This window comes from Thunnus thynnus, chromosome 11 (assembly GCF_963924715.1).
Source record: "Thunnus thynnus chromosome 11, fThuThy2.1, whole genome shotgun sequence".
Taxonomy (NCBI): domain Eukaryota; kingdom Metazoa; phylum Chordata; class Actinopteri; order Scombriformes; family Scombridae; genus Thunnus; species Thunnus thynnus.
In genome coordinates, this window is record NC_089527.1 from 12,650,584 (window position 1) to 12,794,762 (window position 144,179).

At 38.9% G+C, this 144,179-nt stretch overlaps 5 protein-coding genes and 1 long non-coding RNA gene across 13 annotated transcripts; 5 read left to right on the forward strand and 1 right to left on the reverse strand.

Moving 5' to 3' along the window:
* The first annotated feature begins 38,393 nt into the window (after positions 1-38,393).
* Positions 38,394-40,518, forward strand: LOC137192474 (C-X-C chemokine receptor type 4-like). Its single transcript, XM_067603206.1, has 2 exons — positions 38,394-38,505; positions 38,857-40,518. The coding sequence occupies exons 1-2, from the start codon at positions 38,485-38,487 to the stop codon at positions 39,982-39,984; spliced, it is 1,149 nt and encodes a 382-aa protein (XP_067459307.1). The 5' UTR covers positions 38,394-38,484; the 3' UTR covers positions 39,985-40,518.
* Positions 40,519-46,028: 5,510 nt separating this feature from the next.
* On the forward strand, positions 46,029-77,895 carry dars1 (aspartyl-tRNA synthetase 1). The gene is made up of 18 exons (XM_067603208.1): positions 46,029-46,187; positions 49,798-49,900; positions 51,889-51,918; positions 52,275-52,332; positions 54,089-54,181; positions 55,394-55,496; positions 60,783-60,885; positions 61,549-61,629; positions 64,208-64,267; positions 67,272-67,383; positions 69,201-69,335; positions 72,781-72,928; positions 74,642-74,788; positions 75,251-75,293; positions 75,947-76,027; positions 76,694-76,805; positions 76,949-77,020; positions 77,281-77,895. Exons 1-18 carry the CDS (start codon positions 46,165-46,167, stop codon positions 77,370-77,372), a joined length of 1,596 nt encoding a protein of 531 aa, XP_067459309.1. The 5' UTR covers positions 46,029-46,164; the 3' UTR covers positions 77,373-77,895.
* Positions 77,536-82,250, reverse strand: LOC137192476 (protein lifeguard 3-like). The gene is made up of 11 exons (XM_067603209.1): positions 81,980-82,250; positions 81,801-81,868; positions 81,633-81,697; positions 81,474-81,527; positions 81,270-81,320; positions 81,093-81,132; positions 80,870-80,907; positions 80,641-80,728; positions 80,189-80,284; positions 80,007-80,060; positions 77,536-78,405 (listed from the first exon to the last, which is right to left on the reverse strand). The coding sequence occupies exons 1-11, from the start codon at positions 82,236-82,238 to the stop codon at positions 78,256-78,258; spliced, it is 963 nt and encodes a 320-aa protein (XP_067459310.1). The 5' UTR covers positions 82,239-82,250; the 3' UTR covers positions 77,536-78,255.
* A 2,751-nt stretch (positions 82,251-85,001) lies between these two features.
* pnkd (PNKD metallo-beta-lactamase domain containing) lies at positions 85,002-94,143 on the forward strand. 2 transcript variants are annotated; one of them, XM_067603210.1, is made up of 9 exons: positions 85,002-85,185; positions 85,628-85,743; positions 86,357-86,469; positions 87,374-87,432; positions 87,684-87,776; positions 88,918-89,081; positions 90,328-90,414; positions 90,656-90,771; positions 91,790-94,143. In XM_067603210.1, the coding sequence occupies exons 1-9, from the start codon at positions 85,028-85,030 to the stop codon at positions 91,961-91,963; spliced, it is 1,080 nt and encodes a 359-aa protein (XP_067459311.1). In that variant the 5' UTR covers positions 85,002-85,027; the 3' UTR covers positions 91,964-94,143. The 2 variants fall into 2 exon arrangements, with proteins under 2 accessions (XP_067459311.1, XP_067459312.1); XM_067603211.1 differs by lacking the exon at positions 85,002-85,185 and adding an exon at positions 85,256-85,367.
* Positions 94,144-95,732: 1,589 nt separating this feature from the next.
* Positions 95,733-103,307, forward strand: gmppaa (GDP-mannose pyrophosphorylase Aa). Of its 2 annotated transcripts, XM_067603212.1 has the most exons (13): positions 95,733-95,892; positions 96,660-96,757; positions 97,150-97,253; positions 97,459-97,651; positions 97,852-97,911; positions 98,011-98,141; positions 98,281-98,295; positions 100,237-100,371; positions 100,557-100,654; positions 100,737-100,783; positions 101,029-101,121; positions 102,123-102,291; positions 102,761-103,307. In XM_067603212.1, exons 1-13 carry the CDS (start codon positions 95,853-95,855, stop codon positions 102,859-102,861), a joined length of 1,284 nt encoding a protein of 427 aa, XP_067459313.1. In that variant the 5' UTR covers positions 95,733-95,852; the 3' UTR covers positions 102,862-103,307. The 2 variants fall into 2 exon arrangements, with proteins under 2 accessions (XP_067459313.1, XP_067459314.1); XM_067603213.1 differs by lacking the exon at positions 98,281-98,295.
* Positions 103,308-127,239: 23,932 nt separating this feature from the next.
* On the forward strand, positions 127,240-133,289 carry LOC137192479 (uncharacterized). Of its 6 annotated transcripts, XR_010930573.1 has the most exons (7): positions 127,240-129,705; positions 130,386-130,537; positions 130,658-130,779; positions 131,465-131,627; positions 131,737-131,955; positions 132,056-132,197; positions 132,286-133,286. It is a non-coding gene; the product is annotated as an uncharacterized lncRNA (long non-coding RNA). The 6 variants fall into 6 exon arrangements; XR_010930574.1 differs by having other exon boundaries at positions 127,240-130,537; positions 130,860-131,627; positions 132,286-133,289; XR_010930577.1 differs by having other exon boundaries at positions 127,240-130,537; positions 131,817-131,955; positions 132,286-133,287.
* The last annotated feature ends 10,890 nt before the right edge of the window (positions 133,290-144,179 follow it).

The window sequence follows — 144,179 nt, forward strand, 5'->3', positions numbered from 1 at the left end:
AATGAAATCAATGTGCAGCTTTACCCGGTGGCTACAGAGACCACCCTATGGTAGGAAGGTCACAGGAAGGTCCCCCTTATAAGTCAATGTGTCTGTCTCTGTGTGAGTGCTTGATGAAAACTCTAACCTGCTCCACACACTCTAATCTCTGTAATAAAGTGTAGCTATACTGCATTTTCAGGGAGGCCTGCAAAAGCCAATAGCTTATTATACTGTATACTGTATTTGTAACATCGCAGCTGAATGCTAAAATATTCCTAATGAATTTATACAAACACTCAGATCCAGTCTGCCCTATTTAGCAGTTTTTCTGTCAGTCATTGATCTGAGTTTTATACACCAGCAAATGCAGTCTGCGAGATTTAATAGCTTGTAAATAGTTATGATTCTGAATCAAAGCTATATTATTTCTAGGAGAAAAATCATTCTTAAATCCACTGACACATATGAATTGCTAATGTCTACTCAGACTCATTAGCGTTACATAAAAAACTGTTGGATGAGTGCATTTACGTGTTTGTGCTAAAGAGTGTTCAAATCTGTCTTTTGGTACATCTCAACCAGCATTTTTCCCAACTGTCTCTGCCACCATGTAGAGAAAAGTCTTTAAAAGCACAGCTAAATCATCTATATTCACATTTGCAACCCGATGGAAACTTTCCCCACTTATCTCTCTCGGAGGAGTCTGCTAGAGAGACAAACAGGGAAAGTTCAAGGTATTCTCATGTTAAAAAAACAAATCTTCACAGTGTGTTTAAGTCATCCCCAGGCTGAACAAAGTAACAGGGGAGTTTCGTGCGGAGTCAGAAAAAAGAATAGAATGCCTTTAAGCACAGTCCCTTACTTTCCTTGACAGGTGCATGTTTGTTTTCTTTTATAAGGCTGAGGCTGTTTATGGAGCTCTTTTAAAAAGAAATGAGTCCCTTACTCCCATTCTTACCACATTACCCAATCAGATTTTCTCATTGCTGCTGCACTCAAATAGTTGATTTGCTTGTCATCATCTCAGTGGACAATTTACTGATGTTTATTTGGGTTTTTTGGAAGCTCAGTGGTGGTTAAGTGTGTCCAAATTGGTCCAGTTCTGTCTTTACCAGGCAGAGAGCTTCTATGACAGTTGTTGTACTTGTTGCAGGTTTCAGTAATTTCTTCAGGTTTCAGTAATGTAGCTTTTTCCTAAATCATCGACTTCAACCCACAGCCTCCACTTTACTGCTCCAAAGGCCTGGAACCAAACAGCAGAGAGCAACATGGCAACACTGATAAGAAACCCTATTTGAGTATGGCTAGTTTTTTAAAAAAAGATGCAATTTAAACCGAGCAATATCATAATTAAGAACTGAAGTGAAAGCATAATATTTCCATCTCTTCATTTTGGTTGTTTGCCTGAATTTTTCTGTAAGGTTTAATTTTGCATGGTGAGAGCAAATAAATATGGCATTTGCCTTTTTTTTAAGCAAATGAAGTCATTTTGACAAGTTTGATGTCAGAGCTGAGCGAAGCAGCATGGAAGATCTAACAGACTGGCGCATGCAGGTTTGACAGTTCAGCAGTGGCAGATGATTCGGCAGAGTTGAGAGGGGCGGGGGTTCATTATCTCCTAATTACACGAGATAGAGCAGAGGCTTACTGAGCTGGAGCAGGAAAACACCTGCAGTGTGTCTCCTCAGATTCCATTGCCAAGCCTGTAAAAATGGTACTAACCAAAGGATTACAGCGCATGATATTGCCAGGCACCTTTGCAGACAAGCAAACGAGAGGCTAAAACCAGAAGTGAATTGTATGGCGGTGATGGATGTCATCAGTTGTAAGTGGGAAAGTACATTCAGCTGGTTCAGTCAGTATATTGAAAAAAAACAGTCTGCTTTTTTTTTTTTTTTTTTTTTTGATTTTGTTTTGCCCCCTTTGGCCAAAACACAGTTGCTCACCAAGACCCCAAACAGCCACAATCACGGGCATGAAGTATCTGCTTTATGGTCATGATCTTTGAGGAAATGTTCATCACATCTGGTACAGAAATAGCCACAGGACACAATGAACCCTTAAAGCTTGACTAGATTGCATGCTGCATTGTTAACAAGAAAAGGTTGTTTGTTTCCAGACTATCTGTGTTAAAGTAAATAGGAAACTTTCTTTATTTATTTTCTTTTATTCTGGCAAATTTATACACCAGAGCCAGCTCCAGGCATTTGAGAGTGGCTGACACTATGACAAGGATAATATCATTTACTGGAGCTGAAAGTCTAACTCCAATGCCTGACTTTACCTGAATTATTCCTGCAGCATGCTCTCTGGTCTTAGTAAGCAACAACTGTGGCAAGCTCTTCTCCTTTCTGTTACACACACTAAATCTTTGACAAAAGGAACACAAAAGCAATCTGTGGCTGATCTGAAAAAAAAAAACAGACTCATCAGTTGTCAGTTGTAATAACAGTCACAGAAATATCTTTTTTTAAAGTCAGATCCGGTTACAATAGAGACTGTATGGTGACAGAATGATTCTTCATCCACGAGAAAGATTGGAGGAACTAAGTTAGCTGTACACAAAAGGTTTAAAATTCAATTGCAGTGTCTCCTGTGGCTCCTGTCACTGAATTGAGAGCAGCCCCTCCTCTACTTTTGCTGCATAATGAGAAGAAACTGTGCCATCTAGTGGGGGGCTGGAGAACAACACAAATTACACCGCTTTCCAATAAAAAGTGAATAAGTAGCACAAGCTGTGTGCATCCAAGCTTTGCATTTATTTACCAGCCACTTTGTGTAATGCAAATCTGTCTCTCCAAACAAATGATACAGATGACTGGTGTAATGAGGCAGGAAAACAGAACTTGATCTGAGCGTGTTATTGACCCGGACACAGATTTTGAAAATTGGAAATGGTGTGTATTCAGTTTAGTATTTAGGTGAACCTCCCTGGCTGTGCTAAGTTTACAGAGAAGCAGATGAATAAGCTTCCGGAGGGCATCTACATTCATCACAGAGAAATACTTATCGGCCACCAGTAATGCATTACCTTAATCAAACACTGATGAGTGACCTCCAGTTTTGCTGCTTTCCTCACAATGCCGCAGAGCCCAAACAGGTTTGATTGTGTTTTTTTTTTGTTTGTTTGTTTTTTTCTTGTAATTGGAACAAAAACACATGAGATTTTATACAGAGGTATACTGCAGGGTATTGGCATCAAAACTCCTGCACTCAATAGAGGTAGAAACAATTCATTTGGTTCAATACCAGGCTAGTTCAGGGAGTGAAATTACATATCATGCCAGCGCTGTAGTGGGACATATTCTCTATTACTTAATGGAATACTGCTTTCAGGAGTAGCAGGAGTACAGAAATAGGAGAGCCACAAGTAAAGCACCAGCAGATATAGAGAAGCAAGAGAAATATAATAACGCACACTTTCTTTCTGACCTTTCCTCTCTATACATATCCACAGTGGATTTCATCCCATGAGACACTAATGGGAGACAGCAGACAGTCTTGGGCCACAAAAATAGACAGCGGACCCGGCCTGGTCGGTGCATCCAATTAGCAATCATGGCAAAGCCTCAGCCCGAGGCTAATGGAAATGTAGATAAGATCCTATGGACAAATTGAAGGTACGATATAATAAGCGACTGGCAGATGGAGACCAGGAGCCCTAAGATGCTATCTGACACGCATGCTGGCCGGCCCTTCTTCTGCTGACCAAGCATTAACAGCAGCCCTCACCCACAGAGCAAAAGGAAAGAGAGATAATTATGTCATATAATAATGAATTACACTGGCACCAGTTCAGAGAATTACAGATAGCGTTCATCAGCACACCACTTGCTTTGTATGGTTTATAATTTGGTTCAGTCAAATAAAACCCTGGCAGTGGGGAATCTATTCATATATGCTCTCCTTTTTTCCTTCACAGAAGAATGAAGAATAATCGGAGAAGGGGCAGTCTCTGGGTGCCAGCTCTTTTCCATTACAATGTCTGATTTACGCCGCTTCGGCACTCAAGTGGAGACCAAACTTTCTGCCTTGTGTGTTGTGTCTCAGTACGGCATGCATATTTCATGTTAATGCCTTTCTAATTGCATCAATGAGCAGTGAATGGAGAATTGCATGTGGCTTGTAGTGGCTGATGTGACTACATGGCAGGAGTTAAAACATGCAGTGTCCTGCTCAGCAGAGTAGATCGCTGAGACTGGCTCCCCTTGTGTAATAAAGCTCTGGGCGGTGGAGGGGGGTTCACTCTGCATGCAACCATAGGTGATTTGTCAGTAAGGTTATGAATGTGGGAATATAAGTATGGGGGTGGATCCGTCTGTGTATGTGTGTCTGTGCATGAAGATGTTTTTCTCTGTGTTTCATCACCTAAAATTATCCTTGTGTCTTTTTTTTCTCTTTTTTTTGGTTGCTTGTAAGCAAAGAATTGATTTTCTTTTTTTTATTGTAGTCTGATGAAGGTTTAAGCTGTGTAAAAATGACTTAGTTGCCAGAAGAGTAAGGTGTCCTTAGATTGTGGATTTAGTCACCAAAAAAAAAACACCCTTAGGAGCCAATTTGTCTAACTCTGAATGACTGTCAGGATATTAATACAGTGTTTGTTCTGTAATGATCAGCACTGCAATCTAAAACAAGCTAATGAGTCCCTAATGGTTGAATTTCACAATACAAATAGAAACTTTTCTCTTTCTTCTGTTGAGATAAACTGCAAAGTAAGTATGCCAAATCTGTTAGTGTAAATTGAGGGTTACACCTAATAGGGGTAATTAAATAATACTAATTAAGCTTCCTAAACAAACAGCTAATTACCTAAAACTCTAGCTTCTGTGAGATAAAGCAAAGTTGCTTCATCATGAACTGCTGAGGAGAGGTGGAGAGATAACCACTTTTTCTGGTTTGATGCCGCCTGCATATTCCATACTCAGCCTTATAATTAGAGAACATCACAGAGAAGACGCAGCTAAGGCAGATATTTACCTCAAGCAGATTTTCATTTAGCCATGTCTGAGCTGCATTCAAATCTTCTCAGAGCCTCTTTGTTGCCAAGCAACATGAACCTGAGGTACTTTATGGCATTCTAGTTATGGAGTTTTCCCTTCAGGCATTGACAATTCATATCTGAGATATACCCTGACATCCCTGTCTTTTGACCTCAACAAAGTCAATCTTCAAAATTAGAATCTCAGTGTGAGATGTGCTGCTGATAACAGGGGTGCATAAACTGAGGAGGATTTCCTTTGATTCTTATACGAAAGGTATATTTTTCCTTTCTCTCCCTTTAATTGGACATGTGTAGGACAAAGGAAAGAGGTTATGAAATCAAGACAAGTACAAGACTATAAAATCAGGTTGAAATATCCCAAGTGAAAAGTTAGATTCAAGATGTCTAAAGTAAGACTCATGAACAGGTTCCATAAAAGAAAATAGAAGTGTTTTGTTTTTTTTCCCTCCCTCGTCTCTGAAGATCCTGTTGCTCTCCATTGGCATGAGGATTGCCACTAAATGTACCCTCAAGGAATTTGGAAGAAAGCCAGGCTGACACAGGTGAGGTTAGTGACTGTGACTGTCTGCACGCAGAACTGTGTTGAAAAGTGACAGTTTGGCCATGACCCACTCTCACTCTCATGGGTAGAGAGATGAACCAGCGTGGGCCTCTCACATAGTTGGAAGCTGTCCAGATTAATTAGAAGACATCTGAGAATACAGAGAGCTGACTCTGGCAGCCAGCCCCCCCCTCCGCCCCACCTCCCCTCCCACAGTCTGACAGCGATGTCATTGCGAGTGGATATCTATCTGGGGATCTTGAGGAGCACGGAGGCTGCATGATTTATCAGGGATAATTTTGCTGCCTACCTGCTGAATTTGTAAACAACATTGATCAATCTGGCATAGCTTTTACAAATGGCTGCAGTTTCTAAAAATGACAGATCATTACAATAAAGGTGGAGGGGCAGGGGGGCTACTAATATGGATCATGGCCTGGAGATAAACTCGGACAGATTCTGAACAGCGTCATTGATTTCCCATGCATCACGAGGATCAACAGCACTTAGATGAACAACATAGAACCTTAAATTGGGGAGAGACTGAAAAAAAAAAGTGTTGAGAAAGACATACTGGAACAAACCACAACCACTGGGACAAAGACGGCGCATAAACCTTTTGTGATTAAACACTGCTTCACTCCACGTGTTTTACGGCACCAGCCCCGTGACAAGCGCCGAGCCCACTGTGCTTCTGCTGAATTCTCTTCTCTGCATATCAACTCCTTAATCTTTGAACGTGGCATTTTAATACTGTGTGGTGTTGAGGCGCAAACTCATAACACCGTCTGCAAAGATACAAAGGCTGATATTTTGGGTGTCTCTTATCTGCTTGAGAGAGATCATTTGCTGAAGAAATACATTTTTTCAGGCTTTGATTCAGCATAGAGAATATGATCAGACTAGGCCACATACATATGGAATAGAATAGAATAAAATAGAATTGAATAGACACTTATAAGCATGGTTTGTCTTCAACCTTCAACACAGCTGAAGAGCCTGAGAAGTAGGGCAGTGCAGTTTCTCTTGCATGCTGCCAAATGAAGTGTAATTGCCTGGGGAGCTGAAAATCAGACTCGAGGGTACAGACAGGAAGGCAAAGCTCATTCAGTACTCTGATCAGCAGGGATGACTGGCAGGTCATTGTTAGCATTCAGAAAACAAACAACTCCTGCATAAAGAGCCTCACTGCTCAACAGTGCCAACAAACAATGAGCTGGGAGTCACTGGGGACCAATGATATAAGCGTGTAGGAGTAACTAAGCGATGGGCAAGAGATTTAAGAATATTTTGATAATGGAAATGTTTGAGCTTGTAATTAGAAATTGAAAGTTATGATATTAAAATTCAGTTAATGTGGATGATCACAGAAGAATAATGGCTCTGTGTTCGTAGAGTTTAAGACAGTGTATTTAAGATTTAGCTTGTGATCTTATAAGTAGGTCAACGATGTAGAAGCATAATGAATTTATGATTCATCATTTCCATATTTGCATTGTTGTTTCCTGCATTCAGGTCAATGATTTTTATGTGGGTTGTAAAACAAAAGCTCCTTTCCTATACCTTGAGCCCCTCCCACATCATATACACCCAGCCCTATTGACTTTAAACCTGCATTAATTGATTCTTTGGCCACTTCGGAGCAGTTTACAAGCTGTCAACTGACATTACCACCTCGTAAAGTTGATTTTGCACAAATGTTTTAATATTGGAATTGCATTCTCCAGGTTGCCATAAAAATGATGAAATCAGCAATATTGTGCACTCTCGGTTTGGCTCTGTTCTGGTCTCCACCAACTCCTGAGAAAAATATCTTGCTATTAGGCGATATGTTCACCAGCTACTCTCTAATGTTGCCTGTCATTTGGTGCTGGGCAGGTACAGTCGATTTATCTGAGCTTCTTGCAAAAAAACATCTGCCTGCTGCATGTGGAAATGAGGCTAATGAGAGCTGTGAGACTGAACCAAAACAGTAAAGCTGCAGGCCGTAAAAAGCAAAACGATGAACTGAAAGACACTGAAACGCTTCATAGAATGAAGGGAATTGCAGAGTTTCGTGATAAATCTCAGTGGGTTTGTCAATACCAACACTGCTCATATTACACAGTCATTTTTTTACATTGTAGATAAAATATATTGATTAGTGCAGCTCTAAAAATGAGAATATCAAAAAAATGTTGGAGGGTGAAAAAGTAAAAATGTCAGAAATGCTGCAAATCAACATTTTGTTTTATAGGAATATGCACAAAAAACATTTGGAAGAAACATTGTAAAATGAAACAAGTTTTCCTTCAGTTACTACTATATCTTGTTATGATGAGATAAGAAAACAATTTATATTAAACTTAGAAAAATGATTCTCACAGTTAATGCCATTTATTTTTTTCCCTCACAAGCAGTGGGGTCCAAGGATTGTGATATTGTTCAGTCAGCTGGTCCATTGGTCAAATTGTCCATCCATCCGTCACCCAGCAATTTAGTTTAGAGTAAGATATATTAGCAATCTCCAGCTGGAGTGCTATTTAATTTGGTATGGGTATGCACGGTCCACACAGGACAATTTCTAATGATTATAGCGACCCGCTGACTTTTGGTCTTCAGGCCAAACTTTCCACTTGTACACTTCTCAAAATCTAATTAAATTGAAATTTAAATTTACTGAACTTTTTCAGCCAGCAAGTGTCATAAGGTGCCCCAGTTGAGTGGATGTTGTTATGGTGTGCACGGACCACTCCAGAATATTATGTGTCTATAATACTGTATCCATTTCGTATGCAAATAGACAGAAAGCTATGTTGATGCAACTGTCTCTCCTGAGCACTGCAATTCTTGACCTGCAAAAGGAAGTGCTGCATTTGTTTTACTTAGTGAGGAGGTGTGTATGCGGTGCAGCTTGGGAAGGGTGTTGAGGCAGGCTGTGTTTGAGTTCATTTAGCTTCATTAATGAGCTGAACACTGGAGAGGGGCACCATTCTACATAAATCTTAGACGTAGCTGAAAAGCTACATGGACTATAAGGAGTCCTCAGTTGCAAATATAACCAAAAGAATCATTTTAAAAATCATTCACCAGCAGGTCTGCAGTGCTACATTCTTCCCCCAGTAAGCTGAACCTCCCTCTCTGAGTCTAGCAGCAGCTTTTTCCAACTAGTTGCCTTCCTCCTACTCAGGCAGGCTTAGCTCTCTCTGTGTGTCTGTAGCATTTGTGCAGAGACAAATAGCTTCTGTAAATTACCTAAACACACACTGCCAATAATGGCAGTGTAAGCATTGTGAGAATGATTCACTGTAGGCTAAATCAATCTGAACAATACTGTTAGTGTGGCAAACTTTTGAACAGTAAGCAGTCTACTTTTGAGCAGTGCCATTTCCCTCTCAGCACTTGTCATTCATTTCTTGACTCAACATACAGTAGCAGTGGTCCTGAGATTCTGTTTAATCACATTTGGATTTTTTGGTTTACATAAACCTGTATACTGATTTCTGGCAGTTAATTGCCTCATGTTCCTTAAACCCCAAGTTACATCAAAGAAAGAAATTTCCATGAATACAAAAAGTAAGTAAAAAATTATAAATTATTATATATAGCTATATTATATATTATATATATATATATATATATGTGTGTGTGTGTGCAATATATGTGGTGGTGACAGGTTAACTGAGTGGTGTATGGTTATGAGTCTCAATCAGTGGAGGTAGGAGGTACTGGGTGCTGTGGCGTTGTAGAGTCTGATGGCTGATGGCAAAAAAGAGCCCCCTAAGTGCTTTGAGGCACACGGCTGCATGAGTCTGTGGCTGAACGTGCTCCTGAACCGCCTCAGCTCAGCATAGAGAGGATGAGAGGGGTTGCCTGATAGCTTTCAGTTTCTCTCTCATCCTCTTCTCTGTCACTGTCTCTACACTGTCCAGTTCCATCCCCACCACAGAGCTGGCCTTCCTCACAAGCTTGCCCAGTTTGTTGGCACCCACAAGTCCTGATGACACTGATGAAGATAACACTGGCCACTACAGACTTCCATAGCAGCCGAGTGCACACATTGAAGGACTTGAGCCTCCTCAAAAAGAGCAATCTGCTCTGTTCTTTTCCTGTGGGCCTCAGTGTTGTCTGACAAGTCCATTTTGTTGCCCCCCCCCCCCCCCCCCCCCCCTTCCCCAGATATTCTAATTAACAGAAATGAAAGATTTAACACTTTTTGCAGATATGTTCAATATATACTTTACAACATTGCATTATTATGTTTATGTGACATAATTCAGTATTAATCAGTCCACACTAATTAGTTGCATGAATCTGTAATCTTTAGGAGACTGTGTTGTCACTGACAGATAAACAGGCCGACCTCAGCAAAGATATCAAGCTTTGAAAAAGAAAAAAAGGTATAATTTCCCCCCAGTGGGCCTCATCACATTGCAGGATGTCCTCTGGAATCGTTTCAACAGGAACCTCCCTCACATTCTCATCTTCTCCAGGATAAATTGGCTGCCAGACAGCTGGTCTGGATCATTCTGGTCTAAATGAAGAGTGAGACAGAATAGACGGCCTTGTCAATTTGTTCCCAATATCCTGGCTCACAGCGCTCCCCAACCTGCCCACTTCAATCCTCTACACTATTAGGAGCATCTCAATTCATGCAGAAAGGAGTGGAGCTATTAAAGCAAAGTCATGTCAAGACGTTCGGCTTTAATTATTAGCATATAAAAATTAAAACCCTGATATCCTGTACCAATGATGTCAAGAGAGAGTCATTTATTGGATGCGAGAGGGTGACTTTAATATGCAGCAAACTCTGATCCATGGTTTACTACACAACAGTGGCTTTTTTATTATACCTGTCAGGAGACTTTCCATTTCATTCAGATAAATGCTCCTGCAGCTCCTCCAAGACCCTGTCTTCATCACTTTACTCTCCTTTTGGACACTTTATAGCAGTTTAGCAAATGGAGGCAGCAGAGACAAGGTTTAGAGGAGGAGAAATGAATGCCATTTCACCAACAACAACAGGTAGAAATGCTGACAATGTAATTTAAAAGCTTGTGTAACCTTTGACAAAACTGTTTGGTAAGACATCTGGTCCCCAAATTGCTTTGCTGACATTAGAAAGAACAATCTGCATTTACCTTGATTTGTGTAAACTCATTTTCATGGACAAACCGCCTATACAGAGATTAATGAGTTAATTCAAGCCATTCTCTTGTCCCCTCTGTGAATAAAGGAGGTAAATAATCAAGGATGTGAGTGTCATTATGTACTTAGGGTCTTTAGTTGTCTTGGATACTGAATAAAATGAGAGAACTTTATCTCAATTGTGGCTGATAAACACAAAACTGTTTGTGGAAACAAGGAAAAATGCCTCAATGAATCAGGCCCAAGAATACGTTTGTTTTACAGAGTGTATCAGTGGCCCACTTACAGTAGCCACTTAGGGTTTGTTGATGTTTCAGATGAAGCCGGGTAATACTTCATCATAATGTGCGGTAAACTTTTCTACACAACCGTTTTGTCTTAAGATGGAATTCCTCCCACAGCACAACATTGCTCAGGCAACTTTTGCATGTGTCTGCAGAGCTCAGTTTGAAGCAGAAAGTTCAGGAATTAAATGGGTAAGTAACAGATAACGCTGTTTCCTATTATGTTTCCTTTTTCTGTCCACTGTGTAAACATAATTATGTAACTAAACTGAAAATGCAAATGAGCATTTACATTTTGTTTTCATGTGTTACAAATAAAAATATAGATACAATTCAAAATGAATAGATTACTGTGTCGGACAATGCTATGCCAATTTTCCTGCCCTCTATATAAAACCCTGTCATAATTGAAATGAAAATAAAAAACGCACTTTAGGATTGTAGTTTATTATCATAATTGCATGATCCCATGATGACAAGGGAATAAGAATTGAAATAGCCAACTGACATCTCATTATCATGTTTTTGTTTCACAAGAGTGTTGCTAATCTTATTCAGCGCCATTTACATGATTACTTTTGCATGGCTGTTTGTCTACCTGCCAAAATACAATGCAAAATGAAATTCTTTGCATTTTCATTTTTCAAACAGACATGCCAATCAAACTATGTAGGCGGGGGCAAAAAGACAAGCTGCTGTTCAGTTCTTGTTCGTCCCACACAAATAAGCCTGGGAAAGCTTCATGTTCATGAACTGATGCGAAAACCCAAACAAGCAGTAGGATCAGAGAAAGCAGAGAATACAAGGAAGACAATGACAGAGAGCAGTGAACAATGTCCATTATGACACTTTCATTTAGTCTGTGTTTAGGCTTAGGCTAAATCTCACGGTCAACCTACTCACTGTCATTTTAATTTACTCCTATGCTAGTTATATGCTTTCTCATAACTACACATGTATATCCTCCCAAATCTACTTAGCCTACTGATATTCAGAATAATGTTAATCTGGGCAAAATAAATGTGTCTCTTATTGGGAACATTCAGTGTCAATGCAGAACATAGTGTTATGTTATATAGTGCAGTACAGTGTGGAGATTAAGGCAGTGTATGGGCATATAAATCCTTCACTCTTTCGATGGTACAGCACCTAACTCACCATGAGGAATTTGAAACTGACTGTTCATAAACGTTGCCAGTGAGTACTTTGGCAAACCTGTCCAAAATCGATGTTGTTTGTGATATGCTCAAAGAAAATGTTATCCGCACGTTTCACTCCGAAAATGAATTTGTTAATGTGACAATTTAGAGCCAGGGTTGCTAGGAGACATGCTGTCAACTTCTGTGGTACTTAACTGGAAATCAAGCATTTACTGTTTGCTTTTTTTGTTTTTCCAGCAACATGTTTTCAGTCTTGCAATAGATGATTCAAAGAAACAGCCACTTCCTCAATAACTGTCACAACTGGAGAGAGCTACAGTGTGCAGGACGTGGCAGATTTCAGCTTTACACTGAGAGGGGAAAAAAAATACTATTTCAGTGCATCCATCCAGGGATCATTACTCATTAAAACCTGCTTGTACTCTGATGACCTTTTATTTTAAAATGTTATATCAACTAAATTTAATTTTTTTAATTCTCTCCCACTGTTATCAAGCCATGCCAGATTTTAAGACACTTTTCTACAAAATCTGCCTCCACCTCAAAGCAATGGAGGTTAAAAAATAATTTGTGGTGCACTGAAAACACACATGTCGAAAGTAGGTTAATGATAATTCACAGAGCACACAGTCAGAAATTTGAATAGGGACTATTTCTTCTGGAGAAACTGACATGTGCCTTCACATGCTGTGCCTCAGCTAAGCAGCTAGTTAGCATGCAAAGTGACATTAGCAGTGTACTTTTCCCCGGTGATTGTTTGTTTGGTGGCTCGTTCAACAGGTGCAGGACAAGATGTGTGTTAGTGGGAAAGCTAATGTGTTGTTCAGAGTCTGTGGCTCTTGTGTTGAGTAGCAGGCTGCTGTCTGGCTCAGTGTGATCATCTACTCTGCCTTTGATAGAATGCCATGTTATTTCTTTATGCAAGATTTAATTAGCTGTATGAAAACAAGGTCTCCATCTACATAGATGGAGACCTGGGGGAGCCATCATGAAGCCAAAAAATATAGAAAATTAATTTCTCCATTTTGGTTTCTTTTTTGTCCTAAACACAGGAAATGTGATTTACTGAGCAAATACTATGTACACTATAGAAGCCAAAAAATGCAATGTAATTTCAGTTGGACTTTAAATTGTCACCCTGCTGCTCACTCTAACCCCTTCCCAAATTTGTATGACATGTACTGTAATCAAATTGATCCAAGAACACAACCTCCTCTCCCTCACTCACTCACTCACTCACTCACTCACTCACTCACTCATACCAACAGTTTTCAAATATGGTAGTATGGCTGACACTCTTTATCAGATAGGTTACCCAGCAGGCCAATATCCTGAAAATATGACCCACACATGTGTTTTTTCCTGTTATCTCTGCCCAGGAGAATAGCAATCAATGGCAGCCTTCCAAACCAATCACTTCACATAACTCTTAAACCCTCATTTATTTCCAACAAATACTTGAAAACCATTATCCCCTTTAAATATTAATGGAAATTATTAGACTCAATGGACAACAATGGAATAACTAACAACCAATCTGAGTGTGGAATATTTAATCTGTTGATTTTTAGTAAACAATCACTGATCCACAAAGGGGGTAATTTGATATAATGAATGACAGCCAGCCACTTGTAACTGTGTTTATAAGGTGAAATAAGTGGCTGTGAATCTGTAATCTATGTGAGAATCCATCTGTGTAATGACACACATTTTTCCACTAGATGGCCCTTGCACCCAACTGTGCTGCGTCTTCAGGAGTCATGTTTCATTAATACTTGATCTGATTGCTATTTAATTCTTGCTCCAGAAAAGGCAAACAAACAACTGACAATAACAAGTATTGAACATATCCCAGAGTCCATTTTAAAAGCAGATGGTGGTCTAATGCAAAAGTCAGTCATTACAGGCTTAATCTTTACTGATGTACACAAAAACAACTTATATTTATTTATTCTGTTCTTGTTCTTGTATTAAAATGCCTGTAAATTATTTTAGAGATTCAACAGCTTGCAATGTGCTTTGAATTTTTGACTGTACCTTTAAAGTTTCTTAGGTATTATTCATATTAGGCATAAAGGTACAGCAGTTAACTATTTTATATAGCATCATATTAAGTATAAGTATTGTGCATAAGCTTAGCGTGCCACTCTCTCATATATGAAAACATCCCAAACCCAGAAATAACTTTCCTCACTGAAAACAACAACAGTGTTACACAGGGTACACTATGTTCTAACCATTTGAGGAAGTGGTTTGTTCACCAGACTGTGTCACACGCAATCCCCATTTAACGCCTGACACTGAAATCATTTCACTAAGCAACCTGCAATCAGCTGCTTGTGAGCAAAATAGCAAACTGAAATTGTGTGCTGCCCAAATGAACAATGGAGTGTGCAGTGGCTGACAAATTCAGTGCATGAGACCGAAGAAAGTCTCTTTGTAGGATGGGAGATGTCAGTCACTATCTCGTGTTGGACATAAATTGCTCTCTACGCAATGATGGATTTCCCTCCCAAGGCCTCTCATAAACATCTCAGAGCTGAACGGCCTTTTTTTTCTCTACTCACAAGTCAGCCTGTGGGCTCTAACTCACAATATTACAAGGTTTCTTTTGTTTCTTCTGGCAGCATGGTACCCTGGGATCCATCCACACCGGCCCAAATGGGGATACTGGGTGTCAGAGGACTGCTCAGCCTTGACGTGGCTTCAAGGCACAAGCTGAGCTGTACTGGTAGAGCTGGTAGCAACCATTCCTCTTGGTGATTTATGGGCTGAAGACGATGATAAAATAACATGGAGGCCCGGATATTCTTCCAAAGGAAACAGTAGAAAGCTCAGTGAGTTGGGAGGGGAGGATGGTTAGGTCGTGGTGTTTTGTCCAAAGCCAAAAAGTCATTGACCGGAGGGCAGGGCGTGAATGGGAGTGTGTGCAGGTGGTGCTTGTGGGCTGTCCCGCCTTCATCCAGATTGGGTCAGTTTACCTCTCTGTCCCCACACACTGACCTTTTAATATGGGCTATACCTCCTCTCCTTTCACCCTGGCTTTTATGGCCCCATGTAAATCTCTCTCTGGTAACACAAGCTTGTCATCCCTCCTCTAACTCCTTTCTTTTCAACACATTTATCCTCATGGAGAATTCAAAGAGGGGACTGTGGCAGGGGAGGTGGTATGTTGGTCTACTTGACTTGAAATAGATTGAAAAAGGCAGAGGGATGATCAAAAAGGAGAAAGTCCTGAGCGAAACCTTAGACATGGGAACGGCTGGACACTCGAGTGGGCAAGAAAGCCCCTCTGAGATGAAAGGCAGTCTTCCATCAATAAGTCATTAAAGCAGACATGTAGACCCAGAAACAAGAACACTGACAATCACGGTCATCTCCGCTCCAAGTGTAAGCTTGCATGAAGGCATGGAGGGGGAGTTTAAGAGGGATTGCAAGGTGAGACGGATGCTTGCCCTGAAATTAATGAAAGATTATATGAAAACTGAGAATGAGTCAAATGAGGAAGTGATGAGCACCATCTGGTGGATTTTGATTTCATGGCCTTAACTGCCCATTTATTCATTCTGCGTGTTATGAGAGAAAACCTACAAGCTCCAAGGGCTTTCTATTTGTAATCAGGCTCTATTGCAACAGACACAGTGGAAAGTCAGTGCAAGGAGGTCACTAACGGCTCAGACGGGATTCCCTTTTACAACATGATGTTCAGCAATAAAATACCACCCAGAGCAGTCTGTCAGCTTTACGTCTTCAGGGCTGTTGGTGCTCTATTTATAGAAAGAGAGAAATACATGGATGAATAATGGTAAACAAAAACACTCCACTTATGACAGATAGTTTCCCCAGCTGGTGAAGGCATATGTTGTTTGTTGATGTGTGTGCATTTGTGTGTGACCCTGTGAAGGAAAAGTGAGGCAGCAACCTTTAAGGACTATAATTTTATCACTGGTGGTCCGAACAAGCATCTCTGACCCTGATCTGTCTTAGTTAACCAATAAGAGATATAATAGTCTGACAGGGGTCACACCAGCACTTATTCATGCTGCTAATGTCAAATTTTGAAAACAGGAAGCTTCTGGAGAGAAGCATATAACAAAATTTACTAGGCAGTAAATTCAACTGCTTTAGTGGGTATAGTGACAGCGCAATGTTGGGTTTTATGCCATAAAATCTGTGTGCAAGGAGAGTAAAATCGTAGCAAAGGCACAGCCGTTGATACCATACAAACATATTTCATGATGTTTCACACCCGATATGATTGCATTTTCCCAGCTATTTCAGTAATAATGTGTGATATCAAACTCAGGATGCCTTAATAATTTAAATAGTGTTGTAGCTGCTGAGTGTTGTTCATTTCACCTTTCCAAATTGCTTTGTATTTTCTCAGTGTGACTGCTATGAGATGTTGGTGCATCACTTTGAAATTACAAATAACTGCACTCAATAGGCCTGTGCACCGAATCCTAATCATCTGATAGACTTCAGCTCTAAGCCAAGTAACGATTTGGAATAGCTTTGTTGTACTGATTTTGTAGAAGACTCAGGACCAAACAAAGTCATTGTACAAATGTCACTCCATTTCAGCCATTAGTTGTGGGTCATTTTAACTACTTACTATCAGGCCTTTCATGGCTCTGTGCTTGTTAGGGCTTTAATGACTTGAAATTCCCTGAACAAACACAGAGTCAGGGAAGAGGTCACACAGCTCTCCTTTCACTCTTTCATTGTGAGGTCAGCTTTGTTTGTTTGTTTGAAGGGTTCTTACCAATTTGACACAGAAACACATCGTCCTAATTCTGGATTAGGGACTTCAATTAACCCAAAGGTTCCAAAATGTAATCCTATTTGCCTCAAAATCTTTGGAAGAAAGTCATATTAATTACATTGTTAAGGAAAAGTGGAACAATGAGCGATGAGCAGCACAATACAATTTGGTCAGTTGTAATGTATTTGGGCATCATGATGAAATGTTACCTGTGGATCACCAGATGAATCTTAGAATTAACTAAACCTTCAGTCACTGACCTTTCACCTGTGCTTTAAAGGATGGGTTCACAATTTTTTAAGGCTGTCTTAAATATTGAAAGTGGTTTTGTTTGCTGTAATCATCCTACCTGCTAATACCGGCCATTAAAAGATCCTTTGTCTTGTTAATGGTGAAATGATCAGTCTGTCATCAAAAACAGCAGTTATCATTAGTATACTGTGTACTTTGTCATGTCAACCAAGTGTTCGTGTTTATAAAAACCATTTGGTTTTTGTTATCTACTGTTAATCCTCCAAAATGACAGAGGATCCAAAAGATCTCAACCCCCAAAAGCAACTCTTCATAAATGCTCTTGTGAAAACAAAAGGTAAAAGAAGTTAGAAAGTTAAACAAAAAAAAAAGCAGTCTGTGTTGTGGTATGGGTGTGATCTCATCAGACAGTCGTGTGATCTGTTTTTGAAGATGTCTGACTAGCACATCTGGCACATTCTGTTCTTCGTACTGTTTGTGGTCATGACTATTGTAATTACTGTGTGTGTGTGTGTGTGTGTGTGTGTGTGTGTGTGTGTGTGTTGATTGTTTTATGTGACTAAACTATATGTCATCCGTGTCAGGTCTCTTTTGCAAAAGAGATCTTGATCTCAGTGAGATTTTACTGGAAATGTAAAGCTGAACTAAACAAGAACTACACTTGGAGAACAGCATGGTGGAAATGAGGTAAACCTGCTGCCTCAGGTGGCCAGTCGAGGAGCCTGCTGTCTTGTTATTTTAATGATGATGGCAAACTCTAAGAAAACTGAAAATGCTATTTGTGGACAGCAAAACAGTCATTATGGATACATACAACACTTTCATCTGTATTGGCGTGGACGCAGGCTGAGTGTGTTAAGTGATGCATCGTGAATGACTGGCAGTAGGACAGCACTGTAGCTGGTCTTTTCCTGCCTGGTGAGCAGCTAATGGTGCAGAGAGTGGGGGAGACAAACACTGTGGCCCTGCTATGATGCCAGATGTGCTGTCAACTCTGTATTGTCAGCAACAACAAAGCCTACTCACCAGGCTCGGCACTTGTAGGGTATTCACATTCAGAATGAGATACGCTGCCATGAACGTTTTTGCGGCTTGTGTCTGCCCGCCTTCTCTGAGCACTACAAACAATCATTTATTCTTATATTCAACATTTAAGGGTTATTTTTCTCAAAACAAGAAGAAAAATCTGTCAGAGGAGTGACATAATTCCAAATCTTCCTGGTGCAATTTCCCTCGTTTCAGAAATTTATCAGAAATCTCAGGTTTATCAGAAGTACATGGATCTGTCAGTTCATATATCATCTCCATAGTTAACATGTCACTATTGACTGGTTATGTCCCTGCTTATTTTACAAATGCAATTGTTCAACAGTTGATTGCTTTTTTAAACAGAGACGGACTCTTTGAAACATTTCAGTCAGGATTTAGGGCAAACCACAGTGCAGAGACTGCACTCCTTAAAGTGATGAATGATCTGCTGGTTCCTACCGATGCTGGAAAATCTTCAGTTTTAGTTCTGTTAGATCTAAGTGTTGCATTCAACACTGTTGATCATTTTATAGTGGAACGTCTCAAACGTTCGTCAACACTGGATTGGCATCTCTTGTTCAGTTTTAAAGTAGTTTTATTCTTACTTACACAATAGATCTTTTAGTGTCACCATTGGCAAGTCATGGTCATCCTCTGTGAAGATGAACTGCGGGGTCCTTGGACCACTCTTGTTCTCTCTCTAAAACTTACCCCTGGGGAATGTCATCTGCAGTCATAATGTGGGCTTCCGTTCCTATGCAGATGACATTAAATTGTCCCTTTTTTTTACTCCCAACAATTTTTATCAAATTAATACACTCAACAACTGCACCCTTAACCTCAAATGCTGGATGGCCTAGCAGCTAAATATTGCTAAGACTGAGGTAATTATTATTGGCCCTGGCACAGTTACTGCTTATACTTCAAAACATCAGGGCTCTCTTTCCCAAAATATAGCCCAAAACTGAAAAAATCTTGATGTCATCTTTGATAACCACCTCAGCTTGAACAAGCAGGCTAACACAGTTGTGCAGTCTTGTTTGTTGCAGCTCAGAAGACTCTCCGAGATCAGTCCAATTTCATCCAATAGAAATCTAGAGACTGTCATACGTGCTTTTATTTACTCTTGTTGTAATTCTCTCTACACATCTCTGAACCAATAGAGTCTACATAAATTACAGCTTGTCCAAATCAAGCAGGCAGACTCCTCATCAAAACCAACCAGAACACATTACTCATATTTTACCCTCTACTCATTGGCTTCCAGTAAATTTTAGAATTTATTTTGAGAAATTATTGATAACTTTTAAGGCCAAATTGTTTTTATTATTGTTTGTCTACCATTTTATTTTGTCTTGTAAAGCACTTTGATGAATTTGTTTTTTAAAGTGCTGAATAAATAAAGTTTGTTATTATTATTATCATAACAGAATATGGCAGATCAGTGCATCAGTATCATGAAAATGAAACTTTATTCAAGAAATGTCTCAAAGAAGTTGATTTTGTTTTTCACTTTTTTAATAAGAAAGTAAGATCTTAGGTCTCAATAATTGACCAAATTTCTTGTTATGGATGGAGATAACCACACATGCACAATGTAAATAAACTGAGACAGACACATAAACATACACACATTCAAACATGAAGAAACCCTATACACTCAGACAAGACCCACTGAAGGACACACACACACAGATACAGACACACAAAGAAACATAAATACTGACACACACACACACCTCCCCCATCACTGAGGGAGGGGCGGCCATCTGCCTTCAGGAGCAGCAACACAATGACCAGATCAGAGGAATCCACAAATGAGCAAGACTTTTCTGCTGTTAAAAATTCACTCCTTGACTCTTGTTGTCAAACAACCCACAGCCTCTGCAGTCACATTACAGCTGTTGCAGCAAACCAGGGTTCACCTGAGGAGGCTGCTCTGTTTGTTTCCGAAGCACTGGTTCAACCACTGTAGTGCTGATGACTTAATCACCTGTGTTTTTTTAGGCAACACATCAGAAAGGTCAACTTTACCCTTGCTAAAACTTGCAACTCTTCATTGCGTAAGAACTTTGTAATCGTGCCGACAAGAAAGAGCTGTTTTGTCACAGTCTGACGCCACCACAGCAACAAAAACAAGCCTCTCTGTAACAGTCAATAGTTCATCTTTTCAGACCTCTCACGCTATCTTATATGAAGGAAGTGCGACTCAGGCAGACGACGGCTGCTACAGTGTCTCATGATCTGTGTCAGAGTGGGGGTGGAGTTGAGGGAGGTTATTGATCTCACTGTGTGCATCTGTTGCATCTATCAGAAAGGTTGTCAGTCATCAGCGAGGGGAAGTGAGGGCACAGTGGAGTGGTTTTATGTGAGTACGTGTGATCATGCAGGCAGACAACAACAGCAAGACAAACAGGTTCACAAAAAGTTCACCCTGTTTCTCCAGCAGTTCAACATAACCAACTTGTTTTTGTTACTCTCTGTCCTTCTTCTCTTCATGTCTCTTTCCCTCTCCCTGCAGCCCTCCCTCCCTGCCCTCCAGTCTATATGCTCAACACTGTATGTGTGTGAGTTTTATATTAAAAAAAAGGAATCAGTAAGAGATAAGCGGTGTATCTGCAGCTATCATTTAATTATCAAGGCAGAGGAAAATGGGCTTGTTTGGGCCAAATATCATAGATGGTGCCAACAAAATGTAGTAGTGGGCTGATGCTTCACATTCTTTGGAGATGCAGCCAAACCTCTGGCTACACATGCATATATTTGTAAGACTTTGTCCAGACATTTGCCTAAGATTATTTGGTTGTATGAAAAGGAAAACACCAGTGAAAAGCAATACAGACACTATGGCAAAGACTCACAAACATAGATCAAACGATTCTCATCTTTGCTGTGTGCAAGTTTGGGTTAGGGATGTTTTGAGAGCTTAGAATAAAGCCAGATCCCATTATTAAAGGACAGAATAGAGACAGCTTGGAGATGGATCGGAGCACTTGTTGGAGATATGCATTATATAACAAATTGTAAAATGGATTCTTTTAAAAACTTGATTTATGACATCTTGCTGCCTCTGTGTTACAAAGCCAGTGCGCTATCATTATCTATGTAGGAGAAATAGAAAAGCCCTGCAGATGATTTAGAAACTTGATGATGGAAAAAAACGATCTTTCTCAACCTATTATGATGGCAGCCAGCCGCTGGGCATTCAAAAAACGGTAAATCTAATGAATCATGGGGGATGAGAAAAGGAGAATCTAAGAAAAAGTAGCTGTGCCTGATGTCGGGAAGGGAAAAAGGGAAAATACAGTGGGCGTTCCATGAGTCACCATTACCGGAGCCCTGTCAGAGACTACAGACAAAGTTAAGTGAGTAAGACTAATAAAAGTCTGAACAACAGAAAGGTGAGTGAGATCAGGTTACAGGTGCAGGAGAATGTCTTGTGCTATATGTTTACCTTGACAGTTCATGCCAGCACTGCCTGTGGTTACATGCATGGAATAAGATTTTGTTCAAGCTGAACTGCTTACATGATTAGGTGAGATTAGGTTTCCATGTTAACATGAATAAAACCAGTTAATATCCCTTTCAGACACCTCAGACATAACAAAGAAACCCACACCATATCTCTGTTAATAATAATTAATCACCAAATCAACCAGGACTGTATTCTCAAAGGAATAGTTCAACATTTTGGGAAATACGCTCATTTGCTCTCTGCTGGGAGTAAAATGAAAAGATTAATACCACTCTCATGTCAGTGCATTAACTATGGAGCTGGAAACATGAGGCCATTAGCCTAGTTTAACATAAAGACAGCTACAAGGGTAAAAAAATCTGTCTATCAACACCTCTAAAGTTCACTTATTAACACATTACGTCATGTTTGTTTGATCCATACAAAAACCAAAGAGTAATGTATGTGTTGTAACTATTGGCCTGGCAAGCTAGCTGTCTCCCACTGTTTCAAGTCTTTATGCTAAGCTAAGTTAAGTTTACTGTCTCCCAGCTGTAGCTTCATATCGTGCGCACAGATATGAGAGTGGTATCACTCTATTTTGATCCATGTATTCCTATAGCTCTCAGTAGTAATGACTTTATGAGCTTCTTTAATGATAAAATTCTAACTATTAGAGACAAAATTAACCACCTCCTGCCCTCAACAGGCACCGTTCTCTCCCCAAACACAGGCACCTTAGAAACAGCTGTAAATCCTGACATATATTTGGACTGTTTTTCTCCAGTAGACTTTCCTGAACTAACTTCAATGATTTGTTCAGCTAAACCATCAACCTGTCTCTTAGATCCCATCCCAACTAGGTTGCTTAAGGAAGCCTTACCCTTAGTGAGCACTTCTTTACTAGATATGATCAATCTGTCTTTAGTAACAGGCTATGTACCACAGTCCTTTAAAGAAGCTGTAATTAAACCTCTTCTTAAGAAGCCTACTCTTGATTCAGGTGTTTTAGCCAATTATAGACCTATATCTAACCTTCCATTTCTATCTAAGATCCTTGAGAAAGCAGTCTGTAATCAGTTATGTGACTTTCTACATAACAATAGTTTATTTGAGGATTTTCAGTCAGGATTTAGAGCGCATCATAGCACAGAGACAGCACTGGTGAAAGTCACAAATGACCTCCTAACTGCATCGGACAAAGGATTTGTCTCTATACTTGTCCTGTTAGATCTTAGTGCCGCATTCGACACAATTGACCATCAAATCCTTTTGCAGAGACTGGAACATTTAATTGGCATTAAAGGAACTGCATTAAGCTGGTTTAAGTCCTATTTATCAGACCGATTTCAGTTTGTACATGTTAATGATGAATCCTCCGTGAAGGCAAGGGTTAGACACGGAGTTCCACAAGGTTCTGTACTTGGACCAATTCTATTCACCTTGTATATGCTTCCTTTAGGTAATATTATTAGGAAACACTCCATAAATTTTCATTGTTATGCAGATGACACCCAATTATATTTATCAATGAAGCCAGATGAACCCAATCAGTTAAACAAACTCCAAGCATGCCTTAAGGACATAAAGACCTGGATGACCTGCAATTTTCTACTACTAAATTCAGATAAAACTGAAGTTATTGTGCTTGGCCCTAAACACCTTAGAAACACATTATCTAATGATATAGCTACTCTGAATGGCATTACCCTGGCCTCCAGCACCACCGTAAGGAATCTGGGAGTTATCTTTGATCAGGATATGTCCTTTAACTCCCACATAAATCAAATCTCAAGGACTGCCTTTTTCACTTACGTAATATCGCAAAAATCAGGCACATCCTGTCCCTAAAAGATGCAGAAAAACTAGTTCACGCATTTGTTACTTCTAGGCTAGATTATTGCAATTCCTTATTATCAGGCTGCCCTAACAAGTCTCTAAAGACTCTCCAGCTGGTCCAAAATGCAGCTGCACGTGTACTGACCAAAACTAGAAAAAGAGATCACATTTCTCCCATTTTAGCTTCACTGCATTGGCTTCCTGTAAAATCTAGAATAGAATTTAAAATCCTTCTCCTAACTTACAAAGCCCTTAATGGTCAGGCACCATCATATCTTGAAGAGCTCATAATACCGTATTATCCCACTAGAACACTGCGCTCCCAGAATGCAGGCTTACTGGTGGTCCCTACAGTCTTTAAAAGTAGAATGGGAGGCAGAGCCTTCAGCTATCAGGCTGCTCTTCTATGGAACCATCTACCAGATTCAGTCCGGGGTGCAGACACCTTCTCTATGTTTAAGAGTAGGCTTAAAACTTCCTTTTTGATAAAGCTTATAGTTAGGGCCGACCAGGCTCGCCTTGGATCAGCCCTTAGTTATGCTGCTATAGGCCTAGACTGCTGGGGGACTTCCCATGATGCACTGAGCTCCTCTCTCCTCCTCCTCCTCTCCATCTGTATGCATTCATGTAACATCAATGCATGTCAATAACTTTGCTTCTTCCCCGGAGTTTTTTGTGCTTTCTCATCTCACAGGAAACCCTGGGTTCTGGGCCGAGCCTTTGCGGTCCTTCACAGTCCTGATGGCATCCTTCCCTGGCTATTGATACTTATACTTATTGTTGTTGTTATGACTGTTGTTCTTCTGTCCCCCCTCCCCCTTTCCCTCTCTCTTTCTCTCTCTCAACCCAACCGGTCAAAGCAGATGGCCGCCCACCAAGAGCTGGGTTCTGCTTGAAGTTTCTACCCGTTAAAGGGAAGTTTTTCCTTACCGCTGTCGCCAAGTGCTTGCTCATGGGGGAATTGTTGGGTCTCTGTAAATTAAAGAGTACGGTCTTGACCTGCTCTATGTGAAAATTGCCTTGAGATGACTTTTGTTGTGATATGGCGCTATATAAATAAAAATTGATTGATTGATTGATTGATTGATTGATTGATATATCACTCTCATGCCTCATCTAACTCTCAGCAAGAAAGCTACTAAGTGTATTTCCCAAAATGTCTAACTATTCCTTTAGAACTAAGTATCTAAATAGGGGGAGACCAGGAATGGTTGTAACAAAGGAATGGTTATAACAGCATCACTTTCACCAAGAAGGGATGACCTAAGAATCATGTGATCAATTTCATGTATGATGACTGCCTTCCTGACTTTGCATGTGAAATTGCATAGCTGTGTGAAGAAGTATGCAGATTTTACAGCCAAAACGCTGATTTTCAGGTAAGAAAGTAATTTTTTGGACCAAGTCTATATTTTGATTAGCAATGATATTGTTGGAAGTTGGAAGTTGGAATTATGTAAATTAATTAGATTAAAGAGTAGTCTCTCAGGTAAAATGTGAGGAATTTCATCTATGCTAATTTCAAACCACCATGCTGTTACAGGTAGTTAAACAATGGCTGACAGGGGTGGGGATGGTTGTGACACCTTTTTAAAATAGTGTTATAACTAACCCCATAGTGAAAATTAAACATATTTTCTCTATTTTCAGTATGCCAGACAGTGGGTGAGAAAAACTGATACGGGTGTGCCTGAACACGTACTTAAATTTACGTCAGATGAGGTGAGACAGGGAAAAACAGTAAGGTCTGTCACCAAAGGATACTCTATCAACCATGTGACATTGAGCAAATAGCCTACTGATTGAAATGTGTGCAAGTCATTTTGTGATTAATGTTTCCCGAGTGAGTTGTCATGATAAAAGCTGGCCCAGAAATGCTAAGATGATTCAGGGCTTCCTTTAGCCAAGGAAATGTAAACACCCTTCTTTTATGATAGGGAAAGGAAATATTGCCTCCTCCAAATACCTTGCTCCAGCTATAGACAACCCCATGAAGCAGGTGTTTCTGACCAACTGACTTGCATTTAGCCTGTAAATCTTTGAACATGGATTTTTGATTTTTGACAATAACACATGTTGTTTGTGGTACTTGTGTGTAAAACTTTGAAAGAGATCCTTAAAATTGATAAAAGATTAAACAGAAAACATAACTCTGTTGTGTTTATATGAATATATTATAGCAGAGTGATTTTACTTTTTTCTGTTTCACTAGAGAAAAATTCATTTGTTTTGTTTCTTCTGCTATATTAATTTTAATATATGCATGGAAGATATAGCTCCTGAGATATCATCTTTATATAACAGATATATGATTATATGCTTTGATATTTTGTTGGAAAAAGATTAATATTTTAAAAAAAAAGTTTCCTCAGTGTCATCTGATCTAGTATCTCACAATATCCTCCATTGCGGGCATGGAAATGTGGTTAAGAGAGGAAACAGGAACTATTTTTTTGTTGACACAGACCAAATATTTCAGAGTTGGGTGTAACTTAAATTCCATAAATAGTTTTTCCAACAAGAGAAGCTACAAACAACAAAATTAGACTCAAAGTCACATGAGGGGCATATTTAACTATATGGTACATCATTATCACTAATGTTCAACTAAGAAGTTACTTCTTCTGACAACACACTCTGGACATTTATTTCACAGTTCGCTTAAGATGCTCAGGATATTCAAAACAGCATCCTGTCTCAACATCTGCTTTTATATATATATATCAAAGTCTTCTAATTTTGTCACTTAACATATAAAACCAGATGGAAAGCTCCTGAGGGGGACAGGGACCCTCTTTAATTCTATTACTCTGTGCACACAAGCACACATACACACACACACACACATATCAGTCCAAGACCTTAGTAGCTACTGGATACCACAGAGAGTAGTTCTTACAGATCCAAAGCTGCCCCGAAGGCAAGAGGCCCATGATGGATCAGACATTGATTTGATTTGAAGTGAGTGTGAAAGCTGCTGTCCGTGCCCTCTGCCAGAGAGGTGAACCATGATTGAGCAATGGCTGTCTGGAGGGTTCACTCAGAGAACTGTAAGTGGACGGGCTGGACCTGCCGCTAACAATCACCTTTTGTACAAATGGGCTGGAAATGAATTGTCGATTCACAGAGTGTGGGGGGGGGGGGGGGGGAGTAAAGCAAGTACCAGCTGCCAGCTTTTCCACCAGACCATCTTTGAGTTGTTGCTTCTCGGACACCCACATACAAAAATATACGTATACTGAAAACTGCATCACTATTTTTGCATGGCAGTGATTAAATATACCATATTTTTAGAATTGGTTCACGTTAGGGAACAGTGCCCCAGTTGTATACCTGAGATTCTCTTGTTTATCCATAATAAAACTGGTGTTGTCTGGGTTACTTGTCTGAACTTTTCACTATCTACACAATGTGATGATCCTAAACACCAGCAAGCTGTTAAAAAAAAAATGTATTCACCACAGTTAGAGCCGTTGCCTCTCTTGACCTTTATGCGATGAAGCACCACAGACAGATTGGTTTGATAACATGTGGTATGCGGCGGTGGAAGAAGTATAAGTGACAATACCACACTGTGGAAATACTCCAAAACAAGTAAAAGTTCTGTTACCTAAGTCAAAACACAGAAGTATTATCAGCAAAAGTATCAAAAGTAAATCTACACATTTTACAGAGTAGCCCCAGTTTGTGTGACATTACTGGATCATTATTATTGACATATTACTTCATAAGCATCACTTTAATTCATCCTATTTTATGAGACGATCAAATGTTTCGTATGTAAAATCTTAATTGTGAAACATAACTGGTTACTAAAGCTGTCAAGTAAACGTAGAAGTGTAAAAAATAGACCATAATTTCCTCTGACATGTAGTAAAGTAGAAGTAGCATAAAATGTAAATACTCAGGTACCTCAAAATCGTACTTAAGTTCAGTAGTTGAGTAAATGTGCTTAGTTCAATGCATTCCACTATAGATTACTAATATCATGTAAGTATATCAGATTGTATCTACATTTATTGACTGTTTTGAAACTGTGTTATGTCTTCTGTTGTTAAGTTAAGTACTGTGCTTCTTTTTTATAAATGAATAAGTTTATTATCTTAGTTTCTATACCAAGGCATTTATGTTAATTGTTTGAAATACTTCAGGAAAACCCCAATGATTCACAGGAAGTGATCTGCTTTGCACCTGTAATTTGTTTGAAATAAACAGTAAAGAAAGTTTGATTGCAACCAAGACTGAACAAACAAAGAACAGGAACTAAAATTGCATCAAAAGAAAATCCAACACAAGCCACATCCCGGTACTGCCCACAAAATTTGATTGACAGGGGATCTAGGGGACAGTGCAGAAACACTACAGCAAAGAGCACTTAGCAACAAAGATGGTGACAAATTGCAACAAGTAAAGATTTCAAGGAGGGCAATAAACACTCCAAAATACACAATGTTATCTAGATACAAGACAAAAGCAAACAGTGAATGACAGCAGGGCATGGAGCTAACTGAAACACACACTGCCCATGCTGTCATACAGATGTTATTGATGATAACCCAGAAGATTTGTTGACACTTCTGATACTGACACCTTCTGCCAGTTGCCTTGGGGCTTTCCTCTGTGGCCAACGCAGCTCAAAGCAAATATCTGAGTTTCTTGCTGCTTGACATATAATAATCAGTCTGAACAAATAGAGTTCATACTGGCTTGCTCCCACCTGAGGCCTGAAAAACCTCTATCTGCCTCCAGAAAGGCAACATTTTATCACATCGTGCTCTTCAAACTCATGGTGTTGATAAGTCATGTACACTTGCTGCAAATAACTCATTAATGGATGTTTTTCACTGCCTCACTGTTTGTCAGAGGAGAGTGTGTTTTGTCCAAATCGTCTTGCTGAGGCCCAGTGGGGACTGCATTATAATTTCTAAAAGAGTTTTCCAGCAGAAATCACACTCAAAACAAGCACAGCAACAAAAAGCACCTGTCATATCCTGATCGATCATGTGAGAACAGTGCTATTGGTATGCTGACAGGGTGACCAGCGCCTGCTCTATTTCCTGTCATAAACAACTCTAAAGCATGGGCCTCCTAAATAATCAAAAAGCTAGAAGACCAAATGCTGGTCTAGGCACAGCAAATCCAGATGTATCATTTACTCCACATCTTTGTTTACACAAAAACACAATAATCCTCACAGATTTGGGGCAGCGGGGGGTAGGAAAAGCAACACTCTGTATCAGTGGAGGGATCTACAGCCTCTGCAATCTTTAGAAAAGAAAAGAATTCAATTGTGCTGAGAAAATAAACCCAAAGGGAGCCGAGTACAAAGGGCCACAGGTCCCGAGTGAGCGCCTTTAGGATTCAACTGAAGAGTTGGCTGGAAGGAGGAAACTCTGTCATAGGGTTGAGGGAGCACAGAGGGTTAGTTTGTTTAGCTATAAATCCTGGTATTTTAAATACACAAGGGGAACTCCCTGTCTGCCTTGATGCAAACATGAGTCGAAACAATCCAACACTTCTTTCAATGGCATTATGGTGTTCTCTCTGAAATAATACCAACAAGTCCTCCAAATAGGACCATATAGGTTGTTTGACCATGCACTCCAGACCAACACATAGTAAACGGCAGGAAAACATCATTTATCAAATCACTGTTAAAAATAACGGTGTTTTATGGTGTGACGACACTGTGGTTAAGGTCTAGTTAGGTTTAGGCACAAAAAAAACACTCGGTTAGGGTCAGGGAAATATCATGGTTTGGGTTAATAACCACTTGAAATGCGGTATGGGTTAAAGTTACTACTTCCTTAAAGTTAGGCAACCTTTATCGTCATGGCTACACTGCAATAAATTGCTGTAAAAATACAGTCAAATTCTAACAGTAAGGTACCATTCTTTCTAAATACAGTGAAATACTGTAAACAGACATTAACTGTAGGCTACTGTAAGATTTGACAGTAAAATACAGTATTTTACGGAAGCGTAATGCATTCACTTGAGAAAAAAAATGTCCTGTTTTTCTGAATTAACGAGATACCTCAGAATCCTGACTGGGTAACACCGCTGTCTAAATTTCATGGTGCCTAAAGTAGTGTTATTATGGTAAAGACAACCTCTGAGGTCCTGAAAGATAATTACACATGTTTTCTTTCATGTTCTTTCTGTGTTCTTTTATGAACATAATGCCTTGTACTCTTTTCTCATATTTGACCTGTTGTAAGTTTTATTTTTCCAATGGGTCATCAGATAAATCCTAAAGATTGCTGGTTCAGATGTCTTATCTGATAGTATTAAAGTCAATTGAAAACTAAAATAACCTCTTAGCTCTGTAGGAAGTCCGGTGTGTTTGTTTCATCTATTTTTGGGCTTTGATGAAACATTTTTGCCTGTCCTAAGGTGCCTGTGCAAAGTCAACAAACTAATAACAATACCATCTATATAAAAATACACAAATATCTCCCAAAGTTACACACCAAAACCAAAATAAAACTGGATTGTCTTGGGATTTTGAGGTATCTCAATAATTCAGAAAAACAGAGCAGAATCAATGAAAACTTTTCTCAAAATTTCCGAGATAATTATCTCGTTATTTCAGAAAAACAGGGCAAATTTTTTTTTCTCAAGTGAATGCATTACATCTTCATAGTATTTTCATTTTCACCGCCGCAGTAATGGAGGGACAGAAGCCACATGCAATAGCATCACATTTGTATATCTGGTTACCCAATTAGTGACTACATTTCATTTTTGCTAACATTAAACTGGTATATTCAAGCACCCAGCAGGCACAAGAGAGCATTTTCATGGGGTGTTCTTCAGTTGGAAGTTTGAATTACTGGTTTTTAAAAAAAAATTTCACTACTGCTTGTAAATCTAGTTTTTAGACCAGTTTTTAGTCATCTAGTTTTTAGATGACTGTTTTCTACACGTCATAATAATAATAGCCTACTATCTAAAGCACATAACAATTGAAGTTTAATGTTGCCAAGTTGATTAAGATATGTTTGCTGCTGAGCCCCAAAAGACAGAATGGTTATATTGGTTATCTTAGCTCAACACAAGTGTGTTTCTAAGCTGTAAATTGCTGCTAAGATACTGTAGTTTGTTGCCAAGCTGTATTAAAATCTGGGACATAATAGGTGATTTGTTACATGTTGTTTTCAGGTACTTGTGATTAACCTTGAGAGGTGAACAGAGGACAGCTGGGGACAGAAATGCCAAGAAGACTAACAAGCTTACTGTGAATTATTGTCACCACCCTTCCAAAGAACTTGACGTCACTTCATAAAGGGAAGTCAGGGTCTTTCTTGTTTGAAATGTTTCGCTCTGTCATACGTTTGTTTCATCTCTTTTTCTCTCAGTCTGTGCTCGATTTTCACTTTTGTTTCTCTCTCACTCAGTGAGCTGTGAGCCTGATCTCATTACTGGACCATTAAGATTAAAGACACATTGTAATTTATAGTATATGTCTGCAATTCATAGTTGTTTTTATTAATATGAATGAGAAGAAAACTTTTCAGTTGTTTACTGTAACATTTACCATAAGAAAATGTTCATGTAGATTACAATAGGAACACTGTAAAAGCACAGTATATTACTGCAAGACTGGCAACAGTATCAAACTGTAAACTCACATTCTGCAGCAGAATACTGTCATCATTTTTACAGCAATTAACTTTTAAAGTAAATTACAGTTGTAACACTGTAAAAAAAAATTTGTCACCTGATATAAACGTCATCTGAACTGCAGCTACTAAATGGCGTCTGTCACTCAAAGGTGACTATAGGTCATTTTTGACTGAAACTGAAATTATGAACTATAGGTTTGTTTTTCTTGGGAGGACAGGCTCAATAATACACCTTTCAGACAAATTGTTTCCTTTGTTTCCACATTCTTAGTATTAGCTGAAAAGCTAATATCATCAACACTGGAGAAAACACTCAGCAAAACAACACACATACCTGAGATAAAGTTGGCGTATGATTTGATTGCTTCATATTAGGCTCCATTTTGATGAGTAAACTATGATTAAGAGGCTTTCATGCAATGAGCTTGTGACTCACCAACTGAAAGAGACACAAACAACACAAGACTTTTGTACTACTGGATGGTGACAGCTTTTACTACCCACTGCCCTTTTCTGGAGACTGTAGGAAGAAGAAAATAAAACTATTTATTTTCTGTTAGCTTCAGGCAGTCAATGTAGACGGTGTCATCTTTCAGACATGGGGGCACCGCAGGGGCAGTAAAACGTGTCTTTGGCCTGGACTGATAGATACTCCTCCACCAGTGCTTTGTTCAGGTCTGGTGCTGGACACATGTCCCCTCGCTCCAGACCGGAGCCTTATATCAGTCGTCACAGGAAGCTCTGTCCATCGACAAGGATGCTCATATACACAAATCCGGCTCGTCGGTGTTCCATCACAGTGTTTAAATAATAAATGAAGCCTGTCCTCTTCTGCTGAGTGGTGCTATAAATCAGCACTAAAAGGAAAGTGCCGAAGGTGGTAGGTTTTATACACAGAGGGTCTCTGGAAAGCAGAGGTTAAAATGTTAGGTTTACTTAAATAATCTGACACTAAGAGGTAATGCTTAAACGTTCCCATGTTTACTCTGGTGCTGCTCAGCAGAAGATGCTGACTAACAGAATGATATGAGCTGCTTACGCTGCCAAAGTACCCTATAAACACTCTATATAACATTATTTCACAAAATAAATACATTTTTGGAAATTAAACACATATCACAACTAAATATATCCTTTGTAGTTTGAAATGAAACCAATCATACATGTGGCTTGTTTCAAATAATATTTATGATGATTACTTGTATAAGAGGCTAAAGAAAGTTCTGTGCTGGTCAGTGTTTTTGAAATAAACTGCTGCTGACATGTTCATTTAAAAGATTTTCTTCTTTAAGACTCTTGCTGTTAAAAGTTATAAGGCAGCCAGGTTTGGCAGCTGGTTTATTCCCTCTTTCCCTCCTCTGGTCACTCGACTCTGGAAAGCTTATCTGCTGTCATCTGGCCTATTGTCCCTGTTATCTGAGGTGATCAGGCCTGAGCTGAGCCACTGTTCGTGTCTCCACCACTCTCCTCACAGGCCAGATGGAGAACCTCCACCTGCAGAGAGCCTGAAAGAACACTCGCTGTGATCTTGTGTCGTATACAAATGCAGCAGAGGGATCTCCCAGTGTCTGGAGAAAAAAGCAACATAAGGAACTCAATCGCATACAGAATGCGATTGAAATTCCTACTTCATGTCTCTGATCTGCTGAGGCGGTGACAGTTATATAACCTTGTTCCTTTGTGAAACCTTGAAAAGAACAGAGCTTTAATTGAACATCTAAACTGTTATGCAAATGAATACATTCAAATCATCTAAGTAGGCGAGTTTGCATTGTGGTTGTATAAAGCATAAACATGACAGATAAAAACTAGCATGCACTTCAGGCCATTTTGCTGGTGTTTTAATGCTGTTGAACAGCAAAACCACAATAGAGACGTTGGTGAAAAAGGAAAGGGAACCCCGGTTGCATTTATCGTGGACTCATAGAAAACACCCTTCCTATGCACCAACAAGCTGCATTTCTCAACCAGCCTTGTGGCTTGCTTTGGATCTGTGCCACAAGTGGAAATATATTCCTTTCTAAACTGCTTGAGGGCAGTGCCATCCATTTCAGTTTTTATTGGTTCATGCCCCGTTTTCTAATTCCACAGGGACTCCATGTCAGGACAGGCAGCAGCAGGATTCAGGGTAATCAGCGTGAAAATGTTCTAGAGTAAAAAAATCGCCTGCTTCCAATTCTTGCCCACCAACATTGTCAGACTGGTAGCTAAGAAATTAGCTTGTTAGCATTCCAGTAAGAAAAAAATGAAAATAAGTTGAGAGCAAGACATTTGTGTTTGAGTTGCTATTGCTATCCTGCTGTGACCCTAAAATAACTTTACCACATTCAGTAAGACAGAATTATGAATATATTTCAAACGGACAAATTGATCCTCATAAACATATAGGCTCCGCTAAAGTAGATACCATAAACTCTATTATGTTGTTCGATTGAGTCTGGGAGTCATTCTGTAGCGCACAAAAAGATTGAAAAGACTTTGTTCGGAAAACAAAGGCAGGTTATGACTCTTTTCAGACAAGTTAAAACTGAAATTCCCTCCAGGGAAGTAAACCAGTGCATCCTTCCAAATTGTTAACACTATGGAGACACAAATTTGTCATGCAAAGAAACAGGATACTGAAAGTACTAATTAATGTAATTTAAGTTGAGCATACTGGCTGAGTTTCTGCACCGCCTTTCCATTTCATGCTGAATTCACTGGGGCATTGTGACCTTGACTGAGGTCAAGGAAAGAGTTTTAAAAGGGCCAACAACACATGCAGCCTCACAGCAAAGTAGGAAGTTTAAGTGGGTGCCGTCCAAAGATAAGGAGCAAAGCTTTGTCTTTAAAGTGGCTCTATTGTTCAAAATTCAAGCTCTTTCTTCAAGCACAAATATTTAAGCAAGCAAGCAAACCGGATGCTTTTACAAATATTTTTTCTATGTGGAAATATAATCACTGATATTCATCAGTGCCAACTTTATGAAAAAAAAAAAAAAAAGATTTCCACATGGCACTGACAGCTTACACATGCCACTCCAGTCAAGCAAAGACTGTTTGTGAGATTATGGTCACTTCTCCACAATATCTGCATTCATGTGATAAGTCGTGGGTCTGAGTATCATTTTTTCTGGTGTCATGTTTTACTCACTGAGGCTTGATGCATCTGGTCTTGACAGAAAACCAAACCCAAACAAGGGCTCAGAGAGCATGAAGGATGAAGTCTGTTCTTCCCTGAGCAGACTTCACACATCGACCACAGAGAGATGGAAAAACAAAGGCACCCTGATAGAGCCTCGACTGATAGATAGATAGAGAAGTTATGCATTCCAGGGTGAATAATGAACATAACTCTACGCACAAACATGCAGGAACATTCAGATCATCTTAAGTAATTTAAAAACAACAAAATACACACTCCAGACCCCCGACTAACATCACAGACGCCACACTGATTGAGAGAACAGAAATACACAATATGCCACAAAACTGACTTAATACTTAATACAGATTTGCTATGTGATTCTGACAATGTGGATAATAGTGTGACAGTAACAACATGAAATGGAACAAATAAGTATATGAAGTTTTTGCTACACTAAATAAAACTGGAGTCTAATATTACAACACAAAAAACAACCATCTTTTCTCTCTGTTCCCATCTCACGAATATGTGAGTCTGGCAAGCATGTATTGAGTTGAAATACACATAAACCACTTTTCAGTGCCCAGACAAGAGATTAAAGCTATTTGAGTTACCTAAAACCTTGTGTGCATTTATGGGGTGACACCCAAAGTCAGCTTCGACAACAAAGACTGGATGTTATTTTCTATGTGCTGCTTTAAAGAAAAAAAAAAAAGAAAAAAAAAAGTGAAGGTGATACTTGAGCAGCAGAGGTATCATTATGAGAAATTATCCCGTGCTGACTTGCTGAGGGGCTGGGATGAGTTGGAACTGGAGGGCTGGTGTTGACTGAACGGCGCTGCTCATTCTTCTCTTTATCTCACTGGCATTCTTCTGCCTCATTTCAATAGCCATTCTTCACTGAAGAGCCCCCTTCGCTGCCGTTCACACTTCTTGGGATTTGTATTCTAAGTAGCTCACAGATCTTTTGTATTCTGGGTCGATCGCAATCTGAATCCTCACACTGACAGTGGAGGCTGCAGATATACTGCTGGAGCTGCCAAAAAAAAGTCTTATGTATTATGAGGAGTGAAATCTCTTTCTGTTGAAATCCTGCAAAACAATAAGCTCCATGTACACACAAACTCCAGAAAGGATTATTGATTGCAGTGCACTGATTATACCTAATTTTATTGCTCAAAGCTGCGAGACAGAGCGCAAATGTTGCACTTCGCTTTTTTTTTTTTTTTGGAAATAGTCTTCTATTTCACCATTTTCTGAAAGGTGTGATTATGAAAGACTGAAAACACCACGTTTAAGCCTGTATAATATTTGTGTTAATTATCAATACGTCTCGTTTCAACATTTTCCTAAACTTCAAACATTCAGTGAGTTTTGAGTGATGCACCCACAGGATCTTCCATTAATGAATAATAAATTATAACATTGAATATATATTATTATATAATCTTTTTTTAAATACAAATAAATTCCTATGTTGAATTGAACTGAGTTGTGAATATGTCAAATATTTTGCTCTACTCATAAATGTAGCTGTTTCATGTGAGGACAGTAAAATGATCTAATGCAATTGGGCCTCACAATTCAAAACACATACAACTGATTTTAAAAACAGCCTTGGGAAATTTGAACTTAATTTCAAAATAACAACATATGAAGGCTTCAGAAGAAATACTTCTGAAAGCATCAACAAAAAAAAAAAACTTCAGAAAGTGAGTCAGTGGAATTTCTGTCTGTACTGGAAGTGATTCAGGGAATGTAAAAAAATGAAATAGTGTACGTTATTCAGGACACAGATGAAATCCAGGAGTTCTGCCTCCAGACTGATAACAGAGAAAATGTCTGCGTCTGAATGGTGTTGATAAGAGCAACATACCAATACAGTGGCCTTTCTCTGAGCTGCAGATTCCCTCTGTTCTTCTCCTCAGGAGTCCAGCTGCAGGCGGATCTGAGGACACCAAACACACCAGGATTAGACTACAACCACTTTGATAAGCCCCAACAAATGCGTATTACTTTTGTTTAAATCGTGTGCATGTCTGTGAGTCATTGTTAATTATCAGATGATTGTTATGTTATTTTGTTATTATATTAAAGTGATAATCACTGAGCTCCTGATTTATTTTTCATCTGCATTATTGCTAATCAGCACTCGTTACCATGGTGCTGTATCGCTGTGTTTTCAGCCTGTTGCTTCTCACGCTAACTGTCCTCATTCTGGGGAAACTGAAAATGATATGTACAGGGTTTCCCACACACCAGGGGAATTTAGCCTTACTAGACACCAGGTGTTTACAGCAGAAAATATAAAATCTTTCATGAAGTGGCAACAGATTGTATCACTTTTGTCAATACGGGGAGAAGAGCAAAACAGCTTTTTTCAGGTTTTTAAACTGACAAAAATATCATATCCATTTGAGCTATTCTGCAATGGAGATTGTACTTTGAGCAAACACAATTACAGTCAGTAATATTCAGGGCTGCACTGGTTTCCATCCCATCTTTTAATAATAGTTGGAGTTTTTATTATTCAGCCATGACTGCAATCTATTCCTGAGCTTCATCATTTTGATATAGCACCCTAGTCCCAAAGTTTCATTACAGCTTGCTGCTGATGTGTTGAAACTCAGCTGAACTGTTGTGAGTTTTGGGGGATTTTAGAGCACTAGAAGGTCATAAAGTGTATTGTGCCTTTAACAGAGTTGCTGAACCTTAACTAACCTCTGATATTGTAGGAATAGTCAATTGAGTGCTGATATGTGGAATATGAATGTAAGTTATCTCGCAGCATCATCTTCCTCTAAAATCATAATTGCGTAGTAATTTATTTTGTAGGAGTTACAGGTTTTTTTCTTTTTCCAGCAAAGCATCTCGCTCCTCAACACAAGGATTGGACATCAGTGGAATCAATGATGCTGTTCGACTCATTGAATCTATCACTGCTCTCATATATCAAAGACATCAAATAGTGCTTGCGTGCCTCATGGTGGATATTTAGTTTCAGAAAACCGTCAGATTGATCTGTGAAGAGGGCGGGGAGTTTCATGTGGCCCGGCCCTGTCATCACTAAGTCAACTGAAATCAGAGAGGGTTGGCCAAGCTGTGAGAGAATGAATGTTGAACACTTTGAGGCTCGAAGTTGTTTGATAGAAATCCCACATTATAGGGCGTGTGGTTCTTTTCAAATCCACTGGGGGTCATTTAGTACTTGGGAGTGCAGACATAACAGTACTTGAGAAGTGACAGGATGTGTATAAAGGTGAGGACAGATTCAGACCTCCACTGATGAAAACTGTCATCAGACGCTGTTATAAAGTGATTTGTAGAGAGAAATATGAGGCTGAGAGAAGACCCTCAACAGCCCATCTAAATGTCAAGCCTCTCTCTGTGCAGAATGAGGAGGGCAGAGCGAAATGTGAAGATGTTGAGCTGATGATATGTTACCAGACAAGCCTGTGTAATCCTAAAATTGCTCTAATTTTCCAATAACTTCCCTGCAGGGACTTTTGTGGAGACTTGATATAGTATCTATTACATTTTAGTGGCCTTACTGAACTTAATAGCATGCTTGCCTGCTGTGGTATCACCTATATTCCTGTCAGATCATTAACAATGACATTACCACACCAGTACCACACAACTTCTATCTCCAAATTAAATTCCTATATGTACTTTCTTGGTTGAATTTTTCTATTTTAAAATTTTATCTCTATTGATAAATCTGTAATAACAGTTCATGTAGCCTACCTGTCCTCTTCCCACAATGCAAAGTATTAGTATAGCTCGTATTTGTGAAGCTCTTTATTTATTTTCTATTGTATGAAGGAAAATACTTTGCATAAAGGAAGTCAGATTTGATACAAAGGAAGCTTTAAGAAATATTCCATTTAAACCTTTTGCCGTGAAATAATTTCTCACAGTAGCCAAATAATGATGACATACTCTTTCACACCAGACCCTCCTCTGCCATGTCCCCAGAGGCTTGTTTTAGCTTCGCAATGTTTTTTTTTTCCGTTTTGAAAGACAACATGATAACAGTAGTTTTTTTTTTTGTTGTTTTTTTTTTTTGGACATGTTTCACAAACTGATGTCCTCACCACAAGCTGAGCCGTTGGTTTTATAGTCAGCCGTTTTGGGACCGTACTCTCTGACAGTGCTCCTCCCTCAGGGGCGGGCGCAGGAAAGCGGCGCTAGGATATGTATGTCTGACTTCACTCACAACGGATCACCTTGCTTCAGATGCGAACACACGCGCACACAAGTGCCGAAGTTACATTATCAACGAGTGGCTAACATGGAGCCTGATATGGAAGGGGTAAGTTTCTTTTTTGTTATTTTTCTAACCTGATATGTGCTGGAGGTTGTTTTTATAAATGGCAATTAATATAGATAAATTGTATTTAATAATAACTTAGTCCCGAGTGTACATGTGTAAAGTGGCTATAAGTCAGGTTATAAATCACTTTTTTCTAATAAATATACACCCGTTATTAAAATCAGCAACTGTAAGTTAAGAATTCGAGGTCCATTTTTTAGGTCAAAGTTTAAGACACCTCTAACGTAAGAAACAGGTTATCAGACATTTTTACTTTGAGCTGTTTATGTGATGTAAACATCTACCCAGATCTAAATGTTTCTAACTTTTCAACAACTTTTTTTCTTACAGTTCGACTTTTCATATTACTTCTATGACAACAGTTCTGACAACTTGTCAGAGGGTTCTGGAGGCTTTAGCATGGACCTCCAGGAGCCATGTGGTAGCGCTTTCAGCAGCAGCTTCAACAAGATTTTCCTACCCACAGTTTTCGGAATAATATTCATTCTCGGGATCATTGGCAATGGATTAGTCGTTGTTGTCATGGGCTACCAGAAAAAGGTCAAAACGATGACGGACAAGTACCGGCTCCATCTCTCTGTGGCTGACCTCCTGTTTGTCCTCACGCTGCCCTTCTGGGCTGTGGATGCAGCCAGCAGCTGGTACTTTGGAAGTTTCCTCTGTGTGTCTGTGCACGTGATCTACACAGTCAACCTGTACAGCAGCGTGTTCATTCTGGCTTTCATCAGTCTAGACAGATACTTGGCCGTTGTGCGGGCCACCAACAGCCAAGCCACAAGAAAGCTGCTTGCGAGCAGAGTGATCTATGTGGCTGTGTGGCTCCCTGCAGTTGTGCTGACTGTACCTGACCTGGTGTTTGCCAGGACACAAAACATGGGGTCTTCAAACATCCCCTGGAACTTCAATGAAAGCATGAGCACCGGTGACTCCAGGATCATCTGCCAGCGCATCTATCCACAGAACGGCACTCTCATATGGACAGTTGTTTTCCGCTTCCAGCAAATCCTGGTGGGTTTCATACTGCCTGGTCTGGTCATCCTCATCTGCTACTGCATCATCATCGCCAAGCTGTCGCAAGGCGTCAAGGGCCAGACACTGAAGAGGAAAGCGCTGAAGACCACAGTTATCCTCATTGTGTGTTTTTTCTCTTGCTGGCTGCCCTACTGTGTGGGCATCTTTTTGGACACCCTCATGAGGCTGAACGTGGTCCCCCGCTCCTGTGAACTGGAACAAGCAGTGGATAAGTGGATTTCTGTCACTGAAGCCCTGGCCTTTTTTCACTGCTGCCTGAACCCCATTCTCTATGCTTTCCTGGGAGTTAAGTTCAAGAAGTCGGCCAAGAGCGCCCTGACTATGAGCAGCAGATCAAGTCAGAAGGTGAATCTCATGGCAAGAAAGCGAGGGCAAATTTCATCTGTGTCAACCGAGTCCGAGTCCTCAAGTGTTTTGACAAGTTAACATCAGTCAACGTCAGAGTCTGTGACTTTAAACTCTCAGGAGAGAAAAAAAAAACTAAGCTTTAATTCAAAGAACTTACTACATTTTGTACAGATGTAAAAAAGAAAAAAAAGTTTTTTATACATTTTGATTTGTTTGCATTGTTGCAATTGTGTGTCTTGTGATGGTTTTCACTGAAAGTTTTGTAATTTTTATGTTCCTCAAAGCAGATTGTAACCGTAGGCAGTGCCTCATTTCCATTCAGCTTTACAATCAAGAGTCATTTCATCTTTGCAAACTGTGATGCTGTAGTAAAGTTTAGGCATTGAATGCCTTGTCTGTTTTCAGGGATGCTAGCTGCTTTTGGAAACTGTACATAGTTTGTAGCATTTGTATGTTCGCACTTAAGTTGTGTGATTATCTGAAAGCTATTATTTATTGCTGTCATTCACACTGGAAGTTTTGTAAAAGAAAGAAACTGCATGCTGCTTTTTTTACCCTTTTAAATGTTTTTTTTATGTAAAAAAATAAAAAAAAATTGAATGCTTCTCATAATGATTGTGTGGTGTGCATTTTCACCCAAACCAGCTCTTCTTCCCCTCAGGGGTTGGGGGTTGGGGGATGAGGTGTGTGTGTGTGTGTGTGTGTGTGTGGGTTGAAGGGAGGGGTGTGGGGGTCCTAACCCTAACACAAATGTCTCCACCTGATCTGGCTGGAAAGCAGAAGGAGGACTTAGCGGGCCCTGTAATTGCAGGAACATCTGTGCACTTTTACATCTTAAGCAGCCACAACACAAAAGCTAAAATCTTCAGTTATAATTTGCACCCATATGGCTCCTTAACAAAGAAAATAGCATGTTAAGTTCTCCTTTGAAATTTTTTTTCTTTTTTCAGTTAACAAGATATACTGCCTTCATTATGTGTAGCCTGTAAACAAGTGTTATCCTCATTTGCTTCACAGAATGGGTCAATGGGTCATTTTAGCCATTCCCTGACTCACAAAACAATAAAAAATAGTAGTCAAAACACAGACTATATATTCTGAAGATGCAAATAGGCATCAACGCAATATATCATTAAATCAGCTGGAATTATATAGTGACAAGATAAAAATTACAAGTTTTGATCGTATACTTGTATCAGTCTTTCTGTGGGCTCTTTTATTGGCACATACTACAGATTTAATCTGGGTAGACTGGTGACAGAATAATATTCAAGTTGCAGACCAAAGGAAGTAAGCAACAATAGATGTCAAGGAGAATAGAGTCATCAAGTGGCCGCTGTGCAAAGCAGCATTCAGTCAAGACTCCAATGGAGATACATTTCCATTTCTTTACATGTAAAAAAGGTGTGAAGTACCTCCATCAAGGCACAGGGTCAATGGATATTTTGGAGCTCTAGTTTCTCACATTAAAACAAGATAAAACAAGGGGGGCTTTTCAGTTGGAAATGTTCCCAAATGATTCAGAATTTGCATGAGAGCCCAGCTGCCTCAACCCGTGCAAGAAGAGATCTGTGATTAACACTTCACTGTGTTCAGCTAAATCCTCCTCATCTGCTTCATTCACTGTCAGGACACCTTGATGTTCAATTGAGGGCATCAGGATCATATTAACCAACATACACAGAATTGTAATGGCGTGCTCATAGTAGGGTTACACAATAAACTGATGGTTCACAAGTATACAAAGAGACAAATGTGCTTTACAGTACAACAGTTGTCAAAGGTGGACAGATTGACAGGAGGACAAATGTCATTTCCATTGTCATTGTTGATTTGACCGATTATCGATATGTATTTCAGATCATTTAAACAAATACTTAACCATCATTGTCATAGAAAAAAACAGATATGGACAATGCTTTTATCCAAATTGCCCAAAGTGCTTACTTGAGTGCACACATCTTAAGTAGCGATGGCCCCCTTGGGAATTAACCTTTGGGTCCACAAAGGCACGCTTTCATTCATAATTAAAGCTTTTGTTCTGTCTGTGTGATGACAAAATATTCACTGCTCAATGACATGCATCTACAAATACACACATTGCATGCATCATCTGATATCTTGCAAAACATCAGTGTTACCTTCCTGCGCAATGTGGGAAAAATGCAACCTTTTCAACATTAGTAAAAACAAACTCGCGTGCATATGTTGCAGTATGTGTTTCATGTTTGCTTTACTGCTTTAAAGGCCAAAGCTTAAAGGACAGGAAATTGTTTCTACTGGTGATTCATTACCAGTGTGCATCCAAGAGCTGATTTTCAAACTGGAACTTGACACCATTGTCCAGTCTGTTTGGAGCCTCCTTTAAATTATGTGGTTGAGATACACTGATGAATTCTGAGTAGTGCCAGATGCATACCACATAACCGCAACGTACATGGTCACGGACCGTTGCATTGCCGCTGCATTTTTAGTCTCTCTCCATGTTTCCTGTCTCCCTGCACTTTCAACTGTCAAACAAAGACAAAAATGCCCCCCCCAAAATACTCTTTTTTTATAAGTGCAGAAATCATTGTAAAAGGCTATTGCAAACTCAGGATGGAAGGAACATACTGTAAATACCAAAGGTTCCTTTTGGGCAGCAGTGACCTGCTTTTCTAATGGGTGCATTGTTTTGGTTGGAAAGTGGCAGCAGGAAGACTGTTTCCTGCATCAGGAGCTCCTGTGGCCAACAGCCTGAGAAAAGCTTTGATGACCCCCCACTGTATTCAAACTACCATCACTCGCCATGCATGGTCATTCCTGCAAAGGTCACTTCATACCTGACTGCACTTAGTGCACTGGACTAAAGGTGTGAAAGTAATTTCCTGGATTATGTCACTTACATGTTCACCTGGATGCATAAGAAGACCACACATGGTGGTCACTTGTTAATAGTAGTGTTAATACCATGTGTTTGTGTGCATTTTTTGTTGGTGTTGCTACCATGTTGATTTAGTTACTTCAGTTTTTTAAAATGTAATTTTTCTTTATCTTGTACTATTCATGGTTTTTCAGTATTAAGGGACCATCAAATAAACACATTCTTGACCACAGAGTAACATATGTCCAAGCTGGTCTACAAAGTGGTATTAACAACACATACTTGGTATATTTATTTGTCTGAGTGGATAATTTGTGAAACTGACAATAGAGAGACTCACCACATGCAATGTCAACAAAATATATCCCTCTACACCACTATATGTTAGTCAGACAAATTTATCAACACCTATATATATATATATATATATATATATATATATATATATAATGTAAATGTTAATTTCATCCATCAATTTTGACATTTTTTATACCAATTCATTCAGACTCAGGTTGTCTGAGGGTCAGGGGTGAAAAAATATAAAGGGCACCTGATGCATTGAATGGGCCCCCATCAGAAGAGAACAACGATGAAGGGTTGGTAAAAAGGCTACATCCCCAGTTAAGATTGACATTTTACAGCGTGAGTCAGAATATAAGGACAACAACACTTCAGTATTAAAAAGGATCTACTTTTTAAACATTTATTTTGCAAACATCTCCGTAATAAAATACAGGGAATGGGTAACGTTTTAAATGTTTATTTCTCAAACACATCGGTAGTAGAACCATAGAACTATTAACATTTTGAGAATTAGCTGTTTTTTTCTTGTCATGGAAGCGAGAAGCAAGGTTTGTGGAATAAAAGGAGAATTCTTTATGCCATAAGTTTGAAAATGTTAATGACCTCATTATGGTCACTTGGGACGTCCCTCTCAATGGACAACAGCAGAAGATCTGACAGCCAGATTCTTCAAAGGCTGGAGAATCTGGAGAATGATTGGTCGACTGATGCAGTTGTCTCTGGCTATGTAGCATATATTTATAGGAGTTTTGTCAGCTTGTAAGCATAGCTTGTACATGGCTGGTAGGGAAAGCATAGAAAAAGTGGGACTCCTTAGGTTCAGTGACAATACTGTCATCTTCCATGTCATAAAAATTGGCAAACATCCTTGAAAGATTGAGCAGCTCTGACATTTATCATGCCTTTCCACTTCCTTGGCGTGGTAAGGCACTGACATACAGCACTAGAATTGCACTAGCCCTCTTGCCTTTGTCTATATGTTTTTACCCCTATCAAGGAAGTTGCTTGCATGCCTCTCCTTTTGTTTGTCTGTTAGCAGGGTTACGTAAAAGATTCCAGATTTCATAACAGTTTCATGACAGGATACATTTATTTTTAACTTTTTACCATGCCTAGGCAGAGGTTTAAGTCCTACTGTGCATCCCTCTAATCGTTAATGGCTAATGCAAACATACTTCATCTCTCTCATCTCCTCCCTTGCTGCCTCTAGCTGCATTTTGTAAATCCCTTTGTATTGTCTTCAATTTTCTGTCTCTTCTTGGCATTCTGTAATTGTAGGGTAACCCAATGCTAATCCTCCTCTCTACAAGTGCAAGTTAATCTAAGCTATAGGGTTGTAAACACATTTTGAATAAAGAATACTCTAATCATTTCCTTAAAGAAGACTACACCATAAGGGTGATTTCCAGTTTGTACCAAATATTTAGTATAGAGATGGCTAAGTATGTATCTAACTAAAACAATCTAAAAGGGTTGTGACTGAGCAAACTGTAGTAGTACTGTACCAAATCAACTAAATGGAATAACGTCAGCCACAACATCTACAACATGTTTTTAAGGGTACTTTATTTTCCACATGGTCAGCCTAAATTAAGGATTTGTTAATTCATATGATAACTGTCAGTTTACTCCATTGTATAGGGCACAGTATCTCATGTTCTTCGCTGGAAGGGCACTTTAACATGTTTTTTTCACATACAGTGAGATACATGTTTTTTCAATGAAAAAGGCACCCAATTTTCACTTTAGTATGTTAGACTTAGGGGAACCCTAAATTCCAACTTCCCCTTTCTTTGTTCACTAGAAGGGCACACATAGAGAACTTGTCGTGGGAAATCTTCAGATGGGTCAATAAATCTTCAGGTCACCCACAACTTAGCATTAAACTCAAGAGAAAGACTCAAAAAATACACTTGAAGCTGGTAGAGTTCAATGTGAATAGGTTTACTGAGCATTACAAAGCAAACTGAGGCCTTTATCCCAGGATAAAGAAAATCTAATGTAAAATCATATTATACACCTCTCATAACCTCCTCCTAATGTGGAGCTTATTTTCTAGACTCCGTCTCACCTATAACCATATTCAAAACTATTCTGCCATTATTGCAAAGTTCATTAGTAACCTTGATCCAAGTATGATTCATCTTAGGAACAATGGTGTTTCAGACTTCTCTTAAATTTATCAGTTACACCTGGCTTAGCCTTCAATCACCTCACACAGACAACCAAAATATTATATTACTTATATTATTAACTTCCCTGGGTACTGCCTCTCACTGACATAAATGTTGTCAGTGAGAGGCAGTGCACATTCACTGCCATATCCGTTTGCTCAAGGGAAAGCAGCCTCTACCACAAACCTCCAGCTCACCCCATTACAATGGCAACTCATATAGCACTGACTGCATTACATCCTCTTCATTTAAAGGGCACATCTTGTTTTCTCGTTTTTGGGGGAACCTTACAGGGCACTATCACATTTTCTTCCACTAAAAGGGAACCCATGAGGGTTTTTCTTCCAGATTCTCACAAAATAAAGGCAACCTATAGGGCATTTAATCCTGATTTAACCATAACTAGACAGTCATTACAGAACTCTGTAGGTTTTCTCCTTTGTGCAGGCATTAGAGGGCATTTTACCATACTTTGGGGGCACCTTAGAGGGTACTTTATCAAATGGATAGATAGATAGATAGATAGATAGATAGATAGATAGATAGATAGATAGATAGATAGACAGATAGATAGATATGACTTGGCCTCTTTGGAGCACTGAGCCTTGCTTCATGTTGTTGAGAAAATCAAAATCTTCCCAGATTCTTTAAAGTTGCCTGACAATGTCTGTCATTTTCCATTAGGTGTTCACATTATTTTGTCTAGACCACGTAGAAGCCGGACGAATAAGTCAGTGGGAACAACCTCCACTCACTCGTTTCCAGTCGGATCCCAAAACATCCGCGTATTTGGTGCCCCGTCCAAACAGGTCCTTCCTTCCTGTAGCCGTCCATGCTGTGAACAGCTGATGAGGTGCTACTCTCTGTCAAACAGCCGTGAAACATTTTCTCCTCATTCTCCAAGAAAAATAACTCGAAATGACTAAAGAGGAAGTCCAGGGGTAAGAAGGGCGTCAAAGTTATTAATGTCATATCTCAACAGCACTCACACACTGCCGTATGACAGCGCTAACAGTGCGGCTAGCAACCAGCTAACGTTAGCATTGCCTTAACATGCAGCAGATTGCGTCATCTGATGAGTTTAAGTAGAAGCATGTTAAAGTTTGCCAATGACAGGAAAATGCTTTAAAATACCAGAAATATGAAAACCAAACACAGGACGAGCCGTGGCGATGTTGGTTAATACCTATTTTGCTGTCTGGACATCACATTACATTGAAAATCTCTCATTTTATGATGGCTGTGTTTGATATATGAGTGTAATTACTGAAAAAAGGTGACAAGATCCTGTTTTAAGTCTTTTAGGTTTTCTGGTGAATTCGGCTTATTAAAGCTTGATTAATATGAAGGAAATGTCCACCTTTATACTTGCTTCACTTCACTCTTAGTGGCAGACTCAGAGGTGGAATATGAATTAAATGTTTCCAAATGTATTTTCAGTGATGCTGAATTGACTGAATCACTTTCTGATTCATATATATTCACATATATAACCTTTATTTAAACAGGTGGGGGGGGGGGGGGGGGGGCATTGAGAGCAAGCTGTCTTATACAAGGACACCCTGATTACAGTACATAACAAAAAGATATCTTGATAATATCTTCAGCCATGTCAATCTGCGCTTTAACTGTTTCATTACATACAACACATCATAAAAAGTTCAGATTTATCTACTAAGTTGGCAAACCTCAACCTGTCACGTCGTGTTTATGCACATCTCTCTTCTGTGCTCCTGCCAGTTTACCCTCTGGTCACGTACCGTGTCGTTTTCAGACAGGAAGGGTGTCAAGTCTGTCTGGTTAATTAGCTATCTAGTTACTTTTTAACTTAATGTAGAAAATACAATGAGTGACCAGAAAAACAGAAATCCTCTATGGTGTAATGCGATGTAATACACCAACCCTGCACTGAATACTACCTGATTCAAAACTTTCATGTTCGGTTGAGATTTTTGCATTACTATTTACATTTTACATCACTGTTATGACCTGGACTGCAGTTTATTTAAATGTTTCTGATATTTTGCCTATCACAAGCATTTTGTCTTAACTGTTCCTGTCCATTTTGTTGTCCTTTTATGGTATCATAATTTTTGTGACTTGGGGGTGTAATGAACTCATTGGCCCATGCCATCATGTGTTCATGTGTTAACCGAATGTTGGCAGTCACCAAATATAATAAGCTTAACTTAGCTGTTTAAAGAATCCGCTGCTGCAAAGTTTGTTTGTTTGTACTGTTTCGTAAGCAGAGTGTAGGTGTTTTGTGGCTAGCTGTTCCAGACAGTCAGACTGATCTAACATGCCTGGGGGATAAAAAAGGGGTTGTTGATTCGGTTTAACAGATTCAACTGATACATACAAATAAACCGACCTGAGTGTATTTTGTTTGGTCTAGTTTGTTCTCTGAGTGCAGTCCAGGTGACTAACACAGCTGAATCAGATTGTACCAGTAAGCTACTCATGCTGTGTGTGTGTTTGGGTTGTTTGTTAGTTCCTTTGATGCAGCAGCTATGCTCTGGAGCAGATTACCAAAAAGTAGATGCTCAAGTTTAGGTGTTATAAAGAAATATGTTACCCTAATGCATTTTTTTTCTTCCAAAAGTTAAAATATATCATTTTGATTTTAAATTCAAGGACTTTGGCTGCAAGTTGCTGTAAATAGTGGTGTCAGTTTGGCAGTACTTAAAGTGCTAAACCTTGTCTGAAGTCTTACCTCGGAAGTCAAGGGCATTATCTGTTGTGAATTTAGTTCCTTGTTTAGACTTTATAGCTATTTATAGTGGGCCTTTGGTCCTTGTTGTTTCCTATGAGTAACCCATGTTGCTTATGGGCGTCTTTGAGGTCTGGACACCTGGACTGAGAAAAACCAAACAGCACTTATTCATTGACCTGCAGTCTTAGCCCACGTCTACAACAGTTCATGCGAGGCTCGTTTGGAGTGCAAAGTTCAGTCTGTTTGATTATTAAGTCTGCGATCACATATCTTACTCCACCATTATCTTTCACAACCTTCAAGGCTTTGACCTAAAATAGACGTGTCACTTTCTCGGTAACTAGCTGATACTGCCTTAATGTTGCACTGATGTGGGCCACCATAAATAACTTGTATTGCAGTATTTTTAATGTACTAAATAATAAGGCACATTTGTTGAGCATTGTTCTAACATCAAAGTTAAAATATTAAATTGTTGAACATACAAATGATTTTGACAGCTTACCCAGTTTTATAGTAGTTTTCGGTGCAAAAGTTTTAGGCACTAAAGTAGTGAGTAAAGTAAAGTGGAGATGCTCTCAAAAATAATGCCATGAATAGTTTTTATTTATCAATTAACTTCAAACAATGTTCAGTTAGTAGAAGAAACCTAAAAGGAATCAGTACTGTATTTGGTGTGAGCACATACTTTGCCTGTAGCGCCAGTTCTCCTCGGTACACTTAAACATACTTTTTCAAGGTACTTGACATGTGGGTTGTTCCTGCATCTTGGAGAACTCGTGCCACTTCTTCTGTGGATTCTGGCATCTCAGTTGCTTCTGTCTCTTCACGTAATCCCAGACTGACTCCATGATGTTGAGATCAGGGCTCTGTGGGGGCCATACCATCTGTTGTAGGACTCCTCGTTCTTCTTGTCGCTGAAAATAGTTCTTCATCTCTCTGGCTGTATGTCTGGCGTCACTGTCAAGCTGCAGAATAAAGTCGGGACCGATCAGATGCCTTACTTGATGGTATTGCAGAATGGATAAGAATCTAAATATCTAAAGTGCGATTTTGAAAAAACACCTAATGGTGATTATTGACTGATATGCAATTGTGATATGATTTGCGTTATTAGAGGTAATGATACTTTTTAACATCATTATTCTCATTTTCATTGAAAAACATAAAATGATTATGGTGTGATTTTTGCAGGGATCTGTGCAAAACAAAAATGTTTTCTTAAGTCTAGAATATGATGTGTAGGCCAGGACATCTCTGCAGCACAAGAATATTTACTTTAAAATGGTGTTTTAACACACATTTCACATTTAACAAATATTGCGCCTCCTGTGAGATATATATGTGTGTTTATATCGATGTTTGTTTGTTTCTATCATCTACTGAAGAGCGTTTGTTACTACTAAACCACACTTTTCTTTATAGGAAGGTGTCCCCCGCTTATCAGCTCTGACACTGCGTCGTGCTATCTAGGCTAGTGACTAGTGTTGCATTTAGCAAAACACCTTTAAAGGTAAAAACACCTTTACTTTCAGATATGACAAAAAGTTATCAAAATGTGATCGTCTGTGTTCTTCACAAATGAGTAAACAAATCTTCTCTCTGGAATCTCTGCTTTCAGCCGCTCTCCAACCCACGTCCCTCCATTTGCACAGGCTACACCTGTTATAATTTTAAAAGACAATGGGATTAAAGGCAGTTCAGACTTAAAAGCTAGACATGACGATGGTTCAAAATTGGTTTTCCCAGGCGGTCAACTACTTCCTTATGGGATGCAAGAGAAATAGAAGGTGGAAGTTGACTTAAATGTTTATGTTGTGTGTTTCTTCCTGTTCCAGGGCAACAGAGGAGGATCAGCAGGGCCCGTCAAAGAAAGCCCTGAAGAAACAGCAGAAGGAAGCGGAGAAAGCTGCAAAAAAGGCTGAGAAACAGGCCAAGCTGGTCAGTGGTGCCTTCTTTTTTTTTTTTTTTTTTGGGTTTGTTGTTTCACATCCGTTGCCCCCTCTTACAGCTGGTAGGGCTGTGACGTGCAGCTCTGTGGGCATTGTGGGTCCAGGAGGGTTGGTTGGCTAGCAGGGGGGGGGGGCAAGAGTATCCATTGTCTAAGTATTCCTGTCATTTTGGCTTTGTTTATGTCCACCCAAACAAAGTGCTATTTTCCTCTACACTGAGTGCACAACATATTAGCAGCTCCTTCTTAACATGCAATCACTCTACCCAGATAACGTCTCAGGCTTTCATTGCCACTGAGTGGAGAAAAAAAGTGGCTCCATCATTCACAGACTCAACAGCATGACCACTGACAAGTTGACATATTTGCAAACTGAGTACTGAGTACTCTTTATGTCCAATGAACCATGCAGATAAGTTGTCAGCGTCAGAGTACACGTGTTCTTCCACAGTTCAAACGCAGTGCAAAATTTCTATAGCAGCGCAGGCATCTGCATTTCACTGCCACAGATGCCGCTGTAACAAGTTAAGGCTTGCACTGATTCAACTTTTTCTCTTCATATACCAATACCTATAGCCTACTTGCTGATATAGAGTGCTGATCCAATACCTATAAACTCTTTTTCACAAATTTAAAATATGTACTCCCTTGCTCCATTGAACTGGGATCATTCTTATATGTTAATTGTTATTGTAAAACATAACACCTTAACTGTAAATGGAGACAATCACACACCATCATTCTTTTTTTTAAGAATGTGCCGCTGGCAACTGCCACATCCAGAAAGAACCACATCCTGTTTTACCGTAAAGGCATATCACTGCCTTCACATTTCAATGCGTTTATTGTAAAACCCTCGCAGGCAGTGATGAGTAGCTCATTGCAGAAAATATATGAAGTAGAACAGAAAATATTGAAGTATATAATGAGGATCAGTGATGTTTGGCTGATAACTGATCCGTTTTAAAGGGTCGCTATCGGGGCCAGTATAGGTTCATCCCTAGATTTTTCCATTAGACAATCCCTCAAAGCAAAATTGGCAAGATATGAATAAGGAAAACTGTATCCGTTGTTCGGAAAACGTGTCATCTAGCTCGGCACTGGCTCGTCCAAGACGTAATCATCAGTCTGCCATGATTCAAGTGGCTTTTATTGGCGAAAGCTGCAAGGTATTGTGCTTTTCCACCTGGATTCACACAGTCAGCATGTTTCATGGAAGAAGGCAGGAACCTCTGAACCTCTGCTGCACGGCCTCGGGGAAGATTTGAAAGCTGAGCTGAATGTTTATTGAGTGTTAGCAGTGTTATTTTCTGCCGTTCACTTTTTACGCCGACACTTGTCACTTTAGTTGCTCCGGCGTTGGTCTGTCGCTTCATGGCTATTGCAGGTCTATATTAATAGATCTATCAATATATACATACAGTGGATCATAAGCTGCAATGTCATCCATCTTGCGACTGGATTATCATATCCATATCAAGGATGGGCGATTCCAATTCACTCCACCACCACCAGCCGTTTCCATACACCAATATCAATTTGCATAGAAAATGGAGGTGTAACTTCGCCAGGACTCATCCTCATCTCACACAGGGAGCCATTTGCCTGGAAATCAGTGCAGAGATAAAGAATGTCTGTCCACTTATGCTGTTTCTATTACAAAGTAATATCTCCCACTGCCATTACTCATTGTCTATGATGTGTTAGAGCAATGTGTAGAAGAGCCGTGCGTCCCAGAGATCTGAGGCTTAGCTCTAGGACGGAGTCAGGATTTATTAATTCTATTCAAATCCCTGATAGCACGAGATGAAAACACAATTTGCATAACTGTTGTAGCAAAATGTTACTCCATTTGAAGCTGAATGTTTTTTTGAACATTTTTTTTTTATGTTTGAATTCAGTAGATCGTGCTCTTGGTGTTATTTCCTGGCTATTTGCGATGCCCTTTAAAAACCCACATCACCTCTTTGTTTTTCAGGCTGCTGAACAACAAAGCACAGAGGAAGATGTAAGTATCACAGCACTCATCCTCTAAGACCAGTTCCCCGACTTGACTCTACCTCTGCTTTCACACCTTTTGCAACATTTTGTATGCAAATGCCTGCACGCTGAACTTTGTGTGTTTTATATTCTCTCGATCATTTTCTCCTCTCCTCGTGATAAGCATCATTATCTGTGCTGCCTGTCTGTTATCTCAGCTGTAGCAGACAGACTGACGCTTATGAAACGAAAGTGGTGAAGTTGCTTTTGAAAACAGTGGAGAGTTTATGTGAATACACTAAAAGCAGTGTGATGTTTTGTTAACAGTTTAAGCAAATGATTGATCTTCTCTGCTGTAAGATGATGTGCTTTTTATTCTTTCAGGACTTTGCCAAGGACCGATATGGTGTGTCAGCAATGGTCCAGTCCCAACAAAAACTGGGTTAGTATAGCAGCTGCTTCCTCCACTCATCAGCCCTCATAACAGCCAACCCAAACATCCAGTCACGACTACAAAACAGATCAATTCGATATTTTTTCTGCAAATGGGGACACATTCATCTTGATGTGCATCTGTTTATTGACCATATAGACCATCTTCTCTGTCATATTAATAGATATTGGAATTTTTAGGAGTTGTTCAATGGGTAAAATCAACATTTAGCTCTTTCCCTATGTCTCCATGCATGACTTTTTTATGTGTTATGTTATTGTGTGTCTGCTGTCCATGTTGCAGTTCTTTCCCATACTTGTTCACAATGTCAGTGTTGTGAAAGAAAGACTCGGGTACGTTTCAGAAGCATTTGTTCATTCATTGTCATGCAGTATGAAGATGAATTCTCACACGCACATGAGACAGGAAACACAAAGCCTTCCTTTTTTGTTCAGAGAAACATCTCGTTTTAATATTTTTTTTCAAGGTGCCAGTTTAGGTGGGGTGTTCTTTATCAGTGAGTTGCATTGCACTCAGCTTCCTGTAAATCATCTGACAGTTGGCAGAAGTGGAAGTCTTTCCTTGAAAATAACCTCTTCAAAACTCACTGCTTCACAAACTATTGTGTCTTTTTATTTTATTTATTTATTTTATTTATTTTATTGTATCTCTGTTTGGTAGGATTGTAGATTCAGAGGAGGGTTCGACAAATAATTTTATTTGAAACTGGGTGATGAAATATGATGCAGATATAAACAAGGTACCTTTAATCTTGTGTCACACACAAGGACATTGCAAAGTCATTATTGCACATTATTGATATAAAAGTCACATATGAGTCAGCTCGATGTTATGAAACGCAGGCTGAACACAAAGCATCGGGATACGAGAGGTATAAATGGCATATTGCACTTGAACATCCACTCTAAAGTCGAGGAAATTAACATGATGAAAAAACAAGGCATCCAGAAATTGAAAACACGCAGCAACCCTCAAATTATGTTTTGATACAAGATGACATCCTCATACACAACTTCTCAGATTACCATAGTCTGGCTGTCAAAAGTCACAGATAACACAGATACAACCGATTAACATCGTAAAAAAATTCTTTCTCTCCTTGCGTCACGAACGCAACGGTGTCAGTGATAATTGTAGTGACTAATAGTGTGTGATAAATCTCGGGTGAACGCGACAGAGGCAGCAGGAAGACCTGCCGAGGTCGTCCATCTGTCTGGATGCTCTTTCAGCTCGAGTGGCAGCAAACAAAGTGGGGCCTCGCTCACCTGCATGCCAAGCCCAGCCGTGGGGACGGGGTGTGGGGGTGGAGGGTGGAGGGTGAGGGCTTTTATGTGGGTTTGACGCAGAGTTCTCAGCCAAAAGGGCGGCTCTGTTTTCTCCGGTGTAGCCGCGGTGTCTGCCTCGTCTGCGTGCTGATAATAAGGTAAAAGCATGCCTCTGAGTGACACAGGTGAAACTGGAGTCAATTTGTCATGAAACCCACAGAGAATAGGAGCGTTAGACAGGTTTTCAGCGGGCCTCCTAGTGTGTCTTATTTATTAGGTACATCTGTAATTTGAGCCTTGTATTTTGTGTACGTCTACACACGCACATGCATGCTTATTCACATTTCTTTCTGCCTTTAGGAGGGTACGAGGTGGGGTGGGAGTGATGTGAGGTGGGGAAATAGACCCTGATTTTTCTTTTGAAGTATTCACGTGTGTGTGTTTGTGTGTGTGTGTGTGTCTCTGTGTGTGTGAGCCAGACAGGGTGTTGGTGCTGGTCCAAGACCTCACTCCGGAGAAAGCTGACCAGCGTATCTGGCTGCGTGCCCGGGTTCACACCAGCAGAGCCAAAGGTGAGATCACCCCTTCGTCTTTGTTCACCTTTTTTTTTCGGCTTAGAGCGTTTTTCTTTTGTGCGAAAGACACAAACAGTCCAGATTAGATGACCTCTGGTCTAATCCTTGGTGTACTATAGGGATATACATCTAAAACTTCTGCCCTTGGGCCAGTTCTTCACGTCACTTTGTTCTCTTAAAGACCAAACAACAATTCCAGTTGCCTTTGACTAGGTGCTTTTAGATTTCCCATGACCTAGATGACCGGCATCACCTTCTTCAGTTTAAGCAACACTGAAGGTCAGAAACTAAAAACAAAACACTTAGCATTTACTGAGAAAATACATACCAAATAGTACCCCAGTGTGAAGTATTGAGAATTTGACATTTCCCCCTATTGTCTGCGATATATTACTCTGTGAAGAATTGTGCAGACACTTAGAGAGCAGTTTTTTTTTCTCCCTCCCTTCTCATGTTTAGCAAAGTCTGACGACTTCAGGGTGTTTTTAATATCAGAATAGTATTTCACTGCCAACACTGAGATCAGATAACCTCTATTTGCTGGGTTCTAACTACTGGCAGCTATGCAGTTGCTCTATTTGAATACAATGAACCCTCTCAGGTTTGACAAGTTATTACAACCCTGCATGGAACACTTTTCTTGCTTGATTACAAATAAACTGAGGTCTGAATGATGACCCGTTTAGCCATTTCCTTTCAGGATAACTTCCGGTGTCAAGAGTCACTTCCTCCCCCACTCATGTCTTTCATTCTTTCTGCTCGCTGTAAGGATGTCCGTGCGGGCAGAATAACATCCTGATTTGGTCTGGGATGAGGTGCATCTGTTGGTGGGATTGTGACGTTGCTATTATCCCCACCACCCTCCTCCTTCTCACAGGCTACAAACATCAAAGTACCTGGGTGGTCCGACTGTCTGCTGCCCCAGGATTGTGTTGGCTAACTTGTTTACTCTGTTCCTAGGTGTGTGGTGTTTGTTAGGAAGGTAGCAATCACCCTTTCTCCACACACAGGGCTCTTCAAAGAGAAGGATCCATTCACAAATGTTTAACACTTAAGATGTCCTGTTCTGTAGATGACAAGGAAGATCAGAACCTGTAGACTGAACAAACTTGCATTACTTCAGACAGACCGTCTCAACTTTTAATAAGATATGCCCAGAAACGGGTTTTAACAGCCCGACACTATCAACTGTTGTTGTTTTCTTTTCAGGGAAGCAGTGCTTCTTAGTCCTGCGTCAACAGCAGTTCAACGTGCAGGCACTAGTCGCAGTGGGAGATCGTGCCAGCAAGCAGATGGTCAAGTTTGCCGCAAAGTGAGTACAGAGACTGTGCTTCCTGTCAGAGAGGGGCAAAACAATGGTGGGAAAATCCTGGGCCCTAATCGTCCACCGATCCATTTTCACACATACTGAGAGAAGTGGAGGCTTGGGGAATCAATCATTTTGTTACTTGACAACAAAAGCTGGCTGTTAACACGGTGGGATACAGCCGTGTTTTAATGGAGCGGTTCCTGTCGAGATGGTAGATACAGCAACTTGGATCAGAAGAAATACTTAAGAGCCAAGCATCATTAGTCATGTTAGCAGTATAATTGTAGCCCATTACTGGTAGTCTATGAATGAACACGAATATCGGCGGATATGCACTTTATTAAAAGGGCTAAAGTGGGAAGACTGATAATCTCAGGAGGAATGAAAATGATTGTGCATTTTTAAGCATAAATCCACATAAAAAAAGTAGCCTTGTCGTAATTTACTGAAAAACATACAGTACATTCATCAAACAATGATGTTTTCATTGTTTGACAAATTCCATGCGTTTGCAAATGGAGAAGCATGTTTTTACGCCCTTAATTACCTTGAATTAGATAAATTGCACAGCCTCAGACGTTGCTAAATAAGGAAAAGGACAACACCTACAACCGCCAGACCAAAATGACAGTTAGACATTGGATAATAAAGAACTTGGGCAATTCAGAGATTGCAGCAGTACTGTTTTAAAACAAGCCTACTACCATGTGGACCGAGAATACAGAACAACTGTATACTGTTTCAGCCTTCCAGAGAATCATACAGAAAGTTTGAAGAAACTGTGGTTGAAAACTGTTAACTGAACAACAAGTCACAGACAATTAAAAAAGTCTCAAACAGAAATGGGGAAATTTGTTGATCTAGACAGTGACCTCATAAACCAGACCATAATGCCAGTTATGACTGAGCATTGACAACAGCACTAGTTTCTCTCTCCAGGTTCCTCTCTCCAGACCATGTGGGACTCAGCAGCATTTTGGCGGCAAAATAGTCTGTTATAGTCTTATGAACATTGAACAGTTATTATTCTCTACAACAAACCCATTATTTCTTTATTTTATGAAATACTTAAAGAAAGCAAGACCATACTGTGTATTCAGTATAACCAGATTAACTATAAAACATAAAAGAAGTAAATAATGAACGATGGAGTTTATGTACACACCTGCCTGAGTCAGATGTAAACAAGTTGGAGCTACTAGATATTTAATGAATACCCCAATGCATAAATTACTATGTTACACTCATTCATGTTTCATAAATGAGATCCAAGGAGACTCTTGGCAGGTAGTTGCAGTACGTTGAGATTTACAGGAAGCTAAACTCAAACAATAGTGCCATTTTTCTAATGAGAGGAAGGTCAACGCTGCTCAGACCTTAGTCGACCTCTGTCGCTTGAACAGACTGACCTCAGTCTGTTAGAGCGTGTCAAAATCCCCTGATCGCACCATAGTTCCTCTCAGTCACTCAGCTGACCTGGTCCCAGCTGTCATTGAGATTCAGTTTCAGTTTATGTCATCTTGTAACGCAGCGTTTTTCAATCCCGGTCATGGGGCACCCCTGTTTTAGATGTTTTAGATGTTTTCACTGCTCCAATACACCTGGTTGAAATGAATGGGTCGTTATCAGGCTTCCGCAGAGCTCGATGACGAGCCGATCGTTTGAATCAGGCGTGTTGGAAGAAGGAAACATCTAAAACGTGCAGGGCAGGGGTGCCAGGATTTGAAAAACACTTCTTGTTGTGCTTTGTAGCTTCACAAAAATCATAAAGACCAATGATTTCAAATTGTCTTTTGTTTAATATTGTAGAAAGTTGAATGCATGTCACACAGGAAGTTGTTCTTTCATGTGTTTAGGACATCACTTACATTTCAATATATTTTTGTAACGGTCAGATGATTTCATTTATGTGCAGTGCTTCCTCAATCTGGTTCTGCATTGTTGTGGTTGGCAGTTAGGCTATTGTGTGACACTTTGCTACTTAACAACAGAGCCAGTGAAAGGGATGATGCGGTTACCAAGACGACACGGTAGTACTTCAAACACTCAAAAATCGCAAAGTCACGCTGCAATTTAAAAAGTTTCCAAGGGAATGCTGTTAGGATCCAAATATTACTTGTTTTTTTTTATATTAAAATCTTTAAAAACAAGTGGCACTCTCACTTCCTTTGGCTTTTCTGGCTCATGTCTTATTTCAGACACTTTGGCGTGATGATTGACAAGCAAAGTAAGACCCTGGATTACAAGTAAATCCTCTCATAATCACACTGAGGGCAGTGATGACATTGCTGGGGAAATCTCCTTTCACATATTGTATGTCCAAGTCATCCTCCTCTCACTCGCACAGTTTAATTAAGTGATCTTCAGGCTCTGCAACCTTTTACTCCGTTCAAGTACCTCAGAAGCGCTGAATGTAAAATAGAAGAGAACTGTGGCCGATTCGGTCTCTGAAACTGGGAGCGTTATCTCTGCATGTCTTGAAAAAGCATAAAAACCCTTTAATTTCATTTCCTCAAAAAAAAGCCTTAGTTAATAAGTCTAAAAGTTTTAATTATATTCTGCTGTAGTCAGTAATATTAGTTTTGAAATGCATCTGATCGTGGGCTGTTGGGAGACGTTATCTAGAAACTAAAAGTGGGATTGCTGATGAAAGTAGATCATGGTCTCGTTTTCCATCATACTTTGACCTGTATGATTGTGAAACGATTATTAAATTGCATTCTATGTTTGTCTAAAACAGTCTTTTAAAAAAGTCAATTTTAATCCTTGTGAAACCTGCAGAAATCCTGTGAGAGGTGTGTTAAAGGATAACAATAATCCTGTCTGAGTGTTGTGTAGTGTGAATTTTGCAAGTTTAATTTTATGTTGAGTCCTCTGATCCAGTCAGGGTGTCTTGAAGACTTGCTGATTTGGATCACACTTGTTTAAAATAATCCTATTGTGGTGCGGTATGTTAGACCTTTGATTGCCAAAGAGAGCTGAGCTGTAGTATGGCGTACTAGACCTACTGAAAGTACTCTAAAGGGTCAGTTCACCATATTAAAAAAAAAAAAACATACTTCCCCACTTATCACTTGTTGTATGTAGCCATGCAGCTACTTTGGGTTTTATTTTCTGTGATTTTTGAGATATTAGTCACTGAGATTTCTGCTCACTTCATTTCTAAAATAACATTTCAAAAATTCATCAGCAACATCTCTTTGCAGGAAGGGCTGTCTTTAAACTGGATGTAATTTGGGTAAACTAACTTTCACTGATTTCATTAGTAATTGCCCTACTACATGTAATACTTCACTCATCAAGTCTTCAAGAACAATGCCCGCTGAAAGCACAGCCTGTTGTTTTGCAGCCATGGCGTCATCCGGATCTTTTATTTTTTGCAGTCAGAACTGGTCAGAAGTGTTGAAAGTTTAAGAGAGATCTCAGCTTCCGAGGGTGGTTTTGTTTAATCTTACCGCTGGTACTTGTTCTTTGTGGGCTTCGAGGACTGAAAACATCCATACATGTGAAAATCTTGTGTAGTTTGTCCCTGGCTCTACTTGCCTCTGACATGAAATTGTGAAGCATTATTAGTGGCCACTTGTGTATTTGATGGCTAAAGTACCAATATGTTGAGATTGTTACAATTTTGGCACTTTGTAACAGTTTTGTCAGCTCATGTCTGATAAATTCAAAGAAACAAGTTTAGTATAGTATTCCTAGAGTAATTCTATGGTATTTAGAGTATGGTAACAGTTATCAGAGTATCTCTAGTAATCCTAAAGTTGCTTTAGTTGCCTATTTTCACCCTTTTATATCAAATCTAACCAGCATTGGACCCAATTTAAACCCATTTTGTGAGCAAAGCTGCACAAACCAGTCAGCGTTTTTGTACCTGGGGCACAGATTTAGTATTAAATTGGTCCTTCTCCTCTTTTCTCCCCGAGTAGCATTTCTCATCTCCATGTGATAGTGTCAACTCTCAGTCTCGAGTTAATCAGTCTGCTCTCCTCAGTGTGTCCTGAATGTGCTGTCGCCAGCCTCTGGGCCCCGCAGAGGAAGTTATTAATGCGGGGATTTATTTATCTAACTGATCTCCTACTAGAGGGGAAGGACTATGGCAGCAGCTGTCATGGGGCCGAAGGGACAGCGGTACCCCAGTGTTCTGTCCCTCATTAATGCTTTTTAATGAGGAGGAGTGAAGGATTACAGCAGGTTTCCCATCTGGCCTCGCACCACATGACAGTGTGTGTTGTTCTTCATATCTCTGATGATGCTCTTTTTTTTTTCCAGTGAAGAACCTGTGTAAAAAGACTGTGCCTTGTTTTTAAAATCCCGAGAAACAAAACTGAAAATGGATTCTTCTCACAGGCTGTGGTCAACTTTGATTTGTTTGTTGGGGAAATTCTTACACTTTCTCCCCCTACTGTATCAAGCTGTTTTTGTAGTAGTCTTGGGTACTTCCCAGGAGCTCTCAATATGATGTAACACTTTTGCAACAACATGCTAATCAACAGTCTCGAAGCTAAACAATCCCCTTTCAGCTTCTGTTTACTGTTTACCTTTGTGACTAATAAAAAAATGACTAATGGACTCATTGAAAGTTATTCAAATGAACTATGATGATGCACATTACTATGATATACAGTATATTGTCATCTGCATTGAAATTAGCTGGTGCTGGTTTTAATAGTACAGCTAACATTTAATTAACCGTTTGGGCCTTTATACTAAATCACAGTGTGATGCCACTAGACACTTTTTTTGAAAAGCAAAAAGTGAAATCAGCTTCTTTTGAAAAATAATGTGATAGAAATCATTTAGGATTCTCCAATTAATTTTGAAGTGAGTACAATTTGGATGTGATTTTTTTATTTTTATCCCTTTCCCCCCAGCAAGGTGAACAGATTTGTCTAACTTCAGATTTATGAATCTCTTCTCACACCTCTGCAGCCTGTTGATTTGAGCATAACAAAAGTGAAATACATCCGTGTTGAACAGTAAAAGGTGACTATGGTTCCGATAGCTCTTGCGGCTTCTCAACTAGCCCTTTCTCACCCAGTTAGCAAATGTCATTGCAGCAGTCGAAGTTTGAAGGTGTTAGGAGATTTAAAAAAAAAAAAAAGCCTTGCAACCCACCACCCAACCAAAATCACTACCCCTGCACATCACACGTCGAATATGAAAACACACGTCTGCAAGTATCACTTACACTTTATTGGAAATATTGTTCTCACGCTCCCTACACAGATGTGTTTTGTTTTATAAGTGTTACATAGATTGTTAACCCCCTCCAACTGTCTCCACCAGTATCACCAAGGAAAGCATCGTTGATGTGGAGGCGGTGGTGAGGAAAGTAGAGCAGAAGATCGAGAGCTGCTCCCAGCAGGACGTCGAGCTTCACATCGAGAGGGTGGGCACACTTTTTCAAACCAGCCATCAAACAAACACACACACACAGTCTCCTCTACACACCTAAATAATTATTCACACAGAAACCACCACAGTGTCTTAGCATGCAAGTATTTAAACTTCCACACACAGTAATGCACTAAGCACTGACATGCATAAAACACACAGATGTGCTTGATTGTGTGAGTCAGACAGGTAGTATACTCTCATTTTAAACTATTCACACAGTGCCGCATGTCACATAGCCGTCAGTTGTTTATGTTGTAATTGATGCATGATATTGGTTGCTTTTATTTTAGAGCATACATACAATTTGACAGGTGGGTGAGAAAACATCAGGAAGAATATAATGCAAAGAATATAATGCGTCTCAAAAAAAACCAAAACAACAGGTATGGCAGGGCTGAGTGGATTACATTAGATTATAGAGGTGTTATGATTTAGCATCCGCCACCTGTACGCATAAAACCCAATAGCACGTTGTCAATAATTCACACACAGAGGAGGTGTTAACAGAAAATGCTGTCGGTGTCATTTCACTTTAACTTTTTGGCCTGTATGTGGAGTGTGGGTACTTTCCATTTTCTCTACATTAAATGGAAACGTTTGTGGCTTGTCACACCTTGAACTTCAATGCTCCTTTTTTTTTTTCTCCTTTTAACAGATTTTCGTCATCAGCCAGGCAGAGCCTCGTCTCCCCCTGCAGTTGGATGACGCTGTCAGGCCCGATGCAGATGGGGAAGAGGTGAGGACAAATGTAGGGATAGATGAGAGGGGCATGAAAGGCATACTTCACCCGACACCTCAGTGCCATTCTCTCCACTGTGAAAATGTGAAATATTGGCTGACACCCAAGGCTGATCTTATGTGTTGTTTTTCAATGAAGCAATGCACTGCAATTTCACTCTGATGATTGTAGAACAGCTTAGCTGCATTAGGTAGGTGATTAAGGCACTCTTAAGAATCCATAATGCAGTATTTTCATAACAAAATATTGCCTCATGTCATCCCAAAGTTCAGCGTTTTTAGCTGAACAAAAGAAAAATCTAACCACCAACAATTTAAGGGTGTCAGCGCTTTAAACGGAACAGTGTGAACCTCCGAGTGTGGTATATTCTCAAGGTGACGCTCTTTACTTTCAGGTGCTTGTGGCACCAGTAAGACAGCTCAGTCTCAGACACACTTCTCTGTGCTCCAAACTTTGCTTTAATTTAAAAAAAAATTCTGACAACAACTTCTCAGTGTGAGAAACAGGAACGTTGTATCCGTCTAAGACTCACACTTACATTATGCGTGACAGTACTGGATAGGTTTGATCTGACTGTGCAATGACAACAACATAATTAAAAAATGTAAGCCTTAATTTATCTCTACACTTAATGTGAAAAGCAGAATTGTAGCATATCCACAAAGGAAACAAACTTCATCCTTCACTGAATGAAGATCGTGTCTAACGAGAACAGAGACGTGTGTTTTTGGCAGAATCAGGGATTGGATAATTAAACTTGGTTAAACTAAACAAGATCAAGAGCAAAGTGGCTCACACTAATTAATATCACATTCATCACGTTCAGTCTATAATCTCACCTCGTTTGATTCCCTCCCTTTTCATGCAAAATGTGCTTTCATAAGAGCCGGCAGCCAGGGCTTACAGAGTCCTCTGAATTCCAATTAAGGAGTTTTGTGAATCAACGCTGTTGCACTTGTCGCAATTATTTGAGAGAATTGTGATGCAAAAAATAATCCATTATTTTTCCCACTCACGGTGTAGGTTGTCATTTCTGGCTCTTACATTTTGTGGCTGCTGCATGTTAACAGTGATATAGTTTGATTCCTGATTTCTTTTCAATTCACTTTTATACATTTTGATACAGTATCTATTATCCAAAATTGTATAACAATTAAATTACCCTAATTCTGTGCTAATAGCTACTTCAGCAGACATTGTATCTTGTCAAACAAGTTAACAACACTAACGCTAAACAGGTTAGCAGAACTAGCTGCACCTTGCTGGCAGTTATTGGGCCTCGTTTTGGGAAACAAAATCTAAAGAATCTGAATTTGTTTGAGTTCTGAATCTGAGTTTGTTTCTATTAATAGATTAACGCTGTTGAATAATGTATAATGGATGCAGTGTAGCTGTGGTTCCATCATATCCAATATTTAATGTTATATTACTAATTTATATGTAATATTATGAGCAAATAAATATATGGGTCGCACCATGCCAGAGACAGCTGAGAGCCCGTCTTTGTTTATCCAGTAAGCCTATCTCTGCAGCTGCAGCAGCGTCCCAGGTGTTTTCTGCCAGTATTCAACATGTCAGTCACACACTTGGAGCAAGCACCTGCCTTCCCAAGAGTAACGGGGCTTAACAGCCCTGTCTATGCGACTGTCTGCCCATCTAACCTTTTGTCCCTCTGCGTGGGGCTTTTGGGAGCAGGATGTGGCTACACAGGCTATTAGCTCAAACCCCCAGCCGGCCCTCTGAGGAAGCCTGACATCCACGACCCTGGAAGCTGTGGTTCCTCCTATGATGAAACATTTACTCTTTCATTTGTTTTAGTTTTTTTTTTTTTTCTTTTCTTTTCTTTTCTCTCTTATTGCCCTGATATCTCTCATTGCAGATGGCTTTTGTTGCAGTTTTACCCAATAATAGTTGCTGTATGGAACAAAGCAACCACATTTTTTCACTTGTTGGTGTTTAAGCTATATGATCACAGTATTAGTGCAGTGCTCAGTGTTTTTTATTTTTATCATTAATAATAACACGTGGACCAGTTTTGTCTTTGTGTTTAGAGCTACAGCTGATATTTGAGCTAGGATTTTCATGCTAAAAATGACTGGTATTGCATGTTTTTGTGTATTTTCCTCCTTATGAGGTTGGAAAACCCTCTAAAAAAAGCATTTACACATCACTTCCCACAAAAACTTACCTTGCGAGACAGCTGGATTCGCAAGATCACTACATCACAGGATCACACAAGAACCCCTCTTGTCAGGTTTCAAGTTACGCGCTCATGTCCGAACCACCGGTGATTCAGACCCATTGTGAATCCAGCTGCCTCACGAGGTGAGACGGTGATAGACACACGGTCCATCCAATCAACTGCCAAGTACTTTTTTTTGAAAGTGTCTGCCCTTTTTCCAAATAGTTTCCATGGGCAACTTCTCAAATGGTTCTGTGTAACAAACACATCTGACACATCAGGTTACACAAACTCCCCTGTGAAAAGAAAAGGAGCTGAACACTGACATTGTTGAATATTTCATAGTTGGAGGGTTTTTTGGTGTTTTGATCATGTTTTTTTGTTTGCCCTCAGGAAGGCAGAGCCACAGTCAACCAGGACACCAAGCTTGACAACAGGGTGATTGATCTCAGGGTAAGTTGCTACCAACCCTGAATACGAGACAAAGCCTGCAGAGTATTTGTCTCGATTTGTCCTGATATATCTAATCTCACAAGTGACATGTTGATGTTGGAGGCTTGTGTAGTTGTCTGGCATGATGGGAAAAAAAGCTCCTAGTTCAGATATTTGAAGCAATACCTATTTTTAGGTATGTGCCGTTTAATAGATGAAATAATCAGAAACCTACAGTATGAAGCACCTTTCATGTTTGCAGATGAACTTCCTTTACATTTAAAAAGTCAAATTGCAAGGGAAATTTAAAGCTCTTTTTTACAAGAAAGTGAAAGCAGACAACCTTATAAGCCAAGTATGTCAAAATGCAAACCACTACTACGAAACTTATAAAAGGAAAGTCTGTGATTTAGTGTGCTGACGCTATCTTGCCCTGTGTGGCAGATATGCTACACCTATGCGAGCAGCAGTAAGCCGCAAAGTGCCACATTGTTTTTTTTTATCTTTTCCTCCCACAATGCATGATGCCACATGCAGGAAGGCGCGAACATCACACCACAGTACCGAGCAACAACACCTGTTTCTGTAACAAGACACTCGGAGCTCATGGACAGTTTAGAGCCCAGAGAAGCTATAAAGCGTTTGCCACATAGGCAGGCAGACAGACACTCCAAAAGGGGACCATAAACCTTCTCCAATAATAAGAAGTCCCCTTTCAACTTGGCCATCCTTAAAGTCTGTGTAAAGGAAAATCAGAGATTGCTTTTGAAACACATTATACATGTTAGAAAGTAATTGCTGAAAACATGTGAAAAAAACTATGAGCTATGTAGTACTGAATTGTGGAGTTAGACATCTAAGCTGTTTTTCACCATTTCTTTGTTCGTGATTTGTTGGGCGTGCCTAAAACACCCCCTCCCCCCAACACGATATAAGAACTAGACTGCTTTGATTTGGCTGGGTGTGTAGTCTGTTGTTTTTCGAGTGGCAGCCCGCAACACCTTCATAGCAAGCTTAGCATTAGCATCCTGATTTATGCTGCGGTCACAACAGTAGATGTAAAATCTCTGGGCAGATAGAAAGGTCTACACTTAACTATGAGATATTCTAGGTCAGCAGAGCAGTGCCTCTCAATAATGGTGTTGTCTGTGCACCAAGCTTTGTTAACATAAATGCACAGTCCCCCCGCCCCCCCCCCCCCACACACACACACACACCCTCTTCGGTCTTACCGGAGTCATTAGCTGATATAGCTGCCCTGAGAATGTTGCACCCCGGTAGCTCAACAGCGCTATTGGGGACGCTGCTGTTAAGCCATGTTTCCATAAAAATCATGAAGTTGCAGTCCATAATCCCTGTCTGGATTATAAGGGGCTTCTCACTCGGAACACAGTGGAAAAGTTTGCTTTGTTCATTTTAATTTAGTTTGTATGAGTCATTTGGCAGTTTTTTAGTCGCCTGTCATCCTCCTGACTAGTTTTTCTGGTGTTGAGTAGACTCACAATAAATCCTCTGTTAGTAGTGCCGCTGTTACCTCAGTATTATAGACATGTATGATATATGAGCATCAGTATCCTTCAGTTTGCCATGTATTCATTTTGTTGTGCTTGACTTACTCAGTTATGACATTGGTGTAAAATTCTTGCATAACACTGCCATATCACTCATGTTACCGACTTATAGTACATCAAACAAATACAAACAACAAATGCAGAGAGACTTGACATGTAATACCACAGAATGTAATACAAATATCTACTGGCTAAATAAATAAAAGGAAGAACAAAGGTGGGCCCATGAGTTGGGCTGATGGATTTGGGTGATTATGGTGTGATTTTTTTGCAGGGATCTGTACTAAACAAAACAAAGTTTAAACAAAGATGTTTTTTTGAGTCTGTAGAATATGATGTGTAGGCCAGAACATCTCTGCAGCACAATAATATTTAATTTAAAATGGTATTTTGACACATTATGCTGTTAACAAATACCTTGCCTCCTGCAATTTGACAATCGCAGTAGGCCATATTTCTAAAATTTCTATTAATTATGTGGCCCATGAACAAACCCTGGGAAATATTTAAACTTTCATCTAAGCTATGAAACCAGACTGTGGTAGATCACCACCGCAGTGTGGTTTCAAGCCAGTAATGTTTCCCACACAGAGGTCCATGTTCGGGTGTGTTTTTCTGAGGCTCCATGTTGTGAGGACACCACCATCAGATAAACTACCAATGTGAGGAGAAACTTGCACTAACCAACCTCCCACGTTGATACCCACACACTAGAGACGTGTTATAAACAGGAAGTGCTCTTCAGTGCATTTAATGCTTTTTGTAATGTGGTCCTGCACAGGGTGGGTTTCCCAGGTTAAACATGTGGCACAGCCCACTGTGTGATGTGTGACACAAATGAGTCATAAGAGTATTTAGGGTAGAATTTGGTTCACTGCTTTTTATAGGTTTTGGCAGCTGTTAAGTATTCATATTGGAAACGAAGGAGAAGATTCTGTTTTAGCCAGACAACCCCGTCTGCAGATTAATGAGCTTGCCAGTATTTAGACATTATAACCTTAAAAAAACGGTAAAGCTCCTTTGAAGAAATCCTGTGGTCATTTGAGATGAGTCAGTCCATTTAAGGGAGTGTTTCTTACGTTTTGACACAGTTATGCTCTGTCGCCTAACTGTTGCAGTTTTGGGGGGTTTTTGGGCTTTACGTTTGATACTTCACAGTAATCTCCTGATTTACTTTGAGCAGCTTTACTCCCTGCCTTGGTTTCAGTATTTAGATTCATAATGATAGGTTTAAAGTTCTGCAGGCCCTCGCTGGGTTTAAATGTATGTCTCGCCCTTGCCAACAAATTAATGTGTCACCCTTTGTGTAGAGAAGAGCTGCATGATCAGAAATTGGCACTCTTGTTTTCACACATCTGTTACGATTGTATAATAAATCCAGTGAATCACTCTCATTTTGGTAATGCTGCCATGTGTGGTTGTGTGTTTGTCTGTGTGTGTGTGTCCTCCCAAAGACGACCACAAGCCAGGCCATCTTTCGCCTGCAGTCGGGAGTGTGCCAGCTCTTCAGAGACACCCTCACCAACAAGGGCTTTGTGGAGATCCAGACTCCTAAAATCATATCAGGTACAAACACATTCTCTGTCATATTGCTCTTGCCCCATGGGAACACTAAGACTAGCGTGTTGAATAATTTTCGATAAGATCTTTCAGTAGTAGCAAACTTGTTTCCATATATATCACCCAAAGGTTTACTGTGAGTCACCATGTGACAGTTTCTACATTTGACTTCCTGTAGGAGTTGTTCATTTTTCATGTCTGCATTTTAAATCAGGAACCAATCTTAAAGTTCACAAGACAGTGTCAGTGACTAACTAAACCACACTTCACGTTCCGCACGCACATCTACGTTCAAGCAGACAATGGACAAGGAGGTATTTGAGTTTTCGTTGTTTTAGACCAATCAGGATTTTAATCCAGCACACTGGGAATTTTGATGCATCGACCAGTTCACCCATCAGTTCCTCTACTTTCACATTTCTGCAATGCCCTTCTAATTTGACAGAGAAGACTTTCCTTAATCTTGTTCCCAACAGACTTCATCCTGCTTATAGAAGGAAGTGAAGACTAGAAAAAAGACAAACTTAAAGTTTAAACAGAAATCTTCTCACCAACATTCAGAATTGAGAAGCTGTTTGAGCTTTTTCTTACATAGTATCTGCAGTGTCTGATGACTTGGTATTCTACACACATAGATTTTACCTTTTGAAAAACTTTTTCATCGTTCAGCTAAAAAAAAAGTCATTGTTCAAAGGATTAGGTTTTAGGAAGGACATGGGTTTTTCTGTACCAAAATTACTTTTGATAATATCCACTTGATGTAACTAATGTGGACACCTGAGGCCTCATATTAGCTTCACATAAAGATTTAAATATACTTTGTTTTCAAAGAGAGAGAACATTAGGAAAGGATCTCTTAATGGCCTGTATGAACAGGGGGAATGATTAAAGAAAGCTTAACCTGTTTCAATTTTCATATGGGCACCTGTCTATCTTTTAAAACTAGCTTGAAAATGTGTATCCTTAAAAGCTTAGAGAAAATGCTCAGTTAGATTATGAAAACAAAGCGAATGGGAACAGGATTTGAGTAAGCATCAATATAATGTCAAAATGATTTGAATAAAGACTTTCTGACGCAAGTGCAGTAGTTTTGTACACTAATGCCCAGCACACAGCCTCCCACATGCTTCTCATATTTGAAACCTGTGACACTTTTCACTTCCTCTTTTCTTCAAGAGGCTATAGTAACGACTCACCCTGGCACCTTTTAAATTCAAAAGTGGCGCTCTTTTATTTTTGGCGGCACCTGTGAGTCAACACTGTGCTTTTTACTAAAACCGCATTTCCTGCCTTGCCACCACCCAGAACATACAGTGAACAATTTGTCCTGTAAAGCAGAAACCCCACCCTGCTTTTGACGACATGAAAATATCAGATGATGCCCTTTGACGTGTCATATGAAACCGCAGTTATGTAACTCTGGCCTTATCTTATATAAATTTTAGATCTGTATTTGACTAATTGGAAAACATGTGCCAGGCAGTCCTTTGTAGTTTCTTGTTTGTGGACATAGTTTTTATTAGATGAATTTTTAAGAATCCATTGCTTTAAATGAGTTTTGTCAGAATTCAGCAAATTGCTGTGAAGACATCTCTGGCACAGTTTTTGGTGGCTCCTAGCTGTCATAGAAGTATTCGCTCTTTCAAAACTAAGAAATTTAAGCTGGCTAATTAGAGTTCCAACTGAAACAGAGTGCTGGATGGTCACTGAGTCAGCTGAAGTCATTAAAAACTCTATCAGCCCTGGCATAGAACGGTCATTTTGTGCTGCGGGGTGGTTAAAATCTTCTTTCATGTCTAATAGTTGTCTTTGTCCACTTCTAGCTGCCAGTGAAGGCGGAGCAAATGTCTTCACGGTGTCTTACTTTAAAACCAGCGCCTACCTGGCCCAGTCTCCCCAGCTCTACAAGCAGATGTGCATCTGTGCTGACTTTGACAAGGTCTTCTGTGTGGGTCCAGGTAAGAATGCCTCCCATCTGTCCCCTCAAAATTCTCATTCACTTACGGCGAACGGCAAAACGAGCAGCAAGAGTGTCATGAAAACTGTAGACCCTATTAACTGAGATTACAGTTTAAAATGGCTCCAAATGCATTTGGATTGTTAAACTTTAACAGACCTCCCTCTGTTACTTTCACTGTGGCCAGAGCTGCTTTAGAGCTTAGTGTGTTAGTGAGACAATGGGACTACTAAGAGACTTTATGGTGCTGTACAGACTTTAAGTCAAGTCAATTTTACTTATATAGTGCCAAATCAGGAGGGGGAGAGAGAGGGAAAGAGAGAGAGACGAAAGAGAGGATAGCACAATGCAAGTTCCACATAGAGATGTATACTAATAATAATGGTAATAATAATAATACCTACAGAAAGCAACAGAAGGAGAGAGGAGAGAGATGAGAAAGCACAAAACTACAGGAGAGAGAAGGTTCCGAGTTAGTAACATGCATTAATGAGACATAATGCGTACAAATGGCGAGGGAGAGGAGGAGAGAGGAGCTTAGTGCATCATGGGAAGTCCCCCGACAGTCTAGTCCTATAGCAGCATAAATAAGGGCTGATCCAAGGCAAGCCTGGGCCAGCCCTAACTATAAGCTTTATCAAAAAGGAAAGTTTTAAGCCTACTCTTATACGTAGAGAGGGTGTCTGCCTCCTGGACCGAATCTGGAAGATGGTTCCACAGGAGAGGAGCCTGATAGTTGAAGGCTCTGCCTCCCGTTCTACTTTTAAAGACTCAAGGAACCACAAGTAAGCCTGCGTTCTGGAGCGCAGTGTTCTAGTGGGATAATAGGGTACTATGAGCTTTTTAAGATATGATGGTGCCTGACCATTAAGGGCTTTATAGGTAAAGAGAAGGATTTTAAATTCTATTTTGGATTTTACAGGAAGCCAGTGCAGAGAAGCTAATATGGGAGAAATTTAGTACACGTGCAGCTGCATTCTGGACCAGCTGGAGAGTCTTTAGAGACTTGTTGAGGGAGCCTGATAATAAAGGAGTTGTAATAATCCAGCCTATGAGTAACAAAAGCGTGGACTAGTTTTTCTGCGTCTTTTTTGAGACAGGATGTGCCTGATTTTAGCAGTGTTACGTAGGTAAAAAAAAGGCAGTCCTTGAAATTTGTTTTATGTGGGAGATGAAGGATATATCCTGATCAAAGATAACTCCCAGATTCCTCACAGTGGTGCTGGAAGTCAGGGTAATGCCATCTAGAGTAGCTATATCGTTAGATAATGTATTTCTGAGGTGTTCAGGGACAAGTACGATAACTTAAATTTAAGTGTTTAAGAGTTTAATAGCAGAAACTTGCAGTTGCAGGAGTACCCTCATCTCTTTGGCCAAGCAAACACTGCCACCACCTGATTGAATATATACCATATGTCAGAACACAAAGTTAGCACCAGCCACCAGCCAAATGCTAGTAAAATATGCAAGTGCCTGGTAGATTTGCTTCGCTCACCAGCCAAAAAAACAATGGTAATCTATTGAGATTGAACATTCGCTAGCCATTTGGCTGATGGACAAAAAAGTAAATTTTGACCCTTGTCATATGTAACAAAATGCATAGATACTCAGATCCTGTACACCCCCATCCTTTTTAGTTTGCAACCTGTATCTGTTGATATGTGAGAGAATAAAACATTTGGAAGAAGGATGCCCATTCAGTGTTGTACTGACAGAACCAAGGTCTTTGTTGGTTTCTCTGTAACTCCACCAGAGAAATCAAAGGGCTTAAGGTCATCGTTGCTTCTAAGGCAAGAATGTACTTACTGCTGTTGCCTTAGTTACAGTCGCACCAACACAATGAATACGGAGAATAGGGATCAACTTTCCTCAAAATCCCAGTGGCCAGAAGTACCGGTGTGTTTAAATGTTGCCCCCACAGCTATGAAGCCTCTATCTGAAATCAGCTAAAGAAGTCCACCAGGGAACAAACAAATGTAAACACAAGGCTGGTCTTCGGCACAAAGGAGCAGGTGTCATGCTTTTTTGTGTTTGGAATTGTTTTATTTCCTCTTAGTTGTTTCAGTAAATGTATTCAAGGGTCAGGTGCATAAAACTGTGTAGGTTCTAGACTGAAACTCTCTGCATACAAAAGGAGAAATATGCATAATACACTGTACATGCCACATTTATAAAGCTATACATATGCATGGAGCTGTTTTTATAAATCTCAATCATTGTGAAATTGTGTGCATGAGCACATGGCTTATTTCCACTCCATACAGGCATATCCGGACGTTTAATTAACTGTATGCATGTATGTGTAAAGACTGTTGACCTCTCAATAAAAAGAGCAGAGAGAAATGAGAACCTCAGTTTCACATTGGTGTGGTCGTCCAACGTTTCGATCCAAGGTGCATCTTGGTCTGGTCAAAATGTTGAAAAATGGTTGCCTCACCCATATATAGGTGGAGAATTTCAAATGTGACTTCTATTTGGGTTATATATGCACTTCAAAGATGCTTTTGTTTAACATTTAAAGGTTACCCCCCTTTTTTCCAGCTTACAACTGTACTATTTTAAATGTATTGTTGATATTTTGATGTACTACCTTTTGAACTTCTGCTGTTCAAGAGATGTCACTAATTGCTTTGAGATGTTAATCACCCTGAGCAGGTTGTATGATTATCTACCCGTGTCATCATAGAGCCTGCTAGCCAATTGGTATATATATACTCCGAATATATATGGTAACCAGTTTTAAACATTTTGACCACCATTTTGTTGAAACATTGTCTATTTAAATACATTTAATGGTTTAGAATCAGTGTGCATTTTTTTTCATTGTTGCTGCCTTTTGAATAGCCTCGCACCTACGTATAATTGTGCATATAATTATCCCTCTTCAATTATCGTCCTCCAGCAACCACAGAGCAGCTTCTTTTCTGTACGACCATTACACACAGCTCTGGTCAATTATATGTGGCAGCTAATTGTATGTAGTGCTCATTAAGGCATTCATCATAAATGCACCTGTCATCAGTAGTGAAGTCATCCAACTTCAGAATGGAAATGAGTAAATATTTAGTCTTTATCACTCACCAAAACAATTACGGAGAAATGACAAGAAAGGGAAAATGTTAGTAACTCACGATAACATTGTACCAGAATCACTCATTGAAAGGTTGGTGATACTCACATTTTGAGTCATTATTCATAATTAATGAAATTTCATGTGATGAGGCTGAATTTAGCAGCCAGATTGCAAATCTCTTGATCCCTTTGATAGACTTCTGGCTTATGAACCGGTCAGGTGAAGGTTTAGGGATTCAGCATCCCCTCGGTAAGATGACGCTGCATGAAGAGCCACTTTAACAGAAGATGTGTTGCCACGTCCTCCCCCACCTTCTTGCTGCTGTGAAAGTGTTCTGTGTTAAAGCATTAATATTAAATCTCAATCATATCAGTTTTCAGAGCGGAGGACTCCAACACCCACCGTCACTTGACTGAGTTTGTGGGTCTGGATATTGAGATGGCCTTCAACTACCATTACCATGAAGTGATTGACTCCATCACTGACACCATGGTCCAAATCTTCAAGGGCTTGAGAGACAAGTAAGATCAGGATTTAAACAGTAAAGGTGTTTTTAGTTGGCAAATGTCTGGCTGTACTTTTGTAATTAGTTGACATGATACTTTCCAAATTACCAGAATGTTATCCTGAAACTTTCTGAGAGTTCAGATTATGATCGTACCTAAAATGCATGTGCAAATGACTTGCCATAAGAGGCTCAAGCTTTGTTTTTCTATTTGACATGAGCTGAATCTCTACAGGATCAGTTCCTGGGGTGCAAATTTATTGGATGGCAAAAAGTCAAAATATTGTTTTTCTTAGCAAAACTGTTTCAGCAGTTGAATCCAGATTAAGTGCTGTCACCCACTGCTGTCTGCTCCATTGAAAGTCAGTGATTTCCACTCTGTCAAGTGAATTGCTATAAAGGCTTAGGATGTGGCTTTATTGCCTCCTAGTGGTGAGAATCAGTACAGCACATGTAAAGAGATGTTAGAGCAGAGCGACTGGATAAAAAGATGAGTAGGTGAAGCTCTTATGATGTACAGAATCTGCAACTTTGCTTGCTTTATGTATCTGTGTATTGTAGAAACATTACATATTAAGCTTAACTGATTATGAACTGCTGCATCCCCCCATTTCCTGTCATCTCCCTGCTGTCCACTATTTAATAAGGGTATTCATTGCCTTAACAAATAATTATTTTAAAAGGACACTTGTCAGTTATGATTGACTGGTTAATAATGACGTTTAACCTCAGTTCTGGCACAGGCTGCCTAAATAATGGCTTGTAAAACTTATTTTGCTCTTTGCTCTTTCTGCTAACATGCAATGAACTACTCTTGGATTTCTGTCCTGTAAGCTGTTCTCTTCAATGGATGAAAACTAGGGGAGATCTGGCTGACAGTCTGATGTGACATATAATTGCAAGAGAATTTCTAAAGAAAAGAAAAAGGGGCCTGACATTAGACATATGGGAACAACTCAAACTCTTTTCCACTTCATGAAACGGGACTTTCAATAAATGTCACTAAATGTCTGTGGGAAGCACTTTTGCAGAGATGGATCATATAAGACCACTTGCCAAGCATGCTACATTTTGCAGTCAGTCACTGTTGGTTTCAACTTGTGACCGCTGTTCTGCTGTTCCTCTTTTCTCAGTGACTGTTTTGTTTGTCTTTTGTTTTCATGACTTTCCAGTCTGTCTCTCCTTGACGTAATAAATTATTTTGCATGTGCTTTTGACAGAATTTCCAGCACTCCAAGCGTCAATGAGCCCGTCTCTGTGGAACTCTTAGTTGTCTCATGATGCTTTGAAAATGTATGACAGTATTGTTAGATGTCTTTGAAAAACTGGTAAATGCTACTCTTTGATGCTCAGCCCAATGTGACCCACCTTTTGTAGTGGCACTGTTTGTAACGGTGACTTAGTTAACATCTCTTCCCATCCAAAACCGACCCTTTTCCACTCAAGTATTTTTACTGACTCAATTAGCTCTGGTTTACTCTTTTTATAAAAGAACAATTTCGGTGGCCAGCAGGGACAACATTTGAAGTTGAAACACAGTAAAATATTGTAAGAGAGGCCTTCAAATACTAAAATATTATCTTACAAAGTTACTAACCAGTGTGAACCTTGTTAGGTTAACTGTGAAAGGCACATTTGCCTGCATGTGGCTCTGTGTGGGTGGAGATTATGTACCCAGATAAGTAGAAAGTAACATGTGTTCCTTTTTGTGTGTGTCTGTTTGTATCAGCTTCCAGACTGAGATTCAGACGGTGAACAAGCAGTTCCCCAGTGAGCCTTTCAAATTCCTGGAGCCCACTCTGAGGCTGGAGTACACCGAGGCTTTGGCCATGCTACGTGAGGCCGGGGTGGAGATGGGTGACGAAGATGACCTCAGGTCAGAAATGATTGCACACCCTGTACTCTACATCCCACTCATCTTCTCAGACGATTTAATCTGATAAAAGCAGAAATTTTTACTTGTGTGTGAAGAGAGGAAGTGAAACACCCAACCAATAACTCAGCAACATTTTCTTACTCAAGAATTTCATGTGATTGATGCTGGAAAGATGAAAACGCCCGCAACACTTGTGGTATGAGGAACAACTTTATTAGTTGACCGAAACGTTTTGACTGGTGGCCCTCATCAGAAGGCGAAATGCATCGGTCAACTAATAAAGTTGTTCCTCATAATACAAGTGTTGCGGGAGTTCTCATCTTTCTAGACTGCTGACAAGCTGTTGTTTGTCTTTGGTGACACAAAACCATGACTAGAGGTTTAATAAATTTTTTGTTGTAACAGGTTACAGGTAGAAAAATGTGACACAATAATATGAATGCCTCTTTTTTTGTTCTATAGTACACCCAATGAAAAGCTGCTTGGCCGCCTTGTTAAGGAAAAGGTAGGTTCAAATGTGTTTGGTTATTTAGTGTCAGAGTGTATAAAGCTGACTATTGCTTGATTGGACAATGAAAATCTGTGCAAAGTGTGCCTCCGATACTCTTTTTCTACACATGTAATTCCAGTCAGACAAGAGTAGGAACTTTGTTAATGGTTTTCAGCAAGTTAGAGAAAACTCTTTCTCTCAACATCAGAAATACCACTTTATGCACATCAGTTATCTGCTTTCATCACAGTGCTTCATAACCAAGGTGGTCTAACTATCAGGTCATAACACCTGAGCTACAGAGAATTTCCAGAATTCTCCAAGTGGTGTTTCTCTTGATGGATTTACAAATAATACAGTTGAGGACCGTTTATATACAACATCACATATCCTCTATAATCACTGTACATGCCAGACATGAACAACAACAACATGCTACAGCAGTTAATGCTAAAGGCAGAAACATTTTACGGAACTTTCATAAGTGAATCATCATCAAATTGTTTTGCTGCAATGAAGAAAATGTGGTTAAATGTGGTTATAGCGCAGAAGGGAAAGGTTCATAACAAGTAGTTTATGATCCAAGCCTTTTGTTACATTACATAAAGGAAAGTGGAAGCACCTGTCTTCATTAATCTTCAATGTTTGAATCTCCTTTGTCTTCTCAGTATGATACTGACTTCTATGTGCTGGATAAGTACCCACTGGCTGTTCGACCCTTCTATACGATGCCTGATCCAAACAACCCTGTAAGTTTCTCAGTCACACACACACACACACACACACACACACACACACACACACACACACACACACACACACACATGGTTATCGTCTACATAGTGAGAAATGCAGTAGCATTGATTTGCAAATGAGTTTTGTTTCTGACCTGTGGTTGAACTTAGCTGAGGCCAGAAAGATGCTTTGGCCTGGCCAAGGACCCTTTAGCCTTCTGTTCTTTCTGGATATACTGGCTGACAAACACCACAGTGGGTTTTTGTTATGTTAGTAAAACTTACTGTTGTACAGACATGACAAATTCAACTTAAGTACTAATATCATTTTTATATCATTATGAGAAGCGAACTTTTGTGTTTTTTCACTTCTAGTAGTATATTTGTGGAATGTATATGTGATCCATATTTGGCTTCTAGCACCAGTTTGTCAACCAGTTTAGGTCGACTTAGATTCCGCTAAACTGTTTGATGCCTTTGCCATGTTTTCTACTTTTTCTTGAGTTTTGTACTGCTGTAGTCCAGTGTCAATCCAGGCTGCAGGACTTTGGACTTGCAGTCCTTCATTTAACTTTCCAAGTCTTAAATATCTTATTTGTGTGTACGGGTCTTTGTCCCCACTTTCATCAACTGATATGTTGATATCCTCATTCTTGACCAAGTGATTTTGTTTTCGTCCAGAAATACTCCAACTCGTATGACATGTTCATGAGGGGAGAGGAGATCTTGTCTGGAGCTCAGAGGATCCACGATGCTCAGCTGCTGACTGAGAGGGCCACCCATCACCAGATTGGTAAGAACAAGTGCAGCGATGGATCTGTTAAAGGATTTTGTCTTGTCTTTAGATGGTTTGGGTCATGATTTAAACAAAACCTTTGAAATAAAAAGTCATTTAAAGTTTTTAACAACTGAATCTGTTTTTTTATGATACTGCAGATCTGGAAAAGATCAAGTCATACATCGACTCCTTCCGGTTTGGCGCTCCCCCACATGGTGGCGGAGGCATTGGTAAGGAATATATGTTTATTGGGGGGCCCCCACAGGCTAAAGACCATTTTCTTTCTTAGTCAACACAGTTGATCTGTTTTTAAAAGGTTTATGAATATTGTCACGGCAGAAAAAATCCCCAGGTGCATGGGAGATTATGCTTTTACCCTGGTTTCATGGTAACACATAGGAGAAGTGGGTAGTTGGCACGAGCATAATTTTGCACCTGCGTCTCAAGATCACTGAGGTCTATTGAGTGTCTGATCTGTCATCTCTCGCAGGCCTGGAGAGAGTCTGCATGCTGTACCTGGGTCTCCACAACGTGCGTCAGACCTCCATGTTCCCACGTGACCCTAAGCGCCTGACACCTTGAACCTTCTACCGCATGGACAGATCCAGTCATCATTGGACCAACAAACAGATGCTGGTGATGGGAAACATTTTTTAATCCAGAAAGGGAGAGGGTACAGGAGCTAGTGCCACACTATGACTCTTAATGTGCCACAACGATTAACCATTAAGATGAGAGAATAAAGTCATTGCAACAGTAGGGGGAACTTTATTGATTGGTGTGCATAATTGTCTTAACAACAACAAATAACGGACACATTAAAGAGAAAAAGGAGTCTGCCAGTCATTTAGGGAAAGGTTGTAAAGCTGCGCACACTTATTTCATCTTTTAATCAACTAGTCAGTATTTGTCTATTTGTCTTTTCTATGGAGATGTTTAAAAAGGCAACTTTAATACAGATTCCACCCTAAATCCCACCTACTACCAGCACAGACAAAGGACTAATAATGATTGTGGTCTCCTACAGAACACCTGTAACTACATGTCTTTTGTAAGTAATTAAATGACTAAACATAAATAATAAAAAACTTCTCAAAACCATAAATTTCTTGGTCTCCATTTTCAAATAACATGTTTGTACAGGTTATGGCTACATCAAACAAGGCCGATCCACCAAAATACTACTTCCTAAAACAAAAAGGCATAACAAAATATTAAATAGCAACCATTCAGAATACAAAGCTAAAGTTCGCTCTTCATTTAGATCTACAAGATGTAAATCACTACCCTGCTTTAAACAGTGCAAAAATAAACCAAAGTGCCTGAGTATTAACAAAAAATGTGACTATATATAGTTACATTTATAGTTTGCACAGTTGTGGATATATAGCATTATGTTTATTGACGAACACAAGATACTGTAAGTCCAAGCTCTTAGAGGGCAAGATGTGTTCTACCGGTGAGCTCATTCATTTGCAGCTCCACTGATTTGGAGGATGAAAAGGAAAATGTGAACAATGTCTATGTAGAGAGAAAGAGCTGCGAAGATGTACTCCTCTGGGCTGATCGCCAGCTCTCGGTTTCCAATAAGAAGCTGTGTGTTGTATACTAAAAACTGAAGAAGAAAAAAACACAGAGAAAACAGACCAAAGTTTAGTCATCGAAAAAAGAGGGAACTTGGGTTTGTGTGCTTGAGTTGTCTTTGTTGAGTGCAGTGTGGAGATACCAGAAGATATTGATTTTATATACGGTTTGTCTTGTTAATCCTAAATATAGTCACACACAAAGTTTTACTGAAAAATCAAGAATGTGTAGATATTCTAAGAGCATACTAGCACATTATACTTCCTAAACATACCATATTCATCATATTAGTTTAGTGTTTTATCATGTTAGCATTTACTGTTTAGCACTAAACACAGTCTACAGCAGAGGCTGATGGGAATGTCATTAATTTTTTAAGGTATTTTATAATAAACCCAAATGATTATCATTTTAACCTAACGATGGAGCTAGAAGAGAAGTCTGGGGATCACTAAAGGTATTGCAATACACGCAGGGGTGTAACAAGAATTTTGCAATACTCGCAGAGCAAAACATTAATTTACCACAGATTATATCTCTTGACATCATAGGAAGATTGCAGAGAAATCTGCTCAGCACCTTCGTGCTTCTAGGGTGGAAAACTATAGATGAATTTACTGATCCCATGGCTCTTTCTGCAGCGTCAACAGCAAGACAAACCTGATGGGTATAAGGCTCTAGAGTCAAATGAAGAAGCAACCCCATCAAGTTTATGATGGTCCTGGTAGCCTTGGATCTCTTAAACTGCTTGAAGGAGAAGGACCGCACACAGAGTTGTGCTCGTTTCATCAGCCGCTTCTTTATTCAAACAGCATTGTGCTGAATCAAAGCCCAACAATTCACTCTCCGCCTTCATCAAGGGCTGAACAGGAATAATGGGTTGAAAACCACCTTTTATACATTTTCAATCATCACACAAGGCATCCTGTAGGATAATTACATCATGATGTATGTGGGGGACACAAAACGGCAATTGAAAATCCGGATTTCAGAACACAAAAGCACTATTAGGAGACAGGATCTAATTTCTCCACAGCCACACAGTTACTAGCCCATGATTTTAAAGCACTGAGAAAGTGAATTGCAATAAAATGAGATGGGAATCTGGATCTATTGCTTTAGAAACATGAAGCATTTTGGTTACATAAATTAAACACACTATCGCTACATGGACTAAATGAAGAGCTAGACTTCAGGTGTTTCCTTACAAGCTAATTTTAACTGTTATTATTTAGCTTTGATACAATTTGTTGGAAATTTTACTGGAATTGGATTTTTTTGTCTTGGTTGGATTGACTCAATTTAACCACAAGATGGCGCCATAACGTGTAAAGCAAACACGGGTAACAATACAGATGATGGCTTGATTACTGAATGATGTAATTATCCTACAGGGTGCCTTGTGTGGTGTTTGAAAATGTATAAGAAATGGTTTTCAACCTATTATTCCCATTTGGCCCCTGATGAAGGTGTAAGGCTCTAGCGCAAATTGTCAGCATGTTGTTGGTCTTTCAAACAGTTGTGTATTTCAGGCTGTAAGGACCATCATGCCTCTTGTCATTCAATAAAAAAAAACAACCTTGTAATACCAAGCTCACAAGCTCTCCATAAATTCAGAGAACGCAGACTCACCAGAGTGTAAACGATGGCTCCAATTGCAGCGTAGAGCATATGAAGCCAAGGGACCTGTTGAGTGACATAAGAAAGGCCTCTGAATGTGAAATCAGTCACACAGATACACTCCACTGAGCTCCTTGCACTGAGAAACACGAGCAGAGGGAATAAATTAAAGAATTTGACCAAAGAGTCCTCACGTATTGGAAAGAGAGGACGATGGCTGTAACAATCCCAAGAATCATGAGCAAAACGGAAGCAATACAGAGAAGTCCCCCGCAGGAGGTGAAGTCCACCTGTGATGAGAAACAAGTCATTAACAGGATGAAAGAGAAGTTAATAGGTTTCACGCCACATGAAAGAGCAGTCAAGATAATTTCAAAGAGGATCAGAATGATGTTAAAAAAAATAATAAATACATGTCGGGTGGATTTGTCATGTACCAGCCAAAAAATGTAACTTTTTGTCATCTCGAGTTGCATCAGACAGTGAAGTTGGATTCACATCTCAAAATGTTATAAATATTTAAAGGAACCCAGTGCGCCATTGTAATGCGAGACAAAGGAGTTCTTTTACACTGACAACAAAGACATCCTCTGACAAGCCACGGGCTACTGAGATACAGAGAGACACAGTTTACAGCTACATCTACCTTGGTTTGAAAGCAGAAGATCGTGACAGCTACACAAACTAACGCTGTTATTCCCATGGCGAGAAGCACTGCTTTTGTGTCATAATAGCTGTAAAAGATACATAGAATGATTAAAACAAAAAATATACATGATGAAATAAGAAAAAAATATCACAGCATTTAATACATTGTTATTGAAATGTACTGTATTTGCATATCGAGGTGCATTGAGTTGGAGCCAAAAACAAACCTTGAGATTGTTCCAGCCATGTAAGACAAGGCCAGGGTCTGTAAGACAAAACATGAAGACAGTGTGTCATTGAGCATGTTTGAAGATTTTTTCTTTCTTTCTTACTGGCTGTCTTTGTTTTGTTCGTTTTCCAGTCTTGAAATCAGATATTATCTAACTCTTAACATTATGTTAGTTTTGCCATGTGGGTCTGCTGGACCACATTCACACAAACAATACTTACAAATACTCCCAGCAGCACAAGATTCCATGGGAAACGCCTCCTATAAATACAAATCGTAATGAATATTTTAAAAAGTATACAAACAGAAGCGTCATTGCTGCTGATGAATATTTAAATAAGACATAACATTAGTAGTAGTAAAACTACTTAAAACTATTAAACTTATTCACTGCTTACCTTGGCTCTTTGCAGCAGACGAGAATGCAGAAAACCAAAAAATAAACCACACTATGGAGAGATAAAACACTGAGATTGTTACTTTACATATAACATATGACAGCATGTCATGAGAATAATAGCAATGAGAATATCAGTTGATTCTGAAGTGTTGCAGCTTTTCTCTCTTTTCTTTCACATATTTCTGTTTTGTTTCTAACTCACAAAGATGCCCAGTAGATGCCAGGATATCTGATGACAAACAGCTTCACTGGGTCACTATAAAAGCACAAATATGAGGGATCACTCAGGAGACTGTTCATTGCACTCTAATACAGATAAATTAAGCAATCATATGGAGTATTGTACACTAGGGACACTTACACAAATGTAAAGACAGCGACGACTGAAAAAGTGACAGCAAGCTGTGCTGATAAAATTAAGTAAACCTGCCCACAAACATACAAACATATCAGTGGATGAGATTAACAGGATTGAACAACAGAAAAACACTCACACATGCGTGGCATGAGCAATGATAAAAATGCTTACCTTTCTGATGAAGGCATGCCGAATAGACCTGCTCTCCCACTGGGTGCTCAGAAAATCCTCCATGTCTCCTGCAGAATTGGGGATAGCGAAGTGGTGATTTATACTTATTTCAACTGGGAGCTAATCTTAATATAATGCAGGATGCGATTAACTGAAGTCCTGTGTCATTTCCTCAGAACCTGGGTTGGATGCGGGCACTCCGGCGGACAGAGTCGGTATTGTGGTGGGCATCCCAGATGGAGAGAAGCCAGGGGCGGCCCACATGCCAGCCTGCGTGCCCCCGTAGCCAGGCGGGCCGGGGCACATGCCAGGACTAGGGCTGTAAGATGGAGGTGGTGGAAAAGGGGAGCCATGTTGGGTCTGGTTTGGGTAATCTCCATACTTAGGATGGTGCAGTGCGTCCTCATAGGGTGGAGGATTATCTGTTTTAGAGGTCATGATTTTACAGGACCACCTTAAAGAGATGATAAGTGGTGATCAGTTTCATCAGACATACTGGAGACGTTTGACTACTGGTTGTATGACATATACTGACAAGAAATCATGAAATATACACAGACCTACAATTGCAAATGTGTGGTCATTATTGTATAAACAGCTGTTATACCTATACCTATAAAGCCTATACCTTTCATTGTCACAAGTACAATAATATGAGGTTCTTACATTATTGTGACAAAAAACACAATTAAAATTACATTGTAACAATGGTAAACAACCCCAGTTTAGCAAGTAAACAGTGTATTTATGGAAAAGCCATGACCTTAAACAAATACCATATAAAATACCCCAGTCAAACAAGAAAAGTCTAAAGAAACAATGGTACAAATGAGACTTTGTGTGTACATTCTTGTCTAATTTGAATAATACTTTAGACATGAACAAAAATAAATTAAATTTTACTGACCTGGTGGCTTTAGCCTAAGAGGGGAGCACTGTTGCTTTCACTCCTCTGTCTCCTTGGAGGCTCGCAGACTTGCACCACAGGAGGATGTCATCTTTGTAACAGGATATGGTCACTGACACTCACACTGTCACTGATGTTCTCCAAAAGCTGGAGAATCCGGTTGCTCAGGGTCTTAACAAAATAATAAAAATTCAACTCAAAAAACAGAGTGTCAGAGTGAAGTGTTCTACAAACATTTAGTTAGATGTTGGGACATATATTCCCAACATTGAGTCACTTATTTTTTTGTTTTGTTTTTTTGTCATCTGACCCAAATGTTATTAAATAGCCTACTATACAGCCTGTTGTAGTGTCTCATTTTCAGCTGTAGCTGAATGGTAGTCAATGTCCCACCAGGAACGTTAGGTGTCGCTAAATTATTAAAAAGTGGATCGAAACCAGCTGACTCCATTCCACATTTATGTCAAAGGTGGAATGAGCTCGTACAAGGATATAATATAATATGATTAAACACTGGATAAAGCATTTCAATGTTTTTTGTGTGGGAATAAGTTCAAATTTAATATATTATTACCACAGCAGCCTACAGTTAAACCTAAAATGAAGTTACAATAGTAATAAGAGAAAAGCACTTTTCTTGACACGACATCATAAAGGTTATTTTAATTTAATGTCAAGTTTCTGAAAAAAAAAACAACCTTTCTAGCTTTCTATGTGATTTTTTACATGATAGGTTCATGAAAACACAATCATATTGGACTTGGATGTAATAGTAAAGAAAATTCTTATGACATTTTTCAGTTTGTTTTAAATGTACTATTTAATATTAACATTGTACTAGAATTTTTCAACTTAATTAACAGCACAATACTTTTCATTTTAATCATTGTTATTTTGTTATATGTTTTTAACACTGTAATACTTTGAGATTCACTGTGAATGAAAAGTGCAGTGCAAATTAAATGCATTATTGTTATAATACTACAAGACAAACAACAGTACGGGGAGTGTTGGGGAAAAATAAAATAAACTCATCACAAAAACACGAGCAGAAATAAAGTTGTATGGTGTAAAAGATACATAATGCAGACATTAAAAGAGAAAAATAAATAAATAAAACTTTAAAAAAGTGAATAGGCAATATTGCAAACCAACTTAAATCATCTGGCAATGTTTTCCATAATGTTTCTCAAGAGATGAGATGTCTTTAAAGCTTTATTGTCTTTAGACACCCTGCAGACAGAATCATAGAATATCTGAGGTTCATCATAAAACACATTTTTATTTGGAAGAAACTCAAGAAATCTGGCTTTGTGAATATTATGTTTGCCCAAAAAACACAGCATAACATTATAATCAGTGGTGGAAAGTAACTAGGTACATATACTCAAGTACTGTACTTAAGTACAATTTTGAAGTACTTGTACTTTACTTGAGTATTTCCATTTGATGCTACTTTATACTTGTGCTACACTACATTTCAGAGGGAAATATTGTACTTTCTCCACTACATTTATTTGACAGCTTTAGTTACTTTTCAGATGAAGATTTGACACAATGGATAATATAACAAGCTTTTAAAATACAACACATTATCAAAGATGAAATCAGTAGTTTCCAACCTTTTTGGCTTTCACAAAAAAGCAGTATGTAGTCGGGGTCATATTTCAGATGTCTATGAGTTGTTAACAGCTCCACCAAATGGTGATTTCTCCCTCTAAACTTCTCACATGGTTTCATCTCAATAAATGTTCAAATGATCCAATATTTCGCCAAAAATCAAAGATTGGAGAAAAAGTCCAAAAACTGAAAACAGATTTGTGTATCAGAACTTTGTTTTTTCTTCTTTCCTCTCCAATTAACCATTTTACGACCCCTCAGATTTATCTAGTGACCCTTTGGAGGGGCCCGACCCCTAGGTTGGGAACCACTGGAATAAACAAGCCAACTGTATATAAAGTAGTTCAAACTAGCTCCACTTCCAGCAGCTACAACAGTAACATGCTGCTCACACACTGATACTTCAGTATTAATAATCTAATGATGTCATATATAATAATATATCAGTCAGGGGGACCAAACCAAATCTTTTACTGCAATACTTTAACTACATTTTGCTGCTTATACTTATGTACTTTTACTTAAGTTTGATTTTAATGCAGGACTTTTATTCGTAATGGAGTATTTTTACATTGCTGTATTGGTACTTTTACTTCTTCCACCACTGATTATAGTACTGTACTAGAACTGTTTTTGAGCTCCACGCTCTCGGGTTTGGCGTGTGTCGTTCATGACGTCATGACGCTCCACTTCAGAGGCTATGGCGCTTCCTGACTGGATGGTTACGCTGACTGCCACCGCATCCTTCTTCTGCTTCTTATGTTTATGTGTCCGCTTCAGACGCACGGGACAAGTGCTGTGGAGACATTTGTTCAGTAAGATAATGGCTCGCACGGAGAGGCCGTTGTTCAGAATCGCGTGAGTGTCATATGACCCGCATTTAACAAAACGAGATGTTGTTGTCATCGGGGAGGGGGGGATTCTCGTTAGCGTAGCTTAGCAACATCTAGCTGCGATGGGTGCCATTCTTCAGAGGCAGACCACACTGTATTACACATGTGTTGCCTTTTAAAGTTGACAGGATTACCCCTGAAACTATGGTAAAAGGCTTTTCCTAAACCGATAAGAGCCTCTGTTTTATTTGGCATACACATGAGCCACTAACTTATATTTTGTAACTGTCTCATACTCAGTGTTTTAATCGAAAAATGGCTCCGCATAATCTAATATTTCGTGGTAATGTAGTTTTTAGCGCTTTGGCCATGTTAGCTTTGCGGATATGTCACCTGAGTCCTTTTAAAGATGGACGAAGCAGCTAGCAAGCCTCAGTGTTTACCTGCCTCTTTGAACTGTGTCCCAGGTACACGCTGTACACCAGGACCAGGCTTGGCTACATGTACTACAAGAGGCAGGTGAGGAAAGCCCGGGAACATTACCCTTCTGGACACTCCACAGCTCTGCCCGTGGAGTTCAATGGTGAGCAACAGTGTGGATTTTATTGTTCACTATGTTCATACAGTGTTGCTCACATGTTCCCTGGTTATTGTGGGGGATTGGCTGCCTGAGTGCTGTTTACAAAGAAGAAAAGGCCTTGTTTATTGTGTCAAACATAATGTACAAATATATAAATATATACATGAATCTAGTCGTTCTCACTTCGATCAATGCAAAGTTGCTGTCAAGACATACTACACATCATATGCATACAAAGCTACATGTGTACGTGCCGGCAGACTTAGGAGCAGTTTTTTTTCCCCCTCAGGCTATAAGACTACTAAATAAATAACAAACACACACACAACAAACAGACACACACACACAAAGTGCAATCCAACCATTGTGCAATATCCCATTTTCAACCTTTTGTAATTTTGGTTTAAATTCACTGATATATATTTTTTTATTATTTTTATATAGTGTTATTGTATTTTATGTGTCTTTTTTATATATATTTATTTACTGTTTTTACTATAATGGAGCCTCCCAGCCAAAGATTGTACCTGTATAACCGGAGTGACTATAAACATCTTGAATCTTTTACCAATCTGGATGAAAAATTTAATACTCTCATTTCTTTGTCTGCCCACAGGTATCAAAATAATTCCCATCTCAGTGCTGTCTGACAACTATAGTTATCTTGTAATTGACACCGCCTCCAGCGTTGCAGTGGTTGTAGACCCTGCAGACCCTCAAACAGTTCAGGTGAGTGCCTCAAGAGTCGGCGTCAACTGTCAGCTGCATGTTTGTTTGATGCCCAGACGTACGTACACATGGTTCCTGGCTGTGTACAGACCGATTAAGGACTTTCAGACACTGCGATACAGGAAACAGTGGACGTTTTCCTCTGCAATAAGCCTTTTTCTGTTGCAAGAGGAGATAGATTGACACATATGAACAGTACAACAAAAAGTTGAGACGAGCCAAAGATTTGCCAGATCTTATTGCCTCTATTTCAGTAGCATGTTGTACCTCCTCTGATGTTAATGGTCGGGAATTATCTTTGAGAAAAGATCAAATAGAAACTACCATCAAAATGATGGATATATTAGTCAATTTAAGAACAGATATTAGAATTAATAGCATAATCCCATAGTAGCTGTTTCTTTATAGTAGCCATATTGCAGGAGCTACCTTGTTGAAAGAGAGCCAACATACAGTTTACTGACATTTGAGAACCCATTGTGAGATATAGGTATTCAGAAACAAAATTGCAGGAATGTTTGTGGTTGTAGTACGAATGAAGGATGTAACTATACACTTCAAACCACTTCTATCAAGCTCACACACCGAAAGCAGCTCGGTGACAATTATGCCTTTTCTTTTATTGTAAAATCACTTTTCTGACTTTTCAGCATCACTTTCAATGCACTTCAGTTACTATCAGTCACCATAGTTAACTATAGCTGTAGCTGTTGACAATCAATAGCAGTAGTGAATGAGCGTTGTGAGCGCATTCTCAGCTGTATCCATTAGTAAAATAAAAAATGCCGTACTGTGTCAACAATCTGAAGTATTTTGCAGCACAGCTGGCTTTTGAATAAACTGCTGTCGAATAGTTGATTTAACACGGTGATTAAAGATTTTAACAGCTCTCATAACTTTTCAGGCAGTCCTTAAGGAGGAGGGAGTAATGTTGGAGGCGATACTCTGCACACACAAGCATTGGTGAGTTTTATAGTTTGATTTTATATATCCTTGTTATTTTAATGTGTGGTTTGTTTTTTAGGATTTTATGTATGAATAACTTGAAGAGATTAGGGATAAATATACTAAGCAGGACAGAATGTGTATGTGGTTGAAATTCTCTAGCATAGATTGAAGGCCAAATCAAAAACAACATATTTTCTAATGATTCTGCAGTACATTGTCCCGTCCAAATCACCGCAGCAAGCCTCTGCTTTCTGTCCTATTTACAGGGATCACAGTGGGGGAAACAAAGGGTTGAAAAGGCTTCACAGCTCATGCCGAGTTTATGGAAATGCAGCTGATAACATTCCTGGCCTCACACAGTAAGTCCCTGATAGCACAGTATAGCACACTGCGTCACACAAGAATCATTCCGACTGTACTTAGTCTTGTCTTGTTCTCTCGGTCAGCACTCGGAGCAGCTGACTTCACACTTAATTATGATGGTATGATAAACTGTTGGGTTATGCCTCGGGGGCGGTGGTGGCCCTAAGAGTGAGGTCATTGCTGTAGGTTTAGCAATTTACTTCCCAGTGCCTTTGTCTGTTTACCAGTGACTACTCTGTGTTTAGATTTTCTTGTAATAACCTCCTGCTCTGATTGTCTGGCCATTTGGTATTAAGGCCCAAACGCTCTAAAAGCAATAATTGACGCCTCATTTGATAATTGCCTCATTTGACGCGCCTCATTAGACGCTCCTATGGCACTCTGCAGGCATCAGATTTGAAATGCCAACAGTACAGAACCAACACAGATTTGTCCTGTTGTTCTTTGTATTTACTGCTGCATTAGTTATGAATAAATGAAAAGGAGAAATGCAGAGGAGGAAACTGAAACTAAGAGCGTCTGTTTCCACAGTAAATCATCCGTAGAGTGTTTGATGGTTATTCATGTGTGCTTTAGAACCTAACTACCATGAAACAGTCAGAAAATAACTTTTGTATTTCTTGCATTCAACGCTTTGTTCTCTCTACCAACGCTCCCTCTACCAACGCTCCCTCTCCCTCTCCTCAGTCGTGCTTTCTCTCTCTTTTTCAGTTGCACAAAAAACAGCTTTGATCGCTGGGTCCTCGTTTGACACTCTAAAATCGAAACAAGGTCGGAGTTTGGGCGTCGAGGCAGTTTGACGTGCCTCATAATGCTTTTGGTGCGCGTTCACCCATTTAAAAAAATGCGTGTACTTCAAAACGTGCGTGTCAGATGCTTTCAGTGCATTTGGGCCTTTAGAGTTACATCAGAGCTGCTAGATTGGCCCTAAATTTCAAATTTAAGATGTTAAATAAAAATTCAACATCTTTCATTTTCCTAACTGTGTCACAGCTATTCTCAATCAGATTTATTTGTCTTTTTTATATACTGTGTGTATGCAACAGCTTCGCAAAATAGAGGCTCCAAACGGCAGCAGGCTGTAGCGAATGAGTGGTATTACATTGACACTGCTGTATTTTTTTTCTGTGTTGTCAGCCCTCTCTCACACAAGGATTCGGTAACAGTCGGTCGTCTGCACTTTAAGGCCCTCTTCACTCCTGGACACACAGTGGGCCACATGATCTACCTCCTGGATGGCCGGGCAGTCGGTGCCCCCTCCAGTCTCTTCTCTGGTGACCTGGTGTTCCTGTCAGGATGCGGTAAGTTACATAGAGAACAGGATCCATGATAATAATCATATAGAACTGCACTCTGGTTCACAGCAACTCTTGCTTTTATGTAAAACACAGAGAAGACACAGAAACCTCTGTATCCTCTCACAGAGACATTTGCAATGTGTTTGTTTGGAATCATTGTACACATAATGCAGGTCCTTGTACCTCCTGACGAGACACTGAATGCAGAGATTATAAGGAGGTAAGGAACTGATTGTTAGCTAATGCAAAGCTAAAAATGCAGCCAATGTAAAGAAATACAGCTCTCTGCATGAAGACAAGTTGATGCTATTTGAATATATGATTAATTTGCATAAAATGGCTTACAGTGTCAAATGGTATCCATAGGTTAGGTCGACCAGAGAAGGGGAAGGAGTTCATGATCTATATGTACTATTTTAACTGTATGGGAGAATCCTGTCTGTGCAGATAACCAGTGGCTTATCTGAACCACATTAATTTATTTACATACTGATCTCAGTCCTCAAGACCAGCTGTTTTCAATTACAGCCATTACAGTCACTTCAGTTACAGTAATAACATTTAAATTCATGGATTTCATGATTCATCTGCCTTCCTTTGATGCTTTACGTGGTTTACTCCACTTACACATGCAAGTTGGTACTATCTCTACCGACTGCTGCTACTACATGCTAATCGAACCTTTTCCTATTTTACCTTAGCAAGCAAATTAGTTTTGCTTTGTCAATCCCAGAGTGTTTGTTCTGAAAAATGCAAGGCAATGTAAAAATCCTTATAGCATGGCTATTGGCTAATATTGAATACTTTTCATGTTATTTGGTTGTTCATTGTACCATATGGTTGTTGTTTTTACTACCATGTTTATTATGTACGCCAGGCAAATTCCTTATAGCTCTTTAGTGTAAATGATTTAATTACATGCATACAATAGGCTTTACTTAACACAACCTAATGTACTTAATGTAACGTTGCTAATGTCTTTTTTCTTATACTATTCATTTACAGTATAGATTAATAACTTTCATGACCTCTGATTAATCAGGAATAGGTTGCTTTGTCCTCAGCAGCTGACATTTTAAAACAAAATCACTGTTGTGAGTCTTAAATTACATGTCAGGTAGCAACGAAAAGATCCTAAAACGTGTGGTCTTCTAAATGCTGATACAAGACCTTCTAAAACTTGCAGATACCCTGAAATAAAACTCAAACTCACTTGAGTTCAGTCAAATCTCTTCTTGTTGTTTTTCAGGGAGGATGTTTGAAGGCAGTGCCACAACAATGCTGTCATCTCTGGACACGGTTGGCTCCTTAAGTGATGATACTCTATTATGGCCTGGTAGGGAAAACCTTCACAGTTGTCAGAGACTTAGTTCCAAACAACTGCATCAGTGTTTGTCATGTGGGTGTGGATTGAATGTGTACCAGCTTGATTTTTGCACATAGCAGAAATGCACTTATTTACAGTCAAGGTCTTGAAAGGGGTTGTGCATGGACAACTATAGAGTGTAAGATTTGTAAGGTTATGCATATCAGCATGATTTTTTTTTTTTAATTTTTGTCCTCTGGTTGTCCCGAAGGTCATGAGTATGCAGAGGACAACCTGCTGTTTGCTGCTGAGGTTGAGCCACGCAACACTGCCAGGGAAAACAAATATCAGTGGGTGCTGCAGCAGCGAGGCCAGAAGCTGTGCACGGTGAGAATGATGTATTGCCATTGTTATGCCTCTCTAGCACACCAACTCAGAAAGGATTCATGTTGCCCAGCACCTGGGAAGAAGGGCTTATCACCTGCCTACAGTGTACGAGTTGTCAGTGGCCGAGCGCTCGCACTCCTCTCACTTCCTCCTCTTTCAGGCTCTCAGTTGAGTCTCATCTACGATACAGTCTGCAAGAGAGCAAAGGTTCGCTGTTAAGTGAAGTGCCTATGTAGAATTCAGATGAGTTTTTTTGTGCCATCTATACAGCATGAGAGCGCTAGAGACGGGTTCACACATTTGCACATCCCTGAATTTTAACAACTTTCATACCCAAAACAAATGAAATGATTGACTACATTGTTTTCTCTGCGTTACATGCATGCTGGGTGCATGAAATGTGGCTGGTGTGTTTTTTGATATATTTTGATCTTTTGGGTTATTTTTGGATATGATGGGTAGTGCAAGGGTAAAGTAAAGAAAAATACATGTATACAAACAACAAAGAAGGTGTATAAACTGATGCACCAAACATCTGAAATACTGTATTTCCATTTTCTGGTTTAGAAACATATGTCAGATATGTCCCAGATATTATTGGCTGATGTTATTATATGAATATAATTTGAAAAAGAATTTGACTTATCAGATAGTCAAGTAGGCCATTCAGGGCTAGACTACTTAAATATCAGCATGTGGTGCTGAATATGAGCGAGTGAGTCAAAGTAAACATCTCACGGTGCACCGCTGCAGGGATTGTCTTCAGATACAGATTAATTTGAATGTGATTGTTGATATTTAAATGCCTGTTCTGTAATAGGCCCTTTTCACAGCAGACACCCTGACTCGTGATAGTGGGAAAAGCACAAGTGTTAATAATAACATTAACAATGGCTCTGCTCTATGCAACAGTGTGACCAAAACCTGCTTAGAATTAGTGTGTAGTAAGGATTTGAGACTCAGCTCATGCATGTCAATTTTGAGGATGACTGCTATTTGACATACAATTCATTTTCAGAGTCCCTCCACCATCGGAGAAGAGAAGGAGTACAATCCTTTCCTGCGCAGCCACTCTCCGGAGCTCCATCTGGCCCTGGGCCTCCAGCAGCTCCAGGATGAGGACTGGACCCAGTTCAGGGCTAGGGTGCTGGAGGAGCTGCGAAAACGCAAAGACCTCTACAACAGGAGATAGTACTGAGAGCATTAAGACCAGATGTCTGCTCACCTATACTGGCCAGTGGTACCATTGCAGCATGTACAGTCGTAGTAATGATAAGCTGAGCTCTGAGGTTCTTCATAAAAGGTTAAATCCGTTCAAACACATCCGTTTTGTAACATTTAAAGGGGCATTAAGTCATTTTTGAGCTTTATCAACCTGTATCAGTGACCACTAGGAACATAGTTTCATTATTAGATAATAATCATTAATCCTGTTACCTCTCCACATGTATATTATGGTAATTTGGTGTTTTCAGACAGAACATGCGTATTTATTGCTTCCTCAACAAAGAGACCTGAACAATGATGTAGATTTGCATGAGTAGCTCTTAGCTTTTGTTTTACAAGTAGGTACAACCAGATTTCTGATTATTGTGTGTTGAAACACTGGGTGATAAAAGGTCTGCACACTCCATGGAATAATTCAGCATGTTAGGTACTGTATTGTTTACTGCACAGCCTGGTAATGAATAGTCTGTAAAAGCCTTCGGTGGGTCGGCTGTATGAGGTACGCTGGTTTCACATTTATAGTTCTCCTGAAGAGTAATTACCCTCTTCACAAAGTTGTGACTTTTGGACTTTTTGAGTATTTGATTGTGAATATTTGACGTCATTTTCAACAGGAACGGTACTGTTAATTTAACAAATCACAAACACATGTTGTTGTCGGTACTTTGTGCTAAAGTCAGCGCAATCTATGGAGAAAGTCTGTACACCAGCCTTTCATGTGAATCTTTGTATGCTGAATCTAAGAGCCAATTTTCTTTTGACTTAGAATAACTCACATTGGTTCTTAATGGTGCATGTGATTGGGATACTAACCCCCCCCGCCCCCCCGCCCCACCAATAACTTTATATTTCACTCACGTGCTCATGAAACAACAGCAAAATATCTGCAAGTGGGCCTGAAGTGGAAAACATGTTTTCTAGTAAAGACCTTTTTTGTGCCTCTCAGCAAATGTTTTTTGCCAAACTGTTTCTCATTTAGAACTGTATTTTTTAAGTGTTTAGAAGTTGCACTACTTGAACAGCATTATATGTGAAGGATTTGACCGGTATTGCATTGTGATGTTTGCAGGGCACGAAATTAGCACCAGCTACCAGCCAAATGCTGGTAGATTTCCTTCATGTACCAGCCAAAAAAAATACACTGTTAATCTTTTGAGTGGCTGGTAAAATTTGAACATTCACTAGCCATTTGGCCAGTGGACAAAAAAGTTAATTTTGCACCCTGGATGTATGAGATATGAGATATGACTGAATCGCTGTTTTGGGGGATGATTTATGTTGTTAGCCTGTAGAATTACTCTTGACTGCCAGCAGATATAATTCAGTCAATTAAACTTACAGGGTGATGTTGAATCAAACAATCAGTATACAATTTGCTTTACGGTTTTGACTGATGTATGAAATGTGTTATATATATATATAAGAGTAAGATGGTGACGGAATTACAAGACCTTTAATTTTCTTTCTAAAATTCTAAGAATGTGGCATTGACTGTGGCACTCGCTTTAAAATTTCAGAAAGAATGTTTTTATAGACAATTTGAAAGCTTTGGAAACCAAAATTGTACATATTTTGTAATATATTTAATGTTTTATTATACTGTGAGACTATAGTGGAGGAAAGCTATTTCAGTATAATAAACACGTTCTTATTCCCATGCACATTTGAATATTTTCTGTTGCTGCTGTCATTTATGTTGAGGTGGGGATGGGCCAGATTGTAAAGGAATAAACCTTTCATGTTTTGTAGAAATATGAAAGCTCTTCAGATTCGTCTGTTGAGCTTTTACCAAAGCACCTTGTCCCCTGGTGATCATTGACTAAAATGTTATTTTGTTTGTTTGATGCAGATTCACATCTTATTTGCATATGTTTGAGTTAGGAATAGAACCACATGGGACACTGTTTTACTTCAGGTTACGTTTTAATGAGAAAATATGAACTGCATTAGACCTGTGTATGTGTTATTTGTTGTCTTTATGAGTGTTTAAAACTGACAGCTTTGTTATGTTTCCCACTGCTACAACTTCCCTCAACTCAAATAAGAGTATAACCTACCTTAATCGCATGTAAAAGATATGCTAAAAGAGGATAAAGGCTAAACTGAACTTTCTGGTGATGGCAGTGTATTAAAACATCAACAAACTGTTGTGTCCTGAGTCCACATCAGGAGACACATTTTCAATCTAATGTGTTTCAGCTGTATAAATCACAGGAATACAGAAGACCGAATAGGGAATTAAATCAGCAATCGTACAAAATGAAGGAAAAATAACACTATAATGCCCTTGAAAGGCCTAAATCTGTGATGCTTTTGGCACATTCAGAGGCTTGTTTTGGCTGCTGATTTTTGTTTTTCTTGCAAGAACCTTGAAGGCCTAAAATCTCTGATTGTCTCGTCACATTTAAAGATCTATGATCTACAAGAACATGAATATCTTATAGAACATGAGAGGTTTTCAGATGTGATTCTCTGCACTTCAGAATTCAAAATGGTCAACAACAATTTTAATCATCTGTACCTTCTTCAAATTACCATAAATGAATTAATTAACCCTAAAAATGTAGATTTTGCCTAACAGCTCTATTGCAAATATAGAAGCCAGGATTATGATAAATTTGCCATTTGCCAAGTCTGAAATTAAAATGCCAACTTTTAATCTAGTTATTAGTTTATCTTTGACTTTGATGCACATGGATAGGTTCAATGATAGATCTTCTGTTAGTTCTGATTTCTTATAAATCTGTTAATTGTTATATTTTCATTTGGGAGGCTTTTACTACCTGTTTTGTTCTGACCATTAAATACAAAAATATTAGACTATCGCTTAATGAGTGTACACATAACATTTGCAAGGCTCTCACTTTCTCCAGTAGCTATTTGACAGCAGAGACATGTCAGTCAGGATTCAGGAGCACAAAGTGTCTTACCATAGAAGTCCTCCTAAATGGGATACAAGTGTAAAGACCAGTTCACAAAGCTGCTGAGAGCAACTCTGGGTGACCCAGAGGTCCCTAAGCTTCTAAGAGAAGGGGCAGGGATGGATTGATTGTGTCCAGCAGTTAAATTTCTGAAATTAAATATATTTGCATATTTTAGAGTCTGAAATTTTTAATGAGGGAGAAGGAGTAGATGTAATTTTAAGGATTTTAACAAGATATTTGCATTTTTATGGAAAAACTATATCAGAGTAGAGTATTTTATATACATGCATACAGCATGTCTAGAGGGGACCTTTAATTTAAATTGCCAATTATCTTTTATTGTAGTTGTATTTAAATGTGTCTATTTATAATGTATTGTGTTTTTGTCATTCACATTTTGTCTTGATGCCTTTTATGTTTTATGTAAAGCACTTTGAATTGCCTTGTTATTGAAATGTGCTGTACAAATAAACTTGCCTTGCCTAAAATAAAAAACGAAATTAAAGTAAATGAAAAGTAAATAAAACAAATACAATCATAATAACCGACCATTTAACTGACATAGATGCTTTTAGCCGTAGGATGTTTTGTGAATAGTTCTTTACAATCTCTCTCCGTTTCTGTCGCTGCACTCCGCTCCATGTTTTAAATCTGATTGTATCGACGTCACGAGTACATGCGGACTTATTCGCATGCGCTCTGCAAAGACCCGCCCCTACTCTGCCTCTGATTGGCTGTGGCCGTGATATTCCTACGATAACCAATCGAACCAACGAAGGTAATGAATACTAGCCAATCAGAGACAGAGTAGGGCGGGTCTTCGCGGAATGCGGATGTGAAAAATATAAGGCTATACCACAGAGCAGCAGGTTGTGTGTTTTCTTATCAGTCAGGGACTTATCTGTCACAAACTACGGCTTCTTGGACAACATGTTGAAGGCGGTTATTTTAATTGGTGGGCCCCAGAAAGGTGAGGAAAAACTATATCTCTTCGTTGTGTTGTCATATTTTTTAGAGTCAGCTGTGTGTGGTTAAAAGCGAAGCTAGGCTACTAATGCTAACAGTTTGTTTATAAGTATCACTGACGTGGCGTAAGGAGAGGACGCCGCACAAACACAGACATACAACAACGTTTGAGAATCGATATCCTAATAAATTTTATGACCTTAGCACTAACTGACAACATGTAAATAACAATATCAGTTGGCCGATGGTAATAGCATAAACATTGGCCCATTTCATTACCTATTGGGCTTATTCTCCCCTGTATGAAGTGAACGTACTCCATTTAAAAAAGCAGGCGTTTTAGGATAACTGCAAATGTACCACAGTACTAAGTTAAGTAATACGTGCAATTATGGCGTTATGATATACTATTCAGTTCGGCATGCATTCAGTCCACCATTTAATGTTGTTTAATTAAAATATCAGCTAGCTTATTTTTCCAATAAAACACAGTGGTGAATTTTAAAAGCAAAGTGTAGATTTCACAGAAATAAAGTGCTGCTGCTGATCAGTTCTATTTGTCATTTATTACCTAATCCCTAAATGTATCAAATGTATTGCTGAACATTTGCTTGTCTGTGAAGAAGGCCGTTTTATAAATGCCAGAAGTTTGAAGTTAGTTTGCCCTAGTTTTTTTTTTTCCAAAATAGAGGAGAGGAGATGATATATAGTGTACTGTTCATGTCTGGAAGAAAAAGTTGTCTGAACTTTTATTTGAACATTGCTTTGCAGGCACAAGGTTTAGACCACTGTCATTTGAAGTGCCCAAACCCTTGTTTCCAGTAGCTGGTGTGCCCATGCTGCAGCATCACATTGAAGCATGTGCCAAGGTGAGTATCACCGCAATATCAGAGTCATTTTACAGAGAAAATGTAGTATATGGCAGATGTGCATCAATGGTTCCATGGCCAATTGTGTTTTGTATATTTAAATGTATCTCTAAATGTTTTGTTACTTCGCCGTCCTATTTCAAGATATCATTCTTTGTTTGTAAATGTTTACTCATATTATGTTTTATGTACTTATTTTGGGTGGTGTTAGTGTTAAATTCAATTTTAATTTGGCCTGATAAGTTTTAGCCCTGCATAGCATCACTTAAATCTAGTTAAAATGGTAAAAAGCTCCTCTTTTTAGTTGGTTGGTGTTAATCTAATCTTGTGATGCAGAGAACAGTATGTTCTTAATGAAATAAGTCCAATAATAAACATGTCTTGTGCTACAGGTACCGAATATGAAGGAGATTTTGCTCATCGGCTTTTATCAGCCAAATGAAGAACTGACCAGATTCCTTTTTAATGCGCAGCAGGAATTCAAAGTTTCCATCAGGTAAACAACAGAGCTCAAACACTGGTAAACAATAGAGCTCCTAGCTACATCTCTATAAACAAGTACAGATATACTTAGTAACTTGCATACTCTCCATATAGCAATGACATATGTTTCATATATAGGGGTAGCAGTACTTTTATTGCCATGTTGCATCTAAACTGTTGAATCACTACAGGTTTGTGTTCTTGACTCTGCTCCGTAGGTATTTGCAGGAGTATGCAGCCCTGGGTACCGGAGGGGGCATCTATCACTTCAGAGATCAGATTGTCTCCGGCAGTCCAGAGGCTTTCTTTGTTCTGAATGCAGATGTCTGCTCAGCATTTCCTCTAACAGAGATGCTCAGCTTCCAGAAGGAACATGGAGAACCAAACAGCTTTGTTATCCTCGGGACAACGGTGAGATTTCATTATTGACAGTTGTTATTGTCTTTAATAGAACATGTAAAACTCTAAAAAGTTTTCTTTCTGTGTATTGATTACTATGTATTTTGTGTTGTTTTAGTATCTTGACTTCATTGAAATATTTGTATCACATCCTTGATGTTAAAACAGAAGTTAATGTATCCTAAATCAGACTGCCTTTCTTCTTTTCTCAGGCAAACAGAAAGCAATCCATGAACTATGGCTGCATTGTTGAAAACGAGGAAACAAATGAGGTATTTAACCCTTCCTGTCTTATTTCCCCTAATAGTCGTGCATTACTGTCACCTTGAAATCATAACTGCTCCTCTTTATTCATTTATTTTTTTATTCAGGTCTTGCATTATGTGGAAAAGCCAAGCACATTTGTGAGTGACATCATCAACTGCGGTATATACCTCTTTAACCCAGATATCTTCCAGCATATTGGCACATTCTTCCAGAAGAATCAACAGGACATGTTGTTGTGAGTTGAAGTGCTCCCTCTCGGGGATCTGTGCGTGGGGATGCATGTGAATACTATTTATTCCATTTCTTTGGTCCTCTTCATTTGTCTTTTTTCCTTCCCTTCTCCTGCCATTTCTGTTTCCTCACACAATCATCAGATATCCATACGATGGGTAAGTTGGTACATTTAGGCTGCACGGTGTGATTATAGAGCACTTAGAACGTGGTGTGAGCTACAGTAGGGTCCAAAAGTCTGAGACCATTTTCCCATTCAGGTGAATGGGAAAGTGGTCTCAGACTCTTGGACCCCAATATATATAAATATAACCCATTATAAGGCTTAGATTGAGCTGAAATTGATGCTTTGTGAATGTTTCTCATGCACTTTCTCTGCACACTTTTCCTCTAAATTATAAACCTTCCATTTTGAATGCAGCTTTTTTTCATAATTTGCCCTGAAAATGTGCATTATTTATTATTGGGGCATTTTGGGGGAGTTTGCCTGGCAGAGATTAAGCCTTGTCTCACACTAAAGACAACATTCGGTGAAGATATCCATTGTACAAACTCCTTAGTCTAGTATTGGGTTTAATCTTTGTCCAGAAAAGCAAACCCTATTGTAGCTTGTTCTCCTGAGGAGGATGTCAGACTTTCTCATGTCTATTTTAATTTTCCTCTATGTTGTCCCTGTTTTTGTTTCGCTAGTTAGCAACAGACTAATTAGATAGCTTGGAGATAGCGAAACTTTGTGTCACATAGTTGCCAGTGAGAATTATGTAATGACTTTGTACCTTTTATAAATCCTCTCTCTATTTGTTAGCTGCTAGACTCCCCACTTTGTTTTTTTCTGAACACAACAAAAAGCTTCTTTCTGATTAAGGCATAAACGTGCATGTGGAAAGACTGCACCCTTCTCACTCACAGAAGCTGTATTTCTTTTGTTTATTTGTTTTTAAATTTTTTTGACACTTTTCACTTTTTGTGTTTTCATATGTTTGTTATAGTGTAGTAGATCTAACACCTGGCACCCCAAGAACAGTTGAATTACAGTATATCACGAAAGGTCAAACCACATGTGCATAATTCACCTACTAACATCAATAGCACTTAAATCAAGATTGGCACTGAATCAGCACAATTTATGAACACATCAGAGATACTTGAAAGAAATAAAAAGAGTTATGCTGCAAAATCTCTCAGGGCCAACTTTGCCTCTAACCATATCCCTTCCTTTTTGGTAAAACTTCGATTATGGGTGTAATCCTTTAAAATATTCTTTTCATCAATATTTAACATTCTGCTTCATCTCGGGGCTCTCACAATACACTATGCCAGAGACCCTGATTAATATGGAACACATAGACCCATCTACTTAAGTTTTGGATCACTACTAGGTAATCAGCTTTGGTTTCAATCCAGCACTGACACCATTAAAGTTATTACCAGTGGTGCATTTTAACTCAGTGCTCTCATTTAAGTCTTGGGGCTGGATAGTAGGGCAGTAGATTTCTGTTTAGTTTTAAGAGGGACTACTGGGTTGGTTTTGCACATAATAGGATATTTTAAAAATCTCAAAGACTATTTAAGTACAAGTAGGGTGAAGGTAAAGCACTGGGCATTCATTCTCAATTCTTTTAAGTGTTCTTTTTTCATTACTGGCGTAATTTTAGGCCCAAGAAATTCTGTGTATTTAAATTGGTCACTGGGCAAACAGAAAGGTAAAGTTGGACTAAGGACTAAAATACAGCTTTTAAATTGGTATGTTTGGGTGAGGCTGCAGATCCTGGGGGATATGAGCGAGAACCCTCAGCTGCAGTGTCACATCATCCACTTAGTATTTAGGTTATCATGTAATACCTCCATTTTTATGCTATGGCTTTTAGGAAACAGGTGCCTTATTTTTTTTAAAAAATGGTTTACTTGATCCTTCAATAAATTTAGGGAAAGAATATATTGAAATCATCGCAGCCATACCTGATAGTGAGTTTATTACACGTTTCTGTATAAATATCAACTTTGTCTTGACTTTCATTCTCACCTTTAACTTTGCACAAAAGATTTTATTTTAATAAATGAGGCCCCTGGCTCTGGTTTGTAAATCTGTCCCCTTGCAGAGAGGAGCCAACCAACGGCTGGCACCGAGCAGAGGCCATCCGGCTGGAGCAGGACATTTTCACTGCCCTGGCAGGACAGGGCAAACTCTACGTGTATAAAACCCTCAGCTTCTGGAGCCAGATAAAATCTGCAGGGTGAGTTTATATGTCATAAATGCTGTCAGATCCAATAGGGAATAAAGTTATCTTTCCAACATGTATAACCCTGTAGCTTATTAAATGTCAGAGGAGAGGGGAGATATTGGATTCCAAAATGAGCAGTATAATGCAGATGTATGGCTTTAAAAAAGCACTTTGTTGTTTTTTTGATCTTTTCTCAGGTCTGCAATTTATGCCAGTCGATTGTACCTCAACCAGTATCACACAACTCATCCTGAAAGACTGGCCTCAAATAAGGAGGGAGGGCCCAAAATCAGTGGTGAGATTCATTGATCTTCTGTAGCTTTGTTCCTTTCTAATGTTAGAGCCAAGTCTTTTCACACTTCCTCTTGTTTCTCTAGGTAATGTCTATATTCATCCTACAGCCAACATTGACCCCACTGCTATGGTCAGTGTCTTTCCCTATTGTATTGCACTTTACACCATAAACACATACAACATGTGAATGACGTACTATTAATGGCACACCCTCTTATGAAATATATGCAACTGTTATTGTGAAAATTGTAAAATACAGGTGTGCTCATTACAGTGTCACTAGTTCCTACCTGGAGGGTTGATCTTTGTTATTTTACCAGTTGCAGTTGTGCAGTGGTGATCACTTAAGATAATTTCTTCTTTTTCTCTTTGCAGTTGGGTCCCAATGTCTCCATCGGGACTGGAGTGACTATTGGTGCTGGGGTCAGAGTTCGTGAATCCATCATCCTACATGGTGCAACTCTTCAGGTAAGCCCTTGTAAATATACAGCAGTTTGTACGTACGTTGCACATAACAGACAAGTAGAAGCACTTTTCTGGTTGCTGGTTGCTCTGATTTTGTGTATTTTCTTGAGACACTCTGGGGTTTTTTCTCACCCACACTGGTTTTGTATTTTGGTGTCATGTACTGCAGTGGAAGTGAAGTCCATTGCAACTTCTGTCAAGATGTTCTACGCTGAAAATATTAACACTCACTGCAAAACATAATAGTAATTTCACAATTTTAAATGTTTTACGTTGAGGCCCAATCATTTTTTATTTTTTATTTCATTTTTAATTGTGGTTCCAATATACTGTTTACATTGAATAAATATTGACTGTATCATTTTTGAAGACCGTGGGACATGATTTGTGCGTTCACATGGTCTAAGGCAGTTCTAAATTTGATCACAGAGTAAGAACAAATTCAGTTAGGAGCATATTGATGAATCCTGGATTTGTGCTTAAAAACGTTGGTACGCACGGTTTATAAGATGCAGTGTTTGTGAATGAGGCCCATTGAGTTTTGAATTAAACTGGGACTCAAATGAATTGCAGATTTATTTGCCCGTTCACTGTTGGTGACATCCAAACATGTATCTTTAAGCTCCCCTGTCACACAAGAAATATTGTTGCCTGTGTCTCTCGCAAAGATGTAATTTTTAACGATTTGGAGGTTGGCATAATTTAATCCCATGTCCCATCAGTGATTACTGGGTGCCTCCAAAATAAATTTAGACTGCAGACGACTTATTTGCTTTTAATTGCATATAGCCTACAAGGACAATTTGTTAGTTGAGCTACACTTTCAAATAAAAACCCTGCGTTTTTAATCTGATGTTACACTGACTGAAGTACACTGATTTCACCATATCCACTGTTTTTTCACATGTAGGAACAGTATCTGCTATCTACAGCATATCTGAATACCTAAAACACTGTGTTTAATGTTTAACTCACAATGTTTTTTGTCATCATTTCTCCTCAAGGATCACTGCTGTGTTTTGAACAGCATTGTGGGATGGGATAGCACAATTGGAAAGTGGGCAAGAGTAGAAGGAACCCCAAGTGACCCAAACCCCAATGATCCCTATGCAAAGATTGACAGCGAGACCCTCTTCAGAGAAGGAAAACTCACACCCTCTATTACTATTCTTGGTAAGCATCATCTGACCTTAAGTGAAACTCGCATTCCTCAGATGAATTGTTAAATATTCATCAGTATCAAAGCTGCATTTTTCTCCTCAGCATTTTCCTCTGAGGTTGTCAGAAATTTAAAGGCTCGACAGATGAACAAGAAGCATTACTGAAACTTTGCATTATGCCATCTGTCATTTGTCTTCATCTTTAAAGAAGTTTTTGCACTTCACTTTCCATCGTCATTTCATTTTCTGTAAGTTTCTTTCTGTGATGTTCTTTTTTTTTTTGCTTGTGCAGCCATGGTGGAAATTGCTGTTTAAGCTAACTACCTCTTTTTTTTTTTTTTTCTTCTGTTCATTCGACAAACCAGAAATGTGAAACACATCAAATGCCAGAAGTGAGATTTACTGAACTGAAATGTAATGTCATAGTACCGTGCATTGCACTACACTGCACAGACTGAATACAGCCTTGTTTGTCTCCTCAGGTTGTAACGTGACCATCCCCTGTGAGGTGATTATACTCAACTCCATTGTCCTCCCACACAAAGACCTCAACCGCAGCTTCAAAAACCAAATTATTCTCTAGTTAATCTTCATCACGCCCTGTCCACTTACTGTCACTGATGAAGGATGCAGCTGGACGCGTGCCGGCACTGGCTCTGAGTTACTGTATATAAGATGTCAAAAGGGAAGATATGGGACATTCGTTAAATAGTTTTGAAAGATAGATTTTTATATATTTGTCCTCAAGGTTTTATGCATCATTGGGTGTCAGCAATATTAGAGAGAGGCTAATCACGCATGTTGATTCACCTTGAAAAGTGCTGTCATGCCAGATGTTTATATTGTTTTTTTATTAACTTTACCGAACTGTAAAATTACTGCTGACACTAGTATAATATATTTGGTTGGATGTAATATGATGTAAAAAAAAAAGATGTTTATAGATGACCACGTTCTGTTTCTCAAGGGCATCCTTGACCAAACTTGAGACAAACGGGAATCATTAGAAAATAAAAATTACTGGCTACAGACTGTGGTTAATTTTTTAGAGGTTATTATTTGTGTGAAGCTCTGATTAAAACCTTTTTAGCATCGTCATTGTCAGTAAAAATTGACTACCAGCAAAATAAATCAGGAGGGTTGAGATTTACATCGCAATCAAGTAATGATGCTTTTTAAAATGTGAACTTAGCAGGGGGGCCTTTAGACTCTGCTACATAAACAGCAACAGCAGATACTTAAATTGTGCATTCGCAATCACTAGAGGAACTGTTCTAGTTTATGGATACAGCACATTAACATTCACTTATTAAGCCCTCTAGCGCTCATGATCACTTCAGCACTTTTGTTCCAATTATTGCAATAAGACTTGTCTATTAAGGAGTGATGTAAATCGTGATGCTGGAACAGCAGCGTGATATATTTTAATCAAGTCTCTTCACACACCTCCCATGAAAGGCAACAAAAAAAACAAGTTAATGTACATTTTTATTCATGATGAGTTTATTTCAGCTTTCAAATGGAGGTGCCTGTGTTTATTCAGATGCCTTACTGCTCCACAAAAGTGCCTCATTCCAGTTAGTGCCCCTCATAACAGTGTTTTATCCTGTTGGTGGGATCCTCATCGATTTGGCTACAACCTCAAAACTCCACATGGAAGGTATTTCTAAAATTCATTAGATCAAATAGGCTTTTAACTCCCATAACGGTGAAACATTACATCTGTTTATGTCTGAGAACTGCTCACAGTGGGGGTAGAGCTTGTTGATCCTAATACAAAATTATTTACTGAAAAGTTAATAACATGTTGTTGTTCGGGTATTTTTTTTTTCTGCTTGTTAGGGAGCTGAGGTCAGAAACATAATCGGTGTTCAGCAGGCGAAGCACAGATCCGGGGATGGGGGTGTTAAAAGAAGAAAATATACAGGACAGGGTGACATAAACCATAAGGAGGGAAAGATAGCAAAAGTGACATGTGACAAAAGCCGGATTTAAATCTTTTTAAGATTTTTTTTTTTCTTGACATGAACCACATTGTAGCCTGGTGAGTCAGAAGACATCTCAGCTGTCAGCAAGTGTGTGTACCCACCTTTTTCAGTCTATAAAAAAAAAATCCATAAAGTAGAGATTTTAGCTTCTCTGCTCCTCTAGTTTTTGTGACAGCTTTTCCTTGTTGTTTTGGGAGGTTTGTTTTCATCAATCTCCTTTATTGTAGGTTGCCTGTAAGTTACATTCAATTATATAATTTCTTCCATAACCAATCCAAGTATGCAAGTGATGAGATGGTAGCCTTGTCAATAATATATTTTGAACTTTAAAAAATAAATGCAACATGTTTATTTATACAGTCTTGACATTGTAACAAAACCCACAGTAGCCTTTGGTGCAAGGCTGTGTCTTGACAAGCTGAAATAATTAGCACTGACAGCAGGAAGAAAAAAGGTCACTCAGAGGTGGCAGCTCTTTTATGACACCTTTAGTGAGCTGTCACAAAAGATGATAACGATTCTAGTCTTTGTACTATTCTAGTTTTAATGTGTCTCAGGCAACGTTAGGTCACCAGGTGAGGGGAAATAAAATATCACTGATGAGTTCTGGTGACATACTAGTCTAGTACACAGATAAAATAAACTGTGTTGTAGATGGTGTTAGAAATGCATGAACACAGACAGGACCACATACTAAATGTTCAAAACCCAATTTGTGTCATTAGCATCTTGATATTTTTATTGCTTCTCTGTTTTTTGTATATATGTCGATCGTGCTGGTTTCTAAGCCTTTGCAAGGGAAACAGTATTTTTCAGTGAAGGACAACACGTCAAACTGAGACACAATCATCTCAGTAAAATGCTTCTGAAGCGTTGCAGTTCAACAAAATTCAAAAACAAAACAAAGTCAAAAGACAAAATGTAAATTGTGGGGCCTCATACGATGACTTGCACAACTAAACAGAATCAATCATCTTTTGCCTGTGATTTAAAAACTGAGGTTACTGGCATAATGTCCCCTCGGGTAAAACTAGAAAGAACAAGTCCACATCAAACAAACAGCACAGCAGCCATCACACTGAGAGACCTGCTCCCTCACTGATGCCGCCTTTCCGCACTTGTTTCCTGACAGTAAGTGTTGTTGGATTAAATACCTTCACTCACTTCAAACAGAAAGTTTATCTCACAAAGGGAGTCCGAGAGGGTTCAGACGTCCTATGTGCAACTATCGAAAGCAAATAAATGATGAAGTTGTTTTCGAGTGGCTTCTTCATGACTCTATAAGAATGAATAGTCATTACATAAGAAACTCTAGAATTACATCATTGAATCTCCAATGCAGGTACAACCTACAAGGGTCAATACTTTACTGCCAAAAAATATAATTTTTAATATAAGTTATATATATATATATAAATATAAGTTTTATACCTCTGTGGCAGTCTTAAGCAAAATGTATACAAAAAGCTTCACAACAGTTTGTCATGCTGCATTATATTGTAGGTGTTAACCGTCCTGTATTCCCATGATATATTTGCTCCTCATTTCAAGCTTTTCTTACACTAACAACTTCCATTATCAGACAAGTCACTGTCATGCCAGGGGTTGTGCTCAACACAGTACAATATAAAAGGTCATCTGTAAATGAAGCATGAGGAAAGCCAAAGCGTTTCTATTACCCTTTGGACAGTCTCCTGTGGCTGAATGCATTATGGTCACACTGTTTTAACAGGAATCTCTGATGAGGACACATGTAAGAGTTATGAGTTGATCAGAGGGCACTAAGATGTGACAGTACAGGTTGTAAATGAGGGCATAAATACAGCAAAGGTGCTTGCAAATTTTCACATCAGTGCCAATTTAGTAAACTAGGGCTTCTGGCTATGTCAGGGCATATGAGAAGTAGAATAATGCACATACATACTAATATTTCACAACCTGAGTTAGGTATATCTAGCATAGCAATACTTTGGTGTCAACCAATAGCTGGTGTATTTCTACCATCATTCCTGCCTGAAGGTGTCTACTAATCCCTACTACTCAGAAGTGAGATGTTCCTATTTGAAGGCCTCTAATCACTGCCTCTTATATATGTTTGTGAAATTGCCATTTAGACAAGAGCATTTTGTCAAAAGAAATTACTCCAGGAACCAAAATGAGGAGGTAAAAATACAGAGAATACATCCTTTTCAAGGCAAGCATCTAAATATGCTCTTTTAAAAAAATCAATTTCTTCCACTTCCACAGGTTAGAAGTCCTTTTAGCAGCCACTGACATGTCGTTTGCTGACAGTTAGATCTCTTTGAGGCGCAGATCTTGGAAGTAGCTGGCTGCTGAGCTTTTTTTTTTTAAACACATTTAGCCATAGTAGCCAAAGACAGCTGGGTAGAGGTTTAGTACAAAGACAAGACGTCTTGAAAGTGCTAAGAGGAATAGAAATGTGAGCATCTGCAATTCCATGACAACTAAGCTACACCATCTGCTGAGGAAGATCATATAATACAATGAAAAGCTCCAGAACTGCTGCTAAATGTATCTAGTGGTGAGATCAAACTTCTGTATTTTCTGTATTTTTGTTTTTGTCTGTCGTCTTCCCACTGGTTAGAAAATGTGATGTCATGTACTGTATTTCATTGCACCAATCAGAATTTAGCAATATTTGAATCAAAATAAGATGACAAAAATCAGATGTTGTGGGGTCTACAGCTACACTAGCAGCTCTGTGAGGCTATACGTGGACACAGCGGTGCTTTGAGCTCAATGCTAACATCAGCATACTAACACAATCGCAATGACTAAAATGCTGATATTTAGCAGGTGTAATGTTTATATGCTCACCATCTTAGTTTAGCTTGTTTAGAGGGATATCATTTGCTAGAGCACTAAACACAAAGTATAGCTAATATCATTAGTTTTCATTTAGTTTCATTAAGTATTTGGTCATGAACCAAAATGACGATAGTGCAAGATGAAAAGTTAAAGGATTTAGCTTTGCACATGAGATTTGTTGACAATAAGAAAAATATGGAAAATTGCCACCCTCATTCTTTAAAATCACAATGCATCCCGAGGGGAACACAAATGCCTAAACCAAATTTCATGGCAATCCATCACATAGATGTTGCGATATTTCACTCTGGACCAAAGTGTTGAGCTGACCGACCAACTGACAGACCAATATTGCTATCCATAAAGCCGTGCCACTTGCAAGGCTGAAAATTACTAGCTGTATGATTGTCATGTAGTGATATTAAGGCTTAAAGGAGAGATTTCTGGGTTCCAGCTACTAAAGAGATTTTTACTGGTAAAACTAAACCCCAGGCTTCAAAAATGACTTTCAAAAAAGTATATGTAACATGTGTAATCTTGATGACCGCATAGAGTGAATTCAGGTGTGAGGTAGGACTAATTCTCCACTGCTAGCGATGCTTACAATAATAAATGCAATAGTATGTAGAGAGAGAATGAGGTGCCTTTACAGAGTTTTTAAATCTCTTCCACAAAATCTGTATTCTTTCTGTGTGTGCTTTGACATTTTAAGATGTGCAGATAATTTACAAGCCAACACTAAATACCTAGGGCCTTCGTTAAATGGCCGTGGAGCTGGAATGTGATAGCAGGCTCCTTTTAGTTTCTGCAAAGCAATCCTTGACAAGGCCACAGATAACAAGAGTCCACTTTACCGAGTATAAACAGAACACGTCTCCTTCTCCGACTGCTCCCCCTGAGGTACTCTGTAAAGGAGATGAGAAGTCTTAAAGACAAGGTGCAAGAGAAGGAGATCAAGCATCGTAACAGTTTTCGTGCAAGGCAGGAATACACGCCCCCACTGTTGGAGACACTTTGGACATATTTCTCTTACTAATTTCATTAACTGTGAAGACAGAGTGTGTGCAGAATGGGTCACCTTTGGCAAAGCTTTAACACTCACAATATATAAAAAAGATTTACAAAGGAAGAACATTAAGGAGATTAGTTATTATTGGGGTTTTTTTTCTATCACAGTTTGTGGAAACATCTAGAATATCTTTGTCACACTGAAGTTCATGATTTCCACCATATCAACAGTAAAGAAATGTTGCGAATGTTGTCTGTGATTTTCCTACTTTGATAGCTTGAATGCAGAGAAGTTACTATCATATAAGGTTTTGTTATTTTGAGAGAGCAGACCAGCTAAGAGATAAGAATGATTGCCTGCAACCCCAGTGGACTATCCAATGCCTGCTGATATTAAAAAAATAAAGAACATAAAATCAGCTTCAGCGGCCTTTGTTCCCTTCCAGCTATGGTGTGTGTGTGTGCGTTTGGGTCTGGCATTGGAAGCAAGGTTGACTACGGGCAAAGGTCCAGGGCTGTTTCCACCTGAGAGGGCAGGTGGAGGGTTTGCGTGTCTGTACACTGAAAGGAAGATGCCTAACAGAGGCCTAAAGGACTGACAAATGAGCTGTCAAATAGAAACTGACATCTCACACTGCTCAAATTCACATGGTAAAGAAAAATAGCATTGGGCTGTCATGCATCACCAGTGAATGCTAATGTTTTGCTACACTGTGCTCGGAAACATCAGAGTGAAAGTTCCCCAGTTCCCCTAAGAGGTGTAAAACAGGCGTTTTTGTTCCTCACTCAGCATATGTGCTGTGTTCCAGAAATGTTAAGTCAGAGTTGTTGACTTCTGACTTTGATAAATGCAACGTAATGCCTCCTGAGACAGAAACACCAACTAGACGACAAATTTGTCTCAACTCGGAGGATTATAAGTTGCGCTCATGTTACAAACATGACAGCACCTACTGTCAGCACTGTGAAGAAATACGTATTTGAACTTTTGCATAATCCTTAGATCATCTCTAAATCACCCAAATTTAAATAAACTGTGTTTTATGCTACTTTCTTTTCTTTATCTCCTAGGTGTCCTAGCTGGGAAGGGCATTAGGCTACTTTAGAGGGAGAATTTATCATTATCTTTCAGTAAAATACAGTATATTACAAAAGAGAGAAAATTGTGAAAAGTATAGCTGAATATATTGTATTGTTGTATTATAAGTGTAAAGTTGCACTTGATAAGTAAGTCTGAATAAGTCTAAATAAGTCTGGATTAGTCACGTAGTCGTCTCATAAGTATATTTATAGAGGTATATGACACTCTGCTCTCTTCTTGTTCTCATTTACTCAATTATGTTTCCTAAGAAAAGTGTTATTGGACAAGGACATACTGAGTCATGGTTTAGCAAGATAAATACAGTGCCGACATTTTTTCTCAAATGATGACTGACTAATTTTGCTGTGATTCATACCTTCATAACACTAAATACGCTAAATAAAAAAAGTTGGTGTGGTGTGGTTGTGATTAGTTGCAGTATAGCAGCTGACAGTTTTCATCTGATTTTGAATGTAGCATTAGTTACAGCTCTTGAAACATAAATTCACAAAGTTCCCATGCAGTTTGATTAAAAACCCATTTCCATGTTTTGTACCTCAATTTGTATTTTGTGTCTTTCACTGTATGCTTTGGCAAGTTTAATACTGTGGGGCTTAAAGCCACGTCACAATCCCCACATTGAAAACAGTCTTAGTTCCACTTCTCAGCAGACTGAACTTTCATAAACTCAGCTGCTCTCTCTCTGGTCAAATACCTCTTAACACAGGATTTAACACAGACAATGTCTGAAAATAAGTAAAAACCATTAAATGTGGAGCAGTACAACTGCATGAACATGAAATTGGGCAAACGTTTCTTACTCTCAGTGCACAATGCTGCCATAAACTTGTATTACAAAGCACAGCACACTGTATTTTATCATCTCTGCTCCATTTAAAAGTATTGGTGAGGGCTTCTAGATATGGAGCACAAGGATTAACAAAAGAACAAACTAATCTTGGGTATAAACAAATAATGAGGCATTCATCAGGACTACAAGAGGTTATTACACACAAAATCTCAGCAGATTGTACTAATTACTTTGACCTGGCGTTGTTGTTGTGTTATTAGTGTCTGACTATGGACCATTTGTACAAAGTGGATGACCTTTGTCCAAATAACAGTTTTATTTACAGCACTTGACACAACAATGCAATGGCACCGGTCTACAGTTTACATGAGCAGGTGCTGTAAATGCTGTGTGATGCTAAAGATCTCCTACATCTCTCATGAATCCCTGAGTGAATGAATGTCAATATTTTGGCAAATTCCCCAGTCTTTATAGTATTATTAGTAATTTAAAGCTCCACTAAGCTACATTTTTTTGTATTAATGGAAATCAACACATCATTCTGCAGTTTTATGCAGATTTCAGCCACATTTAGCCTGTTTTTGCAGTTCCCTCCCCTGATATAAAAACATTGGTAGCTGCAAAAAACATTTGCACAAGATCACTGTGTGCTACCTGAAACACTGATTCGAGAGCTATTTTCCCCAGGAGGTGGTAGATCAAATAAGAGCCAAAACAACAGTAATACCTATATTTGATTGTGAACAGAAAGACCACTCCAATGACCATGTTGTTCTATTTCTGTAAGTATGCACGTGTTTGCTAACACTTAAGCAAAAAGCACTTGAGAAGTTGAATACTTAGAGCCATAAACTGGCTCTGCTGCAGTGCATTGTCTACCCCGGGTGGTCAAAAAAATCACTTTATGCAGCTTAAAATGATGTATTCTTATTTTGCTCTATAGTCTTTTTGCTGCACTCATTCCTCATCAGTTTGAAAGATGTATCCAGTGGATTTCTTGTTTTAAAATATAATATACGCCTTTGCATATTCTGTGAATTTTGCTATACTTTATAGTAATTAGTTAATTCATTAATTTCACAATTAGCTGTCCAAGAAGGGGTAAGCTCTGTTCAAATTGCCTCATCTGCACTTTCTTCCGTTTCCCTAAAGGCCTGTAAAGCACATCTCCAATGTTTTCAGTGATTTGGCCAAGTATATAATATTTAACATAATAATTGAGTGAAATTAAATGTCAACTTCTGTCTGATTATCAGGCCAGTGGTATAAAAATAAACTTGACTGACAGGTCAGCTGCGATTCCTACAATCATTTACATAAAAAATCTGGTTACAGGATCTCTGCATCTTGGCAGAATAGTGCTTTAATGTGTCAGCAGTGTAAAATGTTAAATATTCAAATGTCATTGCCATTAATAAAATCTGTCAGAACATAAAAAACAACACTTTTTATGAAGTGTAAATAATCAAGTTGTTGATATGTGCGTAATTTTATATGATCATCCTATTCCCTCATCTGCTCTGTTATAGCTTTTATCAGAGTGTGAAAAAAAGACCCATCAATGACTGACAACCAGTGGAAAAATAAACATATCAGTAATTAATCACAAAGGACATCTAATATTTGTTTTTTTGCAGTAAAGGGTTTATGCATCTCTTACAGTTTACTGCTCATGTACAGAGTGACATTGGCTCCCATGTGGTCCAAATTAGCCAGTGGAGACTTCTCCCCATCATTCAGACACGCCATGTATTTTCAGTCACGGACCAGAAACCACATATCAGCCGCTGGAAAAACCAACAGGGTGCCAAAGTCTGAGCCTGCCCTCAGGTTAGAAATACTCAGATTGCTCACTTGTACTTAAATGATGCAAGTGTTCAACTATGGAGCAGCAAACATTAAGCTATGATATTTTCCTCATATGATTTTTATTTCATTCCTTTATTTTTCTTTTAATAACTAATAATAAATCAAATGTTCTACCCCTGCAGAGATGTGACTGAAGAGCACAGAGTTTGGGGAAAAAAACCCTGATCTCCAGTTTTGCTGTCTTACAGGCTAACCATATAGGCTGCCTCAGTTTTGAAGTACTTTTTCATATCCACCTCCACCTGGCTGTGGGCGTGTTTCAGTTTCATCTCAAGTACGCTTTGACCATGACTGATTTCATCAGCCACTCTTTGTATTTCTTGAGCTCCAGCTCAGCAGGTAGCTTTCAAGTGGCCTTAAAGTCTTAAACCACTCCAATAACTCTGAGATCATACAGGAAATAGTCACACTGAATTCATTATATATCTTTTTTTTACACCTTTTTTTAGGCTACAACAAATTTATTAATTTCAGTTACATTATTCCATACATCATGGCAATGCTTTATGACAATTACAGGCAAGAATTTTTTCTGTAAATGAAATTGATTAACTGGTAAAGGGAATACCAATGAAAGGATAGTGAAATGTTTGTGACATCATTTTTATTAGAAGTGACCTATTTCTAATAAAAAAGAAATGTTTGGTACCTAATTAAAGTGATCTAACAAAAAGATTATGTGTGCTTGTCTTATAATTGAGGCTAGCAGTGTCTGTGTTTGTAAGATAAGGTATTGTTCAGTGAAACCTGCCATTTATTTTTTATCAGCAATGATTGCTGAGTGAGCCAGACCTAAATATTTGTATTTACAGTATTACAGTATACACTATGTTGTATTGATTAATCATTGTGGTTTTGTAGTTGCAGTTTGTGGTTGTATTTGACTTTGTTGTAATGTAAGGTGTTATTGCTGTTATTTTGCCTGCTTTTTATAATATAATTTCCGTTTGATAACCGGCATAACCTTTATTCCAGTATAATTTTCCTATGAGCTTTGATCTGCCAAATTCTGCCTTCAGTCATGTCATTATTGCCTACTGATACACTCAATGAGCACTTTGTTAACAGCACTTGTGCAATGAAATGCAATCCAATACAACAGCTCTGCCATGAATTCTACTTTTACGAAGTTTATACATTTTCAGTTTTTGTTGACATTGTCAGAAAGGTGATAATTCTACTTTTTTATTATTGAGGTCGTAGTGGGTGGTGGTGGTGTACTGGAGTGCATTATATTGAAAAATTGTCCGTATATTTTGCCCCCCTCATGTATGTCAATGGAGTGGATGAAATATTTGTTAGATTGCACAGGCGTTCCTGATAAAGTGCTCGATGATAAGTTGTAATGCTGTAGCGTTAGGGTTAGCTCTATCCTCTTGTCCAAATATGGCCACTCTTCATCACTTCCGGCTCCAAAAATCCAAGATGGCGATGGCCAAAATGGTAAACAAGTGGCTTCAGAGCGGGAATCCACAAACCAATGGGTGACGTTACGGTGACTACGTTTTTTTTTTAAATTTTATTTTATTTTTTTATAGTCATGGTTACAATCTGCAAACTCATCCCTAAATGCCATTAAATCCTACACACCTGTCCTTCAATGTGATATCCCGTCCTTCCATTCGTCCTACCCGGATAAAGGATGCTCTCATAGCGGTGAGGTGAGTGTAGTTAAAACACCTGTGGGTTGTTTTTCAAAGTTTGGCGCTGAGAGAATGACAATGCAAAAAATTTTTGGTGTTAGCATCCAGAAGAGGGATATTTTTAGTTAAATGTTGAGCGCTAGCAATAACATGCAAACATACTGATACAGATATAGGTGTATTAAATCTAAACCTATCTATCCTGACTGATTAGACAGAGTTTCTGTTCAACTTATGTGACTTCTAAAGAAGCAGGTGTCTGCACAAGTGATGATAGCTTATAGCTAACGCTAGCTGTGTAGAAATATGTTGGAAAAAGTTATGCAGTTAATAATTTTATGTTTTAGATGTTTGTGTTCAGTTTGGATCAAATTATGGAGATTTTTTTCACTCAAACTTAAAAGATTTATTTTCTGTTGATAACTAAAAGTCTGACTAACCTACAGTGATTCAGTATTGCGTAACAATAGGAAGGTATAGACCTATAAATATGTTATTAGCAGGAAAAGCACAGGTTTAAATTATATCAATAACTGGCTGCATTAGGTGTTCTTGGTTTATGGTATTTTGTATAGTATATCACTGGCTCACTAAGAACCATAGTTAATGTTATTAGTTATATTAGTGCTGTTTAAGCTGTGAAAAGTCAAAATGCAAAAGTCCTATAAAACTAACATTTCAAGTTAAATAATGTTGATATGCATTGCTCATAATATATCTGTATATAACAGTTATAGGACTTGCTAAACAACATATAGCTTCTAACCAGCTCATTAAGTAAGAAAATAGCATTGATTTAATGGTGGAAAAAGGTTAATTAATATAAGTGAAATACTATACAGAATATGCCTAAATGTCATTAAAGGAAATTAGCTTACTAAGTATTTATGTACTTTGCATCCTTGAACCTACATGTGTAAAAATGTTTGCTATACTATATTGCCAGCTTTTGTCTGAGATTTGTAGGTCAGTTGTTCTTTATGATGAAAAATCCAAACTGTGGTTAAGTGTGTAGTAGTGGGGAACATTACCAACATTTTCCAGGAGAGGACCTCTGGACCCTATACCAATAACTATTCTTTCCATTCATGAGCTCACCCTTGTGCGCTCAATTTAAGTGTATTCAGAATATAAACAGGCTACAGATAGTGTGGGGTATATCCTGATCTTTAGAGAGTGTAGACAAATATGGTGGTATATTCACACAGATGCTTATGAGTAACCACTGACAGTTGCTGGAGAGCAGAAGGGCCAAGCAGCCATGCAGCCAAGTGAAGCCTTGATAATGTGGGGTTGGAAAGTGTCTTGATTTATGCAGCGGGGTAGATGGTCCAAATGTATCCTCCTGCAATATTTATTAGACATGTACACCATCACTCTGCATTCTGAATGCAATGGTGGTGGGTGGACAGAACACTATGCGTTGCATTGCATAATGCAGTGCTGTCACATACTAATGGAGAACGGCAGCGTGATTATTTGCATCATTTCCATAGGATCATAATTCTGCACATTCTGTACATTTAAGATTAAAGCGTCTGAGGAGCACCCTGTCCTGGGGGTGTTGGGTTGGGGGGGGGTTGCTTCTGCTGTGCTGGCAGCCGCTGTCAGACAGCTCCTGCATTAAAATAGACTTATGTATATTGATGTCTTGTCAAAGTATAGTTATGTTCACTAACACATAAGCTTCCCTTCCTCTGAATGCAGGTTACTCAACTAGAACGGTCCACACATTGTGCAGTCAGAATAATATGTTCGGCCTACCATTTACCTTTTATTTTGTTAGATATTCCACTATTTTCAAAAGGATTTTACAACACAAAAACCTACAGGCTTGCCATAGTTGTTGTTGAATTATAAACTATACTTTAACTAAAACTGCAGTAACTCTAATCTAACTACAATTGACCAGAAATAACAGATTTTGGAATAGAAAGTAGCCCCAAGATAAGGATTTGTATGCTTCAAACAAGAGTAGACAAGTAGGGCTGCAACTAACAATTATTTTCATTATTGATTAATCTGCCAATTATTTTCCTGATTATTGGTTTTTCGATAAAGCTTTAGAAAATAGTGAAAAATGCCCACTAATTACTTAGAGCTCATTGTTATGCCCTCAAATGCCTTGTTATACTCGACAAACAGTCCAAAATCCAAAGATATTCAGTTTGCTATCATTTATAACACAGAAAAGCTTCTCACATTTGAGAAACTGAAACAACAACTGAAAAATTCTTTTGCATTTATGCTTAAATGACTAAAATGATAAATCAGTTGTCAAAGTAGTTGATGATAAATCCTCTGTTGATCAACTAATCGATAAATGGACTAATTGTTACAGTTGTTTTCATTTCATAACATTATCTGCTATGAGTGACTCACATAAATAAGCATCAACCAGTTAGTGATGTGGGCCCTGTAGTAACTGTGTGTATAGTACTGCAGGTCTTAGATGACTGCACAAACTGAGCTTTGCTGATACTAAAACAATATTACAACAATATTTCCCTGTGATCAAGGGTAAACTCCAAGATTGCTATTTGAGAAACATAAATATACACAATAATGGACATTGATTTGTTATTTATTGTTTCTTTGTTGAACTGTTGATCTCACAGGTCTCCAGAGGTTTACCATCCAGGCAAGTTTACACCATATTTTCAGAGTGTGGTTAAGGCACAGGGCAGTGCAATTACAGGTCGGAACAAAATTTAATTTTTTATTGATGAAAACCCCTGTTTACTAAACTGGGACTCCTGTTCATTATTACTCTCGTCAAAGATCAAGTTAAAAGTGCAGTTCTATTTGTCCAGTAGAGGGCACTGTGGGTATTCATTAAGGCCAGACATGTCTAGTGTGTGACCCCCAGTGATTACAGTGTTTGAGCAAAGCTGTGTTGTATTTGGTTGACTTTGTGGTACTTTGTAGCATTAGAGGCTTTTTACTTTTACTTATTTCCTTCCGTTGCACCTGTAAGGACAGAAAAAAACCCCCCACAAAATTAAAATACATCACATTTCTTATTGATCGAACAAACCTTTGCAGCAGATTAGAAGGTTGGGATCCCACCGCTAGATGCAGATGCATACATAAGCCTAAAAGCAGGTGTTTGTTTAGTCTTTGATATATTCATGAGTAGAGTGCACAAAGACTTATCACCGGGATGTTGATTTATACACGCAGACTGCATTTTTTGAGGAATGTGGTATGCAAGCAAACATTAACATAGACCAAATGTGCAAAAAATCTGTTTGAACACGTTTTTTGAAAAAAATTAAATACCTACAGTGATGCAAATGAGAATTGATACATCAGGGAAGAAAAAATATGTGAAGTCTTGCAGGTTAGTCTCCACTACACTACCACTTTCATCACACAGTCTCTATAATGCTGTCTGTTTGAATGAGAATCTGGCAGAGTTATATTAATGGATCCTTTGGATCCTTTGTGTAGGGCAATTTCTGATTTATCTTTCTCTTTTACATACCCTTTTCTTTCTACCCCCCACCCTACTACTGCTCGCTCTTCTCCTATTGCACATGCATACACACATACTTATTTTTTTATTATTGGTGCCCTCCAGTCTCCTCATCTGTTTTTTTCTGTGTATATAATGAGTTTTGCTTTCTAAATTAAATGCTCTTGCTGAAGCTTGTAGATAAAAAAGTGTCATTCTGATGGGAATAGTCATGCAGAATCTGTTATGCTCCTGGCTTTACAAAACATTGTTTATAAAACACTCAAAATTATCAGCTGGCAGTAATAAGACATTGGATTTACTTGGCACATTCATTTAAATGAAATGGAGTTTATCTATGTGAGACATTATTTGTGGGCACCTGACATTGCTATTAATTGTCCTCTTAACTGCAGTTAAGTAAAGTTTTATTTATGAAGCCCAGTATCACAAATCACGAATTTGCCTCGAGGGGCTTTACAATCTGTACAACATACAACGCCTCCCTATCCTTTTTTATGTATGTATTTATTTTTTTATTTACCAGGGACAGTGCACATTAATCAACATTTAAGTTTTCACATCAATGTAAATGTGCTGGAGTTAGCTAGTGAGCTGACTTTCATCCGTAGTCCCTAGGCAGGTTATTACAAATAATGACCTAATGTCATCAATACAATACAATGCTTCAACAAGTACTACAATTGAAGCAATACAATTCAGTACAATTCATAAATACTTTAGAGAAGTAACAGAAATATATATATATATATATGTGTGTGTGTGTATATATATAAAACAATGAGAGTATGTAAATGTAGTGTCAGAGATGAGGTAATATGATTACTCGTGATTGCAAGTTTGGTTTGCTTTAAGCCATATCTTAGTTTTATGTTTCAAGGATAGGTAATTAGTGCTCTCTCTTAATTCAGTAGGTAGACTATTCCAGTGGTGGGTGGCTCTGACTGAGAAGACTGTTTGCCCAAACTTGCTGAGTCTGTATTGCACAACACAGTACCCTCTGGTAGTTGCCCATGTTGCCCCTGCTACTTCTATCCTTCTGCATTATGAAGTGGCTCAGTGGGGGAGGTGCAAACCTATGTAAGACCTTAAAGATGAGGTAAGCATCTGCAAAATGTTTAAAACTATCTAAATGAAATAAATTGTACTTTTGTACTATATGGCAATAGTGGAAGCTATTGGCCTTTCGGTGTGTTAGGTGTCTGTTTGTAAAGGAACTAAGTTGGTTTCAGAGTTGTCATGCTTGCTTGTGACCAGCTTGTAAGACAGTGTGTTGTGTGGGTGGAGATCACAGCATGCATAAAGAGGTTGGCTGTCTCTATTGTTAGCTATGGTCTTATATTCCTAAAATTAGCCAGGTTGAGTTTGATAGTACTGGCCACCTTTTTAACATGTTTTTTAAATGACACGTTCAAATCTAGAATGATTCCAAAGTATTTGAGCTTTTCTCCTGTAACAAAAACATTAGGTTGGTGAGTTTCTGTGGGTTTTGTTTGACAGTTTTGTTTATGTTCAGGTGTAAACATGAATTGCTTAACCCATCAGATGCATGCACCATGGCTGCAGTTAGTTTGTTTGTGACTTCTTGTTTGTTTTTAGCATGTACATGAAGAACTGTGTCATCAGCATACATTTGTATCTTGACAGATGGGCAGACAAAATAGGGCACAGTATTGATCCTTGAGGAACACCAATGTTACAGTTAATGTATGTTTATTGAGTATTGCCAATATGTACACTTAACCTGTTGTTTGTTAGATATGAGTTCATCCATTTAATGGCATCAATGGAGAAATTAAAAAAGGAGACAGGAGTATCTCATGGTTCACAGTATCAAAAGTTCTCTTTAAATCCAGAAAAACTGCACCTATTTCACCACTTTCATTTAATTTTGACTTTACACTTTAAAGAAAGTTGCAGTGGGCTGTTTCTGTTGAGTGGTTGGTGTGAAATCCAAATTGCATTGGGTGCAGAGGAGATGGCCCTTGTTCAGGTGAGCGATCAGCTGCTTTGCTACCCATTTCTTGACCACCTTGGACACTAGGGGTAGAATACTGATGGGTCTGTACTAGTTTCCCATAGTTATTTGATCCTCAATTCGGATAAGAAAAAGCCCACCCCAAAAAAACTTTTAATGAGAAAAAAAGTTTTGAGAGAAAAATATGTCTTCACAAGATGGCTTATTCTGTATCTAATAGGAGATCGAAAACTGTATACTGGGCATCAGATGATTGACAAGAGAAGGGCACATCATGTTAGCTGTATTATCTTGCCTCATATCACTAAGGTAATATTAACCTTTGGCCCATGGGCCACTATAGTGTAGGTGTTTAAGAGAAAGAATATTTACTTATTGTTTTCCCCACTGTACCAAAACAGAACAACAGAATTGTGACCCCAAAACTGAAGTGAATTTTGAGAACCATTTTGAGTCAAAAGAAATTATTCTCGTTGCCACTCACTCACTAGTAACTAGCATGAGGAGGGTATAAACAGCTATGAGATTCACCAGAAGAGCTCTCCCAGCTCCATTTCCCTCCACTTTGCAAGTGCACAGGTTACTTGCACAAACACAAACAGTTGCTGAAACCACAAACACAAACAGTTGTGTTTTTTTCAGAATGTACAATCGAGCAAGAGGTATCACAACCAAGAATTAAACCCTGTGTGGTGGGTGCATGGTCCCCTCCACTCCACAAGTGTTTCTGACTTGTGGAGACTCACTTATAAAAGATCTTATTGTTGGACAGATTCCTAGAAATGCCATTATCCTTTGTTAAAGCTGATGGAGGCTGGCAGCCTTATTACACATTCTTAAACTTGCCATCTTTTTCTTTTTAAGTGATTCTTAGAAAAGGTTATTACATTGTATCAAAAGCACAGCAGGGTACATGGAGCAATTGCCATCATGTGTAAAGACAGGGCATGGAATCTTTCAGCACTGGTATTAGTCATGAGGAACATATTTCATCTGCAGTGTAGCAGATTGTTATAAAATGCTGTCAAATGCAGCCATCAGGTGGCTCATTCTTTTACCTGAAAACATTTTTCAATAAATTCCTTACCAACACACTGGTGCAGTTGACAGTTAATGGCAGCCTACACTTGTAGTGTTTGACATAATTTCACAAGACAAAAGGACTTTTGGGAGTCTATCTGTCTATTCAAGAACCACTGTGAATTCATTGATTCAGATGTAGGGATGAGACAATAACCAATATAATTATGTATATCAGCAGTGTACTGTACCACTCTGAGTGCTCTATGTTTGATTAACTGTCAATAATCAGTCTCATCCAGTATTCATTTTTAATTTTCAACAGTAGCTTTGTGCATTAACATTATCCTGCAACAAATGGACGGAGTAGAATAGAATTCAGCAGGTCGCCAACAGTGACACTGCTGTTTTAGTGATAGATATCAAATAGTGATGAATAAAGCAATATAATGCGGGAGACATTTTTGTGGACCACCACAACTGAATGAATGCAGCAGAAAACCCTTTCTTTCTGCACACATTTGACTTTGAGAATTTGAGGGGCAGCCCATTAGCTTTTCAATTGTCTCCCAGTGTTAATCACTTCAAAGTGCTTGTATGATGCACTGCCTGCGCTTGAATTGAACTGGAAATTGCTTACCTTGATAATTAGTGAGATTTACACACCCAAACTGCCACTAACTAAAATTAGCGCCTACAGCTCTTTTTTTCCAACCAGCTCCCTTTTCTAAAACCAAACCACAGACAAAAAAGCAGTTAAAATTGTCCAAATACAGATTTAGGCCAGAGCAGAAAAGAGCAGCTCATTTTTTAGAGCAGATCAATTCTGGATTTTTGAGGCACTGATAATTGAGAGTAAAAAAAATTATATATTGGCTGATATTTAGTTTTTACATTAATGTTTTTGTAAAGGATCCCTTATGTTCAATTATTAACGAATTGTGAGATGGGACAATTTACAGTTGCCAGTGCTCTCTGGTCACAATGTTTCTAAACTACCTAAAAACATAGCTATGGCATTTCTGTAATGCAGTTTCTTATTACTTATCGGCTGACATATACGCCAATACTGTGTAATTGGACACTGTTAGAAAGACAAATTGCTTGTGGAGTTTTTTAAAATGTAATTCAATTGATTGAGAGTTTTTTTTCTTTGCATTTCTGTGGGTCCTTTAGAATCCTACACTTCATACTTCCTCACCCCCAAGTTAAAATGCCCAAAAATACTACGAACCATATATTCATATATTCAGCTGGTCAGTGTGGCTCAATTGGATCACCGTTTAGGATCAGAGCTCACGTACCAGGGCAGGGGCCCTAGTTCAGTCTCTGGCAGTGGTGTGTCTAACTTACGTGGTTTCTACACAGAAAGCGTTTTATACATGCTTTTCCATCATATGTCTCACGCATGTCTGATGGAAGAGATGTGCTTCTAGCTTCTACTTTAATCAAATCAGCTGTTTACACTGGCTGCATTTGGGCTCACATTTCACTTGACATGCCTAACCACAATCCGAAGCGTATTTTTACACTTTTAGTCTATTTTCCTTCTGTTTTATGTGTGTACATAAACTAACATGAACTACAGTTATTGGGTATTGGGCGTTCTGCCAAAACGCAGGTCATCTACACTCAGTATTGTGCCTGAAAACATCCTGTGTAGACACAAATGGAAGACTGAAGCTTCTGTTGCTGCACTGCTGGAGTGCCACTTTATGCTACGCCTGTTGTCTAGACATGGTGTTTGCGTCGTCTCTTCAAACACAGTTCTCACTGTGAAGTATCTAAAAACATGGTTGTGCCCGTTGCAAATAAAAGCAGCTTGATAACATTTTAAGCTTGTTTATTTCTTGTAGATACCAAACATTCCCTTGCTTTAAGTAAGTAATACAGCTTAAGTAACCTAATGGCAGGCCAAACTTAAACTTGCATGTTGTCAGGTTTGTGTGCTTTCTGCAAGTCTGTACTCCACCAAAGATCATTTGTGAGGGAAGAACATTCACCCTGTAGCACTGCTGTTTAAACTCCAACAGTGACTTGTCTTCTCTCTAGCAGATTGTGAGTCACATTTTCCAGTTAGACTTTCATTCATATTATATCAAACATTTACGCTGATCAATCTAATAGTTTTGAATCAGCACCTTCAGTATTTGGATAAAGTAGCTCGTGAAAAATGTGTGCCAAAATCAGTAGGCTACACCTGTTATTTCATGTGTCAGATACATATTAAATCAACATTGCATGTCCTCTGCTGCTGTGTAAATATACAGTAAGTATTGTATTGGACGTGGTATCAACCCAAAATTTAATTTACCCAATATTAAAGGACTTGGATCGGGATATGAGCCAAAAAAAAAACTTGACTCCCTACTTGATTACAATGTTAGAAGCACAAAAGCAGCAAACCAGAGGAAGTTAAACATTTTTGCTTGAGAAATGACTTAAACAATTAATCGATGTTCAAAGTAGTTGCCAGTTATTTTTCTGTTGATTGATCAATTACTTGTTTAATTGACTATTAACTGGCTAATCATTGCAGCTCTACAGACATAAAACTAATTAAGGACCAAAGGCCTTTTTGAATTCAGTTATACTTTTCGAACATACTCTGGCCTCTCTGCATGTCTTTTAAACGTCTTGTCGGCGTGAGAACACTGACTAAAACCCTGCACTTTGCCAAGAACAGAAATTCACTTAGTAGAGTACTTTGCTAAACGCTGCGAGCCCTTGAAACATTGATTTGTGTGTGTGTGTGTGTGTGTGTGTGTGTGTGTGTGCGTGCATGCATGTTGAATTTGTTTGCAGCACTATTATGAAGGCAGTGTGTTATAAGCAGAGGAGTTGAAAGCGTGGCACTCCAGAGTCCTGTGGGAACCATTACTGGCATCGCTGATGCAGGAAATAGATTCAACGTAGAAAATAATACCCTTGAATAATTAATTAGATGAGTTTTGAATCAACAGCAAACACACTGACTGCACAAAGGGGCGCAGGTAAAATTCCAAGTGTTCTGTAAGAATGCTGTTAGATACTTGTGAAACTCAAGGATGATCAATAATAAGCTGAGGGGATGTGCTTAAACTTAATGATATGCTTTTAAAGTCTATAATTCATGTTCCTGCTTCATTTGTTTCACAGTATTGGCCATTTACCAAAATTAGCTCTATGTGCTATAGAGGTTCAGTAAAGTTCAATTATGAGTTCCAGGAAACAAGCAGGTTAAACATTGTGTCTCTTTCTAAAAAAAATAGATGTACATTTCAGTCTTCCCAACTATGTTCTGTAACATAGTTGTTTTGTGTCTTCAGGTTAGGCTAACCTATTGTTCCTAACTTTGAAGCTAACCCCCTTCACTTTTTCAGCACTTGGGGAAACAACAGACTTGACTTTTTAGCATTTATTAATTGTTACACTGTCACTCACTCTTTCCCACCCGCTACGCAAACATACTAGGCAACGCCCTATTTCTTTACAGAGTTATAGATGGGCTAACAAAGTTAGTTGTTTTTTTGGCCTGGTGGGAGTTCTTGTTGTTATAACTATAGGAGAAACACTGATTCAGTAAACGTTCAGTATGTTCAGTAAACACTCTGTACACATTGAGTACAGTTAGACCTAGCAGTCTCCATTAGGTTGAGCGAGTAAAAACAACAGGGATGTCTTGAATACACCCTTGTTTTCACAGGTAATTTGTTAGTCTGTCCCTCCCGCTGCAGGACATAATGGATTAATCCTGGAAAGCTATTGATGTAGCACTTTTCTCCTTATAAAAGTAACACGGCAATTATTTGACCAATGAGAATTTGGTCGGACTAGAGCATATCGACCAACTAATTGACCAGTCGACCAGGAGACTACAGCAGTAAAAACAGTAAAATCTTGTAAAGGCGCATCTTCCCCCATGACCTGGGGAAGCCGGCATAATGACAGGTCTTCTTTATGGCAATATTGCAGGATCTCTGTATAAAAGGGGCTGCAGTTGCCACACTATTGCCCCCCCCCCCCCCCCCCCCCCCCCCCCCACACACACACACACACACAACCACAACACGTCTTGGCCTGGTTTACCCTAACAGTAATATGATCACCAACACTGAGGTTATTTTCTAAAGACATGTGATCCATTGATGTTTCTACAGTTTAAACATTCAAAGAAAGAAACTATCTTCTACTTGGTCATAAAATAATATTAGTGCTTAAAAATGCCCTTTCTTTTATCTCCCCCCTCTTCATTTTGACATTTGCATGCAGCTAAAGAGGTGAGCCTATTTGCTCCGCCAATATTATGAACGTTGACAAAATGGATTCAGTGCAGCAGCTACCTTTGATAAGTACCAACATTTAAACAATATCTTTGCTTGCTACTTTTGTCTCTCTGTCTCACAAAGTGAGTTGATTAAAACCTTTTTAAACTGTTGCTGCAGCAAAAAAATAATATGCTTTGGTCTGGTAAAGAACAAGCACACAACTAGGGACAAGAAGTCTTGTTTGTTTTTTGTCAGAGCTTGTAACACCATTGGTAAAATAGTAACAGATCACACATTGTAAACACACAGTTTATTGACTCATTGTCTTGAGAGACACCTTGACTCAGAATAGGTCTTGTCCTTCACATTTTGACTTAAACACAGGTGTTACTACTGTAATAACATTAATTATGACTCTGCACTGTTTAAGTGTCCCAGTAAGCAATGACAGTGTGAGCCCAGGACCCTGAAACAAAAGCAGCTAAATGGAATTCAGCCATCATTCATTTTATTATTTACAGCTGTGTCAAAATGTCCTCAGTGAAAAAGGACTTACACAGTATGGAATTATGGTTTTCTGTGATGGCAGAGAAAGCTCAATGTACTGACATTTAAGAAACAAGCAAATGAAGATACTAGTTAAATAAGTCTTACAAAACATAGAATGAATATGGGGTGAAAAACTACTGCAAATAGGTTAATCACAAGCAAATTAAGAAACACATTCAACAACTTAACAGCACATATGTGACATAAAGTAACATGCTGCAAATACAGACAACACAAGAACATTAAGGGAATACTACCAGTCATACAAGACAAAAAGGAAACTTGGTTTCAGCAGTTGGAAAAAAGTCTACTTTAGATTTAAGCCTTATCCACACTAACATGGATATTTTTCACAACATTTTTGGTCTATGTTTTGGTCTCTCATCCACATGCAAACAATGTTTTAGGTCACTAAAACAGAGATTTTAAAAAAAAAATGCCTTTTGAAGTGCAGATTTTTAAAAATTACAGTTTCTGTGTATCCGTGTAGACATGTAAAAATGAGCATTTGGGAAACAATGATGTCACATCTCAATTTGCGCATGCCCATTGTTGCTTTATGTAATCAGCATGCGCCTGAAACAACACCAATGGTAGATATGTACCCCTTTGTTTATGTTTGGTTAGCACTGGTATGTCTAATTACAAGTTTACAATTCGACTTATCATTGTTGCACCACTTCACCAAAGGCGTCTGCTGCGTGCAAAATTACTTGGTCCACAGCATCCGTAGTTTAAAGTATGCCAGAAACAAGGGTTTTGGATCAGGCCCAGTCAAACCACCAGATAAGGGGACAATTTTGAGACTGGGATTGTTATCAATAATGATAATAACAATAATAATAATAATAATAATAATTTATAGATAGCTTTATTTATAGAGCACCTTTCATGACATAAAATGCGGCTCAAAGTGCTTTACAAAGGAAATGTAAAGCATAGATACAGATATATACATATGCACAAGCACATAGATACACACACACACATGTACATATATATATACGCATACCTATGTATGCGTATATATATGCATACATACATAAACATATACATACATATACACACAGACATACATATAAACGGGATAAATATCAGTTAAGACACAGTAAAGGAGTAAAAGACAAATTCTAGAGAAGGGATAAAATCATAGGGGTAAAACAAAATCAAAGGCAAGGTCATAGAAGTAGGTTTTGAGTTGCTTCTGAAAACTGTCAACCGAGGTTGCCTGTCTAATATGAGGAGGGAGCATGTTCCAAATCCTCGGTGCATAACAACTGAAGGCAGCGTCACCATACCTCTTGCTGTTCGTCAGTGGCACCTTTAGCAGACCAGCACCATGCGATCTGAGGGAGCGATTTGAAACATACTCCGACAGGCAATCTGACAGGTAAGAAGGTGCTAGCCCATTCAGAGCTTTAAAAACAAGTAAAAGAATTTTAAAATCTATCCTCAATGTTACTGGGAGCCAGTGCAAAGATGCTAACACAGGAGTAATGTGAACTCTTTTACTGGTTTTTGTTAGAATTCTTGCTGCAGAGTTTTTGACGAGTTGCAGTCTATCAATAGTTTTTTTTGGCAAACCAGTATACAGTGCGTTGCAATAATCTAACCATGAGAGTACAAAGGCATGAGTCAGGTTTTTTCATCCTCCAGGGAGAGGTATGGTCTGACTCTTGTTATGTTTCTCAGGTGATAAAAGGCTGTTTTAGTAACATTGCTGATATGATTGTCGAAATTGAGGTCAGGATCAAGAATGACACTCAGGTTTTTCACTATTGGTTTTACCTGTAGGGCCAGATTTCCAAGTCTATTTATTATTTCATCTCTTTGAGCGTCTGTGCCAATGATAAGGACTTTGGTTTTGTCTTCATTTAATTTGAAAAAGTTGCCATTCATCCACTGCACAATACTGGAGAAGCAGTTTAGTAGAGGGTGTAGGGCATCCTTATTGTCAGGTGCTACAGATAAATACAGCTGGATGTCGTCAGCATAGCAGTGAAAATGAATCCCATGGTTACGAATAATTTCGCCAAGTGGAATCATGCAAAGAGAAAATAACAATGGACCAAGGATCGAGCCCTGAGGAACATCATAGAGAATGCTTCGCTTCTCGGAAACATAGTCACCAAGACCAACAGAGTAGTTTCTGTCTGTGAGGTAGGTATTAAACCAGCTCAGTGTGGTTCCTGAGAGACCAATCCAGCTTTCGAGTCCGTTCAGAAGTATCTCATGATCAATGGCGTCGAATGCAACGGTCAAATCGAGGAGAACAAGGACAGAAACGTTCTTTTTATCTGCACTCATTCTAAGATCATTTATGACTTTAGTGAGAGCAGTCTTGGTGCTATGTTTACCTCTAGAACCAGACTGAAATGTTTCATAAATATCATTGTTATGTAAGAAAGCCTCTAGCTGTATCAACACTGCCCTTTTCAGGATTTTACCTAGAAAGGGCAGTAGTTACTCAGAGCAGAGGAATCCAGAGTGTGTTTTTTGAGCAGAGGCCTAACTAGAGCAGTCTTTAGTGGATCCAGGAAGATATCTGACTCTAAGGAACAGTTTACAATGTCTAGAACATCAAGAATAAAACTATCTACCACCTCTTTAAAAAAGGAAGTGGGGATGGCATTGAGTGAGCAGGTGGAGGATTTCAGTTGAGAGATGATATTCCGGAGTTCCCCTTCACTAATTTTCCTAAAAAAGTTAAGATTTCCTCGAGCATATTTTTGATTGGTAGTGTTTATAATACTAGTCCTGATGCTGACAATCTCATTTTCAAAGAACGAGGCAAACTCCTCGCACTTTGACTGTGAGGGAAGATGGATATGCTCGTTAAAGTGGGTGGGTTTTAGGAGATGGTCAATGGTTTCAAATTGAATTCTGGGATTATTATCATTGGCGTTAATAATTTTAGAAAAATATGCCTGCCTTTCACAGCGCAAGGCATTGTTATAAGCAGAAATAGATTTTATGAGACTCTCGTGGTGGACTGTTAGTTTGTTTTTCCTCCATGCACGCTCTGCTCGACGGCATTCCCTCTTTAGGAGGCATTTTTGCTCATTTTTCCAGGGGGTGGCCTTAGTTTGTGATTTCTTTTATATTCTCTCTGGTGCCACTATGTCTAAAGATGACCTTAATTTATGATTGAAGTTATTAACCTTTTCATGGATTGATGTAGGTTCATCAGAAAAAGCTTGACTGTGCATATGGTTTGAGAACATAGCGGCTGAGGAGGGACCAAGAAATCATCTTTTAGTAAGACACAATGAGGAGTGGAAGGAAAACTTTCGCATGTCCAGAGCATCACTTGTATCTTTGAGTGAGCTCCTTTGTCCTTACACTGAAAGGGAATCAACAGTGATGAGATCTTCAGTAGGTGTTTTGAAAAACGTAGCCTGTACACTTTACTACATGAGTGATAAGGGGAGGCTGCAGAAGACAGCAAACACCTCTGGCTTATCCTGACAGAGTGTCTTGAACATTGTTAGGCAGGTCTGTAAATCAGTAACAGTCCACCTAGGCCCACAGTACATTAGGGTGCCTTTCACTGAACCCAAAGCAGAACTTGTCAAGGGGGTTTACTGTGCCCATGGTATGCCGCAGTGCTTGGTAGCAATCAATGGGACTTGAAATTAAACAGCTATGGATTACATCAATGGAAAGGGTAGGTTTTCATTTAACGTCCAAGCCGCATGTGACTATAAGTACGAATTCATCTGTGTTGTGATCATATGGCCCGGAAGCATTCATGACACTGAAGTGTTTGCCAATTCCCAGTTGAACGCTCAGTTCAACACCAATTTTTCTGCTTGGGGACCCGGCTTATCCCTTATTGCTCTTCCTCATGAAGGAATATGCAAATGGTGGCTGCAGTGCTGAAGAACAGTACTTTGGCTTGTCTGTGTCAAAGCGGAATGGTAATTGAATGTGCTTTTGGGCGATTGAAGGCGAGGTTTGGAGTGCTTAGAAGGGCTATGGGCATAAACCTGAATGACCTTCCTTTCGTCATTTATGCATGTTTTGTCCTACATAATTATTGTGAGGCCTGTAAAGAGACAGGTGATGACAGCAAAGTGATGACAGCCATGCAATTTGACCAGGCCCCCCCACGCAGAATAACTGCTATCAAACAGACTGCAATGAAGCCGAAGGAAAGTGAGTCAGAAGGATGTTTACAAAATTCCTTCACCTTGGTGATATCATAAATGGTGACATGTAATTAAGTTTTTATTTTTTCTATGTTCTACTTTTTTCTTATGTATATAAACATGTTTATGGAGTTGCATATTTTGTTTTTTGTTATAGATGTTAATATTCAGCAACAACATAACGTAATTGTGTCGAGCCAAAAACATAAGATGTCCATTTTGTTAGTAAGGCCTACAGATATACATGCCAGGTTTTTCTATTCTTATGCAATATATATTTATATGTATATACATAAACATGTGTTCACATTGATGGTAGATAAGATAATAATGTGTATCAAGGTTTCCACCAGAAAAGTTATTAATGCCGGCGTCAGGTGGTAGGGGGGGCAAAAATACATGTTAGCATGTGTAAAGGTGCTACTGGTGATACATGGTGTTCAGGCAGTAAAATGTCCAAGCATGTCCAATTTCTTAAAAAGTTTTCCTAAATTAACGTCACATCCCATCAGTGTAATGTTTTCAGCTTTGTAGATATGGCTCGTAAAATCAGCAATTACTTTACAAAGCGAGTTTGTGAGGAGGACAATCATGAGGGCAGGTGAAACAGCGCAGACATCAACTGGTTATTATAAGCAGTTATAAAGTACTAATGCATGTTACCGAGGAGATGTGGTAAAATTGTCAGGTCTGACAGTAAAGCACAACCACAGCAAGTGACAGGGACCGGTGATGGAGAGGATCAGAGTCAGAGTGCAGGCCAGGACGAGTTAAGGTGAGGGTATTCAATTGCCAAGTCATTAGGAGTGTATTAATGCAAAGCCCACGTTTACATGATTTCAACATCATTTTTTTTATCTTCCCAGATTTTCTCAAAAACACAGAGCCAGTGGATTTGACCCACAATGGCTGAACAAATTTACATGACATGTTACCTATGCCAAAAACATTGTGCCCCCATGCTGCAGCTTGCTGCTGGCTTTGTGAGACAGATGTCCACATACTACAGGCTGGATACCTTAAAACGTCATGACATGACAGCTATCCATAAAGTGGCAGAAGAAAAGGAGAAATGCATTAGAAAAAGGCAACACTGTTACAAAAGCTGTACTCTTTAAGTTACAAAAAACTAATATAAAATAGTTGTTAAAAAAAAATGACTTTGTTGTGTCTTGAGGGAGAATACTGCAGCGTGCTATAGCTACACAAGTGGATGTGGACCACAGGGCTCTTGAAGGCTGCTTCAAAATAATATATGAATGCCTCAAGCAAAAGTGGCCCCACCGCACCAACTATAAGCCCATTATTCTCTTATGCAAGTGATTGGGCTGTGCTTATATTGATGGTTTGAATGTAAATTCTGCAGCCATTTAATTACATGATTGTAAATTGAACATCTCCATATAATTACTGTCAAGTAGGCCAACCTAATTACTGTTTTTGCCCCTGGGTCAGTGCCAACACCAAACATACAAGCAGTCACGTCATTGATGAAATGGTGGAGATCATTGGGCAGATTTTGGATGACAAGCTGATGGCAAAGTTGTCAAAATCCCCAGTGTGGGGGTTAATGGTTGATGAAACCACTGACATCTCTCTGTTGTGAGGTGAGATTACTTTCTAAAATTAAATAAAATTGATGTAGATATTCTGATTCAAATTACTTAGACTGAATATAGATAATTTTATATAGTTTTTTGTGACCAAAGTGCTGCATTTGGTTGAAGTGTCTGCTGGGGATGCTGCAGCTTTGTATGACACCATACTGAGTGTCATCAGAGATGACAAGACGCTACACCAAGCAACAAGCTGGCCTCCTTCGCCAGTGACGGTGCCTCAGTTATGATTGGTGAGTTGTGTCTTTTGCTTTTACCCTTAGTTTAGGTATTTGATGAAATTGTCATAGTGAACCATTTTGAATTCTTTAAGGGAGAAAAACTAGAGTTGGACTAATTCCCTGGCCTGCACTGTGTGGCACATTGCTTCAATCTGGCCATGTCAGACTGCATAAAGGAGCAGAGGGGAGTACCATACCTCACCAAATAGGCCAGAACTGTTGGAACAATCTTCTGTTGCCTCCAGCAACAGGACCAGCAGTCTTAAAGAAATGGAGAGGCTTTTTGAACTCTCCCAAATCAAGCTGCAGGTTTGCAGTATTCAGTGCCAGATTATTCACAGATTTAATTTAGCTTTTTTGTCATTAATTAAGCTCATCATTAATTTTTGTAGGGCTAGTTGGGAGTCAAATAAGGTGGCAACAGGTTTGATGTGCCTGATTCTGTCTGCTCTCATTGGAAACCTCCCGCTCCAAGCCCAGAATGAGCCAAAAGCTCAAGGACTGTATTCCTTTGTAAATGATCCTTTGTGCCTAATGCCAATTGTGCATGAGAAGATCCACCGGCAGTTTTTTGGTTTTCCAAAATAAAAACTGTTTCTTCTGCTAGGTGGAGCAGGAGGCATGAGATCAATACCACAGTCCTTGGTTTTCCTGTTAATTGAATGATATCTAGCTGAGCTGTCATGTTTGACCTCAGGTCACAGTGCTGAAAACAACTCTGACACAGCTGAGAGAGAGCAGCATAGTCAAGGACCGCTGGCAGGCATGGCGCCGATCAGATGCTGGTCTGAAACCTCTGCAGGATGAGATACCTGCATACCTTGAAGAAGATGTCTGGGAGAAGTTCAAGAAGACTTTAGGTATTATATAGTATATAGTATATAAAGCATACTGTAAGTATAAATGTATTTGAGAAGTTATTGTGGACTCAAGACCTGTTTTATTGAGATTTGTTCAAATCTTCTACAGGTGATGGAGCCGTTTCTAACTGCACTGACTGAGAACATTGAGAACCGATTCCCAAACACCAGCAGTTTGTTCTCTCCCAGACAGATTCTGATGAACTCTGCAGAGTATGGCGATGCTGAGATGAGGACACAGGCAGAGCAGTTCCCAAGACTGAGGAAGTCTGACCTGGTGTCTGAGTAGGACTCCTACAGACTCAGAGTGAGGAGTCCTGATCTAAAGGTACTATATATCAGTTACATTAACTGTACCACTACCACCATCACAGTCTATTGGTTTTAAAGAGTAATTTTATCTTTCTTCTCACTTTGTTCTACTTCAGACCAAACTTCTGGAGGAGGTGCATCTGTGGCTTGTATCTCCACAATCCTCTGAGCTGTATCCCAACCTGAGCCTTGCAGCTGCAATCGCTGTCCCCAGTCCAGACTGCAGACATGGAGAGGCTATTTACTGTACTCAAGATTGTAATATATGATTGAGAACACTATCACTATTCATGTCTGTATCACAATAATACAAAGTTTCTTAATGCATGAATTATTTTTTTAAAAGGTTAAGACACCGCTGTGCAACAGATGTGTGCTGCAAGGTGGCCATTGATGGACCAGACCAGGAGGCCTTGAACTACAAGGAGTGCATCAAGAGATTTTATCAAATGAAAAACAGGAGGCTGAAATGTTCTGCCTCTGGTTGTAAACTGTGTAGATGAAAACAATGGCTTTAATGTATTGTTCAGCTACCCTGTAGCAGGGCCACATTTTGTTGGTTGTGAAATTTGTAAATGAAAGCAAAGGCATTTATATATTTATGTACAACTACTCTGCAAGAGGGCCCCCGAGACCTGTAAATGAAAACAATAGCTTCTGTTATGTTTGATTTGATTTTAAGCAATTTTTCTGTTTGTTAACTGTGTAAATTAACACATCAGCTTTTATGTTGCATTTAATTTAATGTTTAACAGGGCACTTTTATATATCTTTTTAATAAAATACGTTGCTTGTAAAAAGTGTTTGCTTGAGCCAGTTGAAGGCACAGTACACATGCATGTGTGTGCACATAATCAGGATGGTACCACCTCTGCCTCATTTTCAACCAGGAAAAACATTGGTATATTTTTATATTTTACTACCCAGATCAAAAAATGAATTTACACATATCAGTCTATGTTTGTTAGAACAAAGAGAGACAGTAAGACAGTCATTGACTTTCAAGGTTAAGCAGAATCAGTCAGTCAGTCCCCATTGGAGTTCTTGGTGTTTCATTTCTTCCTTTCTGTTCATCGTATATGTTTCTCTTGAGAATAACATTTTTGCCTTGAAAAAAAAGTGATCAGGGACAGGAAGGTCCAGTGGGATTTGGCTGAATGAAATGACTGATTCCTTTTTAACCAGCAGCTGGAGAAACACTTGTAATCTCTCAAAGATGTCTTTGTTGAATATTGAATAGTGAGTAAGTGATGGCACGTATATTAATGACTTAGGAGAATAGTCAGGTTGATGGTGTCCTGTGAGGCAACCACATCCATACAGTATGTTTAGTGCCTTATACTGTATGAATATGGTTAACAAGATACTATTAATAATGAATCATATATCATAATGTTACAAAATGAAATACATCTGACTCCAAAATATACTACGGCATATCTCCAAGGTTCATTCTGCCCACACAAGTACAGTACTTTGGCTTTTATATTGTAAGCTGTTACGTCTTGGATTGTGATAAGTTTATGGTTTGGTCTTAGAGTCCTGTGTAGATACAAACCTGCATTGTCAGTCCTGTAGTCTTTGGGCACTTCTCCAAATACAGTGAAGTCTCAAGACTATATGCTGCCTTTTAAGAGGAGCTTAAAATCACATTAGACAATGTCAATTATGATCCTGACAGGCCCAGGAATGGAAATGATCCTTCCACATATAATTCACCAATAATATCACATTTCCAGGTGGCTGAAAGGACTAGTGTTAACTCAAATTGTAGAGTCTCAAGGAAGGGGTATTATGGTGCATTAATAATTAAAAAGAAAAAGAAAACATGGGTTATTAAGTTAAAATTGTTTCAGTTATTTTCTTAAGTAACCAAATGGACAGTGCTTTTCTGCCAGCCTGTTTAGGATCCTGGATCATTAGTGTTGCTGCTGTGCCAAAGGACCAGATCAGATGGCACTGCAATCCGCTCGTTTTTGCAACTCATTTTCTTGAACTGTGTGTGCAGAAGTTTCTTTACTTTAAAATTTAAGTAATTCAGCAGGGTAATACACAAACAAATAGCAATTTCATCATGACCTGTGCTGCTGTACATTTATTTGGTGGAGTTAGTGTATGTGAATTGGGCACAGTGTTATGTGCATTGCCCTTTCTTCAAATAAAAACCGAATGTGAGATTTACATATAAATTCCATCTGGCACAGGAATCAAGAATCAGTACTGTACTGTAGAAAAGATGTACCCGTGTGTTGGTGTATATTTCCCAGCGCACAGACAAGGTCAAATTATAGCCATACTGGATTTTGGAGGCTGATACCAATATTGAAAAAAAAGCAATACTGACTGATATTCATTTTTAGAAGGATCATTCAAATGTAGTTATTAAAAAACCCAAAATATGTATTATGGGGACATTTTACAGTTAAAAACACATTTGTCAGTGTTCTGTGTTGGACAAACTATCTAATGGTGTAACTGTTTCTAAACAATCTCAATCATGCCTTTGACATTTCTGTACAACTATTTCTTGCCACTTATTGGGCAACATACACTCCAATACTGATATATCTGCAGTAATCTTGGCCAATATATTGGCTCATCCAATTTATGGCTTGTGGAGGTGTTGGACAGTTTGTTGTTCAGACATTAAATTATAGCTAAACCTTGCTTGGTGAGTCTGACACAATGCGGAAAAAAATAACTACCCTAATATAGTTTTACATACTTTTGGTGAGTACTGATTCATTCAACGTACCAATTTTGTCACAGTGGAGGTTGTCCAGTTTTCCAGATAGCAAGTCAGTGAGGCTGCATACAGATGGTGCAGTTTAATGAGTGATAGACCTTACATCATGCATATATGAGTTCCTCGCTCACAAAGCACAAGAAATAAATAAAGCTGACAGATTTAAATACAAAGATTTGAATACAAATCTAGAAATATTTCATTTGGGAAAAGAATAAGTGAAGAGGAAAATAGTGGGCTATTATAATTTGGTGGACACTAGTATATCCTGTGAATGCCAATTGCACCATAGTTTTGTCTTCAAAAACTAAACTATTGATGTGGAATGTAAGATATAGTATGAAAAAATCCCCCAATAAACAAAAGTCAGTCAGTAATAAGACATAATTAACATAGTCATTTCATATACTGTAGTTCTTCCTGTTACTATGCAGGTTGGAGAGAGGGTACATTTGTACTTTGACATCAGATTTAACACATACAATCATTTGTAGGTTTCAGTAGTCTCTTTCCCTCGAAAGTACATGGCAAATTCATGAATATATTTTCCAACAATTCTCTTCCTCCTAAATGGACTCAAAATATGTTTCCCTTTGCACATATTTGTGGTATGTTAAGCTGAACCTTGCAAGAGGGCAATGCAATTCATCTAATACATCATGTTATTACTGTGGATAGACATGAAAATATTAATTAGCTGGTTGTTATAATTTTTTGAAACTAATTATACAGAAAAAGTGTTTTTTCAGTCTATTTGGAATGATAAGAGGTAAAACTCTGGCTGCTTCTGCTTAACTAGTTCAGGGTAATTTTGGAGCATTATGGAGAAACTCAAATCGAGTGAGATTAAAAAATCATTATCACTGTTTAATGAACATCTATTGTTATCCTGTGATTTTAATATTTACACAATGTAGAAGTAATAAACAAACACTAAGAAGATTACAGATGATTATTTTCTCTATTTGCTGCATAGTGTATGCTAGTGCATGCTCATGACCACTGATGGCTTGACATTATTGAATAAATCATACAATGGAAAATGAAGCTGCACATCCTGTCTTTGCATAGATATGCTATGTTTGTGATTAACTTGCTTCAGATAACAAAAAAATAATAATTGTGTTGGTGAATGAACCGATATCAGTAATGACATGGAAATGATGCAGCAGTCAAGCTACAAAAAATATTAAGAAAAAATAATTGAAAGTTTTAAGTGCAATGATTTAGCATAGACTTTTAAACATGTTTTAAAAACTCACTAGTTTCACCAATGAGAAAATCTAACCCTGACATGTCATCTAGATGTTGGTGGACTGTTCAGTTTGTGTTTGCAAGAAAGAGTTACAAGAGAGTAAATCTCTGATCAGTGATGACACCGAGACACAGCCTGAAGCTTTATCAGGGACAATTAGAGGGTAACTGATTTAAAAAAAAAAAAAAAAAAAAAAAAAAAAAAACTCAATTAGCAACTCTGGGAGGTGTGTAGTAGAAAGTGTATTTTCACAAATCCAGAGTGAACATTCCAAGATAAATTGTGTGAATTGCATGTGAATTATTTCAGGAGGTTTTAATATTAAGTTTGGTCTAAAGGAAGTTGTACAAGGTTAATGTGGAGAGCTTTGGGGAATATCAAAATGATTCAACAAAAAACTTGCTCTGGACAATGAATTAATTATTAAAGAGGACATATTATACACATTTACATATTTTTAATCTGGGGCTCTACTGGAATATCTTTGCATGATTTACAATTCAAAAAACTCCTTATGTATCTTATATTTACCCTTTACACAGCCCCTCAGTTCAGCCTCTGTCTGAAACAGGCTGTTTTAGCATTAAAGGCTCCCTCCTGAGGAGTCCACTCCCTAAAACGGAGACTTTTGAAAACGCTGCTGACCACATTTTAGTTTGAAAACTCCAGGATTGTGTTTTAGTCTGGACAGACGGAAACGGAGACTTTTGAAAACGATGAACGAACACCCACGTTCGCCTCTTGATTGATTATTACTCTCAACAGGTCCTTCCCTGATTCATCACACACCTATCATGTGCCCCCTTTCCGGAAGAAAACAAATGACATCAGCCTGGACTACCAGTGGTTAACTGAATGTGGATAAAGACTTACAGGCGTTTGCTGACCTTGTCGTCTATGCTAGCAGCTGTTGTGCAGTTAAGTTCTGCATTTTATAATTCTACTACTGCCTACAACCACAGAATAGACAGTTTGCTTCCTGTTTACACCAGCACGCACATGCCCAGTACGTGAATGGTCACATGATATGCGTTTTCAGTTAGTATGGGCGGACATTATTTCTGAAACAGTCCTGCAACGCTCATGTGGACAGAAATCATTTTCATTTTAAAATAGCATTATAAAATGAAAACATATTAGTATGGACGTAGTCTCAGAAGCTGCCCCTCAGCAGACTTCCGGCTACTCGAGCCTGAATCTGATCTGAATATAGGAGTGGACAACATGAACAACCCATGGAAAAACCTTAGCGACAACCTTAGCAGCGAAGGCTATGGAACGGATGGCTGTTGCTGGGCATACATGAACTGATGTCGGCTTGTCAGTGAGGTAGACAGAAAAGTGTTGCAAATGGAGTGTTCAGAGCACGTTTTAACTTGCAGGAGCACTTCTACGTACGTTAACCTTAAGTTTTCAAAACTTGAACATAGATAGATATCTGACATCATAAATAACAGAAAATCTCAAAAAGTATATGTCCCCTTTAATATTTTGACCACAACATGGCCAGTGAAGCAGACAGTATCTCTTTTCACTGCGTTCAGTTCACTTTATGACCAGCTGCTAAAGTTTAAGTTCATTATGTTCAAGCTCAGATTTCTACAGCATGATTTCATACAAATGCAGTTTAACATGCTTTATATGATAATAAAAGAAAGAAGAATATTACGAAAATGTGAAAAGTATCAATCTTTATCCTGAAAATATCATATTATAATCTACCAATGTCTGTATAGACCAGCTTGAGTACAGTTTCTATTAAAATGGTGTCTTTGTTCAACATTTTTGGCCTGTGCACCGTCTGCAAAGATGTAAGACTTGCTGAGAGACAGAAACTTGGAAACTAAAATGTAGGCATGAGTTAAACTTTGAAGTGATAATTAAAGCCACCTAGGCCTGTGCTCAGCAGGTCTATATATATATAGTATTGATGCTAACCAATACAAAAGATGATGGAAGGATGATAATTGTAATAGTGCTTGGTACTCTTTTGTACTCTTTAGGGCCTCATAGACGAACAATTTTGTATTCTTATACTAAATCTCTCTTGATTTTTTCTGTGAGGTTTGCTTGTGTGATTGTGCCAAGCCAGATTCACCAAACTCTCTTAACTGGACAAACATGTTGTAAATTGTTTGTTTCAGCCTGATGAATGCCATCTGTTCATGAGGAGGTGCATGTTCATGAGATTTCGTCATTAGCACAATTGACGCTCCTAAAAGGCCATATAAGGCTACTCTGTTTGTTGGCAAGTATCATTCACAAAAATGTCACCAAAGAGTAAAAAGAAGAATTTCACTTTGTGGAGCTTCAAGTCCTGCTTTCAGAAATGTGGAATGGAATTGCCTTTTTTTAATTAATGGAGCAACACAAAAACCTGGTCATATGATTGGTTGAGTGATATTTATTAAGTTATTCTTATTATTAAGATTATTATGTGATATAACAGAGTTTGGAGTGTGTGTCATGTCGAGACGGCAGTGTTACAGTTGCTTTTGTCATCGGTTAGTTGTGTTAGGCTGAGATGACTGAGAAAAGATGGTGTTTTCATGGTTTTATTTATACCAGAATAGAATAGATTTTAATGTCCTTGTGCTGAAATTTGTATTGAACCCCACACTGCAAGCAATAAAAACAAATCACCTGAAACTACAGAAAACATCAAAACAAGTTAGACAAACATACATAGAGGGAGACACACTGCAGACCAGAGGCCAGCACCATCGTCTACCTCCTCAAGTTTAAAATGCCAACACACCTCCTTAAACATAGATGTGTGTAGTGGTTCATTGTTCACCTGGAAACATAATATCTTCTGCCAGAGATTCACATTGAAGTCCATGTTGGGTATATTTTCAGGGTCTTGTACAGACAGAGTGTTAAGACAGAGATGGTCAGAATGTGACCTTCAGCTCAGTTGGTTGACGCTATACACACCCAGACACATGTATGAGTTGACTGAGTTATTGCTTGACTATGGGTGACCAGTGGCTTGTTATCCCAGGGTCAGAAACCATCCTCTCTGTCTTCTTTACATTCATCACACTTTGGTTAGCATCCTACCAGTGTGCATATCTCAACTTCAAAACAATTAGCTGATTCATTGCCATCATCATGCAATAATCCACGAATGTCATCATTAGTGGGCTCAGATGTTCCCTTTAGTAAAGCACTTGCCAATTTACACTGATAACATGTAAATGAAGGCTACATTATCATGCTATCAGTTTGCAGAAAATATCCAGAAATGGACATTTCATTACAACATTGTGGGTTTTACTCTTGCTGATAAAACTAGTGCTTTTAAAGTGGTTACCCAGGGTCCAAAATTAACACTTACCATTCACCAGATGCGGGTTAAATTAGTCTTTGGCAAGTGAATTATGGAGACCACCTGCCACTCTGACTGGTAGGAAAAAATGAATTTTCTACATGCTATGGAGAAAGCTGCTGGTTCACTGGGTTTGTTTTTGGGAGGTAGATAACACTGATTCACACTCCAACGTAGCAGGTGGTGGTAATGCACTTTAAAGGTGCAATAAATCAACCATTTTCAACCAGTATGTTATCTAGTGGGCTGTGGAGGCAGTGGTACTGCCAAATGGATAATTTTTTTTGGTAATTTACAAAGATAGTTATTTTTATATCTAAATGTGCTCAAGAATTAATATGAATCAAAAATGTCAAATTAAAACATATAATTTCAATGACCAGTTACATTTGAATATCCAATCACGCCAATCATGACACATCATTAGATAGAGACAAATGTCTTTTGCCTTTGTTAGCTAGTTAGCTTTTTCTGTGGATCCTGCTTCAGAAGACATGGCTCTATCCACTGTGTTGGAAAATGAACTGATGGAACTATCAGCAGACAGCAGCCTGAAGCTTCAGCTCACACAAGTTGACCTTGTGTCATTCTGTTTACTGGCTGCCAGTCAATATCCCTCTCTGTCAAAATGGGTAATCAAATTTCTGTTGCCTTTCACCACCACCTATTTATGTGAGTCAGACATTTCTATTGTGACTGTCACAAAATCAAAGGCAAGGAACAAACAGAAAGCAACTTGGAACGCTACTATGCACATCACCCATCCCACCACGACTTGATCTCATTATTTCCCAGAAGCAAGTCCAAGTGTCTCACTGAGGGTAAGCAGAATATTTGTTTTGGTCATTACAGCTGACAGTGGCATAACACATATTTACAACCCAGTTTTTTTGTCATGTTTTTTTTTTTTCATTTATTTGAGAGGGTGGTCCTCGGAAATTTTTAACAATCAGAAGTGGGCCTTAAATTACAAATGGTTAAGAACCCCTGCAATGAATGACATTGAGCCTTACTGGAACTATTTGCTATGTAAAGATATAGTGGAGTAATGGCAACCTGAGCAGTGAATGAAGTCACACTCCCTTTGTGTGTGTTGTTATCCGAGCTTCTCTGTTCTTTGTTTTGGTAGCTGCACTGGCCATGTGTGCATGTTAGTGCATGTGAGCGTGTATGTTAGTGCATGTGAGTCCCTCCGTGTCCTCCACGTCCGTTTCCAAGATGGCAGCGGTGTCACAAACTTTCTCAAATTACAGCTGAACAGTACACTAAAATATGTTTCTGAAAGTATTTGAGATGAGAAATAGGCAATGGAGTAACAGAGTCCTGATCCATATTTGATCATCACTGCCTAGTTTGACAGTTTGATCCGAGTTTCGTGAGCTGTCGGCTTTTTTCTTTTTCTTTTTTCCAACTTTATTGAGTAAACAACACACGTTTGTTTTGGTCTGAGATGTTGGTGCTATAGCGCGACATCTAGTGGCTGAATGTCATGTATTGCAACTTTAATGCTGGTTGCCACCCGCCATAAAACCGAAAAAAAGGAGAGAGCGCTGCACACCCAGCAGCAGGTTGAGGAGAAAGCCGCTGACCAGTGTGTGTCAGACACAGAGGCAGGAACAGGAGAGCTGCCCGGGCTTGCCTGGCTCTGAGATAATGTTATCTTCTGCCCTCTGCTTAGAAGTGATGAATTAACAGCTCACAGCAACTTAATACAATATAGTCTCTGGCTTTTGTTTGATGTCTAGTTACACAAAAAAATTACACATTTCCGATCCGTCGTTAGTGTAGTTAGCACGCATTAGCTTGGAGGGCTAACTTGACTTGTTTACTATGTTATATAACGTGAATGTCGCTGCCACCCTGAATGTTCCGCTGAACTATGTTCAAAAATCTTGCAGTTCAATAAAGTGTTGCTTGTTGTGACACATATAATGTTCGAGTATTAAAAAATTTGAAGTATTTTTCAAATCATGATCCTTCTGGTAAATTCATTTGAGACATAAATAGTTCTTAATATAATCATCACTGAAACTCAGGCCAATGGATTTCCTGATTGCTTGTGCTGCTATAGTCTTTCCATTAATGTGATGGCATTTAATTCCAACTTGAGCACATTTCTGTATTGAGGTGCATATTTGCACGCTACTGTAATATTGATTGAGAATCGCATACGAGACATGATGAATAGTAATAATATCAAATTGCAATAGTAAAAAGCAATTTATTGCTTTTGGCTGGTAAAAAGTCAGTTTGGCTGGTAAATTTTTTCATCTATCAGCCACCTTTGCAGGTTGGCCAAAAAGATAATTTTGAACCCTGAGTTTACCACTGACGCGTGTTGAAAGAAAGTTAACACAGCACTGCCTCAGGCTTTGATGTGTCTGATGCAGGAGGGCTGTCACTGTTACGGCTATTATTTGTCACTGCCGCCTGAGTTGACAAGTTAACTTTTCTGACTTTCTGTCTCAGTGGCCATGGCAACAACAGGAACCATACTGGGGAAAACTGCTACTTGTACACCTACTGATATAGGAGACCGTGAAATATATGACGCTGTAGCTCCAAAACATCAGTGAAAAGACATTGGCCTTAGAGCAACAGTCAAAGTTTTGTTTTCTGGTATGAGTCGGCTTTTTTTTCGCAAAAGACATTTTGACATGCCACAGTAGGAAAAACACAGGTGTAAATAACACATTTAAAGATGGCTGAATTCCATTTAGCTACTTCCATTTCAGGGTCCTGCTGTTGAGCATGTCACACTGTCACACTGTTAGAGCTTAATAGGACACTTGAATACAACAAAATACTACATAAACACTTTTTAAAAAAAAAAAAGCTGAACAGTCAAAATCAAAGTGACAGAGCTAGTGTTAGCCACTCACTGTCTGTGAGCACCTTAACCTCTTTATGTCCTCATAGTCACCATGTTCATTCATTCATCTATTTAGGGTCATTGCTTGCAGGGTAAATGCGAGTGGGTGATTGAGTCTGTCCCAGATTGTGATGGCATTCAAAAATGATCACAGACAAGTTGTCAGTTTATGTCACAGAATAGATCTGAATTAATTAATCATTTTAAAACTGAAATCACATTTTGAATGCTTGCAATTTTCGAATCCCAAGAGCCACGATTTTAATCACAGCATCAACAATACCTTAAAGAGCTGTAAAAACATTTAAAGTATAGTTGTGATCTTTTAGGAAAAATTCCCCATCGAATGCAAGATAACATGACAACATGTGAACTCCACACAGAATTGACAAACTACTAGTGTCTTTTGGGATGTTTGTGGTGGATTGACTGTTAATAATGGGAATTGTGGGAGCAGTGTTTCTCATTGGTCTTCTGATTGGCTATGATGATCTTGTTTACTTGTTGGTAGTTGTATTGAGAGACATTGTGCTCTGGTAATAGATCTGGTTATTCTGTATACACAGTACAACAGCAAATCTACTGAATATTATAGAGTGACTTTTTGTATTGTGTATCTGTTAACATAGAAGCAATACGGGTGAACTGCATTTTCCTTCTGGAAATATTTTTGCTAATTGCTACACAGGGAGTATACTGTATTTGTCCTTATTGGATTTTCTATTGGTTTTCCACTTTAACAGTCTATTGTTTGTTGTTTTGGCTCAGCTTCACCCTGAAGGAAATGCCTTCTTTGAGAAGTTGTTCAACTACAGTGTACAGTAAACTGACCAAATCTGGGGACTGGGAAAAGAATGATACTTGCTCCTATGTTATGCCCTTACTCCCCTGGAAGGTGCCATGACACACACACACACACATAGAAATGTAGGCATTTGTAGCTTTTTGATGTATTTTAGTCAGACGCTACACTATCAAGCCAGAGTTTTACTGTCATTGTTTTCAGGGAAAACAATTACGCAACAAATTTGTTTTGCTGCTGGGCTTTCAAGCTAAAACTACATTTTGAATCCTCTCAGATTTATTGCTGCTGTGGCACACAAATTAAACTTAATTGTCAATCAGTCAACCTTTATCATGCCTCTTTATCAAAACCAGTGGGAACAAGTTGCATTAGAAAGTCCTCTTTCTTACTCAGACAAAGGAAAGCTTTTAATGGGAGCTTTCATTAACTTCCATTTGACATGAACTTTGCTTTTGGTTGTTTTTTTTTATAATGGGCTACATTTGAACTTGGCTTCCTGTTTGTGTGAGATGGATAGTTGATGAAAAAAGTTTAGCCCTGGATAGAGATAATGTATTTGAATGGAAATGCCCTCCTTTTTTCCTGCCTCGCCCAAATGTTCCCTATAAAAGCCCATAGATTCCATTTTAGTTTTTGTTAGATGATCATGAGCAGCACAACAACACATTCAGTTTTTGGGGCTTTGGGTGGAATTGACCCGCCATCACCCCCCCAGCCCATCTATTCCCACTCTAATCCAGATGAAGGGAGTTTGCAGCTGTTTGCCAGAAAGACCTCTCTACATGGTCTGGTGCATGTCATCAACAAGGGATCCTCTCGTGTCCAGCGTTGCCTCTGGACCTTTGCTTTCTTCGGGTGTCTCTGCTTGTTCATCTACCACATCATTAGCGGGATCATCTACTACTTTCAGTTCCATCACATCACCAAACTTGAAGAAATGTTGGCACCCGAGAAAACCTTCCCTGCTGTTACATTCTGTAATATAAATCCTCTTAGAAAGTCTGCACTCACTACCTGTGACATAGAACATCTGAAGGAGGTCTGGCATGTACCTGCAGAGCATACAGAGAACACACGTCGTATGTATGATGTGAATAGGAAGAGTTTCAATGGGACCAAAGCAGAGGTTTCATGCTGTGGCCGGTTTGACTGGAAAAGGCTGTATGACCGTTCAGCTCACCGCCTGTGGGACATGGTGAAGTCTTGTCGCTTTAAGAAGGCCCACTGCACG

Excerpts from the sequence above, each read along its gene's own strand:
- LOC137192474 (XM_067603206.1), top strand. The coding sequence starts at position 38,485 with ATGGAGCCTGATATGGAAGGG. Across the intron at positions 38,506-38,856 it reads TGGAGCCTGATATGGAAGGG|TTCGACTTTTCATATTACTT; the intron begins GTAAGTTTCTTT and ends TTTTTCTTACAG.
- dars1 (XM_067603208.1), top strand. The coding sequence starts at position 46,165 with ATGACTAAAGAGGAAGTCCAGGG. Across the intron at positions 54,182-55,393 it reads TCACACCAGCAGAGCCAAAG|GGAAGCAGTGCTTCTTAGTC; the intron begins GTGAGATCACCC and ends TTTTCTTTTCAG. Across the intron at positions 76,028-76,693 it reads TGCCTGATCCAAACAACCCT|AAATACTCCAACTCGTATGA; the intron begins GTAAGTTTCTCA and ends GTTTTCGTCCAG.
- LOC137192476 (XM_067603209.1), bottom strand. The coding sequence starts at position 82,238 with ATGACCTCTAAAACAGATAATCCTCCACCCTATGAGGACGCACTGCAC. Across the intron at positions 81,698-81,800 it reads GGCATGCCTTCATCAGAAAG|GTTTACTTAATTTTATCAGC; the intron begins GTAAGCATTTTT and ends GTTTGTGGGCAG. Across the intron at positions 81,133-81,269 it reads GTCTGCTGCAAAGAGCCAAG|GAGGCGTTTCCCATGGAATC; the intron begins GTAAGCAGTGAA and ends TTGTATTTATAG.
- gmppaa (XM_067603212.1), top strand. The coding sequence starts at position 95,853 with ATGTTGAAGGCGGTTATTTTAATTGGTGGGCCCCAGAAAG. Across the intron at positions 97,652-97,851 it reads TTGTTATCCTCGGGACAACG|GCAAACAGAAAGCAATCCAT; the intron begins GTGAGATTTCAT and ends TTCTTTTCTCAG. Across the intron at positions 101,122-102,122 it reads TACATGGTGCAACTCTTCAG|GATCACTGCTGTGTTTTGAA; the intron begins GTAAGCCCTTGT and ends TTTCTCCTCAAG.
- pnkd (XM_067603210.1), top strand. The coding sequence starts at position 85,028 with ATGGCGCTTCCTGACTGGATGGTTACGCTGACTGCCACCGCATCCTTC. Across the intron at positions 87,433-87,683 it reads CTCTGCACACACAAGCATTG|GGATCACAGTGGGGGAAACA; the intron begins GTGAGTTTTATA and ends TCCTATTTACAG. Across the intron at positions 90,415-90,655 it reads TGATACTCTATTATGGCCTG|GTCATGAGTATGCAGAGGAC; the intron begins GTAGGGAAAACC and ends GTTGTCCCGAAG.